Source organism: Sylvia atricapilla, chromosome 23, assembly GCF_009819655.1.
Source record: "Sylvia atricapilla isolate bSylAtr1 chromosome 23, bSylAtr1.pri, whole genome shotgun sequence".
NCBI classification, from domain to species: Eukaryota; Metazoa; Chordata; class Aves; order Passeriformes; family Sylviidae; genus Sylvia; species Sylvia atricapilla.
Window position 1 is genome coordinate 5,422,472 of NC_089162.1, and position 121,896 is coordinate 5,544,367.

Genomic DNA, 121,896 nt, shown 5'->3' on the forward strand with positions numbered 1-121,896 from the left:
TAAACCCAAATATTATCATTATTAAAACATTATTATTTGTAGTTGTTTTATGAAACCTTTTCCTTTTCCGATTAGACAAGGTCAGGTGACTTTAAAAAAAAGGATTTTAAGTTGTTTTTCTCTTTACAGAAGGGCAGAATTTTCCTGTGGGGTCAGAATTAAAACAGCATTAAAATAATTTTTTTCTCTCCCAATTGCAGGCACCGAGTTCAAGTGCATCACAAGTGGAGCCAGGCTGTGGGCAGGTGAATAAATTCAGGAAGAAATCAGGGGTTTCTTGGGGAGGGAAGAACTTGCCAAGTATGGGAAACACTTGGCTGTAGAACCCAAATTTTCCATGCTCTGGGATAAAACAGCACCTCGTGCTCACCTGCAGAGAGGAGGGAGCAGGAAAAAAACCAGAACAGAGCAGCTTTTCCTCACATCCAGCCATGGAAAAAAGGGGGAAAAAAATCCCTAAATCCCAACAGGCAGCAAAAGAAACTGTTTTCAGCAAGAATTAATTTATCTACAACCATCAGAAGGCACGAGAGGTCGGGGCACGGATATATCTGCCTTCTGCCCAGGGCTCTCCAAAATTTGCATGGAGTTTTCTGCGCTGATAACATCAGAGGAAATAAAAAAAAAAACCAACGAAAACAAAAAGCCAACCCCAAACCAAACCAAATCAGGGCGTGCTGTTTGTGCCAGCGAGGTGAAGGTGGATTTTCCCAGCTGAACCTCTCGATATTGTCACAAAATATCGTGACTCATTTATTCTGCCCTTTCCTTTGGCTTTGCAACTCATAAATGAAACGTCACCAGTGAAAGCACGAATGAGCTGAGGTGATGAATGTTTTCATTCAAGGGAAAAAAATGTTGTTTTTTGGTTTCCCTTCCAATCTTTGTCAACACTCTGATGGATTTTTTTCTCGGCGGCCGCGGCGAACGGAACATTTTCAGCCTTTTTTGGCTGAGGAAGGAAAGAGCCAAAAGCACAGTAAGAAATCTCATCCTGCCATTCGTTAAACCACTGAACACTCAGAAAATGAATGAGCTTCTTAACTTTTATTTCTTTTTCTGTATGGAAAAATATAATAATAATAATAATAATAATAATAATAATAATCCCAGCTGGAATAAACGGAATAAAAGCCAATCAAACCCAAATTCACAGAGCATCATCCAGGTCAGGGTTCAGGGGTGAAAGGTCCCGGCTGTTCCCAGTGGGTTTTGTAATATTTTTAATATTTTTTTAATATAAAATAGTTTGTAATATTTTCAAAATTCTGCCATAGGTTTTAACACCTCTCTGAAAATCTCAGGGCTTCTGAAGCAAAAAATCTGCTTTTTTTGGGAAAAATCAGTCCCTTAGGAGAAATCAGAAAACGGTACCACTGAAATTATTTATTTACTCATGTGACAACAACATCCAATAAAACACCTGAAGTTTAAAAACCAGTTTGCTCCCATGACAGAGATGATTCCTTTCCACAGAGATTTCAATCAGAGGTATTTGGTTTTGTGCATTTTAACCCAACAAATTCCATTTTGAAGCCTGAAGAGCCAGTGCTGCTGCTTTCCCCTGTGTGTGGTTATAGGAACTGAGGGGCTGAAGGCACCAAATCTTATTTTGCATTTCCGTGAAGCATCCTTAAACGTGGGATGGGATGAAAACCTGCCCTAAATCAGACCTCAACCAGAGATATTTTTATTTTATTGCTGCCTGAACCAGGGCAGGTTTTCAGTTCCTATCAGCACACACAGGGGGGAGTTTTTTTTTAGAAAAAACTAAATATCTTTGATTGAAATCTCTGTGGAAAGGAATCATCTCTGTCAGGGGAGCAAACTGATTTTAAAACTTCAAGTGTTTTATTGGGAGTTGTTTTTATGTGAGTAAATAATTTCAGTGGCACTGTTTTCGGATATCTTCTAAAGGGATGATCTTCCCAAAAAGCAGATTTTTTGCTTCACAAGCCCTGAAGTTTCGGTGTGAGCTGAGCCCTCCAGAGATGCCTGGCTGTGGTTTGAGCCCTTTGGCTGCAGCCACACAAGGATTTGAGGCAGATGCCACCTCTCCACCCGTAGCACAAAGCTCCTCCTTGGTGGGCAACCAGCTCATTAAAATTAACTCCAAACCCTTCCTGGTTCAAATTAACTCCAAAACCTTCCTCATTAAAATCAGCTCCTCCCTGGTCCCCACCCTCTGTACCCAGAAAAGATTTCTGGTCGATGTCCAGCCTTTGCTGCTTTCGGAGAAAACCTCCAAGAATTCTCTAAGATTTTGGAAAAGACAGAGCCAAGCATGGCTGGACCCTGGAATCCGTTCAGGAAGAAGTTAATTTATTAATTAAACTTCATTTCAAAGCTTTACCATCCTCCTACCTGGAGGAGCATCAGCTGGAGGAGACTTTGGCTCTTCCCTGTATTTTCTGAAATAGAACAGCGAATTAAACCTCCAACAATGTTAACACAGCTCCCAGGAGCACAGGAAATAATCCAATTTTAGAGCTTTTGCACAAGGATTTCCCTTGTCCCCAGAAGAGAAGCCTGCAGGTGATTAACTCAGCCTAACGAGGCTCAGCCAGGCAGGGCACAACGTGGTTTATGGGGATTTTTTTTTTTTCTGCCTGGGCCCTGTTTTATGGGGACCATTCCTTTTTTTCTGACCCTTTGGATGTGGCTCCAGGCAGGAGCAGCTCCTGGCTCACCCTAAAACCCAGCAGGAAAAGTGGGATTTGTCCTGCAGGAAAAGTGGGATTTGCTCAATCCCTCCAGAGCAAATTAACAACTCACTGAGAGAAGCGGGGGAAAAACTGAAATATCTCTGTGCTGCTTCATTGCCAGGTCTGAGGTGCCAACATTTTTCTTTTTATTTATTTTTTTTTCTCTCTCTCCCTTTCCAACTGTTCTGGTTTATTTTCAAATTTTTGACATTTAGCGTTTATCTTCAAGAAGCGGCACCTGCAATTGAGTGGGTGAGAGTATTTCTGTAATTAATAAAAAAAATAATAATAATAAAAAAAAGAGGCAAATCCAGGGACTTCAGCTGCAGGGAAGGACTTGCAAACACGAGCTCGAGAGTGTTTGAGATTTAAGAACAGACTGGAAATATGAAATGCACTGAGGTTTATTTAATCCTGCTAATCTCAAAGGCTGTCAGGGGATGGGGTTTGATGCCACAGGAGCAGCAGCCACCAAATAAAACACAAAAAGTCCCACTCCAATAAGAGGAAGAATTTCTTCCCATGGGAGGTGGCAGAGCTCTGAAGAGTTGTATCCTTTGAAGGGCGTTTAATAAATCCCCATTTTAGTCCTTTAACTGTGCCCAGCCTCTGCTCTAGGGAGCCCCTCAAAGCATCCCCAGGAACGCAAAAACTCCCCAAACTCTGCCCCGTGGCTGCAGGTGAGGGGTCAGGGCTGGAACGGAGCACTTTGATGCTATCAGGGACGTTTTTTTGGCATTTTTGTTGTTGAGCAACACTCCAGCAGCATCCCCAGCTCTGGCCAAGCCCTGGGGAAAGCAAAGGCAGCTCCCAGCCCTGCAGCACCCCGGGGTGAGGATTCCTGCCTGTCCCAAACCCAGGAGCACAGGGAGCTGGGGATGGAGCTCACTGTCACTGAGGGGTTACTGCAGTGCCTCAGTGTCGCTGTAGGGCACCAAAGAAAGACTCCAAATATTTCAGCAGGCAGAGAGCACAGAAAAAAGGCTTTTATTGTCTGATTTTACTGCCTTTTATAAGGTGTTCCCACAGACTGACCATGGTTGGGGTGAATAGGAACAACACATCTCTGATCCCTTTGGTTAAACCAGAGAAACAGCAAAACCCCACCTGGAGAAAGGCTGTTTGGAGAGAGGAGAGTTGTTGGCCAGGATTGTTTTGAGAAGGAATTTTCTTGAGAGATTTTTTCCTTGGGAAAAAGTCAGCAGCTGCCAGCAGGATCAAATCCCTCAGAGCCAGAAATATCAGGCCCAGATCTCTAAAACTCAAGTTTGAGCAGCACAACCTTGGCCTCCAGCTTTCCACACCAACCTCTGCTCAGATGCTGGACTGGATGATCTTGGGGGTCTTTCCCAGCCCTGATGGTGCTGATCCAACAGAGATCCACCAAATTCCTCTCTGCCCGCACTGGTTGCTCCCAGCTCACTGAGGACTCAGGTTGCTTTTTTTCTTTTCAAGGCAGAAAAGAAATTTTTCCACCCAGAAAAGGGAATAAACCTCGTTTTCCAATGTCACTCTTTAAAATTCAGTCCTGCAAGAAACGAGATGGTCAGAGCTGAGAATCCCTGAAAATGGAACTTCCCTGCACTGGGAAGCCACAGGGAAACTGCTCTGAAATCCTAAAATCGGGGCAGGTTTGGGTCATGACCGATGGAGCAGCTTCCTCAGTGAGTTCTGCTGACCCGAATCATTCCCTTCCTCTTCATGGAGAGGAAATGCCAATGAAAACGTGGTTCCATGTGGCAGCAGTTTCTCTCTACAGATGATTTACATGAATGCAGAGTCATGAGAAGCTGTCACCCCCTCAGGTGACATCTGCCAGCACCGGGACAGGGAGCAAAGGACACCAGGTGTAGGTTTTTAAAATTATTTCTACAGCAAAAGCAGGGGATTTAAGGGAAAACAAATTAAATAACCACCCAAAACCAAAATATTTGAGAGTTCTTCTCGCTTCTTCCCCTTCTCAGGGTTTGAGATCAGGGCTTGTGAATTACCCAGAGGTTGAAGAGCACCCACAGACCTGAAATTTTCCTCCAGAAAATCCCATTCAGCACAAAATTTAGAGCATCCAGCACTCGCTGGAGCTCATGTTGAATACTGAGAAAAAAACCCTTTAGGTTTTGGTGGTTCTTAGGCATAAATCCCACATAAAACTTGACCTGTAATTCCTGGACCAGGCCAAAATTAGGGTGGGAAAGGATGGGAAGGGACCCAATCCTGATATTCCCGGGGGTCAGTGCTCTCCAGCTGGGCAAGTCCCTTCTCCCTTTGCACAGGTGGGGAACTTGTCCCAGCTATTTGTTATTCCTGTGATTTTTATTTTTTTTTTGGGTCCTGGAATCATAGGAATGATAACAAAGAACCTGCATATTTAATCTGGCAATTGGCATTTCTCTCGCTGGGTAAATATTTAATTCTTTCCTTTTTTTTTTTTTTTTTTTAATCTTAGCCAAGATCCTCCTTGTGTGAGCCGTGTTTTCCATCAGCCTCTTAACCCTGGATAAAGAGGAGCAAATTCCAAGCAGCACCTGCATTTTTGCATTTTTCTCATTTCCCTACCCAAACTCACCCTTCAGCCAGTTGCACATCCCAGAGAATTGCATCACCAGCTAAATGATAAATGGCATTTTTTGGGGGGACAAGGTGCTGCTTCCTGCAGGAATTCAGCACTCCCTGTATTCCATTAGCAAAGCCCTGCTGGAATCAGTGATTCCTTAATTTTAACTGCTCAGCCTGTGGTTTGAAGTGAGAGTTATGAACCTTTTTTTTTATGAGAATTAAACTTGTTTCTGTATTTCCAGCATGGCCCTAAAAATCTCGTGTTTTGGAGGAGTGTGTTCCCATTTTTCTGTGCCTCAGGTCAAGGGATTTTGCCAAAAAAAAAAAAAAAAAAAAAAAAAAAAAAAAAAAGTAAAATCTCTGAAGTTAAAGATTTAAAATTTTTAGTGGCATTTAGGAATTTTAGGGACAGCAGCTCCAGGTGGAATGAATTTCTGCTTCAATCCAGAAGGAATTTCTTGCTGAATTTCCCCGATGAGGAAGGATGAGATGCAGCTTTGTAGCCATGGAGAAATTAGGTCAGACTCCAGGAGACACAAAGTGATTTATGCTAATGAAATATTAACTCCCAGCAAGGCGGGGGGATGATGGTGGTGCTTTCATGGGAACTGAGAGCTCGAGAAGAAGAATAAAAATTAACAAAAAAAATAAAATAAAATAAAAAAAAAAATAAAAAGGCAAACACGTGGCAAGAAACCAACCCAAACAATGCCCAGGTTGGACTGGTTTGAGCAGAGAGGTTTTGATCCTCAAAAGCTGCCAGAGCAATCGTTTATTTGTTCACGGTTCAAGCAAATGAAAACCAGAATAATCCCAAGGGAAAATCTCTCCTGCAGCAAACCAACACATTTCTGTAAAATGTATCTATTTAATGACACCCATCTGGCTTCGGTGAGACGTTTCTCCTCAAATTTTTTGTGCCTCAAGGAAACAGAGCTTTTAAAATTCTGTCAGCACCGAGGTGGGCACACACAGCCCTCGGGGATTCGCTGATGCCCCCACAGAGGAATTTAATGCCTCTGAACACAATTCTCAGCCTTGCAGATTAACAGGATGTACTTCCTTATTTTGAGGTAAATACCAGCTGTCACAATTACCAAAGGAAAGCAAAAAGGCAATAAAATACACACAACATTTAACAAAGAGAGCAGCTCAACGAGCTCAGGGGTTTTACAGGGTTGTTTTGCAGGGTTCTGCTCTGGTTCAGAGTTATGATGCAGAGGGCAGCAAAGATCAAATTTCAGAACTGAGAGTTAATTTGGGGTATCATTTATTTGAATATTGACCATAAGAGCAGGATTTTTTTTTTTTTTTTTTTTTTTTTTTTTTTTTTTTTTTTGCATCCTCTCAGACCAGCCAGAATCCCATTACATTCCGTGTCTCCAGAAAAAAAATTTTGGGGTTTTTTCTTGAAATCAAACTTATTTGCCCACTCCAAGCGACTGCTTGAGGTAGAGGATAAAGAATAACAATATTTTCACTCCTTTTTCAGGCAAAATGTGATAATTCTCCAAGGCATAACCTTTCCATCCCTGCAAGGAGCAGATTTGGGGAACCTTCCCTTCTTTTTCTCCACCTGCAGCACCAATCTACAAATCCTTTCTTCTCCGTGGCTTTTTTCTGTCCCCACGTCCGAGCACACAGGGAATAAACAGCATTTCTCTGCCTCACTAGAACAATTCCTCCCCGTTTCTCTGCAGCCCTGGCAGGGCTGAGCGAAGTGACCTCAGTGGGAGTCGTTTCCCTGATGCTGGAGGAATTTGGATGGAGGCCACTGGCGCTGAAATCCAATCCCGCTGTATGGGAAAAGGGCTGGGAAACCTGACCCCGGATTACACCCCATTGTTGTTTGCCACTTCCAGAGGACTCAAAAATGGATTTAGGGCTTTTATTTTCTTCTCCCCACTCGTGTACGGCTTTAATTATTAACCCCAAATAAGCAAATTTCCCCTCACTGCTCAGTGAGTGCAGGGCAGTTGCAGTTTGGCCCGTTTTAATTCTGGTTTTATTCAGCTGCCCTGGCTGGATAACAGGCTCCAGGTTCCCTGATTTAATTCCTGGGTTTAGGAACTCTCCTCACCTGGATTTTTACTTTGGGGTCGGAGGTTTGCTGAGGGTTTGGCCATAGAAAAATAAAGTTCCTGGCAAAGGCCATCAAGGATTGTTACAAGTGGCTCAAATCCCCTTCAAAAAGGAATTCAGCACCGAGGGACTGAATTGTATTTTAAAATATAAAATTGGAATGTAACTGGGAATAATAGAAATATTTCTATTTCTTCTATAGAATAAATGTGTTATGTTATATTATATATGTTATATATTATATATGTATGATACATAATACATAATATATAATATATAATATATGTTATATCATTCTATATAAAGGGAATAAAACTGTGAATAATAGAAATATTTCCATTTCTTCTATAGAATCAATATATTATATTATATATAATATATCTATATTATATTATATACCTGGGGTTTATATATATATATATACACAATATCATATAAATATGTTATATTATTCTATATTACAGGAATAAAACTGTGAATAATAGAAACATTTCCCCCACAACCCACTGTGGAAATCCTGCTTTAATCCAGGCGCCTTGGAGCTTCTATATAATATAAATAATTTGCATTTCTGTGTTTTCTCCCCTCTCTGGGCAGGGACAATTCAGTGGAATTATCCAGTGGAGAATCACCAAATTTTTGGCTCCTGCCAATCCTGGGTCCCTGGGTCAGGTGCTCAGATTTTTCTCACATCTCCCAAAGGTGCTGCACTGAGCAATTCCTGGGAATATTCCAGGAATAAAAAAGGTGCTGGGCCCCAGCTCAGACTGCACAAGCTCATGGTTAACGTCAGGCCAGCCTCAAAATTCCTGATTTAAGTGTTTCCCTGAATCCCTGCCAGAGATAAAACCCAGCAGGGAGGAACCTTCTGTCCTCCAGCCCTGAGGCTGGGCAGAAAATGAGAAAAAAATCAGATTAATGACCAGCATTCAACCACCTCAACCCAGGCAGGACACCAATGAAAGGAGAGAACTTGCAAAAAAAAAATTAAAAAAAAATTGAAATATCAGAGGTTTGGGGCCCAAATTCCCCATTTTATCCATTTTAAATCTCACTGGAGCAAGGAGAGCTCTTTGAGCTGCTGAAGAGAAGAGCAGACCCTGAGCTGGAGTCTGTCAGGGGCAGGAATTCGGAGGTGAGCGAGACATTTCTTGTGCAAGAGCTGGAGCAACTCCTGTTTGCCCTGGCCACCAGCCACCTCATTGTGCTCCAGTAACAAAGCAGAGAAATGATCCCTAAAAAACACCCAACTGTCAGCGCAGAAATTCAAGCAGCCACACTCCAAAAAAAAAAAAAAAAAAAAAAGGTGTTTTTGTGACTCTGGCTCCCAAAATATTAACCCTGAGCACCCTGAAGCTGAGTTTATCATCTGCTGAACCAGGAAGGGCTTGGCTGAGACCTGGTTCCAGTATGGAGAGATTGGAATTAAAGATTGGAATTAAAGATTGAAATTAAAGATTGAAATGAAATCCAGGGACACAAAAAGGGGACATTTCCTGTGCTCTGATGTGTTCCCAGCTCTCTCATTCAAATCCCACCTTCTGTGAGTGCTTTTTTAATTTTAGTTTTTTAAAATCTGTGAATGATTTTGTGAGATCACAAATCCCCTGAGAATCACCCGATTCTAAAACCAGCCCCATTTGCTGCACTGTCCTTTCCACCCTCTTTTTTTATTTTGCCCCAGCTCTTGGTGGAACTGTCAGAAACCAACACAAATGTGTGAGACATCCACCTTGAATTAAAAATTGTATTTCTGTCGTGTTCTGCACATTTTAGAGCTCAGGGAAGTCGTCACACATCAGATTTGTCTCAATATTAAATTTCCACGCCCTCTCCTCTATTTCCCTTTTTGCTGAGCTTGTTTGGAATTTAATGAGGGTTTTTTTGTGGGTTTTTTTTTTTTTTTCTGCTGCTGAGGGTTTCCTTTGGTCTGATTCCCAGCACCATCTAGTGACACAACCCGGAATATAAACCCAGTGTTTTATCTTCCGCCCTCTCAGGGAACAAAAAAAAAAAAAAAAAAAAAAAAAAAAAAAAACATGACCTCTGGTTGGTTTTGGTTTGGGGTTTTTTGGGGTTTTTTTTGTTTTGTTTTTTTTGGGGGGTTTTTTTGTTGTTGTTGTTTTTTTGGTTTTTTGTTGTTTTTTTTTCTTCTTTGTTGGAGTTTTTTGTTGTTGTTGTTTTTGGGTTTGTTGTTTTTTGGGGTTTTTTGTGGGTTTTTTTTTTTTTTTTTTTTTTTTTTTGCTTTTCACTCGCCACAAATTAAAATTTAACCTCGTTTTTTACAAGAAAAGAAAAAAGGGTTAAAGTGAGGAGCATCCATAGGAAAAGCCATCAAAATGCTATAATAATAATAATAATAATATTTATTCCTTTTGTCTTTCCATGCCTATTAGGCCTCTAAATTTAAACTTCTGTCTGGGTATTTGTGCAGTGTAGACTGGTGGAAAACTCTGCCAGAAAAGTCAGGAATAGAAAGGTTGATTCTGAGTTATTTGGAAACCTGGGAATTGCTGCATTTCCTTTGGGATTGGGTGATCAAATCCCTTTGGGATGAGGTGATAATTCCATTTGGGGTTGGGTGATCAATTCTATTTGGGATTGAGTGAGTAGTTCCCTTTTAGATTGGGTGATCAATTCCATTTGAATTGGGTGATCAGTTCCCTTTGGGACAAAGTGATAATTCCATTTGGGATTGGGTGATCAATTCCATTTGAATCGGATGATCAGTCCCATTTGTGATTGGATGATCAGTTCTCTTTGGGATTGGGTGATCAATTCCATTTGGGATTGGGTGATCAATTCCATTTGAATCGGGTGATCAGTTCCCTTTGGGATGAGGTGATAATTCCATTTGAATTGGGTGATCAATTCCATTTGAATCGGATGATCAGTCCCATTTGTGATTGGATGATCAGTTCTCTTCGGGATTGGGTGATCACTTCCATTTGAATCGGGTGATCAGTTCCCTTTGGGATGAGGTGATAATTCCAATTGAATTGGGTGATCAATCCCATTTGAATGGGGTGATCAGTCCCATTTGGGATTGGGTGATCAATTCCATTTGAATGGGGTGATCAGTCCCATTTGGGATTGGATGATCAGTTCCCTTTGGGGTGTGGTGATCGGTTCCCTTTGGGCCCAGGTGATAATTCCACCCTGGACCTGTGGGGTCCATGGATCAGGGCAGCCGGCGCTGCTCCTGCCCAGGGGAGGTCACTGTTGCTGCACAGAAAGACTCAGACGGGGCAGTTTTGGGTTGAACAACGCAGTTTCCATGTGGAACATCAGCAAACCCCTCCCACGGCAGCTCAGGGCTCCTTTCCTTCCTCATCTTCCCTGAAATCCAACCAAAAATCAAGCCCACAGCCGCATCATTCCCAGTGGGGACTGAGAATTCTCAGGGCTGCACCAAATCCCAATCCCTCGAGGCATCAAAGACGGGCAGATTAAAATAATTCCTTCACCTTTAATCACCCGCAATTCAAAACCACACAGCTGAGAAGCCATCAGCAATTAACTGCGTCGGATCACTGCATAAAAAATTAGGAAATGATTCTCCCAGGGGAGAGGAGCTTTGCTTGTCCTGCTCTGAAGAGGGGAAAACCCTGGAAAACGTTTGGATTTTCCTGTGACGGGGGTCAGGGCCAACCCAGGAGCCCCACACCAGAGGAATTTGCTCACGGTGGAACATTTCAGGGAAGTAAAAACAGTCTGAACACGCCGCCCCTGCCATGGCCAGGGCGCCCCGGATCCAAGGAAAACATTTGGAGGTAACCATGGAGCAGCAGCAGGGATGAGTCAGGGACAGGTAATTCTTGGAAAGGAAATCGTGGGGATCGTTCAGTGGGACAAAAGAGACAGTGACACTGTCACCTTTGGGCTGCGGGGGATGGAGAAGTCCTGAGGGAGCTGCGAAGGGGCTCAGCCTGGAGAAAAGGGGGATCAGGGGGGATCTTCGGCTCAGCAGACAGCAGGAGGGGATTTGGGATTTTATCCCCAGGAACAGGGACAGGGAGAGAGGGAACAGCCCCAGATTACACCAGGGGAGCTGCAGCCATGTTTTTGTGCCTGAGGTGTTTTGGTTTCCTGAAATCCTTTTCCCAGGGGATTTTCTGCAAACAGGAGAAATGTTTTTGTAGCTGTGACTTTGTTATTCATTCCTTTCCCCAGGAGGGACTTCTTGATGTCCCTCTGCTCTGACCAATGGCAGTGAAGAGGTTTGTCTCTGTGTCACCAATCAGATTGGGCTGTGTGAAATGGTGTAAAAGGGAGACGTATCCCAGAAAATAAAGGAGTCATTTTCAGCCTTCTGAAGTTGGTAGTTTGTGTCATTGTGGTGTAAAAACAGCATCAGGGAGGCTCAGTGTGGACACCAGCAGGAATTTCCCCATGGAAAGGGCGGCCAGGCACTGGCAGGAGCTGCCCAGGGAGGTTTGGATCCCCATCCCTGGAGATGTCCCAGGAATTCCTGGAGGTGGCACTCAGAGCTCTGGGCTGGGGACAAGGTGGGGATGGACTCGCTGACCTTGGAGGGATTTTCCAACCTCAGTGAAATCCTGGGATTCCTCCCAGCCATGCCCCGCTGTGCCCTCCTGCCTCCAGCAGGGATTTTCACCTCCCCAAACAAAGGTTTTGTCTCTTTGTGAAGCATCTCCCAGCACAGGACACTGTCCCCGGCCACCCCGGGTGACCCCATGCCAGTCCTGGCGTAGGTGATGAATGAATTAATTAAGCAGGTGGATGTTTACTCCGAAAGTGAGTGACAAACCCAGCAGCGATGTCACAACCCGCCAGCTCTGGAATTGTCACATCTCAATTGCAGCGCTGCCCATGCAAATGGAGCCTCCACAGCCCTGCTCTGCTTCCCAGGGGAGAGGCTCCGAGGAGAAAATCCACCCAGATCCCTCTCTAACTCTTAATTTTAAAAATCTTCATCATTCAGCCTTTTAAATACTCCCCATCCATTTAGCTCGGGATGTGTTTACACAGGATCACGTTCACTTTTAGATACGCACAATTCTCTTTACAAATGAGCTTTAAAAATCCCTCCTGATATTTTGTTTGTCACCTCCTCGGCCGCTGGAAATCCTCCTCCTGCCTTTCTCCATCGGCGCAAACCAAATCCGCTCCCTCCCAATATGCAAAAGAGGATTTTAAGGAAGGAAACCTTTTGCAACAAAGGGTTTTCGGTGGGGTGGGTTCAGAGCTGGCATCCGAAGGGAGAGACAGACAAACACCTACCCCAGCACTGCTGTTAAAGTGGGTGTGGGCACGGGAACATGTAGGAACGAGGGAGGAGGGAAGAGAGAGAGGATTCACCCTCCCTCCAGAGATGGAAAAGCAGCTCAACTCATGGGCAGCACAGCCTGAGTGTTCACACGGAGAGAGGTTTTGCAGAGCTGCCCATCACTAATCAGTTCATTACAGGGTTTTGTGTTCACTAAGAGCTTCAGAGGGAGAAAATGTTACAGCAGGAATCAGAATTCCTATGTCAGTGTATCGGGAATTAATCAGGACATCAGGGATTAATCAGGATGGCAGGAGTGTGCGAAGGAGAATAAAAGAAATCCCCCCAGCACAAAAATCTGGATTTCTCCTATAGTGCAAACCTGCCTTTCCTCAAAGCTCAGCTCTGTTTATGCCCAAAGCTGTCTTCACCCTCACCCCCTGCCCCAGATTACTGCTGAAGACCCTCACCCAATCACGTCCTCTTCTCTTACACCTTCAACCCTTGAAATTTTCTCCCTTTCTAAGAACAGAAGCACAGAGTGTGTTAAAAAAACCCCACAGAAATCACTAAAACCGTGGCAGATAATGAAAATATTCCACACTCTTGGGTAAAAAAAAACCACTTTCCCCAGCTCAGGTTTCGCTAGGTAATAAATTAAATAGTTCTGTGCACAGTGAAACTTCCTGTGGGAATCAGGAGGCACCGACTGAAGCAGCAGCTGCGAATCCTAGAAAGTAATTTTTGGGATCTCCCTCTGCTTGCTGTGCAGGCTGGGACCTGCCCTGCCCCTGTGGATAAAAGAGGACTGGGTGTAGCATTATTAGAGGGTCCAAACTGAGAATTGCTCTTGTCCAGGGAAGGGCTGGAGCTGGAGGTGGACAGCTCAGAGCCAGCAGTGCCTGTTTCCAGAACAGGACTCACGGGAGCTGCTTGAAATTACAGCAACAAAGGATTCTTTGGAAACGTCAGGTACCCGCTGGGGTTGGAAGCAGAACCACAAAATTCCCAGTGAAGCAAACACAAAGCCTCGGAGACCTTGTCGTGTCCACATTCCAAGGGACACATCTGTGTCCACGCTTGCTGCTGGATTTGAAAATCCCCTTCTCCTGGCTGAAGATTGGATTTTGGTGCTTTCTGTTCCCTAGAAAGGTCAGTTCCTTATCAATATGGGTCAATTCCTGTACTCAGACCAGGCCGGTTCCTGCTGTACTCTGAATGTGATCAGGAGTTATAAACAAGAAGATAAAAACCACCCAACGCAGGGGCTGGAGTATGGAGGGGAACAGAAAGAGGAGGAATTTCTGATGTGATTTACTGCCCAATAAAGGCAGTGAGTCACTGCAGTAATTTCCTGTTCGCAGGAGGCCAAATTCTCCCACCTCTGCCAGCGTGGAGGAGTTCCCGAGCTGCTGCTGCCTCATCCCGGAGATTTGCACGGGATATTTACAGGGAAAGCACGAGGTTTCATGGCACTGAGGAGCTGGATCCTGGCTCCAGCTCGTCCTGGACTCGTGCACCATAAATCAATAAGGAAAAGCAGGTGGAATGGAAGGAAAATATTCACCCAAGAGAGCAAAAGGCGTCCTTAGAGGAAGCAGACAGGCAAAGCACAGTTCAAAAGTGAAAAGGTTATCCAGCAAATCCCTTCGCCTGGAACACGCAGAGGGATCAGCTGGGATGTTGGGATTCCACAGGGATAAGGTGAGCCCTGGCTCCAGCCGTGCCTCTCCCTGATCCATTCGTGTTCCCACCTCCATTAATTGGCAGCAATAATCTGCGGGGCGAGGAGCCAGGGAAGAGCCACTGCCATGCAGATCAGCTCCTGATCTGGTTTTGGTCTTGTTCTACAAGCATCAAATCTCCTTTGATCAATACCTGAATAATCCTTTCAACATCCCTGAGCCCGGAGTTGTTCCTTCCAGAGAAAGCAGGAGATGGGATTGTTCTGGGCAGGGAGAGGATTCTCTGCCCAGGTTTAATCCCAACACAAAGGTGATGGTGGTCTTTTAAATCTGCCCCAAAAAGTCTGGATCTCAAAGGTGATATGGCCTGGGATTAAATCTGGAACTCTTTCCAGGACACAGCCAGGGAAGAAGATGCAGCTGATAACATCGTAATCCTTTCCTTCAATCTAGGTACTTAAGAGAAATATCTCCTTGTTCAGTGGAAATGGCACAGCCCACAGGGTGAAATACATTTCCCAGGGACATGGGAATGGAGTTCAGATCTGAGACTGAGATCTGGTGACAAGGAAATAGATTTCCCGTAAGAAGTGTCCCCATTTGTCACGGTTTAACCCCTGTGGCACCCCACAGTCACCAGCTCACCTCCTCTCCCTGGTAGGACGGGGAGAGAGCTGTGAGAAGGTAAAAAATAAAATCCTGATTGAGATAAGAACAGTTTAATAAAGGAAATAATTAACTGAAATGAGAGAGGAGGGAGATAAATAAACCCCAATTAAAACCTAAACACGAGGTGGTCTCCCACCAGCTGCTGCTCTGAAATCGCTGCCTCAATCCCCCAATTTAAATATTGGGCAGGACTTTTGACAGTGTGGGAGGTCCCTTTGGCCAGGGGCAGCTGTCCAGCAAAGCTGCTCCCTCACGGCTTCTCCTGCCTGGGAAAACTCCTGGATTTGGGGGAAGAACAACAGAGCAAGCACTGCAGCATCAGTTTGGTATCAAAAGTATCCTCCTGAATTTAAAACACAGCACTGAGAGCAAAACTCACCCTATCCCAGCTGAAAACCAGTCTGGAGAATTCCCAAAACATTTAATTAAGGCTCTCCTACTACTTTACTCACTTGCACAACCCTAAGTCAGAGGTTGCTTTTCCCTTTCCAGTAAATCAAAATTTAAATTTTTCCTGTTGCGCACAGCAGGAGAAAAAAAAAAAATTCGATTTGCAGTTAAGCTTTTTCTTGGGAAAACTCATTTCATCAGCTGCTCAGGATTGTCAGGAAAGAGGGTGGAGCCTTCCCAGGCTGCCGTCCTCCAAACCATACCTGAGTATAAAGAGCAAAGCAGAACTGCGGCCAAGAAACTCTTAAAAGCTGCTTCCAGTGCCTGCTGGGATTCCAGGGCTGGTTTCATTCCTCCCCTGCTGGAACTTGCTGCTCCAAAGACGAGAGGGAAGCTGGACTCAGCTAATTACATCGGAGGATTAATTACATCGCCATGGTCTTTATGTGATACTGGATCGATTTTTTTTTTTTAATTTTTTTTTTAAACACAACCAAACAGGGTTGTTGTTTTATTTTGTTTTCTTCCTCCCCTCTTCTCTTTCATCTTTTCCTGCACGCACACACTCGGAGTGGAGATGTTGCAAACAATCTGCATGAGCCCTGAGCTCCTTGTCAACCCAAACATGAGTGAAAGTGAGGTGTGTGGCTACAGCCCAGGCCAGGGATCTCCCCTGCCTGGAGAAACTGCCAGTCCCAAGAGCTGCTTCCAGCAGAGCCCATCTCTGCCAGATTCGGGATTAACCGAGCTGAACGTGGCGAGCCCCAAGATCCACCACCCTCCTCCTCCTTCCTGCAAACCTCCAGGGATGCCTGCTCCTGCTGGTAAGAGAAAAATCATCTTTATTTCCCGTTTTCCCTTCGGTGGTTCTGGCAGCAGCTGGTGGAGCTCAGTGACCTGGGGCTGCAGCAGCACAAACCCAGCTCAGACACTGCAGAGATGTTCTGGCCTGGGTTTTGTTGCTGCTGAGGTCAGAAATTGGCTCTGGTTCCCAAAGGGATGCCCGAAATTCCGGCGTTTCTGTCCATCTCCATGCAGCCTTTTGCTGCCCATTTGCATTCTGAGCTGTAGTTTGGTTCTGAGCTAACACAAGATGTGACCTCCTGGGTTATTAACATTTCAAAGTCACAGGGAAGTGTGTTTGGTGAATCGGTGCCTTTGCAGAACCCTTCAGTTTCTAGGATGTAACTGATCCATCACTGGAAACTCTGCCCAGATAACAACAAATTCCTAACCTTACTGGCTTCTTGTAAAGCTTTTTACAGAAACCTTACAAATATTCTGCAAACAGTAAATAATTCACTGTCAAAACACCAATCTATGAAAAAAAAATAAAATTAAAATGAATCATTCCTAGAACAGCCTGAGAAACAAACTCTGCTTTTCGAGGTGTTTTGATTATTCAGCGATAGGTTAAACACTGAGAAGTTCCAGAAATCTCAGCACAAAACAACAAGCCCATCTCCATTCCAAAGGCACCATTTGCTGCCCGGGATTTCGCCTCCCTCCCGCTGGAGGGATGTCAGCTCTCGTTGCCTGGAGCGGGGAAGGGAAACAAAAAAAAAAAAAATAAAAAAATAAAAAAATCACGCAACAAGAAACCACATCTTGTGGGGCTGGTTCCCCTGCCAGGATCGCCTCCTCTCAGCCATCCCAGGAGCTGCACCTTTCCCATCTGCTGAGCTCCCCTGGGTGCTCTCCACGGGGCTCAGCCACATTCCAGCGCAGATTTGGGTCAGGAATATCGGTCCAGGCACCTCGGGGTTTATTCACCAGCACCAGGAGCACCCGACTCACCTTTTCCATTTGTGCTGAGTTGTTTAACCCTGGATTGTGTTTGATCACGCGAGCTGCTTTTGTTCCTCTCACCGCGAGCTGCAGTGGGAAGAGAAAGCTGCTCCCAGCTCCAGCATTGCTGCTGGATGACTCCTGCTCTCAGGATCCCACGCTCTGCTTCCCAAAGCTCAGGCTTTCCTTGGAGCTGATCCTTTCTCCAAGGTGTATTTTTTATTGAGTTCCCCAATCTCAGGCTTTCCTTGGAGCTGGTCCTTTCTCCAAGGTGTATTTTTATTGAGTTCCCCAATCTCAGGCTTTCCTCGGAGCTGATCCTTTCTCCAAGGTGTATTTTTATGGAGTTCCCCAAGCTCAGGCTTTCCTCGGAGCTGATCCTTTCTCCAAGGTGTATTTTTATTGGGTTCCCCAATCTCAGGTTTTCCCTGGAGCTGGTCCTTTCTCCAAGGTGTATTTTTATTGAGTTCCCAAAGCTCAAGCTTTCCTCGGAGCTTTTTTTCCTTTTTCTGTGGTGTACTTTTATCAGGAAAATCCTGATCTAATGCATTAAATCCATAATTTTTTAAATGCATAAAATCCATATTTTTTTTAATGCTAATATCTGTCACTGACTGCATTTTATATAAAGGTTTTTCCAAGCAGGGGGACACACAAGGCACGGAGGTGAATGCCAGGGTTACATAAAAGGTATTTCAAAAGCCAATGGATTTAAGCTCCTAATCTGGGCAAGTCTTTCAAGTTTGGGGATGCAGGCCCCAGATGCAAGGAAACCTAACACAAACAACCCCAGAGCAGCTTGTTTTGACAAAGAGAGAGCCTGTTTGGACAGCGAGGTGTATTCTCAAATAACTGTTTCATTTCGGTGCAGAAAATCAGTTTCCCTTTGAATCAGAGCACACTGTGAAGAATGGGGGAAAGCCACTGCAGAGGGCATCCCTGTCTTAATTCTGACCAAATCCTGCTCCTGATAACAATTTAACCACCCACAGGACAGGAAACTGCCAAGGCACATTTACCACACAACAGGAAAATCAGAATGTAAAGAGGGGCAGGGACTGAAGCCCTGCTGACACATTCCCCAAAAGCAAATCCAGCATCTGTGGCAGGCAGGAAAACTCGGGAGGAATTCATGAAAGGAAAATTATCGAGCAGAGCCAAGGAACACGCAGGGAGACGTGGAAATTTCCCAAAATTAATGAGGAACGTGATGAGGAATCACGGTGGATTGATGGGAATCAGAGCCCGTCCCCCAGGCTGACCTCAACCAAACCCTCCTCCAAGAGCTCAGAACAATTGTGTCACTTCCAGCATCGTGTTGTGACTTTTCCAGACTCTGAACTTAGCTCTGATCCCCCTCAGAAGCGTTACATGGGTGTGAGAGTGAAGATGCCCGTGCGGGAATTGCTGAGGAAAATCCGACTTTCCAAAGGCTTGGAGCCACCTCCCAGCAAGGTGAGAAAGGCCCGGGGTTGGGGAGGTTCCTCCTGGGGCTGCAGCATCCACGTTCACACCCACCGAGGGCTCTGCAGGGCTCACACCTGCAGCTGCTGCCTCTTCCAGCCACCGAATCAATGCTTTTTTGGGGGGTCCAAGTGGAGAATAAAGCAAATTTCAAACAGAGTGAGGGTTGGGCTAGGAGCAGGCAGTGACAGCAGGAGCTCATCTATGTCATGAATGCTGTACATCATTCAATCGAGGTGAAGATGCCCCAAATAAACAGTAAAAATATTGCTCCAAAACCTGAAAAAAAACCAAACCAAAACAAAAAAAACAAACAAAAAAAAAAACAAAAAAACAAAACACCAAAAAAAAAAAAAAAAAACATAAAACCAAAACACAAAACACACAAAAAAAAAAAAACCATAAAACCAAAAAACAAAACACACACACACACAAAAAAAAAAAAAAAAAAAAAAAAAAAACCACACACACACAAAATAAAACCACCAAAAAACCCCCCAAAAAAACAACAGCAACCATAAAAAAATACCAAAAAACCCCCCAAAAAAACAGCCCAAGGAGCTGAAAACCTCCCTGAGGATGCTGTAAAGACCTTTATAAAGCTGCTATGAATTCCCCACCTGCAGCCAAAGCCGTAGCACAGGAGGCAGTTTCACCCCGTTCATGTTTTTGATATTTTGCACCGCGCGTTGAAGCCGGGTGGTTTTGTCTCCTCAGGAAGCCTCGGCAGTGAGGATGGTAACCAAAGGATCCTCAGGAAAAACAGGTTTGGAAAAGCCTCCCTTTGGTAACCAGAGAGGCTCCTTTTGCCAGTAAGGTCCTCACTGTGGGGCACCCAGAGCATCCTGCCCCAGGGTCAGTGATGCTGCCGTGTGCCCCCGCCTCATCTGGCTCTTATTGGGATGGGAATCTGCTCTGGGGGTGCCTCTCCTCAGCCCTGAGCCTTTTCTTCCCCCTGTTTTGGGGTTTTGGTTTGGTGGTTTGGTTGTTTTTTGGTGTTTTTTTTTTGATTTTTTGTTTTTTTTTGTTTTTTTGGGGGGGTGGTGTTTTGGTTTTTTGTGTTTGTTTGGAGTTTTGGGTGGGGTTTTTTGGTTTTTTTGGTGTTTGGGGTTTTTTTGTATTTTGTTTTTTTGGTTTTTTTTGGTTTTTTGAGGTTTATTTTTTGTTTTTTTTCGTGGGGTTTTTTTGTTGTTTTTTTGTTGTTGTTGTTTTTGTTGTTGTTGTTGTTGTTGTTTGTTGGTTTTTTTTTTTTTTTTTGGTGGGTTTTGTTTGTTTGTTTCTTTGTTTTTGTTCTTTAGGTTTTTGATTTTTGTTATTTTTTGTTGTTGTTTTTTTTTCCCTCCTCCAGCAGAGAAGAGGCGAGCTCACCCTTATACAGAGAAACAGCTCCGACAGGTATGCAGAACAAACCCCGCCGTGCCAGGCTCCCGGGGCAGAATTCCTGTTCTAGCACCCAGGGGAGAGAACAGGACACTTCATGTCTGCTTCCCTCCCCCTTCCCCTTCCTCCTCCTCCTCCTCCTCCTCCCTGCCCGCCTTTCTCTGGCTCTTTCAGATCAAGCAGAGCGCCGGACAAACCCCCAAAGGCTTGGAGGACCTCGACATCCTGGTGGAGGTGCTGCAGGAGGATCTGAACTCCAGCCAGCTCCGGGAGGAGCCCCAACATCCCGCCTGGTTGGGATCCCCCGAGGGATGGGAAGGAGCGGGGAGAGCCCAGGGTGACCCGGCACTGCTCCACCAGGAGCCCTCCTGGAAAGATTTCCACCCCATCCCACCGGCACAGGCCGAGCTTTGCCTCCATGGGGAGCAGGGAAGAGCCCCAAGGTTCTCCAGGACGGCAGAGAAAAGGAGCAGCTGCTGGATGCAGGATGTTCTCCCCAGCTCCCAGGATGGTTTCCCCAGGAATTCTTCATCCCAGGACGGTTTCTCAAGGAATTCTCCATCCCAAGATGGTTTCCCCAGGAATTCTCCATCCCAAGATGGTTTCCCCAGGAATTCTCCATCCCAGGACAGTTTCTCAAGGAATTCTCGATCTCAGGATGATTTCCCCAGGAATTCTTCATACCAGGAATGTTTCTCAAGGAATTCTCCATCCCAGGAATGTTTCCTGAAGAATTCTCAATCCCAGGAATTTTTCTTGAGGAGTTCTCCATCCCAAGAAAGTTTCTCCAGGAATTCTCCACCCCAGGAATATTTCTCCAGGAATTCTCCATCCCAGGGAGGTTTCTCCACAAATTCTCAATCCCAGGAATGTTTCCTGAGGAATTCTCCATCCCTGAATAGTTTCTCCAGGAATTCCCCACCCCAGGAACGTTTCCTGCGGAATTCTTCATCCCAGGATGTTTTCCCGAGGAATTCCCCATCCCAAGAACCTTTCTTAAGAAATTCTCCATCCCAGGACGGTTCCTCCAGGAATTCTCCATCCCAGGAAAATTTCCTGAGGAATTCTCCTCCCCAGGATGTGCCTGCCCTCCCTGGCCCGGCCCAGATGTTGCTGGAAGCTCCCAGGGGCTCTCCAGATGTGGGGGGACATTTGGGACCCACCCCAATGTCCTTCCCTCGCCAGGACCTCTCCGCCCTCTCCTTCTTCCAGTTCCAGCTGCACAGGGAGGAAAATTGGCTGAGGAACATCCCAGAGGAAAAGCTGATGGCTCCAGATGAAAATGGCGACAGGTCCTCAATTTTTTCTGTCCAAAAACGTGGATTTCTGTCCCCTGGGGACGTCACTTTGCTCTGACCTCTGACCAGAAGCTGCTCTGCTCAAGGGGGGGCTCAAACTTGAGCCAATACACAGAATTTTGGGGTGGATATTAGAAATATAAATCCTCCCCATTTGCAGTAATGTTCCCGAGCTGATATCAGGATAAATTGGATATGGCTGATATCAGGATAAATTCAGGGTGTTAAAATATTTAAGGGTGTGTGTAGGGATTGACCAGAAAGTTAAAATCAAGCAGAATAAGTATTGAGAGAAAAAAAATACACAAAAAAAGATCTTTTCCATGCTGCAGACACTCTCAGGGTAATTATTTGTATTATTACCTGCTAATAAAAACGGATGGGAGGATTACCCAAAATGAGAGACTCCCAAAGAACTGGGAGTGGCTGTTCTGCTGGAAATGAAAACAAAGCTTTTCCTGATCCCAGTAAAACCCGGCATTGCCCTGGAATGGGGTGCATGTGGAGAAAAGAACTATTTATAAGAAATATATATATATATATCTAATTAGGCTCCACACAGTTTAGATTGGGATAGCTGGGATCAAACCAGATTGACAGGAAGCATGGCATAAATTACGAATTATTTGAGTCTTGGGGAGAAAGAGAGAAATTCCTGGCCCAAATTTAAAATATTGATAAGCCCACACGGGGAAAACAGAGCACAGCACTGGCCTCTTCCCTAAAGTCCCACGTTCCAGTCACAATTACCATTTCCAGTGCAATAATCAAACCAAACTTCACTTCTCAGGAATGATGATACTCAGTAAACAGCAAATGAGCCACCTATTTATGTATTTTCTGCAAATTTTTTAAGGGATGCACAGAAATTGCTCATGCACGAATGAGATTGATCACAATTAAGAGATTTCTACTCAGGTATTAATGTGTAACTCACGAGCAAAAAATTTCCTCACTCCTCAACTCACTTTTATAAAGGTTCTACACTCCAAGGTAGGAGTAGAAATTAATAAAGATCATTCTGGGTTCTACTGAATGGTGAAAAAGAGGGTCAAAAATCCATTAAAAAAAACAAACAAACAAAAAAAAAACACACCAAACCAGACCAAACCAACCCAACAAAAAGAAAACCCAAATGCAGCGAGAAGTGTCAGAGTTGTTCAGCCATAATTAAGGATATTTCGCTACAAGATGAGGGAAGAACAAATAAATAAGTACAACCAATGCCTGCATTAACTTTTCCTCCCTGAGGAAAATTTACAAGAAAATTTATGCTGAAAAAAACCCAGAAGGATCTTTTTAGGATGAAATCCAGTAGAAACTGAATTTTGCAAGTGCTACTCCATTTTTGAAAATTGCATTATTTTCAGTATTTGAGACTTGACACGCAGAGGGAATTGAGCTCTCCTCCTCCACAGGACTCAATCCCAGTCTGAAAATTTTGGGATTTTTTTTCTTTTAAGAGGGAACGTTCCCCCTCTCTCAGTTTTTAGGGATCTTTGCACCCTTTTCCCTGCCCAAACAGGGATTGTGGGCAGAGGGGAATCCTGGATTAGCTCCTGGATAGGAATGGGATGAGAGCACGAAATGCTGGCAGACAAAACCAGCGGCTGCACTGGTGCTACAGGGAGTGACAAACCCCTGGACAGCCCAAGATTTCAGAATTTTCCAGCATAAATGTTTTAGGCTCTAAAATTCACTCTCCCTGTTACTTTGGGGTGTTTTAAGCACTGTTTTGGGGTATTTTAACCACTCTTTTGGGGTGTTTTAGCCAGTTTTTTGGGGGTGTTTTAGCCACGCTTTTGGGGTATTTTAACCACTCCTTTGGGGTGTTTTGAGCACTCCTTTGTTTTCAATATCGCATTTATATTGTATTCAATTTTATATTTGTTTTGAATATTATATTTAGCCAGACTTTTGGGGTATTTCAACTTCCCTTTTGGGGTGCTTTAGCCACTCCTTTGGGGTGGTTTTAACCACCCTTTCGAGCTATTTTAAGCACTCTTTTGGGGTATTTTAAGCACATTTTTGAGGTGTTTTAACCACCCTTTTGGGGTGTTTTAGCCAGTTTTTTTGGGGGTGTTTTAACCACTCTTTTGGGGTATTTTAACTACTCTTTTAGGGTGCTTTAGCCACTCATTTGGAGTGTTTTAACCACCCTTTCGAGCTATTTTAAGCACTCCTTTGGGGTATTTCAACCACTCTTTTGAGGTGTTTTAATCACCCTTTTGGGGTGCTTTAGCCACTCTTTTGGGGTATTTTAAACACTCCTTTGGGGTGTTTTAGACACTCCTTTGGGGTGTTTTAATCACCCTTTCGGGGTGTTTCCAGCACTCCTTTCTCTTGTGATGGTTCCCAACTGGGTTCCCTTTGCAGGCTGCTGCACAAGGCTGTTGCCCAGGGGAGGAGGGCTCTGACTTTTGCCCTGGCCCAGAGATTTGCCTCCCTCAACAAGATCGACGAGAAAGACGCAGAGAAAAGGGTAGGAGGCTGATTTGACAAGGGAAAAAAAAAAAAAAAAAAAAAAAAGTTCTTTTTTTTTGTCCCGTGAAACCCTCTTTTCAAACCCCAGCCAAGCACCAAACATCCTCCTGCTGTCCTGGAAAAGAAGGGAAATTGGGAATGGGGAGGGAACCATGGAGCATGTGGGAACAGAGCCCCAAAATCCCAACTCCCTTCTTTATTATCTATTAAATGTTGGTGGTTTTGAATTTCTTTTTGCCTTTCACCGCAACTTTCTGCCCTTTTTCCCTTCTCAGACTGCTTTACATCTTGCTGCAGAAAAGAACCAGCACCTGATGGTGAGTGACCTGATCTCCCTGGGGGCCAATGTCAACGAGCAGGACAGCTCTGGGAAAACTCCCCTGCACCTGTGTGCACAGAACGGCTACCTGAGAGTCCTGGAGGTAAACTGGGGCGTTGATGTTGGGCTAAAACGGAGTGAAAAAAACACTATTGCGCATTCTGGTGGTCAAAAAAGTGGAGTTAAAGCAGCTAATGCAGGTTCTGGTGATTAAAAAGTGGAGTTAAAACAACTAATGCAGGTTCTGGTGGTTTAAAAGTGGAGTTAAAGCAGCTAATGCAGGTTCTGGTGATTAAAAAGTGGAGTTAAAACAACTAATGCAGGTTCTGGTGGTTAAAATAACCCGGGGTTTTCCACGTGGCTCTGCTCTGATGGGGTTTGCGGCACGAAAGGATGTTTTTGGCACTGCCAAAGGTCAGGGGTCACCTGGATATTCTTCATTTCAGGTCCTGAAAAACTGCAAGAGCAATGGGGTGTGCGTGGAAGTGGATCTGCCTGACCACCACGGTAAAGAGGGAAAGCTGAACTGCTCAGGGCTTAGATCCCAGATTTATAGATACAGATTGGCTCCAGGCAGGGGTCAGCCACTGGATTTGACTTTTCTATGGGTCTTCCTGCAGGTTTAACCCCCCTGCTCTGTGCTACTCTTTAAAAAATCCCTGTAAATACAGATTTACTCCAGATCCAGGGGGTCAGCCACTGGATTTGACTTTTCCCTGGGTGTGCCCCACTGGTCTGCACTGTGCTGCTGTTAATAAATCTATAAATACAGGTTTACTCCAGGCACTGGATTTGACTTTTCCCTGCGTGTTTCCTGCAGGTTTAACTGCCCTGCACTGTGCTGCTGTTAATAAAATCTACAAATACAGATTTACTCGGGGCAGGGGCACTGTATTTGACTTTTCCATGGGTGTTTCCTGCAGGTTTAACTTCCCTGCTCTGTGCTACTCTTAAAAAAAACCCTGTAAATACAGATTTACTCCAGATCCAGGGGGTCAGGCACTGGATTTGGCTTTTCCCCGGGTGTGCCCCACAGGTCTGCACTGTGCTGCTCTAAATAAAATCTACAAATAAAAATTTACTCCAGACCCTGAATTTGACTTTCGCCACAGGTTTAACCCCCCTGCACTGCGCTGCTCTTAAAAAATACCTGTAAATACAGATTTACTCCAGATCCAGGGGGTCAGGCACTGGATTTGAATTTCCCTGGGTGTGCCCCACAGGTCTGCACTGTGCTGCTCTAAATAAAATCTACAAATATAAATTTACTCCAGACCCTGAATTTGAGTTTCCCCACAGGTTTAACCCCCCTGCACTGCGCTGCTCTTGCCCACACCGTGCTGGTGACACAGTCCCAGGGCTCTGCCAGGGACACCAGCACCGGGAGGTTCCTCAAACTGCGGAAAGACCAAATCCTGGAGGGAATTCTCTGCCTGCTCCAGATGGGAGCAAAGCCCCAGCTGCAGGTGAGGATCACAGCAGGAATCTCTGCCCTGGCTTAAGTGTTCCCATCCTTGTGCAACCACAGGATTTGCTGTCACCTGCAGGTGCTGGATTCGTGTCCAAGCTCCAGCTCCTGCCCAAAACTCCAGGAGAACACGGAGCTCATGTGGTTGCTTCAGACTCATAAACCCCAGGCACGGGATGTTCTTCAAGAGGTAACTGTGGGTGCTTTACATTTAACCTTTCAGGATTATTTTGAACAGGATTAAGCAAATGTTCGGTGCATATCAAAAAAAAAAAAAAAAAAAAAAAAAAAAAAAAAAAAGAAAGAAAAGAAAAAGGAAAAAAATGATACAGTTCTTTTATCTTTTCCAAGCTCATTTTGGACTCTGCTAGGTAAGAGTTCCCACCAGAATAAATGGAATAAATGTAACAATATAACAAGATTTCAATTAGAAATACAGACTTAAAGCCCCATTTCAAGCCATTGAGGTTCCCCAACAGGAGAGAAAACACAGCAGAGAAAAAAAAACCCCTCATTTCAGTCCAGTTCAATTGGAAATTGACTGCTCTGGTCTCTCCACCTGCACAGAGCTGCGGCCTGCTGGGTGCTCCCCGAGGAATCTCCGCTCCCCCAGAGGCAGACAACTCACCTGAGCTCTGCTCCTTGCCATCCTCAGACCTCCTTGATGTCCTTCTCAAAGGTATTTCGTGGTAGGAAGTTGAGTCCGGGGGGTTTTGGGGTTTTTGTGACTCAGCAGCTGGGATGGAGAGGCTCAGTCCAGCCCCTTCCCTGCTCTGCCAACCCACAGAACCATTTGGGGTGGAATAAAAAGAACCCCAAAATCATTGAGGTCAAACCTCCAGAGCATGGAGCTGATGGAGAAGATGCTCAGCACCTCATCCCAACCTTTGGATTTATTTAGCACTGCCCAGAAATCATTTTTCCTTGCCAACCTCCATCCTCACCCAAAACCAGGCAGAAAAGGGGAGAATAAATCCGTGGCTTTAGCAGGAACACCTCGGCTGGGGCTTGAGCTGAGATTTGCTGCTTTGTTCCTTCCAGGGAAATGCTGAGAACTCTCCTCACCTGCATCTGCTGGGCCTGACACCTGCCAGAGGACAGAGAGTGAAACACAGAATATATTCTATTCCATCTCCAAGTGACTGCTGGAAAGATCTCACCCGGAGCCAGAACTGAAGAGCAAACTGAGAAATGAGGGAAATCCTCAGCGCAGGTTTCTCCAGGAATTCAGTGTGAGGTGCTCCAGGGAGAATTTGATTCTTCATTTTCTCACTGATTTGTGCTTCTCTGTTCAGGTCTGAGGTGTAGGTGCTCTGCAGCCTGAAGCTCTGAGGATTTTTCTTGCAGGTGTTTAACCTAAGAAAAAAAGATTTGAGCCATCCAGGGCCTCGTCTTGAGGGTTTCAGGCTTAGTCTTGAGTCTAAACTCAGTCTAAACTCAGTCTCTGCTCTCCAAATTCAACATTCAGACTGACTGAAAACCTCAGTCATTTTAAGCATGAGCTCTGGGAATTCAGAGCCTGAGGGGTTATATTTAATATTTTCTTCAGTCTGGCTCTGAATTTGGCCAAGGCTTGGAGGGGTCACACTTTAGGGCAGCCTCATGGTGAAATCCTTCCAAAATAAAACATCGTGCTGAGCATGTTTTTTCCTTTTTGAACAAAAATCAAGCTTTGTATTAATGCAATCAGAATTTTACACCAGTAATGGACTGTAGGTGAAGTCTGGGACAAAGTGTTTTGAATCAGCTCCTTCCCAACAGATCTAACAGAGGATTTTACCTTCATAAGATTTAAATATATAACAAAGGCTTTTGAAGGATAATTTTTTTTTACACAATGAGGAGCTGAAATGATCCTGCACTGCCAGAAAAACCGAATTATTCAGCAGAATTACTACCAGCTAGCTGATTTTTTTTTTATTTCTAATTCCTTCCTCCCAGGCTTACCTTCATTTGAGTTTAACTTCTGGTTGCGAGTTCGCTGGTTTCTATGAAACTTCCCTGTTTGCTACATAGGGAGCAATTCTACTTTAACAGAACCTAAACACAAAAAGTTCCACTGATCCAGCAACGCCTCACGTGTCTCCTGTTGGGGAAAAGGGGAGAATTCCCCACGTGAAACCACTGCAGGGTCCAGTGTTTAGTACTCAGCATCTTGGGGGAACATTTTTAACGAATGAACCCTTTGCATTTGCTTCTCTGTAAAAAAAAATGAAAAACAAAACAAAAAAAGGGTTTTTTTTTCGTGTTATGGGGTTTCTTTAAGTGTTAAGCTCCAAGAGCTACATTGCACAAGGTGAATGGACTTTGAGGAGTGTTGAAGGGAATTCCAATGGGATTTGGGTCGTGTCCTTTGATTGTTCTGACAGCCCTGAACAGGTTAAGAGATCTCTGTTGTATTTTCTCTAGTCTGAGACATAATAATTCATAATCTTTCAGTATTTCATTAAAAAACAGCTCTGTAATATGTTATTCTCACGATGAGCTGCACGACTCATCCACCTCCTTCCAAAGCTTTCCCTCATGTTTTAAAAATCTTCTCTTTTTCCCTTTTTGTCCCAGGTTTTGCAGATATTTTTCCTCTCTGGTTATTTCTCTCTGTCCCCCCCCATCACTCCTCATCCTTTTTTTTTAACTTTTAACATTTTAACTCACATCTGTTCTCCCTGAACTTTGTTGTTCATTTGGAGACAATTTAGGAGGAGCTCCTGGGTTAGCTCAGCTCCCAGTTGTGGGATTGAAGGGTCACATCCAGCTCCTTGTTTTCATTATTAACTGAAGAAATCCCACATCACGAGGATGGAGCAGAGAGAAGAAGAGAATAGCATCTATAAGCAGCCGCAGGGAAAAAAAACCCTGATTTTTCTCACAGAATTTCTTTTAAAAAAGCATAGAAAACTCTCATTTAATAATCCAGCATTAATCTTTTAGCCGTGGGAACCATTCAGGTGAAAGGACAGGAGTATTAAATATCCATACAAATATCATTTATTCAATATACTCAGAGATAAACTTGCTTCTACATCATATGTTACCACAGTTATCCATTAATTACATTGTTAGTAGGTGGCTTTACATTGTTCCACTGCTCCTTCCTGTCAATAAATACATTTATTTCATGCAGTAACTTGGGTTTTCCTGTGCTTTTCTGTTCGTGCTGAGCTCACAGCAGAAGGGACATCATGGAGAAAGGAAATTAGGCAGAGTTTAGAAGCTGAGAAGTGCGTGGAGATATTATTGTTTTGGTTTTTAGGATGGCAGAAATGCTCCACAGTTCCCCTTTTCCCACCGCTAATTCCAAAGGGAAATTAGAGAAAAACCCAAATTCCTGGCAGAAGAGGCTGAGTCCTTCTTTTTCACCTTCTTCATGGGTCTGAGTGATGTTTTGTAATTGGATAAAAAAAATCCACATTGTGGGCCACGGGTGGTTGGTTATTGGGTTAAAAGTAAAAAATCATTTAGGTGTCATTTGTTAATTACACCATTTATCCTTGAAAGGCCTTGTAGAGAGAGAGAAATAGGGGCCATTTTTGACTTTGTTGGCTTGAAGAGCTGCAGAACTCACAGTCTGTGAGACTCTAACACAGATAAGAATTAATAAACATCCGAGTCTGAACATGAAAGGAGTCGAGCATTTAATCCCCACTCTGGCAGGGAAGAAGATAAAAAGCAGCAGGAGCACAGTGGGGAGAGGCAGGGAAAGGGAAAGGAGCAGGGCTGGGTCTCACTGAGCTCTCAGCTCACCGTGGAGCCTCATCCTGCTCACTTCATCCACGTTGACGCCAAAATTTTTGCCTGTCCTGAGGACAAACGTCCATTTTACCACCTGGGAGCTGCAAGGATGAGCCACAAAAAGTTCCTTCTGTGTCCACAACCAGCTTTGGGGCACCCTGGACATCCCTACAGGTTTATCCCCCAGCTTTGGGGCTCCCTTGGCTCAGCAGCAAGGTTTGAGTGGATAAAACAAAAGAAAATCCCAATAAAATGTTCCCCAGTTGGCATCAGGAGGCCCCAGGCACTGCTCTGCTCCTTGCTGGGTCCAAAAGCTGCTACACCCATGAGAATCCTGCCTGGGGAGGTCCCAGCTCTTCGTTATCTCTGTCTGTTATCTCTGTCCATCAGCAGCAGCCCCAGAAGTTTACAGAAGTTTTGGGTTTTTTCCCCAGCACAACAAGATCTGCCAGCACAGGCGCTGAGAGCTGTGTGGGGTGAGGAGCACGGGCAGAAATCATCACACCACAGCCTCAGAACCCAGAAAAATCCTTGTCCTGGGCTGACTTTCTGATTTTCTACCCCCAATCCAATCCCCAATCCAATCCTATCTCACAGCAGGAAAAAGAGTAAGGAATTCCAGGAGACCCTCAGACCACTCCACTGCTTTTGAGAAACAAAAATTAGCCAGCACCAGTTCCTGCTTCTCAGATTCTACAATCATCCACAGCAGGAACTCACAACAAAAAAAAAAAAAAACAAAAAAAAAAAAAAAAAAAAAAAACACTTGGTAGAGATTTGAAATTCTTCATTTGGCTCGCGTTTGCTTTGTTTTAAATGAAAGCCCCTGGGTCCCTTTGCTGCTGGTGAGTAACCAGATTTTGAATCCTCCACAATTATTTCTAGGAAGGCAATTGCAGCTAATTGGGCGCTAGAGGCAGAGGAACACACACCGACCTGCCTTCAAAGCTCCACACCGAGGCCAAAAATGTTTTCACCCTCCCAAAGCCCTGAGACTTGAAGCATTTTAGGAGCCCGTGAAGCACAGCCCGCTCAAAATATCATTTTAACTTCCTCCAGCAGCTCTTCACCCGGAGGTTCTGTGGGGCTGAAAGTTGTTTTTATTGCAGCTCTGCTGAGGTGGTGATGAAACAATTAAAATTATGAATTTTAATTAAGAAAAAGCCAGAGAGGCTCTAGTGTAGCTCTGGTTCTGTGCCTGAGGTGTTTTGGTTTTCTGAAATCCTTTTCCCAGAGGATTTTCTGTGAACAGGAGAAATGTTTTTGTAGCTGTAACTTTGTTATTCATTCCTTTCCCCAGGAGGGACTTCTTGCTGTCCCTCTGCTCTGACCAATGGCAGTGAAGAGGTTTGTCTCTGTGTCACCAATCACATTGGGCTGTGTGAAATGGTATAAAAGGGAGACACATCCCGAAAATCAAGAGCCATTTTCAGCCTTCCTGAAAGTCTGAAAGGCTGACTGTCTGAAAGTCTGTGTCGTTGTGGTGTAAAAACGGCGTCACTCCAGGAAACAGCAGCCAGCAGAAAGGAACCTGCCGGGGTTTGGGGTTTGTGATTCCATTCCCAGCCGAGCCTGACCTTTGTGTTTCTCTGGAATCATTACTCACTCCGGCGGCTCTGATCCCGGGGCTGATAAACTTCTGCAGAACCCGCCGAGTTCGGGGCTGCTGTTTGCTGAGGTGAATCCTGTGAAAGTCCACCCCGCTGATATTTGTGTTGTGATAAGAGCAGTTTTCTTTCCTTTCCTCCTGGAACATTATTTATTTCCCCTTCTCGGTTACAACCCAAGAAACCTCAGCTGCCTTCCCTCGCTGATTAAATAAACTTTGGGGTTGACCCTTCCACGTCACCTCCACCATTCCCCTGGAATCAGAGCTGCATTTAAATATTACATTTATATTTTAATCCATCCATTCCTGTTGCAAAAATACGGCGAAATACAAAACACAAAGTGCTGAATGCAAAATATAAAATACTAAATACAAAGCTGAAGTGAAAACAAACCACTTCCAGCGTTGTCCACGGGATTTGAATAAATTCTGGGCTCTCTCCATCCTCATTTGTTTAAATTTAAATTGTGATTCAGCTGGCTTTTCAGGATTATCTCAGAATAACCACTCTTCAGGGTTGGTGTTTTGTTTGGTTTTTAACACAGAAATCCAGCTCCTAGAGCCAGAAGTCCTGTGCCTATTTCATCTCCCCCAAAAAAACAACATTATGGTCATGATTCCCCAAAAAGGATAAAGAAGAAGAGCAATAAATAGTAGGAAATATAGAAATAAATAGAAAAAAGAAATAGATAGAAAAAAAAAACTGGAAATAAATAGAAAAAATTAGAACTAAATAGAAATAAACAGGAAAAAAAATGAAATAAACCATAGAAAGAAGGAAGGAAAATAAAAAGGGAATCTGCCACTTTCACAGCCTCAGTTCGTGGGTGGTTGTTGCTCTGGAGGTGACCCCACAAAGCCACATGACTGACCCACATTTGGGGTTTATTTCCACTTTTTAGGGCCCTGAGTGCCCTGAGAGTTCATTGAGGGCAATTCCTACCAAAGCCATCCCAAAAGTCCCTTTGGCTTCATCCCAAAAGTCCCTTTGACTTTGTCCCAAAAGTCCCTTTGGCTTCATCCCAAAAATCTCTTTGGCTTCGTCCCCAAAATCCCTGCCCAGCCTTTCCCCAGAAGCCTTCAAAGATCATTTCAGCATTTCTACAACTCCTCTCCAGGTGATTTTAAGCCAAGGCTTATCTAAACACAAATCTCCTTCAGCAGAGCCAAAACCTGCTGGAAATAATATCTAGAGAGTAAAGTTGATGTAGGGAAAGAAAAAAATAAAAAATAGAATAGCTTGATACCAGCAGACTCATCAAATATTTGTACATCTACTTATTCCATTTGTGGCTCCTTTGACTGAGAAACTTCGATGAAATTTTATTTTTTAAGAGAAATAAGAGTGAAAATTTGGATTTTCTGACTCGTTAACCACAGGTCTCATTGACAAATCAGTTTCCTGCTCGTTCAGATGCCTTGGGATTAAAATGGATCGTTTCAAAGGCTGATGGCCAGGAAGAGAAAGAGTGAAAATTTGCTAAAATTGGCTAAAAATAGCTTTGAAACAGCTAAACATAGCTTAAAATATTTTTAAAAATTTAAAATCTTTAGCTAAATTTAATTATAAATCTTTAGCTAAATTAAAATATTTAGCTTAGAATTGCTAAAAGTTGCTAAAAATCACTAAAATTTGCTAAAAAATCACTAAAAATAACATGAATCTTGTGTAATAGAGGCTGAAAACACGAGTGATGGATTCCCCAAGGGGAAAACCAACAGAATTCCAACCCAAAATAATGTCATGAGTTTAAAAACTCCGTGTGTGTGTATCAGGGATGATTTCACCAATTCCAGAGCTGGTTTTGCTTTTCTCTTTTCAGGAGCTGCTTGAGCAGGTGTGAAATTTCTGTGCCCAATAATAGGGTGGGTTTAGATGCTGTTTAACCAACAGCTGCTCATCTCCCCATTTCCTTCGAAAACTGAACAAAAAAATCTGAATTTTTAGGTTTTCCCTCTTTTTTCCTACCCCTTTTACCAGACTGAAAAGAAAATCTGATATTTTTTCCTGCCCCTTTTGCCAGCCTGAAAAGAAAATCTGATTTTTAAATTTTTCAGCCTTTCTCTCTTTTTTCCTGCCCCTTTTAACAGACTGAAAAGAAAATCTGATATTTTTTTCTTACCCCTTTTGCCAGACTGAAAAAGAAAATCTCTTTTTTTTTAGCCTTCCCTTCCTTTTTTCTGCCCTTTTGCCAGCCTGAAAAGTGAAGGCAGGTGATGATTAAAATCGGCCGAGCTTGGCAGAGTGACTCAGGCATTAATTCTTGATTAATCACCGAAGGTTTTATGAGGTTGTTAAATTCCTGTCCCTGCCAGGAAAACGCAGGGATCGTTTCTGTGGAAAAGGGAAATGCTGCACGTGCTTATCACAACCAGAAATCAGGATTTACTTCTTTATTTATTTATTCTGGCCCCATCCAGCAGATAAAGGGTTCAAAAATGGTTCCCAGGGGAAGGAGAGGTAATTAATTGGTTTTGGTGATTGGTTTTGGTGTTTCTCTGCCTGTGGAAGTCTGTCCCCGCAGGGGATCTCTGGGGTCATTTCCATTTTTGGGTTCCCTGAAGGTGAATTCTGTCAGAGCTGGAGATGGAAGGTTTGGCCAAGTCCTTCTGCACTGGGTAAAAATAAAACACCAGAGCAACAAAAAAGCAACAAAAAAAACCCAACAAAAAAAGTCCAAAAAACCCAAAAACAACAACAACAAAACCCAAAAAAACCCACCAAACCCCCCCCCACCCAACAAAAATCCAAATAAAACCCCCTCCAAAACCCCCAAATACTAAAAAATAATCCAAACCCCCAAACCCAAACCAAGTAAAACCCTACAAAAAACCACCACTAACAAAAAACAACCCACCAAAAAACCCCTCAACCACTAATAATAATAGTAATAATAATAATAATAATAATAATAATAATAATAATAATGATGATAACAAATGTTTTCAATAAAATAAAATAAAAATAGTAATGGTAATGGTAATAGTAATAATAATAATAACAATAATAATAAAATAAAAATAGTAAAAATAAAATAAAAATTAAAAAAATCAGAAATTTCAGCACCAGCACCACGGGACTCTCTGTGCAATCCTTCCCAGCAGTTGGGTGAAATCCAAATTTCCAGACTTTCCCCTGGGGCAAAGCTGAGCCCTGCAGGGCCCGGGGTTATGGGGTGGCAGCAGCAGCTCCTGAATTCCTCCTGCTCCGAGCCCTGCCCAGGATTCCTCCCAACGGGGCGATTCCAGACACGCTCCAACAACTCAAAAACTCAACCCAGGAGCGAAGTTCCCCACTGGGAACTGAAATCCGCAGCGCAGGAAATGGGGATGGAAGCAAATCTTCCTCTAAAATCCCAGATATTAATGGATATTCTGCTTTGGCCTGGGGAATCCGGGTTTTTCTGGGTGTAAAAACCAACAGATCCTTCACTGCAACATCAGAGATTTGTCCTAGGAGCAGCAGCTTTTGACATTTCCTGCACATTCCCAGTTAAATCACATTGGCAAACACACAAATATTTCATCTCTCTGAAAAACCCTCTCTTCTTTTTTTTCAAGTTTTTTTCTGTTGTTGTTTTTTGTTTGTTTTTTTGGGGTTTTTTTTCTGGTTTTTCTCCTAGACCGCCACTCAAAATAAATCTGAATTATGCAAACTCCTGATTTATTGTGTCCCTAGAAAGTCCACCCAACTGCAGGTCCTTGAACGAGCAGTTTTGTGAAGGACTTTTAAGGAAAAATGCACATTTATTATGAGCAGATGGAGAAAAACCACCCAGAAATGCTGTGGAATATTTGATTATGAATTTCTCCAGGAGAAAACAGAAAACTCTGCTGGATGTGGAAGATCTCCAGCGTGGCACAGACAGGCAGGGGTTGGGATTTCTGCTCTGGGTGACGAGGGGGAGGTCTCAGAAATACAGAATGTGGTGTCAAATTCCTCTTCCTCATCCTGCAGGGAGCCAGGCTGCCCTCTGCTGTGGGAATAACTGGAAACAAAATCTGATTTTTTTTTTTTTTTTTTTTTTTTTTTGCCTTCTCCTCTTTTTTTCTGCCCCTTTTGCCAGATTGAAAGGAAAATCTGATTTTTTTTTTTTGCCCCGGCTGGCTTTGTCACCTCCAAAACCCCCAGAAAACCAGGTCCTCAGATTGCACTGAAGGTATTGATAACCAGAGGGGGCAATCCAGCTGTGGGTAATTAATTTTTCAGAGCAAATTCCAAAAATACAGTGATTTCTTCAGGGTTTTTTTTGCTTCAGGCTGTGCAGCTTATTGTAGCCCTGGTTCTGTGCCTGAGGTGTTTTGGTTTTCTGAAATTCTTTTCCCAGGGAATTTTCTGTAAAAAAGAGAATGTTTTTGTAGCTGTAACTTTGTTTTTCATTCCTTTCCCCAGGAGGGACTTCTCGATGTCCCTCTGCTCTGACCAATGGCAGTGAAGAGGTTTGTCTCTGTGTCACCAATCACATTGGGCTGTGTGAAATGGTATAAAAGGGAGACACAGCCCGAAAATCAAGGAGTCATTTTCAGCCTTCTGAATTTCACAGTTTGTGTCGTTGTGGTGTAAAATGGGGTCAGTTTATGACAAGCACACCCCAAACCCAACAGCTGATCCCACAGTAACTGATGATCCCTTTGGGGTAAAAAACAAGGATTTGTGGATTTCCCAAAGCAAGGGTTGGTGTGCAGGAGCAAACTCCAGAATCCCAAATCTGCATTTCCCCGGCTTTATTCCCTGTGAACATTCCCTGGGTCGGGCAGAGAGCAGCTCTGCCCTGCCACCTCTGGGGCTCAAATAACTCCCATCAATATTTCACACCAATCCTTTGACTCTCCCTGCCCATGAAATATTCAGCAGCAGAGGAAAGTTCTCCTCAAGCCTCTGTTGCTTTTGGCTGTTCCAGCTGCTCAGGACAATAAATCCATGGCCCTTTTCCTCTTCTTTTTCTCTCTTTTTCCAGCCTTACCCTGCATCAACACGGGGGAAACAAAGCTCCAAAATGATGAGGAATGCCCGAGTGGGATTCACTGCAAAGGAAGGGAACAGAACCTGCCAGTCTGCCCAGCAGGTAATTTGTGAAAAATTTATCAGAGATTATTTGTTCCTCAGTCACAAATTCCTCAATAAAAATGGAGCCAGGCTTGAATTTTGCTACAATAATTCTCAGGTAATCGATAGGGCCTGCTGAAACTCATGATGTAACATGTAAAAGAAAAAAGTTTGGAGAAAAAATGCAGGACTCTGGGTTCTATTGTCATAATATCCACATCTCAGAAGAGCTTCTTTCTTGCATCTTGTGATTAAACAATATTGAAATGGGGGAATTGAATTGAGGGAATTTAAATGGAGGAACTGAAATGGGGGAATCGAAATGGAGGGAATTGGAATGGAGGGAATTAAATTTAGGAAATGGAAATTTAGGAAATATTTTAGTTTTAATTGGATGCATTGAACCGATTCCTGACATAAACACACAGCAATATTTAAACTGCAAACGCAGCCATTCACCTGCACAACGAGCTACATTGCAGGGGAAAAAAAAAAAAAAAAAAAAAAAAAAAAAAAAAAAAAAAAAAAAAAAAAAAAAAAAAAAAACACCCGACAGGGATTTAATATTATATTTTTTTTACTGTTGCCAGGTTTTTTCTGCCCTGGAGGGAACAGCAGCGGGGTGCCAGTGCCGTGCCCACCGGGGACATTCCGCCCCGATGGGGCAGCTCTGCCCTCCCACCAGTGCCTGCCCTGCCCCGTGGACTTCTTCAACCCCAGACCTGCCCAAAAATCCTGTTTTCCCTGCGGCTCCCAGGCGGTGCAGCCTGCAGAGGGGCAGCAGAGCTGCGTGTGCCTGGGGAAAGGGCAGGTGTTCCAGGTACGGGAGAAATTCACCTTGATCCACCAGTGTTAAATTCACTTTTTTTGGCCCATTTTTGCCTTTATGTTCTGTCTTGGTCTCGCTTCCAACCACAGGGGAAAGGGTGGGCACAGCAGGTTTACAAATGTTCTGAATTTCTCAGGGTTATGTTGGTGCCTTAGAAAGGTTGACCTGAAAGAGAGACTGGACAGAGCTGGAGAATAAAGCAGAGATTTATTGAAAGGCCTTTAGGGTACACCTTGGGCAGGACAAGAGCCTGGCCAGGGCTGCACCCAAGGTGGACCCAAAATGGTCACAAAATGGACCACAGGTCATGAGGTCTCACACTTTTATAAGTTTTGGTCCATTTGCACCTTGGGGTTGAATTGTCCCATTCCAGCTCCAGGCTGTGAGGTCCCATCCTTCTTGTCCCTCCCTCCAGCCCACCCTTGGTTGTGCTTTGGGGCTGAAAGTTGTCCTTGGTGTGCAGCAGGAGAAGGATTTGTTTTGTGTCCCTGCTGTGTGCAGAGCTGAGTGACACTGACTGTGAGCTCAGAGCTCACCCCACAGAACATGAAATACAGCAAAGAAAAAACTGAAGGCATCAACATCGATCCTCCCTCTTCACTGAGACGTTTTGGGTGGTGTTTGGATACCAAACTGCAGGTTCCTAAATCCCTTTGTTTGGATTTCCAGCCTGGTGACGCCGTCTGCACCTGCCCCCCGGGGTTCAGGAGGTCTGGGAGGGATGGAAACCTCTGTGCCAGACAAACCTTCCCCGTGTGCCGGGATTCAGCCTCCCGGAACCAGGACGGGCAGTGCCTGAGCAAGAGAGGATGGGCTCGGTACTGCTCCCAGAAGGTGCAGTTTCTGTCTTTGTTAAATCCCAGAAACAGGCAGAAAATACCCCCAAAAAAAGCAGAATTCCAACACTTCCTTCAAAGGATGCACCCAGCATGGTGCTTGAGGGTTATTTGTGTTTCCACTGGAGGTTTTGCCTCTTTTTTCAGCTTTAGAAACCCCTGGACATTCCATTCCATTTCTATTCCATTTCATTCCATTTCTATTCCATTTCATTCCATTTCTATTCCATTTCATTCCATTTCTATTCCATTTCATTCCATTTCTATTCCATTTCATTCCATTTCTATTCCATTTCATTCCATTTCATTCCATTTCTATTCCATTTCTATTCCATTTCATTCCATTTCTATTCCATTTCATTCCATTCCTTATACATAGATACATTATATATATATATTTATATTTACAACTTACATATGTAGATATAGAATATGTATACACATTTATATTCTCTCTATATATTTATATTTAATATATATCCATATATGTATATATGAAATATATATACATATATATTCTATATTGTTATTTATATTTCATTTTTAATTATTAATTTTATATATTTTTCACATGTTTATGAATATATCTATAAAACTAAAAATTAAATTCCTGTCTCCTGAGGCTGCTGTCTGCCCTCACAGACCACCCTGACCCCGAGGAGTGCAGGAACAAAGCCTGAAACCCCCAAATCCTGCAGTTTTTTCCTTCCTCTCCTCCTGCAGGTGTGTGCTGAGCCCGGGGATTTCCAAGGCTACGACAAATTCCTGGGGCTCTGCATTTGTCACTCCGGGAGCCTGGAGGGGATTTGTAACTCCCAGTGCAGAAGGGAACAGAAACTCACCCTGCAGCTCTCCTGTGCAGAGAGAAAAGCTCAGCTCCTCATCACCCACAGCAACGGCAGCAAGGTGGAAAAAATAAAATAAATTAAAATGTGATTTCTGCCATCTCCTTACTCCTGTCAGGCTCAGCCCCTCTTTCCTATTCTCAGAAAATTCTAGAATGGAACAACAAGAAAAAAAAAAATCCCCACAAACGTTATTCTATTAGCTACATAAAGTGCTTTTTAATTCTATTTTAACCATGAGAAAAAAATAATCAATGTTAAAAAAAAAAATAATCTGAATTATTTTTCTCGTAGACCGCTGTGTTCTTAGAAGGCTTAAGGAAAGTGCTGCCGAGACCAAATTTCTCTTTGGAGGATGTTTGTGCCGCAGGAGAGCAAACCCAGGCAGCACACGTGGTGGAGATGAGCGGTGAGGGAAAGGAATTATCGGGGTATCAAATGGGGTTTGCACACAAAAAGCTTTTCCGTGGTGATTAAAACACAAATCATGAGAGATCTCCATGTTTATATCCTGAGAATGGAATTTTAGCGCTCCACTCAGAATTTATCCTGCCCGGGCCCAGAAGGTTCATTTGGAATTTGTGAATTTGTAAAGGAAATTTGTGCGTTTCCAAAGGAAATATTTCCAAATATTTCTGTATTCCCAAGGGAAATTTGTGTATTTCCAAAGGAAAATTTTCCAAATATTTCCGTATTTCCAAAGGAGACATTTCCAAATATTTCTGCATTTCCAAGGGAAATTTCTGTGTTTCCAAAGGAGATGTTTCCAAATATTTGTGTGCTCCCAAGGGAAATCTGTGTATTCCCAGTACAGCAAAGGGCAGATATTCAGGGGTTTCCTTCCCAAATTCCAATGAACACAGCTGGAATCTCTCCTCTGCTCCTTCACCTGCACAGATTTTTTTATTTTTTTCCTTTGGGATTGAGATTTTAATGTGCTTTTACCGAGTAAAATTCAAAGGAGTTCAAGAATTTCTCCAGATCCAGGCCAAAAAACCGCAATATGCAGAGCCAGAAAATTCAGTACCTACATCAGGAAAGATTCATTTGCCCCCGTGCAGGTTCATTTTTAATTTGATTCCAACCAAATTAATTTGTTATCGGATCAAAAAGACCCTCAAGGCTTTGAGCAAGGCCCAAACATTTTAAAAACTGCCCTAAAATGAGAAAAAAGGGATAAAAAATTGATCCCATTTGGGTTTAGAGCTTGCAACTCACACTTGGGGGGCTCTGCTGAGCAGATATTCCAGAAGGAAAATGTGTGTGTATTCAAGTAATAATGATAATTCAAAATTCAGAGCAAAATTCACACTGAAAACCAGAAATGGCCAATTTTATTTTATCTTTTTTTTTTGACCAGGGAAAGGATTTTTAGGGGTTTATAATCCTGACCCTCAACGAATTCACGACCTCCTCATGCTGGATGAGGATTCATCGCTCCATGAAATGAGTCCTCCCCCAGCAGCAGCTCCAGGTGAGTTCTGGAAAGCTCCTGAATTCCTATTTAAAGGGAATATTTTAAAATTTAATTGTGCTTTTTCACGTGCACACAGCCCCTAGAGGCGCTGGAGGGAAAACCAGGTAATTCCCTCAGAAAATACAAAAATAATCAGAATTCAGTGTATCCATCCTCCTCCTGGCTGGGGCTTCTTACTGTCCTCACTTTGGGCAGAGCTGGGATTATTCTGGAATTTTCTGCTCCTGTATTTTCACACTGCCTTGACAGCAAACGTAATTCTGGAAATTAAATTTGCATATATATACATTCTATATATACATATATTCATGTCTATATAGTCTATATATTCATATATGCATGTGTGTATATTCTATATACTCATATATACATGTATATATATTCTATATATACATATATACATGTATACATTTACAGTTTTCATATGTTCTATTAGGCAGTTTTATATTTTTATAAGTACAAGTTTCATATGTTCCATTTAGGCAGTTTTTATGTTTTTTTATATTTATACTTACAGTTTTCATATGTTCTCTTTAGGCATTTTTATATTTACAGTTTTCATATGTTCTATTTATCTATTTATAGATGCATTTCAATATTCATCTATTTATAGATGCATTTCAATATTCATCTATTTATAGATGCATTTCAATATTCATCTATTTATAGATGCATTTCAATATTCATCTATTTATAGATGCATTTCAATATTCATCTATTTATAGATGCATTTCAATATTCATCTATTTATAGATGCATTTCAATATTCATCTATTTATAGATGCATTTCAATATTCATCTATTTATAGATGCATTTCAATATTCATCTATTTATAGATGCATTTCAATATTCATCTATTATAGATGCATTTCAATATTCATCTATTTATAGATGCATTTCAATATTCCTCTATTTATAGATGCATTTCAATATTCCTCTATTTATAGATGCATTTCAATATTCATCTATTTATAGATGCATTTCAATATTCATCTATTTATAGATGCATTTCAATATTCATCTATTTATAGATGCATTTCAATATTCATCTATTTATAGATGCATTTCAATATTCCTCTATTTATAGATGCATTTTAACATTTATACTTACCTTTTTCTTCGTTGCTTTCGTAATTTCTAAATCCATTTCGATCTATTCATGCACCTCATTTATGACTCTAAAAATGAAATCTCCGTCTCCTGTTTATGACTCTAAAAATGAAATCTCCGTCTCCTGTTTATGACTCTAAAAATGAAATCTCCGTCTCCTGAGGTGGTTTTTTGCTCTCACAGGTCGCCCAGACCCTGAGGAGTGCAGGAATCCCCGGGAACAAAACCTGAGCCCCCCAAATTCCACATCCCAACCCCAATTTTTGGGCATCCTCAACCCCACCACCTGCATCAGCGGCAACGTGACCTTGGTGTTCATCGTCTCCCGGGAGCATTTCCCAGTTTATGATGTGTGGGTACAACCCAGAAAGAGAAAATAATTCACCTAAATCCGATTTCAGTTCGGCAAAGAGAAATTCTTCACCTTTTCCCAACGTGGAACTGAAAGGGAATGTGACTGGGAACAGTAAAATTCTCATTATTGAACATAATTCAGTGGGTTTTTCACAGAGAGGGGCCTTGCACTGTAGGGAAAATGCCTAAAAGCATTTTAGGCAGTGAGAAATTCATTTGATTTAATTATTAAACATTTAATTATTAAAACTGGCAAAATTAAATCTGTACTAACTGCTCCTGCTGTCTTGGCCGTGTTATTTCTGACCTAGAAGGGCTCCCAGGGATAATTTTTCCTCAGGAAAATAAAAATTTCTGCCTCTTTGGGGTAAATTGTTGTGGTTTTGGGGAGGAAGAGGTGGTTGGATCATCCTAAAACAAAATCCTGGAGCTGTGGGGACATTTCAGTGCTGATGCTCCTTAATTTACTGCTGTGAATTTATCAGAATTTATCAATCTCCACCATGTTTATCAGTTTAGAAAGAAAAATAATCAAAATTATTTAAAAAAAGGAAGCAACAAGAATTTTTTAATAATTAAAATTTAAAAAAAAAGAAAAAACAATATTTTTTTTAATCTTTTCCCTCCTAGAAACAACCTGTACAACACAAACGCCGAATTTGACTGGGGAGATTTCCGGAGCCTCAGGGAGGAAATCAGGGAAAATTCCAGAAATTCCCAGAAATCCCTCCTGTTCCTTTTCCACTTCCAGGCCCCCGGCACTTACGTGCTCAGCCTGAGCAGCAACAGGCACAAGAGAATGGTTTGTACCCAGAAAATCCTTCTTTTTCAATTTATACTCATTAAAATGTATATATTTTTTAAAAGACATAAAATTAGATTTTTTATATATTCGTATTATACATATAAAATTACATTTTTAATTTTTGTGCAGTACCTGAGGGTGATGCCAGCAGGAGGACAGTGCTGTGAAAACAGGAAAATTCCTTCTAAATTTGAGTGTGCGAATGCAAAATAATGAATTTAAATAATTCTAAACATAAAATTGTTTTGTCATGCAGTACATCAGGGCGATGCCAGCAGGGAGATGGTGCTGTGTATGAAAACAGGGAAATTCCTGTTAAAACTGAGTGTGTAAATGCCAAAAAAGTGAATTTAAATAATTCCAACAATGGAATTATGTCGAGCAGTACCTGAGGGTGATGCCAGCAGGAGGACAGTGCTGTGAAAATGGGGAAATCCTTGCTAAATTTGAGTGTGTGAGTGCAAAATAATGAATTTAAATAATTCTAAACATAAAATTGTTTTGCCCTGCAGTACATCAGGGCGATGCCAGCAGGGAGATGGTGCTGTGTATGAAAACAGGGAAATTCCTGTTAAAACTGAGTGTGTAAATGCCAAAAAAGTGAATTTAAATAATTCTAACCATGGAATTATGTCGAGCAGTACCTGAGGGTGATGCCAGCAGGAGAACAGTGCTGTGAAAATGGGGAAATTCTTGTTAAAATTGAGTGTGTAAATGCCAAAAAAATGAATTTAAATCACTCTAACCATAAACTTGTTTTGCCCTGCAGTACCTGAGGGTGATGCCAGCGGGGGGACAGTGTTACCAGGACGGTCCCTTCTTCCCCAGCAGCCCCAGGTTCGCTGTCCAGGTGGGAATTGGCAGGAGAAAGGAGCTGCTGCTCAGCCCCGACTGGGCAGCAATAGCTGGGCTCATCTCGGGGCTGCTGCTGCTGCTGGCTGCATCCCTGGCTTTGGCAGTAAGTCAAATTAATCTGAGTTTTTTAAAGAATATTGTAAGATTTTACACAATGAACCCTAAATTTCTGCATTCATAATTTTTTAGATTGTTATAATGAGATTTTCTGCAATAAACTCATAATTTGTCTGTTCACTTCGGGACCACCGTGAGGCTGAAAATCAGAATAAATTGTAACCCAGCCCTGTTTTTTGTTTTGTATGTGGGGTAAAAATTCACCCCTGTGAACTGATCCCATCAAAACCCCAAAATATTCATATATAACCCCAAAATAGCCCATCAACACCTGGGTCATAAACACCTGGAAAACATTTTATACATTTATATAATACCCAAAAAAATGCCCCATCAAAATCTCATTCATAAACCTCTCAAAGACATTCAATATATTTATATATAACCCAATAAATATCACAAAAAAACCCCATCAAAACCTGGTTCATAAACCTCTCAAAGACACTCAAGGCACAGATAAGAATTTCATTCTAATTTTCTGATTCATCAATGAGACAACATTATATTTTTTTTAATGCCTGACCAAAATTACCTCCAAATAAACCAATTAATATTAATTTTTACCAAAAAATTCCCCCACTGTGAGTCATAAATGAATTTCTTCTGTTTTTATTCATGTGATATTCAGATTTGCTTCCGTAAGTCAGGCAAAAGTGACCACAACAGACCTGAGATCAGCTTCAAGCCCAAGCTGGTCCCTCAAACTGTAAAAATAATTCATTAATTTTTAATTTAAAAATTAATTAATTTTTAAATTAATTTTTCCCTATCGCTTCTTTTATAGACCACAAAACAATTTTTTTTCCATAAACGAGAAGTGACACAACAAAACTACAAAGGATCAGAGCAAAACAATAAACAAAACTTAAACGAAAAAAACATTAAATACAAGCAAAAGTTCAGTTCAGCAGGATTTGGGGTTTTTATTCCTGCAGCCAGAGTCCCGAGGTAATGACAGAAAATGTGATTTATTCACCCAGCAGATCATTTCCCTTCCTTCCCCTCGCTGGGATCACTAATTCTGCTGGTCCAGACCCAAATTAATGATTATTAATAACCATGTTATGATTATTAAGAATCTCAGGGTGATGATGGATGGAAGTCTGTGAGCGAATCACGTGAATTGGAGACGTAAATTTAAAAAAAAAAATTGAATTATTTGATTTCTTTTTATTTTCTTTTGCAGCTCCTGTGCCAGGGCCTGGGCTGGGCTCCGAGGGGCAGCTCCAGCCCCACGTTCCGCAGGCAGCAGCTCCAGTACAGCCTGGACACATTTTCCTCCAAAATTCCAGAGGTTTTTGCCATGAAAAAAACTCACCCCTCACTGCAGCACGGGGCTGGGAATTCCTGCAGCGCTGCTGGGGCAGGTCAGGCAACAAAACCCCAAAAAGTGCCCAAAAAGCGCCCCAAAAATCCCTTAAAAAGCCCTTTAAAAACCCTAAAAATACTCCTTAAACCCCTAAAATACCCCTCAAAAAACCCTAAAACACCAAGGGGGTTCTGCACAGAATGGAACCCAAATTCTGTGTTCAGGCTGCTGAATTCAGGGAGCTGACTAAAATCTAACTAAAAATAATTAAAAGTACCCCCTCCTATTGTAACTGGCCCAAAAAGCCCCATACATTTTAAACATAAAATTCCTCCAAAATAATATTTAAAAAACCCCCCTCAAATCAACATTTAAAAGGGCAGCTGTAAAACCAAAAACTATAAAACAATATCAAAATGTTAAATTTGTATATATTACCATATTAATATTATATATTAATATTAAAAACATTCAACAATTAAACACCTTGCCCAAAAACTCATCCACTGTAAAACTTCAAAAAACAAAAGTCCCAGTTGCCACTTTGACCATGCATCACCAACGACACAAAACAACCCAAAACACTAATTCCCACCCACAAAATAATAACCTATAAACTAAAAAAAAAATAAATAGTCAGCAAAACTCACTCCCCCTTCAACAGCCCCATTTAACCTGTGCACAAGCCTAAAAAATAATAAAATTAACTGGAAATGAATAGTACTTTAAATAAAATAATTTAAATCTTGCTGTACCTAATTAAAACTCCAGTACGAGCAGCTGCAGGCAAAACCAACCCTAAAAATCATAAAATAGAATCAAAACCCTAAAATTATTAAATAAAAAATCCTTTTGTTTATTAATAAATAAAATTATTTAAATAAATGAATTTAGGATTTGATAAACCCTAATTTCCAGGCTGTTTCCCGAGGAGAGGGGATGATGTCTGGGAGGCTGAAGGACAAATCGACCTCGAATCTTTTGACACCAAAGTTTTCTTTGAGCTGCTGCTGAGGCAATCCCAGTCTGTCACCTCCACCCTGGGGCACTTCAAAGAGGAGGTAAAAATCTCTTTTTTTTCTTGTAGAAAAGGCTAAAATTGAGTAATTTTGCCTGTTCTCATTGGTTCATCAACCCCTGGGCAAGGAGGGAGATGTTTCGTTTCAACTTCCATCTGTTTAGGACGTGATAAATTAATTAAATATTTTATTGACCTTTTTGGTTTTATTTTTGTTATTAAATTTTATTAATTATTTTATTACAATTTTATAAATTACTTCCCAAAAGTGAGAAATGGCCTTAAGGCAAAACATTTTGGCTTTCTCAGAATATTTTTTTTCCTCTTGGTACCCAACTGACAATTTTTTGGGAAGTGACTTCAGCTTCTACTTCTCACCTGTAAAATGGAAAGAAAAAAAATTAAAAAAGTGGATTTTTTACACTGGAGAGCCGCAGGTTAAACAGAGGAGAGACGAATAAATGCCTAGGTGAGGACAGGATCTGAATTTTAGGGTGAATATATAAATTTTGACACCGAAATCAGCAGGGAAACATTTCACAGCCTGAATCTGAACCCACCTGTGGCTCCAGGTAGCTCCAGGTGAGGTTTTAAAGACAGCAGAGGGAGCTGGAGCACAGCAAGGATTAAACAGATAAATAATGGGGGGAAAACATCATTTTTTGCCAAGCTGGCTTCATGGTTTTGCCCCAAAAATCAACCCCAAATTTGGGATTTAATTTAATTTAATTACATAAAGGGAAATTTCACCAGCTCCAAATTATCCCTTCACTCCTACTGTCAGCTTTTGATATTATTTATTTATTCTTTTTTATTTCTTTACTTTCTTGCTTTTATATTTTATTTTTTTTTGTGCCTCAGGTAAAAGCCCTGTATCACAGGGTAATGAATGAAATATCCTCGCTGAAAAACCTTTGGATAAAGGCCCTGAGCATCCCAGGAAAAGGGGAGGAGGATGAGAAAACAGGGGCAAAACAGCAGGTAGAGCTCAGTGATTAATGGAATAAATTAAATTCGTACATGGAATAACAAATTGAGTTTGTACATGCAAAAATACATCTATTTTATGCATGGAATAATGGAATTTATAAAAGGAACAGTGAATTAAATTGATACACGGAATAATAAATTGAATTCTCATCCAGACACTTTAGGCACAGCCACATAAAATGTCACTTTTAGTATGTTTTAATATTTTATAGGCTGCAAAACAATTAATTTGTGCATAAAGGAGAGGTGACACCCAAAACCTGCCAGGGATAAGAGCAAAATAATAAAAAATAAAAACAACTTACAGGAGGAAAACATTAAATTAACTCAAAGTTCAAATCACATTTGCAACATTCCCATCAACTTGGAGGATGTGAAAAATCAGTTTGGGACAATAACAACTGGAAAAGTGGGGTTAAATTGCTGTAGCATTTATTGAGTCATTGACAATCTGTTTTTAATCTATAATTTAAGTTTTTCAAGAAAAGGCAGTGAATGCCAAGATGTTTGGGTTTATAAAATTCCATTTTTGACAGCAGCCTCTGTCTGCTCTGTGCTGTTCCAGGTGCCTTTCCCGGGGTCCCCACTGGAAAACCCTCAGGCCACCGGATTTTATGGCCTCAGCAAAATCCCAAATAATCCCTGGGAGCTCATCCCCCAAAAACTCATCCCACTGCTCCACTCTGTGCTCCAGGTGCTGCAGGAAAACAGAAAAAACAGTTTATCACCTGTGAACCCAGGTAAGAGAGAAAACAAAGGCACTGCCACTTGCCTTGGTTTATCTTTAAATTATTTCAACTTTAAATCCAGAAGATTCTCCATCTGACAGCTGGAAATGGGATTTTGGTCCCACTTAGTTGAAGAATTCCTTGGGTTTAATGAGAAAATTAAATTGGTGGAAATTTGCCCCAGGCTGGGATGAGCCCTGAAATCACCTGTAAGACTCAGTTTTCCCTCCCAGCCCTCACAAAAGTTAACGTAAAGTTTTAAAAAATACTTAATTTCTTGCAGAAAACAGATTTCCCTCCTGTTTCTCATCCAGGCTACTCTTCAAGGTGCACTTTAAAAGCCTCTGGTGCTCACACAGAGGCCTTAAAAAGTGAAGAAAATCAGGGAATCACTCCAACTTCCACAACATCCCTGGCCCTGCTCCCCTCACCGGCACAAAGGATCACCCACGTGCAGCAAGAAATGCAGAAAAGGTGAGAAATCCTCGTTATTCCCTCATTTCTGGCCATGAAAATACATTATTCGTAAGGTTTTTCTCCCCTCAGGGGGTTTATCTTTGGGGGTTGTGGCTCAGAAGTTACAGGGTCTGGGGAGCGCTCAAAAAGATTAAAAAGATTTTTAAAAGTGGGATTTTCTACACCTGCACAAAGAGCTCCGTGGTCAGAAGGAGCAGAGAAATCCAGTTCCCAAGGGAGATCAGGAAAATTTGAATTTCTGGTCGTGTTTGAGGTGCTCTGATAACCATGGAATGGCCAAAGCCACCCACGGGGGGTGACATCCCTTCCTGCACAGCAGAGAAGTGACCAAAATCACCCAAAAACCGCCTCAGACTCACCTGCTGCTGGCTGAGGTCACAGGATCCCTGACCTGCAGGTGCCGGTGTGATGCTGTTTTACACCACAACGACACAAACTGTGAACTTCAGAAGGCTGAAAATGACGCCTTTATTTTCGAGCTGTGTCTCCCTTTTATACCATTTCACACAGCCCAATGTGATTGGTGACACAGAGACAAACCTCTTCACTGCCATTGGTCAGAGCAGAGGGACATCAAGAAGTCCCTCCTGGGGAAAGGAATGGATAACAAAGTCACAGCTACAAAAACATTTCTCCTGTTCACAGAAAATCCCCTGGGGAAAGGATTTCAGAAAACCAAAACACCTCAGGCACAAAACAAGGCTATACACGGGATGAGGGAAGAGCTGATGGTGATGGGTTTGGGGAAGCAGAGATGTTTTCAGGCTGTTTGTGCACATCTGGCTGCAGGTTCCTGTGGGAGAAGCACAGCTGGGAGTGGGCACATCTGGAATTGGCGCTGCTGGCACAGGAGATGGGCTCTGTCTGCTCCTTCTATGAATCATCCAGGGAGTGCCAGGGAGGACACGGGGTAAGATGGAATCCCACATCTCCCACACAGGAGAAGAAAAGTTCTCCCTTTCCTATCACATTTCCGCTCAGATTTCCCACACTGCTTCAAAAAATTCACGCAAAAAGTCTTTAATAAAAGAAGAAAAAAATAAAACCCAACCCAATCGATCATGGTAAAGCAAAGAAAGAAAACTCAGTTTTCCTCTCTCAGTGCTAAGGCACAAAGAGCAGTGGCCTCATTTTCAGTAACTCTTGGGTGTTTAAGCCCATTGATGGCACTTAAATAAACAAGGATGTTTTATAATTCCTACTGGGGGCACTGAAATGAGCAATGATTTTTTTAAAATATCCCACTTAAACAAACAAGAAATTTTTAACTTCTGGCCGAGTATTTCACACCTCAGCTCTGTTCTCCTCCCCCTGGCACTGCTGACCGCTCAGATGGGATGATGTCCATGATTTCAGGGGCTGGAGAGCAGAGCTGGCAGCCTGGATTCCCTCCTGGAAGAGCTCTCAGAAGGCCACAGGCAGGCTGGAGGAGCCCTGCTCCAGAGACACCGGGATGAAATCAAATATTCCAACCTCAGCCCGGAGCTGGCAGTGCCCAAACAGCCCCAACATTTCCTGGATGAGCTTCCCCACCAGTTGTCCTTTTGTCTGCTCAGTCTGCAAAGCTCAAATTGTGACCTCAGCCGGCAGCAGGTGAGTCTGAGGCTGTTTTTGGGGTGGTTTTGGTCACCTCTCTGCTGTGCAGGAAGAGATGTCACCCCCCATGGGTGGCTTTGGCCATTCCATGGTTATCAGAGCACCTTAAACATGACCAGAAATTCAAATTTTCCAGATCTCCCTTGGGAATTGGACTTCTCTGCTCCTGCTCACCACAGAGCTCTTTGCAGGTGGAGAAAATCCCACTTTTAAAAATCTTTTTTAGCAGAAACATCCCTGGGAAGCTGAGCACTGCCCAGACTCCGTCACTCGGCTGCTCTGGGTCTCGGGGATGAAGATTGTCAAGCTGGAAGCTCTGAGCCAGAGGTGTCTGTACAGAGTCCTGGATCTCTACAGCCGCCTCCAGGTAGGGACATTTTGTGATTTTTGTGATTCCCCCTCTCCCTGTGTGACCCTCAGGGCATCTCACAAAACCCTGAGTGGAAAAGTGCCCAAAAATCCACCTAAAATTCCTGTGCAGAACCCAGCTCTTCAAATCCTTGTGATTATGCCCAGTGCTAGAAAAGCCAGGTTGTTTCTATTAAAAAAAGCAAAAAACAAACCCCAAAAACCAAACTAAAACAAGCCCCAAAAAGCCAATAAAAAACAAAACAAAAAAAAAAAAAAAAACTCCAAAAACCAGTAACCCCTAAAATAATAATTTTCTCACTCTGCTTACCTGTCCCAGGCTGAGGCTTGCCCAGAAGCTGTGAGCACGATCCTGAGCAGGTTCAGCTGCCAAAACCCAGGTGAAGAAGTGGCTGTAGAGGTGGCAGAGCGCAGCGAGCAGCAGCAGGCAGCCAGAGCAGTGCAATTCCTGCAGGAGCACCATCGGGAGGGGGACTTGCTGCAGGGGTTAAATGCAGAGGCAGAGGCTGAGCTGAGGAAAATGCAGGCGCGGTTCAGGAGGGAGCTCCAAATCCAGACAGAGGAAAAGGTACTGGAGTGGTTTGAAAGGAAAACCAGGGAGAGACTTCAAGTCAGAAATACAATTTAATGGGAGAAAAAAAAAAAAAAACAAACCACACACACACACAAAAAAAGCAATAACAGAAAAGACCACTGACAGAGTCAGAAATACAACCTGACACCCCGTTGGTCAGGGTGTTGGGAGCAGTCCAAAGTCAGCCCTCCTGGAGTGGCAGATGTGGTCCTCTTGGAGTAGAGATGGGTCAGGTCTTCTTTTGGGAGTCCCGTGAGGACACTGGATGTCTGGTGACACTTTTCACTCCTTTTTATCTGGGTGGAAATGATTTGGCTCCTCCTCCCTGGGTGGAGCATCTCACAATGGGATGATGTAATGTGCCGTGTGATTGGTGCGTTTTAATGGCCCATTAACAGGAGATATCACCATGGAGATAATGAACACTGGAATGATGAAATGTGTCATGTGATATCCCCTCCCTCCTGGAGTTGCAACAGATAAGGAAAAAACACCTCCCCAACGCAGTTTAACAGATGGAATAGAATAAACATTTTTTTGGTGACATAACGCAACACAGGTACCCGGGCTAAAACTGAGCAGCCACACGGAGCTGGGGGAGCTCAGTAAAAACTTTGTTATTCCAGGGATGTTTTGTGGCATTCCCAGTTCTTTAACTTGTGCTGTCAGGAGAAAAAAGATTAAAAAGTATTTTTTGGGAGTGGATGGATTCTATTATTTTAGAGTGGTTTGTTTTCACCCCCCCGGTTTAGAATTACAATTCTAATTTCAGAATTGTAACATTTCCACACGTCCCCCAAGCCTGTAAATCCTTGTTTCCTCCCCAGCTGAAAGCCAAAGAAACCGAAGTGATGCAGGAGGCGGAAGGACAGAAATTTGGGAATTTTGTGGCCTATTCCCTCCTCTCCCAGAGACACCTGAGGGAAAGGGTGACTTTGCTCCAGGATTGCCACAGGCTCAGGAACGCCGCCCTGAAATCCCAAAAGGAGGGCACAGGCCTGGAGCACCTCGGGCTGGAAGTAAAATTCTCTTTTCTCTTTCTTTTACTTGGTTTAAAACCCTCCAACTTTGGTTTAGAACCTCGAGTGTGTTGCTGCAGAACTCTAGAAACTGTCTGTTTAGAGCAATGTTTCTAGAAATGAAGCTAGCTCCAGAATAAAATAAATTATACTGGTTTTTAATGCCAAAAACGACTGAAATCGTCCTGGGATTTTTAAAAATCAGACACTTCACATCCACTTTTAACATCAATTTATGTAAGGCTCCTTTGAGAATCCTAAATTTCTTTTTAGCAGCTGTGGGTTTGTTATTTGAGTATTTATAAACAACAAAAATTAAGAATTGCAAGATTTTTTTTACCATATTTCCACTGTGGTGGGGCTTTTTTGTTTGGTTTTTTTTGTTGTTGTTTGTTTTTAGGGTTTTTTGGGGGTTTTTTAACTCTCTATTTTTGAAACTCTGGCTCTTACACCTGTCCTCACCCCATTGTGTAGAAATTGAATTAACCAGAGGAGATTTAGATATTCCAGGTGACATTTCACATGACCAATGTCACGTTTCAATTTGGACATTTGACATGACCAATTTACCTTCCAGGATTTATCAATGGATGATGACAGCAGGGACATTCTGCAGCTCCTGAAGGACAACACAGAATATTTATTTTTAGTGCTGGAATTTATACAAGCTGTGAGATTGTTACAGCTGAGAGAAACCCACTTTAGGGAAATAATCAGAAGCTTAAAAGGCTGCAGCCAAGAGAAGGTAAAAAATTCCAAATCTATTATTTTGCACTCTTATTCAGAAAAGAATAAATCCTGTTTATAATTTATAAAGAATAAAAATAATACTGAAAAGAATAAATACTGTTTATAATTCATAAATAATAAAAACAGTACTGAAAATAATAAATGCTGTTCTTACTGTGCAGAGGAATTTGTTCTCCAAGTATCAAAATCCTCAAAGCAAGATCAGGATCTTTGGGTTTGGAAATATTTTTAAATTTATTCATTTGCAGTTTGTGGATGATGCGAACGTCACAAGTAACGAAATGAAAAAATTCAGAGAGCAGAAAATGAGCGAGCTGAAGCACTTCCTGGAAAAGAAAAAAACTGAGAACCTTTCAAGGAGTTTCAATCCATTACAGGTTAGAAAAGAGCAAATCCCAAATGTTTTTTTAATTGAATATGCAGAGGACATAAAATTAATGGTATAATGTTAATAAGATCATGAATGCAGCTGTCCTGAATTAGGAAATTGGCATTTCAAATGTGAATATATTAAAAAAATATATAAAATATATAAAAATATAAGTATAAAAATATAATATATGTGCTATATATATAAAAATAAATAATACATAAAATATATACGTTATAAATAGAAAAATATGTAAAATTAAAATATTATATAAATGTATAGAATATAAATATAAATGCCTGAAAGTAGAAAAATATGTAAAATTAAAATATTATATAAATGTATAGAATATAAATATAAATGCCTGAAAGTAGAGACCAGGAATGTCATACTCGAAGCAATTGGAAAGGGATAGGAGAAGAAGAGCTTTCAAAAGGAAATTATGCCCCAAATGATGAGTTTAGGGGTTTTTGAGGATTTTTTTTTACTGATTTTGAGGTTTAGTGCCCTGGACCTGCCTCATCCACCACAGAGAACTCATCCTTAGAGAGGCTGAGAAATTCCTCAGCTTTTTCCAGGCACTTTTTCATCCTTTTCCTTTCCTTGCAGAGTCTGATGGAGGATTGCACTGAGAGAAAATCTTCCTGGGGGAAGGATTTCCAGCTGGATCCGCAGAAATCGAGACTGAAATTAGGAGGAGATAAAAAAAGGGAAATGCAGCAGGACAACCACAGCCAGAATTCCCAAATTCCAGAGGCAGAGGATCAACTCCCCCTGTTCCTGACTAAGAGTAAGTCAAGGAATTTCACTGAGCTGGGATTAATTATTGATATTAATTTTCGGTATTAATTTTGATGCATTCATTAACTGGGGGTCCCTGATGGAAACGGACAGGGGAGAGATTCCAGCACGTTTCTAACACGGTTAAACCTCTTCCAAAAATTAGATATTCAGTAAAAAAAATTACAGCTTTTAATCCTAACAGCTCGTTTTTAAACAGAGGGTTTAAAACTGAGGGAACTCTCTGTAGGAGAGTCAAAATCAGCTCATGGAGAAAGGGATGGGCACAAATCTCTCTAAAATGATGCCAGAATAACACCTGGAATTTCCTTTTTCTCGCAGGTATCAAGGTGCTGAAGCAGGCAGAGCACCTGATGGCCTCCAGGATCATCCTGCTGAGCCCTCAGCTCTCAGCACCTCCTCTGCACGGTAAAAAAAAAAAAAAAAAAAAAAAAAAAAAAAAAAAAAAAAAAAATTGAATTTTGACTTTTCTTTCTTTTCCTGCCGGTGTTTCACCTCGCCTACAAAACGTGAGAAACCTTTGCTCAGAAAACACGGTGAGGGGTGGATTCTTTGAGAAAACAACAATTTCTGTGTTTCTTTTCACAGGGGACCAAAGGAAATGTAAAAATTCCTCTTTTCTCCTCGGCCTCCTGAGAGAGGTGAACGATGAGCTCCGAAGTCACGCCGTGGCAGCTGGGCTGGGACTGAGCCCAAAGCTGGAAAAAAGTAAAGTTCAACCCTTTTCCTCCTCCCAGAACAGCCAGAATTGGGGGGAGTTGGAAGATTTTGGCTCCATCCTTGAGGGAACTGCTGATTATTATTAAATTTTGCTAAATTTTGTTGCACAAACACCTCATTTATTCTTGCAGTGAAGAAGAAAGGCTCAGCACCTAAAAAATCTGAATTTGCTGCTCAGCTCTAATGCCACTTTTCCAGACCTTGATGATGAGAAATTTCTCTAGGAAAAAGTAAAATTTTGGACTTTTCCTTCATTATCCTCATGATCATTCCCAATCCATCAACAGGGATCCATTTCGCTTTGAAAAACATTAAAATAAAGATGAGAAACGCAGCGTTTTATCCACTTGTGTTGCAGTGTCACCTCTCAGACAGAAAAAAATGCAAATGAGATTAATGAATCCAGTTAAATTCTGCCGTTCTTGCAGCAGGGATGGCTGCTCAGGAAGGAGAGCTGAGGGAAGTGGATCCTGCAGCTCTTTCTCCCAGGGAGTTTGTGGTGTTCCAGTATGGCCTCTCCATCCTAAAATTCCTCACTTTTCACATTAAAGTAAGTCTAAAATACCGGGGGGAAAAAAAAAAAATCAAGAAAATTTACCCCAAAATACTTCTTGGCAAACAGGCTGCAAAATTGAAACCAGTTAGAATTGAAATCAAAATGGAAACCGATTAGAATTGAAATCAAAATGGAAACCGATTAGAATTGAAATCAAAATGGAAACCGATTAGAATTGAAATCAAAATGGAAACCGATTAGAGAATGACCAGTGTGCAAATGGCAGGAATTAAATTCCACTCCTGTTTTCTCCACAGCAGCACTGAGTCGTTTTCAACTCCACAAGATTCACATTTGTCGATTCTCGACCACGCCAGTCAGGAAAAGAGGAATTAATCCCTGCCTGCTGCATCATTTTGTGATAATCCAAATAATAAAAGGAATAAATTTTAAGAATTCTGTCATTCCCTCTGCACAGTTCTTAGCACACCTCTGGGTAAACTCTCCAGGCTGTTTTGCACAGTATTTAAAAAATAGATTTAAATTTATACATAATAAAATATTTTAAAATAATTTTAATTCTTAAATATTTAATTAATATTGTAATAGTTCAATTAGCAGCATAATCATTTCAATCTTTTAAATTAATGATTTAAAATATTTATTAAAATACATTGTAGTGACTCCACCCAGAGCTCCAGGCCTGGACAACAATTTCATTTATTTAATGAAAGGACTGGCAAGAAGAACTCTTAAAGTTTTTCAAACCATCTCCATTCCCATTTGGATTTTTTTTTTTTTTTGGCTCTGTGCACTCAGAGCAAATCAGAGCTGGCTTTTAAATTAATTTACATCCCATTAATCCCTGACGAGCTCCAAGTTCTTACAGAGCATTTTCCCTCCTTTTGCAGGCTCCAGAGCTGGTCCTGGGTGTTGCCTCCAGCCTCCCCCTGAGCCCTGCCCAGGGCTGCACCTTCAGGAATTCTTTCTTTTATCAGGTTTGCCCACCCCACAGCCACAAAATATTGTTATTTGCCATCAAGCAAAATGAAAAGCGTTAATTAATTACTGCAAGTCGTAAGGTGATCGAAATTTCCTAAGGGAAAAGGAAAATTATGTAAGAGATCATCAAGTGTTAATAAACTCGAGATAAATCTGTGCACAAACCTTCCACAGGAAGGTTTAAATCCATTTAAGGGGAGGGTCACACCCAAAGCACATTCCATAAATAAACTCTGATTTTCTCACGTCCAAGTTTTGCCACTTCTCATTTTTACCCAATTCTCTCCAGGTCAGCTTTACAGGAGTCAGTGCATCAGCATTTTACTTCCCCTATCGAAATTACAAATTGCTGTAATTGAATTATAAAATCTGGCTACTCAGGCATATTTTTTTTAAAAAGTTTTCCAAGGTTCAGAAAATATATATATAGAAACTTGTCTAGGTTTATATTTATATAAATAGCTTATTTATACAAAAATATATATAAATTTATAAAAATACATAATATGTATTTATTATATAGGATGTATAATTTCCTTAAAATATATTTGTATAAATAAGGTTTAGGTTTATATTCATATAGAACTATATCCATATATAAATATATATAATATGTATTTATTATAAAATATATACAATATAACCTTTAAAAACTTCTACAAGCAAGGCCTAGGCTTATATTTATATAAATTTATATCCATATATAGTTATATATACTATGTATTTATTGTATAATATATAACATATAAATTTTTAAAAAATAAATTTATATAAATATAAACCTAGACCTTATTTATATCTACCTAGAGCAGAGAGTGCAGTTTTAATTCCCATCACAGATTATTCAGTGAATTCCTGTGCACTGATTTGAATCCTTGCACTCACCCAAAACTGAGACAAACTGCAAGAATTCCATCAGCTGAACTAATTCCTGCCCTTGGCCCAGTTCAGAATATTCCATTTTTTTTTCTTTTTCCTCAGAATTCCAAAAAGAAACTTTTCATCCTGAGGGATTGCCTGGGCTCTGCGGGAGGTTTCCTGCTGCTCCTGGTGCACTGCTGGGCTCACGTCACTGCTGGGGACATCAGCCACGACTCCAACCCTCTTTTCCTGTGCCTTTTCCACCAGGTACACCAGCATCTCCCAAAAAATACCTCAGAATTGTATTTCCCCAAAAAAATACCCCAGTACTGTATTTCCCCCCCCAAAAATGCCCCAGTATTGTCTCAATGTAATCACAATAAACTCATTTCTGTTCCAAAAATTTTTAAAAAATCCTTACTTTAAAAGTGAAGGGTTAATGCTGCCAGAGTTAAGAAAATAAAACCAAGTCAGCTCCATCTGACCCCTCACCTGGGCAGTAAATGGGAAAACCCAACAGAAAAACCACTTCCACCATCACAGCTCCGGCTCAGAGCACAAACTCATCGGATAAATCAGACAGGAATTGGAATTTTCCTCCCTGGTTCTCAAAACCTTTGATGAATTTGGGGTTTTTATTGTCATTTCTCTAGGCTCTAAAGGCCTGTCTCAGTGAGATGTTCTCCCTCAGGCTGCAGCTGCCAGCAGCTGCCCGGGGGCACAAATCCCAGGGGATAAATCAGATGCTGCTCAAGGAGGAGCCGATTTCCACAGAGAAAATCGACCTCATCTCCCAACTCTTTGAAGTGAGAGTGAAAAGCCTCGAAGACATGGAAGCCCTTGAGAAGGTAACAAAAAACCCCACAAAAATCACCAGACCTGGCTTAAAATGTTCACAATCCCTAATTCTTAAAATATTTTTAGAGTGGCAATTAAATGATTCATAAAACCCAGTTGGTTCCAGATTACTCTGTTTAAGGAGGAAGGCTTAAATAAATTAAATTATTGAAATATTAAAATTATTTAACTTCATGTAAACCATTAGGTCAGCATAAGCAGCAGTATCATGAAAACATGTTTTAAAATAGTACAGAAAGGCTTTTAAAATTAATATTTATCTGCTCTCTCCGCTTCTGTCTGCACAAAGGACCTCTTGCTCCGTGTGAAATCTGAAGGATCACTCCACACCAAGCGGCTGGTGAAGAAAAAAGAGAATTTCCTTCAGCCCCTGAGCAGCAGTGGAAGGGACAGCCTTGGACAGAGGCCACAGTGAGCAGAATTTCCTATTATTCCCTACTCCAATTTATTATTCCACTCCCTTAGACAGTGAAAATCATCTCTCTGGTTTGCTCCTGTGAAGACAAAGTTTCAATCCTGGCATTTCTTCTCTCTCAATTTAACCCTTTTCCTGGTTTTTTTTTTAGCCTCAAAGAGGAAACTGCCAATCCCTCTTCCCTTTCAGAACTGGAGGACAAAGTGGACGCATTAACTGAGGAGCTGGTGCAGATTTTGGAGGATGAGCAGCAGTTTTTAAGCAGTGAAGGCAATGAAGAGCTGCTCTCTTATTACCTTGAGATAACCACTTTGGAGAAGGAGAGTTTGGTCAAACAAATAAATGAATTAGAGGAGGAAATAGCCCAGGGCAGGGAGTTGTGATACTCCAAACTCTGGTTTGGTTCCTGCTCCTCTGCGTTGGGCTTCAATCCAAAGTAAATTCTCTTTTTTTCCTTTCATTCCAATGGATTTTTCCCTCTCCATCCCAAAGGCTCGTTAAATCAGGAGGAAAAGCAGTGCAGCAATTTAAGTGACAAGGCTTTGGCCGCAGGAATGGATATTTCTGGCCACATCCAAGTGCTGAGAAGAAATATTGCTGCAAAGAGTTTCCAGGAACAGGAGCAGAATATAGAACCACTCAATTCCTCGTGTTAAATAAATTATTCTTTAAACTAATGCATCGCTCCGCGAGGTGTCCTGAGGCCTCTGCAGCTGAGAGTTGCAGTTTTCCGATTTTATGACACAGCAAAAAACTGCAGATCGAGTTACTTGGCTTAATTATGTCCGTGCAATTACACTGAAAGTGCAAGAAATATTATTTTCCACCACTGAAGCAACTTCTGAAGTCACTTTATTTCAGCTCTGTGCTACCACCCATCCAGGAAAGCTCTTAAACCTGGGGAATCAATCTCTTCTCCTCCCAAATTCCAGAGCCAACCCCCAAAACATGAAATATTCAATATTTCCCAAGCAGTGAAACATCAGCCCAGTGTAGATAAAAATCTCCAGTGTAGATAAAAATCAAGTGAGGGAAGAGCAAAGTCACTCAAAATTCTTTTTTTGTTACCCCCTCTATCAATAGAGAGCACAAATTAAATATTTTTGTGAGTCACTAAACACCCCGGACATTTCTGCTGGTGATTTTTAGGTCTTGGCTGCTCACACCTTTGCCAGAAGGAAGGAAAGTGTCTTTCAAAGCAGCTTTGGGGGTGTTTTTCTCTTCCTTCACATTTGCTGCTGTTTGCACCCAAAAAAAAAGCTCCTGAACACCTTTGAAGGCACCACCAGCAGCTGGCTTCGATAAAAAAACGTCAGCAGATTTATTGATTTATGCATTTCCTTTTTAACTCACAAGGAGAGTCTCACATTCCATCTTCAGTCTTATGTTAACATCAGTTAAAAACACTTTAAAAATCTCGGATAAACACCCCCCCCCACACACAAAAATCCCCATAAATACAGAGTCAGAGATGATGAGACAGGAAGTGCTGAAGTTTTTATGTGGGTTTGTAGTGCCAGCCTTCACCCCACCACGAAATCAGGGCTCCAAAATCCCACGGGGAGCCCCGGTTCTACCTCTTGGTGTTGATCCAGTGGTACCTGTCCACCCGTGGGCCAGTGAAAGCCACCGTGGGCTTGTAGGTCCTGTAGCCCCTGTGCTGGCCAAAGTGGGGGCCCTCGGCCAGGTGGGGCTTCCTGTGCAGGTACTGCCACCAGGTCTGGGGGGGAACCTTGCAGAAGTCACCAAACTGGGCAGCAAAAAGGGAAAATTATCTTTAAACGTGCTGGGCAGCAGCCAGGACACCCCAGTTCCATCACACGCCCTCCTGCCAAAGCTCCATCCCGCCCACAGCAGTGCTGAATTTGGGGAAAAGGTCTTTGAGAACCAGCCCAGGTGTGTCCCTGAGCTGTGTCCCCAAGTGTCACATCCCTCAAACCCCTCCAGGGATGGTGACTCCACCAGGGGTGGTCACCATCCTGCAGAAACAACTGTTGAGGTCTTCAAATAATTCATACGCCGGTGTTAAAACAAGTATAACGGGTGGTGCCATGAGAATTAGTTTGTAAGAAACAGGCCCACAGTTTTTTAGCTTTGTTTTGTAAAACAGGGATTTAAAAAAGACTTTACACAGTCGCAGGGCAGGAAAAATTGGACATTTAAAATCAGACTGTATGTCACTCTCATGGGGCAGGAAAAATTGGACATTTAAAATCAGACTGTACACAGTCATGGGGCAGTAAAAATAAGCTGGACATTTGTAATCAGACTGTACATCCCTCTCATGGGGCAGGAAAAATAAGCTGGGCATTTAAAAATCAGATTGTGCATCCCTCTCATGGGGCAGCGATGCCATGTGCCAGGGCTGGAAAACCCTTCCAGGGAAGAAATCAAACCTGAACCTCCCCTGGAGCAGCTCGAGGCTGTTCCCTCTCACCCTGCCCCTAGCAGAAGAGCCAGAGTCTCACTTCCCACCTGCCAGAAGCTTTGTCTGAGGGATTTCAGAGGGAGGTTTTGGGGTTTGCCCCGGCTCACCTGGTAGACGCTGTTGGGGTTGCTGACGGTGGGGATGGCTCTGGGCTCCCTGCTGAAGCTCTCCTCATCTGAGGAGGTCCCAGAGTGATAATCCAGGGCCGCCCTGCCCACGGCCAGGCTGATCTGCTGGGGCAGCTCGGGGTTCTCCAGCCCACCAAAGCGCGCCACGGTGAAGGGCCGGCTCCTCTCGCCGTACCTGCAACACCTGCCGTGGGTGTGCTGCCCTGCCAGGACCCACCTCACACCAAAAACCACCCAACCCCTGGGTGCTGAGGCTCAGGGTGATGAACCCCCAGCCCTGAGGGGCTCACCTGCAGCACACCTCGAAGGGATCCACCCACAGCGTCATCTCCTTGGGCAAGCCCAGCGTGGCGAAGTCCACGTCGCTCTCGGCGCACGCCTGCTCCAGCAGAGGATCCCGAGCCTGGTGCTGGTTGATCCTGATGCACCTGGGGAGCAGCAGAGAGCGGCTGGAGCTGGGTTTTCGCTGCAGGTTTGCAGGTTCTGGTCATGCAGAGCACACCCAGAATCTCTGTTTATTGCCTCAGCGCTCGTAACCTGTAGGTGCAGGTTGTTGCTGCAACCTGGTGCATCAGGGGATGATGTTGAACTCTAAAGTTCTCCTTAGAGCCCTGAGCAGCAATTCAGCCTCACCAGCTGATTTAGCAGCTCCAACAGGCCTTGGCTTCTCATTTTTTTTCATTTTTTGCTGCTTTAAGTGTTTCTGACGAGCCAAGTTGCTGCTTTAAGTGTTTAAAGCAGAACCATCCCCCAAAAAAATCACTTTAAGACCACTTGAGTTCTGCATCCCGACAGTCAGAGGCTGCCTGAGACACTGGTCTTGAAATTCCTACCTCAGGTCTCTAATCACACATTTACAGGTTAAAAATTCAGAATTTTCACCAATTAATAATACAATTAATAACTTCCACCAATTAATAAGCTTCCTTCAAGCTTAAGGGATGTCCTGATGGTTCCTTTTACATTATTTATTTCACTTCAAGGCCCCCAGGAACATCAGCCCAAGGCTCCCTGGCCCTCTCACCTGAAGGCTTGGCCTCGGGATGGATTGTCCAGGTACCAGTGACTTTTGTACTTTTCAAACAGGATCGTGGTCAGCCTGGCTGCAAACTTCTCCAGCTCGTGCTTGCTCAGCTTGTCCTCCCTCCTCACCAGCTTGGTGATGAAGAAAACCGTGGCAGCAATTTCATCTTTCATCTTCAATCCCAGCACAGGAGCTGCTGGAGCAGAGAGGGAACACCACAGCACAGGGGTTTAATAACATTAAAGCACCGTCAGCTTCCAAGAATTGATGCTGCAAAACCTGCACGAGCCAGAGCCTGGAGCAGCCCGAGTGCCAAAGAGCAGATTAAATTTAGTTTGGGGTATTAAAACCAGTTTAATGCATTACTAGAAGGCACCAGCACTAAGCAAGTTAAGGGAGAAGATTTAAAAAGAGCTTTAAGTATAATAGTCCTTATTTGTCACATATATTACAAGTGGCAGGCCTGACAAATATATAGATTTTTATGAAAAAAAAAAAATCCAAAAATATCACCTTTTCACAGCAGAGACGGTAAAAACTTGAGATAAACCCCACAAACAGCTTAAAGAGGCACCAAAAAAGAGATAAAACACCACAGGACTCGGGATCATTGACACAGGGAGAACCCCCCACAGCCAAAGGCTGCCTCCCTCTTTCCCTGGCTGGGATTAGTCAGGCTTTTTATGGGGCAGGACCCACGTGGAGAGGAGGGATGTAAGAATATTCAGGTGTGCAGCAGCTGCAGGTGTGTGATAAATTAATTAACAACCTGTCCCAAAGATATTCCCATTCTCCTTGGATTTATCCCAACAGCAGCTCCTCCTTTTAGGGTGATTTAAATGATTCCATCCTGAATTCTGTAGTGTCCATGAATCCATAAATCCCCGGGGGATATTTAATATTCACCACCAGGAAAACAGCATCAGGCTTATTAATTAATGATTAGGGTTGTGCTGGTTTGCTTCTTTCCACCTGAAGCCTTCACATTCGGGGTTCCTTTTTTAGAAAACTTCTTGATTCTGATTTTTTCCCTCTGGCATAGAAACCCCCAGCGTTGTCACCACAAGGGTGACACCAACCCTGTGCTCCTGGGGTGACACACGAGGATTTTGTTCCCTGCAAACCCCTGAGGAATTCCTTCTTTTTTCATGGAGCAAAGAGGGCAGGGCCAGCTGCTCTGGGGTTTTTGGGGAATGCTGCAAAGACAGGAAATCACTGCTGGGAAGAATTTCCTGCCAGCCTTTTCTGGCCTCTGTCTGTGCAGTCTGGGAAGGTTCTGGCTCTGTCTGCATCCAGAATTAGCTCTGGAGCATTCTTGGACAGCCAAGCTGGCTCCTCACGCCTGAGGGCTGAGCTTTATTCTGGAGATTCAACTTCCTTGAAAAATGTCATTCTCTGAGCTGGGTGGATTCCCTGGCAAACCCTGCAGCCGCAGCAGTTTTTCTGTGATTTAAAAAATTTGTTCCATGGTCAAAAAAAAAAAAAATAAAAACACGAAAAAACCAGTCTTCGAGGGACTTTAAAGTTTTTGATCACATTGATTTTGCTGCAGGGAGCAGGAGGGGAAGAAAAAAAAAAGAAAAAAAAGAAAAAAAAAAGCCAAACCACTAAAAATCAGTGCCTGGATATCCATGGGATGATCCAGAACTCCCTGAAAGCAGGGGAATTGTATCCAAAGCCTTCAGTGGGACTGGAATGAGGCCCTCAGCTCCAGCATTCTTGGGCAGATTAAATGAGGTGTCCCCTCGGTCAGCAGGCAAGCCTGGGCTTGAGCCACGGAGGGTTTCTGTAGTAACTGCAGCCCCAGGAGCAAACACAGCTCCCCAAACACAGCCCTCCGCCCCTGCAGCGCTTCTCCTCTGCCCACGCCCCTGCTTCAAAGGACGAGTGTGCTGAAATAAAGAAAACAAGTGCATGGAAATGGAAGAAAACGAGTGCAGCTTGGATTGTCAGTGGCAGTGTCCCCTCTGGAGCAGTTTTGTGGGGGATGGATGAAGGGAGGGATGGATGGACAGAGGGATGGATGGATGGATGGATGGATGGATGGATGGATGGATGGATGGATGGATGGATGGATGGAGGGATGGACGGAGAGAGGGATGGATGGATGGATGGATGGATGGATGGATGGATGGATGGATGGATGGATGGAGAGATGGATGGAGGGATGGAAGGATGGATGGATGGATGGAGGGATGGATGGATGGATGGATGGATGGAGGGATGGAGGGATGGATGGAGGGATGGATGGATGGATGGATGGATGGATGGATGGATGGATGGATGGATGGAGGGATAGAGGGATGGAGGGATGGATGGATGGATGGATGGATGGATGGATGGATGGATGGATGGAGGGATGGATGGATGGATGGATGGAGGGATGGATGGATGGAGGGATAGAGGGATGGAGGGATGGATGAATGGAGGGATGGAGGGAGGGATGGATGGAGGGATGGAGGGAGGGATGGATGGATGGATGGATGGATGGCAGGCAGCTCCTCCAGGTAAGCAGCTGCAATTTGTAGATATTGAGACAAAAATCAGAAAGTCTTGGTGATTTCCATACGGGTGACAATCTCCTGAGGGAAAAGCAGCTTGGGTTTGTTTGGTCACTTGCAGAAGCAGCAATTCCATGAGCCACTAAGTCACAGGGCAGGAAAAAACCTCATACCTGCAGGTTATAAAATTATACACCTGTAATTAAACCGTGCAGACTCTGTGAAATGAATTATTTTGGGCTAGAGCGAACCAGAAGCTGATTGTGATCAAAAATTTTAAGGGTTTGAGTACTCCATATTGCTAGAATTTAACTTAAGATTCCGTGATTTAAGTAATAAACCTACATAAACCTAAAAACCCTCCGTGGTGTTGATGCAGGACGTTCTAAAATGAAACCACAAAGACAACAAAGCCACCTTGAGTTTATTTTATGGAGCCTAAGAGCTGTTGCTCTTTAAATAATTCTGAATTTTCTGGGTTTTCTCGCTCTGAATTTTTCCCTTTCCTGAGCTGAAAATCAAGGACAAGCAGAGAGAAATTCCTGAGCAGACCCCCAAAAAACCGAGGTGCAGGAGGTGAGGATGAGGATGAGCTGGCACAGCACAGGACACTCATCTTCTCCCAACTGCTTCTCTGCCTTTTGGCCATTCCTGGTGGGAATTAAATCCCAGGACAAGCAGTGCCACCTCACCCTGCCCTGGAGCCGTTTGGGTGGAAATTCCAACCTCAGGGTGTGTTCCCCGTGTTGACTTTTTGCCCATGGAAACCTCTCCTTGGGACACAAAAGCTGCTGGGGCTGGGGCCACCTGAGCTGTGCCCAGGTCCCCCTGGCAGGGTGACCATGGTGACAGTGGGTACACAAAGCTCCAGCCATGGGCTGACCCACGGACACTCCGAGCCAGGAGCCCCAGGGGGAAAGATGGAAAAATGGGAAGAGGAATTCCGCCAGGGAAAAGCTCCACGGGAGAGGAAGAGGGGAAAATCCACCCATTTTTTCCCACGAAATCCTTTTTATCCAAACTCTGTCTTCATCGGGATTATTCCAAGGTAAGCTCCTTGAGGGTAAATCCTGACTCCTTTAAGGTGTTTGAATTAAATTCAATTATATTCTTTAAAATCGTTTCATTTGCAGAAAAAACTTCTCCTTGCACACTCACAGATTGTCTCTCATTCCTCCTTCAGCTTGATAATCCATATAAAACAGCTTTATCACGTTATTAATTGTGTGCACATCTCTCAGGCACGGGACATAATTGATGAGAACTCCTGCCACAGGCTCAGAGCAGATCTGTTCCTTTTTTTTTTAGCTTTTTTAGCTAATGATCTGTTAGTTTTTTTAGCTTTTTAGCTGCCTCAAATGAGTGTAAAAACCAGAGCATTCTGACACCTGACTGACAGCACGAGCTGTGCTCCTGGATTTTTTTTTTTTTTTTTTTTTTTTTTTTTTTTTTTTTTTTTTTAAGGGGAAGAAAAAAAAAAAAAGGAATAAAAAGCTTTCTGAAATTCAGGGAAATGCTGAAATTCCCCCATCCCTGCCGTGCTTCATCGTGGAAAACTCCCCATGGGAATGGCACAAAGCCAGGCAGGGCACAGGGGGGATGAGCAGGAACACGAGCTGCTGCAAACAAGGCACTGATCCAGGGGATGATATTCCCCTGGAATGTTTTGTCCTGGCCCAAATTTGCAGGTGGATTTGCACTCCCACCTCTGGATACAGCAAGGACTCCAAAGTTTTTCCTTCTGTCCCCTTCCCTTTGTGTGCTGCTGAATAATAATTGCTAATTTAGTGTTTAATTGCTTCTCCTTTACCCTCTTGAAATGATCTTTGTGCTGGGTTCACTTGGGTTTGTATTAGTAAGAACTCCTAAAATGTGGTGTAAATATTAAATATAGACAGAAATATTATATAGAAATATATTAAAACTACATGAACACGAATGTGAATATGAATAGAAATAAAATTGCAACTATACATCTAGGAATAGGAACAGGAATAGGAACAGGAATAAGAATAGGAATAGGAATAAGAGTAGAAATAGAAATAGAAATGGAAATAGAAATAGAAATAGAAATAGAAATAGAAATAGAAATAGAAATAGAAATAGAAATAGAAATAGAAATACAACTAGAAATACAACTAGAAATACAACTAGAAATACAAATTTAAATATTTGGAATTGAGCAGAATAAGGGTGATATGACCAATATTTTTCATTATTGCTTTATTTTACAAGCATTCCTTATTATTTTAAGGGCACTTGAGGAGATGGGGAATACAAATGTAATTAGGAGAATACAAATACAATTATTGCAAGTTCTTTCTTCCCTTCCAGGTTTGAGTTCCGTGACTCTGGGAGAAGTCCTTGGTTTGCAGGCAGTGTAGTTATCTGATTGTGTCCATAAATCCACAATCACTAACTCCTCTGCCACCAAAACGAGGCACAGAATTCCCTGCTCCAACCTCCTGGGAACCTCCTCATCCCTGCAGCAAAACCATCAATAATGGGATTTCTTTGCAGCCTCCTTTCCAGGATTTTACCTGCCCACAGCAGCGTGTGAGACCTGTTGGTAACCTGGAGAAATCTTGGATTTCTCCAAGTTGGTGCTGAAACCCTCAGGAATTTTCCTGGGCCAAGAATCCTCTCTGTTATTTAAATGATTAATTTACTGCACACTTAATTTTTTAATACACACAGACTGGACCATGAATTTTATTTTATTTAGGTTGATATCTGCCAGATATCAATAATTCTCATTTGTTTCTCATGTTTTATTAAGCAAGGTAAGTGAAGGGAGTTTTGAGCAATGATTAAACTCACTGGAGGTATAAATTGTTTTTTTGTTTTTTTGGGGTTTTTTTCTCTGATCATTTAGCCCCACTAAGGATTTGAATTGGAGAAAATAATGAATATTGCCAGAAATTCCTGCTTCTTGAAGGAAAAAAAGGTCGTGGTGAAAGGCTCTGCCATCAGCCTGGTTGCCAGGCAGTGTAGTTAGCTGATTGCCCAAAGCAACAATCACTAACCACACAGCCAGGTAAAAAGGTCTGGAATAACAGGAGCAGGAATTTGGGAGCAGGAATTAAACCCACAGGAGCTCTCAGGACACGAGACAGAAGCATCAATGGGCGGGACAGTAAAATAAAATAAGCGCTGGGTTTTTTCCATGCCAGTTTTCCAGCTGATCCATCTCATTTGCAGCTTGTTTCCACTAAAAAACGTGAGGATAAAAATGGATTTTGGAGGTTTTCCTTCTCCAGATTTGCAGGTTTTGGCTGGGCTCAGCTCAGCCTTGCCGAGGCCTCTGCTCTCACATTTCCCTCCATTTCTTCTTGTTGAATAAATGGAATTAAGGCCTGTGGTAGCAGCTCTTTCCCATCCTTGGAGAAGCTGGACTGGGATGAAAATAACCTAAAAGACGATGGAAACTTCTGCTGGAGCCTCAATTACCAACCTAGTTAATTAGTGTGCTCCACCACAAGAGACACAGCAATCCCAGGCAAACCACCTGACACAGAAATTGCATTTCTGCCTGACTCTGCAATTATTTTTTTTTTTTTTTTAATTTTATTTTTCTAACTTGCCAGACCTGGCAGGGAAATCTGCAGGAGGTGCTGAGCTCTGCAAACCTTTCCTGCAAGTCAGCAATGCCCCTCTGCCCATCAATAATCCCCAAAGGGATCAATAATCCCCAATGGAACTCATCCATCGCCGTCCATTAGCCTGCTCTGAATTCTGGCTGCAGCCAGCAGAGCTTCACCGAGCCTCCCGTTCTATTTTTTAAAATTATTTTTATTTTAATTCAGTGGGAGGTCGGGTTTGATGGGTTTGGAAAGGTTTTCCAAGCAGAGCTGAAAGCCAGGATTTGCAGCTTCGGGCAGCAGGCAGCCACCAAGATTCATTTCGAGGAGTAAATGGCTTTACACAAAATAGGATCTCCTAAAAGCATCCCAGTAAGTGTAAAAAAAAATCTAATTAATGTGATGGACAAAATAAGAATAATGTTCAGGTTATTGTCAGCTTAGTGTTCAAATCCAGATTTCAGATTTGATTCGGACATGATCAAATCCAAAGGAGAAAACCCTGGAAATTGTTTAAATCTGGGAAGAAAAAGAGGGTGTACCCAAAAAATTCCTTAAACAGAGAGGATCCTGCAGGCTGGGGAACTCTGAAACTCCAGGCCAGGCACAGGACGTAAATGAAGTTTAATTGAGCTAAAAAACATTATTGAGGACAATTTTCTATCTCAAAACCACAAGAAACGAGTCAGTGAGTCTAAATTTCTCACTTTAATATGAAAGACCATTGTTCTTTTTCTTTTTCTTTTTTTCCATTGCTGTCTCCAAGTTTTTAAAACTCAGCTCATAACCAAGTTATCAAACCGACCTCTCAGCTCCCTAAAAAGCTCTCAGAAACTGGATTTCAGGCAATAAAAGAAGATCTCCATTTGGGGATTTTGATTATCATCAGCAGCGAACTGGAGATTTACTGATTTATAAAGGTTTGGCCTGGCCTGGCCGGATGTTTGTCAGGAGAATAAAATCCAGGAGTAAGAGGTCTGGATTCTATTAAGGCTTTTCTTTCCCTCTGCTGTAATTCCCAGGACACAGAGCAGAGATAAATGAGTGGAAGTTTAAGAACTACATGTCTGAATTAATACAATTGAATTCCCCAATTGCAGGGAGTAGCACTGAAATATTAAGAGCTGATAAGGGCAGTGATTGGAGAAATAACCTGGAAAACAAGATTTTAAAAGGTCTTTTCAGGAATGACGTCTTCATTTTGGACCTAAAAGCCTCTTTTTTTTTTTTTCCTTCCTCCTTATTTAAGGTTTTAAGTTGGTTCCTATTAAGCACTTCCTCTCCTCAAAGGTTATTAAAGTGCTGAACCAAGTCTGTCTGCTTGGGCCAAATTCTGGGTTTTATTTCCCTTGGTCTAAAGAATCAGATTCTATTTAGGGGAAAAAAAGCTGTCCTGGACACTATTATTATTTTTTTTATTATTTTATTGTTTTTATTGTTGTTGTTGCTGCTACTGATATTATTATTATTATTATTATTATTATTATTATTATTATTATCATTTGTACTGCTACTGCTAAAAAAAACTACTCAGTTTTGTCCTGTACTAATATATTATTACAGGATTAAGAAATTAAAAGGCTGCTGCTATTTTTCTATACTTTTCTCCTTTATTTCCTGTGTGTTTCTCATTTATTTCTCAATCACAGGGAAGAGAAGGAAATGGAAGCCTCCTCATTTTTCAGACGTTTTTAATTCTGGCCAGGGTTCAGGAAGCCAGGGAACACAGCGTGGTTGTAGAAGTATTTTTATTTTTCTGAAAAAAAAAAAAAAAAAAAAAAAAAAAAAAAAAAAAAAAAAAAAAGCCAGGAAACATCGGAGCCTGTTCCTGTTTGACAGCCGTGACCCACGCTCAGAGCCAGCAGCTTTCCAACTCTCCCCTCTGCAATCCCTGACTTCTGTTCCCATGTTTCCATGGATTTATACATGACATTTCCAAGGATTTCCCTCCCTTGAAAATATCAATTTCTCAAACAGCTTCTCCACTCTCCCTCCCAAGAGCAGCTGAAGGTTTTAAATCTGTATAAACCCATCGATGTCCTGTTTTAAAGCATCGATGATGGTTATTTTGTGCCCGGGCGGATTCACTTTGGTCCTGGGAGAATCTCCCGGGGCTGATGGAGAGCCCGAGCTCAGGAAGCAGGTGCGAGGCTCCAGGAAAGGGCTCGGCTTTAACCCTGCGCCAAACACAATTCCCGGCCTCTCTTTCCCTCCCCAGGCTCTTCCCGCACGGGGCTGAGCATCGTCAGCTAAAAACGCTGATATTTTAGTGTCAATCCCGGCTTTTTTACCCCTTAAAGTCGGATTTGGTGATGCTCCAGGGGATGCCTTCAAATAGGAATGTTTCGATTTAGAAAACTGGCGTTGGGATGGATAAAATAAATCCGTGTTTGGGTTGACAGGCAGGAAACAATAAAATTATTCCCGCTTCTTCTTCACGGGCAAATCCAGATGTGGGAAAGGGAAGGAAAAACCTTTCCAAAAAAAAAAAAAAAAATTTAAAAAAGGGAAAAAAAAAAAATCAATCATAAGCGAGGGTGGATCCGCCCGTGGGTGGCTCCTGGTGGGCGGGGATGGGATGAGGATATAAAGGATATAAAAAGGGGATGGGAGTGAGGACACGGGCAGAGGGATGAAGGATTTGGGGCGCGCCCCGGGGACCAGAGCGCTCAGCCCGCAGCGCCTCCGCCGGGCCGGGAGCGAGCAGGAGCAGGAGGAGGAGAAAGAGGAGTGACCGAGGCAGGGAAGGGAAGGGAAGGGAAGGGAGAAGGAGAGGAGGAGGAGGAGGAGGAGCTGTCCCGGGGCCCGGCGGAGCGATGCTGGCGGCAGCGGCGCTGTGCGCGGCCGCTCTGGGCTGCGCTGCGGGAGCGCGGCTGCTCAGCGGTAAGAGCGGCTCGGGATGGATCGGGATCGCTGCGACATCGTTTGGGGATCCTCCTTATCCCGGAGACATCCCTCCGGCCCCGCCAGGCTCCCCTCTGCCGCTGGCAGGGTCGGGATGTCGCTGGCTGTCGCGACATGGGCAGGGATGCTCAGCGGTGGGAAGGTTGGGGTTAATGCTTCTGGAGATCTTCGCCGAGGTTTGGGGTTGATGTTTCTGGAGCTCTTCGCTGAGGTTTTGGGTTGATGTTCGGTTCTGGAGGGAAGGTTGGGGTTGATGTTTCTGGAGGTCTTTGCCCGGGTTTGGGGTTGGTGTTTCTGGAGGTCTTTGCCCAGGTTTGGGGTTGGTGTTCGATTTGGGTTGGTGTTTTTGGAGCTCTTTGCCCAGGTTTGGGGTTGATGCTCGGTTCTGGAAGTCTCTGCCGAGTTTTCCAGCCGGTTTTCCCCGCCGCCCTGCCCTGGGGAGCTGGCTGGAGTCAGCGGCAGATCCCGAGGGAGGAGATAAGGGGAAACACGGGAATATGGGATGAGGAAGACAAGGAATCCTTTCAGCCTTGCTCAGAGCTGCACAGTCAGTGTCCTGAACTAAGCTCGGGAAGTCCAGCCAGGAATCAGCTCCAATCAGTTCCTCCTTAGCTGAAAGTCATGGCAAGTCTGGCTGAGAAGGCAGACACTTTCTTTCATTTCTTCTTTTTTTTTCTTTTTTATTGTTGAGGAAAAAATGTGTTTGTGTCTCAGCAAAGAGCCTGGGTGCAGTTTTGGTGACTGTTTTCTAGAGAGTTGCAGATTTTTTTAATGAAACTCTGCTGTCTGTGTTTTCCTTTTGCCTCTCCCATCAGCAGTGGACATTTCCCTCAGAAGAGGTAAGGGGGCTTTGCCTTTTCTCTGAGTGTCAAATTCCCAAGGCAAACACAGGCTGTGCTAGAAATGTATTTTTTAATAGTGCTGTCATGGTAAAAACCCTCTTCTTGTTGTAATCCCTGTGTAAAATATTAGCAAACTCCATTTCTGGCTGTTTAACTGCTGAAAAATTCCAGTGTGAAGGTGTTGAAAACTCCCACTCCTACAGTGGAGTGGAATAGGATAAACCAAAGCCAGCAAATATCCCATGGCAGGGTTTATAATGACCCGTCCTTGCAGTATCCCATTTGTTCCGAGCACACCACCAGTGTTGCTGAATATTTTCCTGCTGTAGAAAACATTCTGTAGGTTAGCAGATTGTGCCTGAGAAAGAAATATTTACTGAGCAAAACAAAACTGTTTGTTTGCACAGTCTAAATATTGGGACTGCTCTGCTGAAAAAAAAAAGAAAAATAAAAGAAACCACACACACACACACACACACACGAGTGCATGGTTTGGGATGATGTGTCTTTTCACTTTGATCTTCCCTCGGAACTAAAATAAGCTCTGCTGCTTGTGAGAGCCCAAAAGAGGCGTTGTTTATTCCCTGGGCAGGCAGAGAGAGGGCAGAGCACAGAGCTGGGGATGGGGCTGGGGAACTCACCTCGGGATCCTCGGCACTGGGAAAGGAAGGAGCCTGAGGCTGTAACGTGGAATTCAGTTTGGTTGTGAAGATGGATTATGATTGGGATGTAAAGGAGGAATTCTTCCCTGTGTGTCCCATCCCTGGAATGTCCAAGGCCAGGCTGGAGCAGCCTGGGACAGCGGGAGGTGTCCCCATGGCAGGGGGTGGAATGAGGAGGACTGAAGGTCCTTTCCAACCCCAAAATTCTGGGATTCTGTGGCTCTGCATTGAACTGTATAAACATCCATTAAACCATTGCATGCACCCCAAAAGAGAAATCCTCGCTATTTCTGCTTGTGTAAGGAAATCCCTGATTTTGACCATTTAACTCTGTAAAAATAATCCTAATTAAAAAGCCTCTTGAACCCTTGCAAGGGAAGTTTGATTTTTAAAAGGTTGTGTGTATCAGCTTGCTCTGGCAGAGGGTTTCTTTGGGAGGAACTCCCAGCATCTGCAAATCCCAGAAAAACCCAGATAGAGATGAAAAGAGCAGGACACCAAAAGCCCAACCTAAACTGTGAGATGCAGCGAGAAAAATGTGGAGATCCCATTTGCCACCTCAGTGAGACAAGAGGCTTTTACCCACATTGTGTTTCCCACATGAAGAAAACTCACCCAATTTGCCATTTTAACCTTAATTTTAACCTTAATTTTAACCTTAATTTTAACCTTTATTTTGGTGGTGTTGGCACCATTCCTGGGAGTTTCCTCTCCCTCCCTGCAGGGGGAAAATGGGCTACCGAAAATAAACGAATCAATATAATTATACCAGAACTACTTTCCTGTTCACATCAAGCCACAGTTACAATTCCTAGTTCTCTTGTTCACACCTACAGGAGTCTTTTATTGTCTCAGTCATTTGTTCATTAGACAGGCACACATTTTTCAGGGCTCTTAATTGGTCGAGCGTGTCTTCTCTCCGAGTTTTACATTTCTTGTGGACGCTTTCCCAGCCTCTTGCTCATTATTTTTTAGACTTGCTGTTGTCCTTGCAACCTTGACAACTGTAAAAAACGAGGCTGCGGGTTGCCTTCTTATCTACCAACCCTTCAGCCGGTCCAAAGGACGAATGAAATTATTCAAACGCGCATTGCTGCACCTCCTCTGCAGGGCAGACGGTTTGCAGGCGTGGGACGCAGAAACCCTGCTACAAAATCGTTTATTTCCACGACGCCTCCCGCAGGAGCAGCTTTGAGGAGGCTCACCTGGCCTGCAGGGCTGATGGGGGACACTTGGTGAGCATCGAGAGCCCGGCAGAGCAGAGGCTGATCGAATCCTTCATCAGGAGCCTCCTGCCCTCCGATGGGGACTTCTGGATCGGGCTCAGGAGGAGGAAGGAGAAGGAGGATGACAACAGCACCGAGTGTCACGGATTTTACTCCTGGTCAGACGGCAGCTCGGCCAAATTTCGGTGGGTGTGTGGTGCTGTGGGGCTGGCAGTGCCCTTAGGAATGAAGGATTTGGGCCAAAGAGTCCGAGCAGTGATGTCCCGGCGTTTGTGTTCATTCCCCACTCATCCCATCCCTGTGCACAAACCACCCTCCTGCTGCTGCTCCACGTCAGTGTCTGCTTTAGGCCAAATCCATTTCCTTCTCCTCACCACTGCTGAGACATAAATGGGAAATACACAGAAAATAAAGCAGAAAAACTTAGGAAAATAGCAGCAGCCCGGTAATTTCTAAATCTTGTGATGGTATGTATTAATACAGGGTAACACTGTGTAGTTATTTCAGTAGTAATAGTAGTAGCAGTAATAATAGTAGTAGTAATAATAATAATAGTACTATCCAGGACATCTTTTTCCCCTAAATAGAATGAGGCTTTAGACCAAAGGGAAATAAACCCCAGAATCTGGCCCAAGCAGGCAGACTTGGTTCAGCACTTTAATAACCTTTGAGGAGAGGAAGTGATTAACAGGAACTGTGTTCATTCCCCACTCATCCCATCCCTGTGCACAAACCACCCTCCTGCTGCTGCCCCACGTCAGTGTCTGCTTTAGGCCAGATCCATTTCCTTCTCCTCACCACTGCTGAGACATAAATGGGAAATACACAGAAAATAAAGCAGAAAAACTTAGGAAAATAGCAGCAGCCTGGTAATTTCTAAATCTTGTAATAATATGTATTTATACAGGGTAACACTGTGTAGTGTTTTAGTAGTAATAGTAATAGTAATATGAGTAATAATAATAATAATAATAATAATAATATCCATGATGTCTTTTTTCCCCTAAATAGAATCTGATTCCTTAGACTAGAGGAAATAAACCCCAGAATTTAGACAGACAGACTTGGTTCAGCACTTTGATAACCTTTGAGGAGAGAAGTGATTAATAGGAACTGTGTTCATTCTGTGCTCGTCCCATCCCTGAGCACAAACCACCCTCCTGCTGCTGCTCCACATCAGAGTCTGCTTAGGATAAATTGGACATTTTTGGGGGTAAACGGAGGGGAAAGAACAAGTGGTGTGGCCTTAAAATCTCTGATTAATGACCTGCAAATGAGATTCCTGCGCCGCAGATCCCCTAATTTTATACCTGATGTCCCAAAATATGAAAAATGCTATTTCCTTACTGAGAAATAACCTTTTTTTTATTTTTATTTCCTGTGAGACAGCAGAATATCCTTTGCTCGTGACATTTGTTGAACACCTTGCTCGCAAAGCCCAAAAATCTAAATTTAAAAAACAATAAATGCATTATCACTCCCATTTTCCGCAGTGGAAGTGCAGGGTGGTGCCATAACCCCTTTCACTCTGCCTTTTCCCCATCCAAGCTGCTGGCAGTGCCCTGAGCTGTATTTTTTTGGTGTTTTCCCAGGAATTGGTACGTGGACGAACCATCCTGTGGAGGTGAGGTGTGTGTGGTGCTGTACCACCAACCCTCTGCTCCCCCGGGGGTGGGAGGCCCCTACATGTTCCAGTGGAACGACGACAGATGCAACATGAAGAACAACTTCATCTGCAAATATTCCCTGGGTAATACGACTCTCTGCGGGATTTCAAGCTCATCCCCCAGGAGGAGGAAGGAGGAGAGAAGTGGCTGCTGCAAAAACTCTTCCTGGTGGCACAGGGAGACGTGGGGCTGAGAGGTTTTTAACCTGCTCAGCAGCTGCCGGCACTTTCCCCAAGGAAAAGTTTTCTCAGGAAGGTCTTTCCTCACAATAATCTTGGCAAACGACTCTCCTTTCTCAAAATAATCCGGCAATCTGTGGCTGGATGGACACGAAGGAGCCACGCTCACACCATCAGAGCAGAGAGTTTGTTTTGATCTCGATTTAGATATAAATTCCAGAGTTTGCCCAGAGATTGGACAAATGAGGTTGGCACCTCTTCGACCTCACTGGTCAAACTCAAAGTCCATCAAATGTCCCTCCTCCAAAGAGAACGCAAAAAAACGTCGCTTTGGTCGTGTCACAGGGTGTGGAAAACTCCAGTATAAAAATCTAAACATCAGAAAGCTAAAAAAAAAAAAAATCAGATTGACAGCAACCAACTCTCCTTTTTTCCAAACAATCCTGGCCAACAACTCTCCTCTCCCAAAATAACCTTTCTCCAGGTGGGGTTTTGCTGTTTCTCTGTTTAACCCATGGCATTAGAGAGGTGTCGTTCCTATTCACCAACCATGTTAAACCTGTATGGGAACACCTTATAAAAGGTAGTAAAATCAGAAAATAAAACCTTTTTTTCTGTGCTCTTGCCTGCTGAAATATTTGGAGTCCTTCACGTCCGACAGCAAGAGAGAAAACTTTAAGTTTATGCAACAAATGTGGGGAAAAAAATATCCCAGGGTGTCCTGTCTGTATGTGTTTGAGGTTTATATAAATTCCACATTTTATAAATTTGTGAAGGGGTTTGGGGTCTCACACTGGGGAGAACTGGAGGACAGGGCCCAGGCTGGAAATTGTGTGTCTCACTCATGAGGAAATTCTGCATTTCTCTTTCCTTTCAGAGAAGCCAACAAAAGCTCCAAGAGACAATTCCCGAAGAGGTGAGTCGGACACATTAGTTTGGAATTTTTTTTTTCTTTTACTAACAATTTAAACTTTTTTAAAAACAATTTTTAACAATTTTTAAACTAATTTTAACATTTTAAACCATTTTTAAACAATTAAATTAACATTTTTTTTTTTTTTAAATCAAACACTTCCAGTGGAAATACTCTGACATTCATTGTCAAGGAATACTACTGCAGGGATTGAAGTGCAATAGTCCCAGTGCACCTCACACCTCCTTTGGAGCTCTCAGCCCCTCAATCTCCCCTCAGCCTTGCTTATTGTTTTTAAAATTTATAAGTTTTTAATTTATTATTTACAATTTATTTATCTTTCTATTTATATTTGTATTTATATTTGCATTGTACTGTATTTGTATTTGTGTGTGTATTGTATTAGTACTTGTATTTGTATTTATTTCAATCATTATAAAGAAATACATTCTTTCTTTTCTAGATAAAAAGAATAACGATGTTAACAAAAATTAGAATTTTTTTATCATTTTGTATAATTACAAAAAAAATACAACAAAACATCTGCAGTATTAATGAAGCTGCTTCTTTCCAGCTGTGCCAACAGAGGCCTGGAAGCCAGAATTCCCCGAGGATCGGCGCAGGAAGGCGCCAATGGAACAGCTGTGGGAGCCCAAGGTGATCTGTTGCTCTCCAAAACTCATTTCAACTGTTTGACTCAAAATGTGGAAGACAAACCAGAAAAAAACATCCCTCAATTATTTCCCAGGACGAAACAATGAGGTTGTTCTGGTGGTAAAAATGTTCAAAATCCAGCATATTTTGGGTGTGAAAAAGCCACTTTTATTGAATAATTTCAGAGCGGCTGAGCTGTGAATGTTTAATTTGTACATTTGTGATAACAGTGAAAAACTGGCCATTTCTTCTCGTGATCCTGATTTATTTTCACCCCAGTGCCTGCTCAGAGCCTTGCCTACATCCTCATTTCCTACATCCTTATTATATCCTTCATCCTTATAACCTATGCTCTCAAAACTCATTTCAACTGTTTGACTCAAAATGTGGAAGACTGAATACAGAAAATAAGAAAAATCCCTCAATTATTCTCAGGACAAAAGGAGGAGGTTGCCCTGGTGGTAAAAATGTCCAAAATCCAAAGTATTTGGGTGTGTGAAAAAACCCACTTTTATTGAATAATTTCAGAGCGGCTGAGCTGTGAATGTTTAATTTGTACATTTGTGATTAACAGTGAAAAACTCACCATTTCTTCTCGTTACCCTGATTTATTTTCACCCCAGTGCCTGCTCAGAGCCTTGCCTACATCCTCATCTCCAGCATTCCCGTGCTGCTGCTCCTCGTGGCCGTCACAGGCATCTCCTGCCTTTGCCTGTTTGTCAAGAGGTGAGTGACATTTCTGTGCCCTAAACCGGCGGTGACACTTTCTCCTGTTCACAGCTCATTTCACCACCCCAAAAAAAGCTCTGGGCAGGAGCGTTGGCAGCCAGAGGAAGGCTGAAAAGGGATGTCGCTGCTCCAGGCTGGGTTAATTGGAAGATAAAATTCTAAGTAAATCACATTATATCCCTTCCTTGCATTCACGTGGCAGGCAGGAAATATTGTCTCCAATATTATGATTTTGATGCGGTGAGCCTTGTACTTTTCTTATCAAAGCTTTGAATTATCATAAATTCCCCTTCAAAAACAAAAAACAAAAAACCGAACAAAACAAAACAAAGCAGCAATGAGAATAATGGGAATAAAGGAACACAATTTGGAGATTTGGAGCAAATAATGGTCACCAATGTTTTCTCCTCACTTTCCCTGAGAGCACAGCAGCTCTGGCGGGAATTTGGGAGTGTCAGGAGGAGTTTTCTGGTTGGGATTTCAGAAGGGTCAGGAGGGGTTTTGCTGCCCCAGCCCCTGAGCTGGCAGAGTTTCTGTGACCCTGATATTTCTGGCTCTGAGGGATTTTATCCTGCTGGCACCTGTGAGTTTTTCCCAAGGAAACAATTCCTCAAGGAAGCTCCTTCTCAAAACAATCCTGTCCAACAACTCTCCTCTCTCCAAACAGCCTTTCTCCAGGTGGGGTTTTGCTGTTTCCCTGGTTTAACCAGAGGGATCAGAGAGGTGTCATTCCTATTCCCCTGTTCCTATGTGTCGCCCTGATTTTCAGCCTTCTGATCTTGTCTACAGAATTCTAGTTTCTCACACATTAACATAAAGAAAAGTCGATTGTTTTTGCGTTCCTCCCTGTGATGGACTGCTGGTTTGACCACTGGGGTCAGAGGGGTGTTCTTCTCGTCCCCAATCCTTGATCAAATTCCAAATCCTATTTAAACCCCACAGATCGTGATAAACTCCCTCTTTCTCTGCTCACTTCACAACCTGACTGGTGAGTGTCGTTCCTTTGTGTCGTGCTTGTGACACCTATTCACTCATGTCAGTCGTACCAGAACACCTCATAAAGATACTAAGAATTAGACAATAAACCTTTTTTTTTCTCTGCTCTTTGCCTTTAAAATATTTAGAGCCTCTCATCTTTTTTTTTTTTTTTTTTTTTTTTTTTTTTTTTGTGTGTGTGTGTGTGTGGTGTCTTACAATGACAGAGTTCTGCTGTTGGTTTGTGTTTTCCTCTGTGCATTTTTATGACTTTTCCTTCTTTTTTTTTCCTCTCTGCCCTCCTCAGGAGAAGGGAGCTGGTGGATGTGACCCCTGAAGGTGACAGTGCCTGGCTGCCCCAGCCCAGGAGGGACAGCCCCAGGCTGGACTTTACAGAGTGATCCACAAACAGTCTGAAGCTGACCTGGCAGGAGCCAGACCTGGCACAAAGAATTCCTCCTTCCGTGCCCGGGAGGGGCTGGAGAGCCCCAGGGACACCTCCAGCAGTGGCCTGGGGACACTGGCCAGCACAGAGAGTGGCTTGTCACCAACGACATCTACGAGCTCTGCGGGGACCGTGTGGGCAGGAGCAAAGAGTCCACCTGGGTGGACAATGAGATTTATGGATATTGAGGAAATGGACCCTAAAAAAAACCAAACCTACGGAATTTGGATTTTTGAATATCAACATGAGTTTACTTGCACTTGTTTCACGTGTGGTGTTTGTCCTGGTTGTGCATTTTCCCCTTATCCTTCTCTTTTCTGGAAGGATGAGGGGTTTTAACAAACCCAGCCTGAAAAGAATGTTCAGATTTGGCCCCTTTGCCCCAGGAATGGCTCGTTGATACCCCGGATTCCTTTTTGTACCAAAGATACACCTTGAGACCGAGGAACAATCCCAAACCTTATTTATTTATAGCCTCCCTCTCCTCCAAGGTGCTGAAATCTCCCTGTGCTGTGTGATGGAGCGCTGCTTCCCCGGACACTCCGAGCAGTGGGAAGTTGGGCAATGAATCCCTCGGCTGGCTTTGCTGCTCTGTGCAACTTTCACTGTGCCTATTAAACTTCTTTATCTCAACCTGTGAATTTTCTCTGGTTTTTTTTACACTTCCAATTCTCCCCCTCGTTCTGCTGGAAGGGACAGAACCCAAGAAATGGAGAGGGAAATGACCAAACAACCAAAGAGTGCCAGGCAAGGACACAAATATTCCACACCTTGTGTCCTGCAGGTGATTTTCTGGCTCCAGGGGAGCAGCAGAACAAGACTCTGAAGCACCTAAAACTTGTTTTAGTTGACTAAAAGTTTGCAATTTTCTGTTGCATGTAAATAAGTAAATAGGAAAATGAAAAAAAAAATAAAAAGGAAAAATTGATTCATAAGCTGGGAGGAAACAAAGGATTTGGCAAAAAGGTGTTTTAAATGTGGCTGAAACAACAGAACTGAGTGCAGGCATTGCCATGAATTTGTTCTGCCAAACAGCAGGGAGAAGTTTTAGATCTCTGAGCTGTTGCTGGCTGCTGCAAACACTGAAATATTGCAGTTGACACAACAACTTCTCACTTCCTAAAGTCCCAGGTGCCCCAGTGGCTGTTCCTCCACCAGGATGGGCTGCAAATAAAGTAAAAAAAAAAAGGGAAATCCCAATTAAAAATTAAACAATCTTCCAATCCTTTTGAAAACAGCACGGAGTGGGCAACAATTCCTCCTGAAAAGCAAATTCCTGATAAGGACAGTGCTCAGGTCACACTACCTGGAGTTTCCAATGCGGGTAATTAACGCAAATCAAGCAAAAATCTGTCCACTTTTAATCTCCTATTCTCGGTCTCATTTATTTCCCCTTTTTGGCAGTTATTCAGCATCTTTTAGGAGCTGTTAAAACAGGAGAAGGAGAGGGGGATATTTGTCAGATGCTGGAGTTTGGGTGTTTAAAGCCATAATTTGGCAGCCAAGCGTTTGCTCCGACCCCTTGAGCCGCCCGCAGGACTGGGCTTAATTATTAATTAAGAGTTATTAAGGCGAGGGGTTTATAAATCAGCCTCGTTTGGGGTTGGCCAACATTTGGAGGATGTGCGGGAGCAGCCACCACACGAGGGCATGTGAGCTCCACGTCCTGCCGAAAAACCTGCTCAGCCCCGGCTTTTGGGAAGGGTTTAAAATAAATCCCTTTCTGGAGAGGAGCAAAACCCATCAGAGGCCGCCGAAAGGATGGGGTTTTGTGGGTGCGGTTCCTCGCGGGGTGTTTTTAAGATGTGGTGTTTTTAAGCCGTGTAGGGGTTTTGGGGTGGTTGGGTTTTTGGGAGGGTGTTTTTTTTGGGTTTGTTTGTGTTTTTTGGGTTTTTGTTTTTGTGGGGTTTTCTGGTTTTGTTTTTTTTTTTTTTGTTTTTTTGTTGTTTTTTTTTTTTTTTTTTTTAATTTGGTTTGGTTTTGGTTTGGTTTTTGGTTTTTTTTTTTTTTTTGGGGGGGGTTTTTTTTTTTTTTGAGTTGGTTTTTTTTTTGTTTTTTTTTTTGAGTTTTTTTTGGTTTTTTTGTTTTGTTTCGTTTTGTTTTTGTGTGGTTTTGGGGTTTTTTTTGGTTGTTCGTTTTTTGCCACCTGAACTTTCCGCCTTGTGGTGGGTCTTTTTTTTTGCAAGCCCGCAGCTTTTCTCTCCCCAGCAGCGAAATCTGAATTCAACAATTCACTTTTACACCGGGCTGAGGCTTGAAAGTCTCACATGAAGCAAAATCTTTAAGCTAAAAACTTGCTTTAGAATGACACGCCTGATAAGGAATATTAGATAACATTCTGTAGAGGAAAAAAAAAAAAATAAATTCACTCTTCCACACGCCGAGTTTGGATGCGAAAGAAAAGGTGAAAGAGGAGTGAAATTTGGCAAGTGGCAGCTCGGGATGACACCACTTGCTATTCCAAGAGGATTCTGGAAGGTTCCCTCACGTACCCATCAATCACCGAAAGGGTGGGATGGCTGACTAACCCGAGCCATCACTTACTCACCGCCAGAACTTCTGCAGGGGATAAATCGAGCGGCACAGCTCCCCTTCTTCTTCTCCATGGCAGCCCGAGGCAGCGGCCGTCATCCCAAAATGTCACTCCTCGGAGGGATCTCGTCAGCGGGGAAGGACAAGCATTCATCCCTGCACACACATCCTCAGTTCCCGCGGCAGAACAGTCATCGCTGCCTGACACGGAACAAAAGTCACTTTTCACCAGGATGAGGCAGCTTGAGACGTGTAAAACCTGCCTAAAAAGGCAAAGAACGACACAACTTTTTTTTTTTTTTTTTTTTTTTTTTTTTTTTTTTTTCTTTGCATCCTTCCACTCTTTTTTTTATTATTATTATTATTTTTGGGGTCCAGGCTCGTTTTGAGCTGCCTGTGCCCATTCTGTGTTCACAAAGCTCTGTGGCTGCTGCTGATTTCACAGCTTTGGTAACCAGGGAACTCAGCAGAGATCCCAGGGGTGATCCCTGGTCCCCAAATGTCAGACAGGGACCAACCCTCCAGCCCCAGATGGAGCAGGGCAGAGGAAGGGACAGGCATGGACTGGGAGAGCAAAGATTGCTGGAACAATGGAATTTTAAAATGTAAAAGCACACCTAAAGCAGAATCAGTGGGGAGAAAAAAAAAAAAATCAGCCTAAAGGGCTTTAAATTTTTTTCACACGTTCTCAGCTCTGATGGTCCTCAGGTCATTTCAAGGTCAAAGGGCCCAAGAGAGTTTCCAAACCTGCCTTTCCCAAATGTGCAGGAAATACAACAGAAGAATAATTCACTGAGAAAAGACCTGCAAAAATCTGCCTGGCCACTTCAGGACATCACAGAAATTATTGAAGGGCATTATTCACACAGTGCCAGGCTCGGGGCACTGGGAAGCTCTGACCACCCTGTTGGTACAGAAATGTTTGTGATGTCCAGTCTGGACCAGTCCTGACACGGCTTGGAGCTGTCCCATGTGTCCAGGAGCAGCTCAGCACCTCCCTGTCCACATCCCCTCCTCGGGAAGCTGCAGAGAGCCTGAGGTTGTTCCTCGGCCTCCTTTTCTCCGGGCTGGATGGATCCAGCCCCTCCCAGGGCAGCTCTGCTCCCTGTCACCTGCTGTCACCCTCTCTGGAGGCATCCTACAACATTCACGTCCTCCTGAAAGGCGCAGAGCTGCCCAGGACTGTGTGATGCTGAGCAGGATTTTGGGGAGGCTGACAGACACACCTGGGGTGGGACAAAAACTGATGGCACTGTCCCAGCGCGGGTACCGTGGTGTCCCCCCGGGCTGGTGGCAGTGTTCCCCGGGCTGGTGACAGTGGCAGTGTCCCAGCGCGGGTGCCACTGTCTCCCCCGGCGCTGCTGGCACTGTGCCCCGGGACTGATGACGGGTCCCCCGGGGCTGCTGGCACTGTCCCTTGGGGCTGCTGGCACTGTCCCTGGGGATGCTGGCACTGTCCCCCGGCTGTTGGCACTGTCCCCGGGTTGGTGCGGGCGTGTCCCGCTCGGTGCCGCGCTGTCCCCGCACTGTCCCCGGTGTTGCAGGCCATGTTCCCCGCACTGTCCCCGCACCGTCCCCTCGCTGTCCCCGCTGTCGCGGCCCGTGTCCCCTCGCTGTCACCTCCCTATCCCCGCTGTGGCGGGCCGTGTCCCCTCGCTGTCCCCTCCCTGTCCCCGGTGTCCCGGCCGTGTCCCCTCCCCTGTCCCCTCGCTGTCCCCGCTGTCGCGGGCAGTGTCCCCGCACCGTCCCCTCCCTGTCCCCGCTGTCGCGGCCCGTGTGCCCTCGCTGTCCCCGCACTGTCCCCTCCTATCCCCGCTGTCGCGCGCAGTGGTCCCCTCGCTGTCCCCTCCCTATCCCCGCTGTCGCGGGCAGTGTCCCCGCACCGTCCCCTCCCTGTCCCCGGTGTCGCCGGCCGTGTCCCCCGCACCGTCCCCTCCCTGTCCCCGGTGGTCGCCGGCCGTGTCCCCGCGCCGTCCCCTCCCTGTCCCCGCTGTCGCGGGCCGTGTCCCCGCACCGTCCCCTCCCTGTCCCCGGTGTCGCGGGCAGTGTCCCCGCACCGTCCCCTCCCTATCCCGGTGTCGAGGGCCGTGTCCCCTCGCTGTCCCCTCCCTATCCCCGCTGTCGCGGGCAGTGTCCCCACGCTGTCCCCTCCCTATCCCGGTGTCCCGGGCCGTGTCCCCTCGCTGTCCCCTCCCTATCCCCGGTGTCGCCGGCCGTCTCCCCTCGCTGTCCCCTCCCTGTCCCCGGTGTCGCCGGCCGTCTCCCCTCGCTGTCCCCTCCCTATCCCCGGTGTCGCCGGCCGTGTCCCCGCGCTGTCCCCTCCCGCGGGCCGTTGCCATGCGATGCCCCGCCCGCGGTGACGCGCGCGGTGACGCGGGCGGTGGCGGTGGGGGCAGCGCAGGGAGCCGGAGCCGCCGCCGCCCCCCGAGCGCAGCATGGTGATGGCCGAGCCCGGCGGCCCCCGGCGCTGCTGCCCCGCGGCCTCGGGCCCGTCCGCGTCGGCTTCTACGACATCGAGGGCACGCTGGGCAAGGGCAACTTCGCCGTGGTGAAGCTGGCGCGGCACCGCATCACCCGCAGCGAGGTGGGCACGGCTCGGGGGCTCCGCGGGGATGCCGCTGGGGGGGTTATTTTTTTATATGTATATATATTTTTTGTCCTTTCCGGCGCATCCCGAGGGCACCGGAGCTGCGGCTGCGGTGGGAAGGGCAGAGAGGGGGGGGTTGGTGGTTGTCCTGCTCGCATCCTTCCCAGGAACGCCTGGCAGGCCTCCCCAGGGTGGCAGCAGCTGGATGGCACCCCGAGGGTGGCACCCCGAAGATGTCACCCCATAGTGGTACCCTCGGGGTGGTGGCATCGCTGCCAGGGTGGCACCGCGAGGATGCTCCGGTGTTCCTCCGGCGGCACTTTCTGCGCCCAGCCAAGGGTCGGACCTGCTGTGCGTGCCGTGCCCTGGGTATTTGAGGGTTATTTGAGGGTTATTTTAGGGTTATTTGAGGGTTTCCTGACCTGGGTAATCACTGCCGGGTGATGTCTTCCAGCAGGAGAACTTGTGTATGTGTGTGTGTGTGTGTGTGTGTGCCGAATCCTTCAGCACAGCATCCCGCAAGTTCACCAAATCCGACCATTTTTCGCCCCTTTGTTTCGCCGCCCCCGGGAATTACCCGGGGATTGTTGTTCCTACCTGGTGCTGTACCTACAACCCGAATGAACGTCGGTCTCCTTGGGTTAAAAAATAAAAAAAAAATTAATGTAGTCGTGATCACTTTAAAAAAAAAAAAAAAGGAAAAGAACGAAAGGAGGTCTGTGATGAGAGCAATGGCTCTGGAGGATCAGCTTCCTCTTCTGTGTTGTTTTAGGGAGTTTTAGTTGCTACACCTAGAGGTGAGCTTTTGGTACGCCTCTCTCCGCTGGTCCTGGGCAGTGTTGGTGGAGAAAAGGTTCCTGCGCTGCTCTGAACCTGACAAAAGTCACGAAAATCGCTGTGCCGAGAGCAGCCTGGGAAGGGTGGGCTGCTCTGGGGGATAATTCCTGACAGGATGGGCAAAATTCCCTACAACCTGGAGCTCAGAGCAGAGCAAACCCCGGTGCCACCAGGGCCACGCTGCGATGGACGAGCTCTGCATCCCAGAGACTGCAAAAAACTTCTCCTCTTGCCTCCTTCCTCAAGTTCATAATAAACTCGAGGCTTTTTATTTTATTTTTGAGCCATTCCCCGGGCTCCAAAGTGCCAGCGGTCCCTTTCCCGAGTTTGGTGCCATGTGCCACAACTGCAGATGCTCCCCTGGAAGATGCTCAGGTGTCATTCAGCCCCTCGGTTTCTTTTTGGCAGGCTGAAAACTTTAATCTTCAGGGGTTTATTGTCGTTTTTAGAGGGCTGTGTGTTTGTTTGGCAGTGTTTGAGATGACAAAGGTTACAGAAAACACGGAGCTTAAAAAGCTCCCTAAATCCTGGATGATTCTTTCATCCGTGTCCTAAGGAATGAATTGCTGAATTCTCTTAGTCTCGAATTTTTATTTATTTTTAAACCAGCTTTTCTGTCCAGCCTGTAGCTTTTTTTTTTTTTTCCTTTTCTTTTCTTTTTTTCTCTTCTGTGGTATTTTTATAGTAAATTTGCCTGTGCTGGAGGGGTTTTTTTTTTGGTTTTTTTTTGTCAAAGTCTTTGATTTTTTGTGTCAGCTCTGACCTCTGCAGTGAGGGATGCCCGAGTGTTTTTCTGGAGCTGAATTGCTGAGTTGGTTGCTGCAAGTATTTACACAATCTTTGAGGAAGGGGAACCCTGTTAAGATCACTTCTGGTGATGTCAGAGGAAATTAATTCCAGCCAAATACTCTTTGGAATGAGCACTTCCAGTTTGGAGCAGCTCACCTGATTGTTGGCTCCCTGAGCACACAGAGTGGAAATCCTGCTCATTAATGACTCCACACTGAAGGGTTTTTCATATTTCAGCTTGTTCTGAACTGTTCCTTAAGTTGCAGTGGAAGAATATTCAGTTTTAGGGGCTGGAAGGGCCGTGCTGGTGCACCCTCAGGTCTGTGCTGCAGGAGGATGCTGGGATGCTGCTGAGACTTGCTAAAAAAATTATTTTAAAGGAGCTCCTTGACAAAGTTTCTCCTGATTTGAGCTTTTTACATCCAGAACCTCTCTGTTGTTGGGCTTTTCTAGCAGCGGCGTTTTGAAATTGTGTTTTGTGTGATTTTGACCTGTAAAATATTGGCTTTTTTTTTTTTTTTTTTTTTTTTTTTATAACACAACTCTGCCCAGCCAAATTAAAAAGATGGACTCTTATTACCTTGAATGCTGCACTTCTGGGTTGTGCACAATCCGTGTTTTTTTATGGAAAGGCTACAGATGAGAAGATAAAACTGTTGCCATAAATTGCTGGCGATTCAGAAACGAAAACAAACGTGAAGAAAAATCAGAAACCGTCGCTTGAATTAACGCAGCCCTAAAATTCCCAACGCCCAAAGGGCAGCGTGAAAGTTGGGAAAAAATGAGGGGATTAATAAAGATTTGACCCTTTTTACTGCCAGTCCACCCAGCAGGGGCTGAACCCGACCTTTGCTTGGCTTGTTTGGGATTTTTTTGGTGCCATTTGAGCGGAGGCCACGTGGCTTTTTCCTGCCACGCTCCCTTTTCTTTATCCTGCTGCCCAGAAATCCTGTGATCCCAGGGCAGCTCCTGCTAATGAGGCGTGGAAATGAGCAGAGATTTTTATTTTATTTTTTTTTTTCCTGGGGAGGAGAGGAGGAGGAGGAGGGAACAGAAATAATTGGAAGAGTAAAAGTTGGAGAAGGTGAGGGAGATTTGCTTCCAGTGAAATGGGGTGAGGATGGAATGAGGGAAAAGGTTTGGGATAGGTGTGAAATAAGGAAAAGTTTGGGATAAGGTGTGAAATAAGGGAAAAGTTTGGGATAGGTGTGAAATAAGAAAAAGTTTGGGATTGGTGAGAATAAGGAGAAGTTTGGGATTGGTGATGAAATAAGGAGAAGTTTGGGATTGGTGAGAAATAAGGAAAAAGTTTGGGATAAGTGTGAAATAAGAAGAAGGTCTGGGATAGGTGTGAAATAAGAAAAGGGTTTGGGATAGGTGTGAAATAAGGAGAAGTTTGGGATAGGTGAAGGTGCTGCTTGGAAAAATTGGGGAATTTGGGAGCCCACCCCTAAACCCCTAAATGAACCTCCCCCCTAAGGATTAATGCCCTGCAGAGGAGCTCTGCTCGCTGCTCCAGGTGAAAATAAACCTGGATTTCCCTGTGGAGCCCAGATGTGCTCTCACCTGGCTGCTGTTACCGGGAATTTGTATTTCTCCCTGGGGAAAAAAGGATGGGGAATCACCCTCCAGCCCCTGATCTGATCCGTGGCACCAGTTCAGGTGAGCTCAGGTATTGCAAAGTGAATAAATCCAGCAGCTCCCAACAAAATATGGACTTTTTCCCAGGCTGCAGGAAGTGGTGTTTGTTCATTTGAATGCATTTTATCTATTTTATCTGGGTTTAAAAACCCTGAATTTCTGTAACCTGCAGGGACAAAGCTCTGTTGGAATGTGAAACTTGTAGCTGGAGGTTCTGTTGTGGTTTTGGTGTTTGGGGTGGTTTTTTTTTTTTTTTTTCTGTTTGTTTGTGTGTTTGCTTTTTGCCTTTGTTTTTTCCTTTCAAGCACTAAATGAATAAAACAGAAACAATGCAAACTGACACTTGGAGTAGCTGAAGGAGCAGAAGAACTTTCATCTTTCCTTGACAGGCGTTTTCATCCTCACTCTTGGCAGCTGCAATTCCCAGATGTCAGGGGAGGGTTGAGCAAACTCCACTTCCCTGGGCCTCCAGTGAAAGAGGGAAGGAAATAAAGGCAGTTCCTTGGTTTTTTTTAATCGAGAAGAACCCATAAAAGCTGCAAAAACATCTTGGAATTCCTTAAAAAAACCCTGGTGATGGAGATCAGGGAAGGCAGAGGACTCCCTTTTGGTTTTCCCTGTCAGATGAAGGATGCGCTGACTTCACCTATTAAAATTTGGGATTTTTTTTTATTTTTATTTTTAATTTTTTGCTGTTTGTCTCAGAGCTGTTGGCAGTAGCTGTTGGCAAGCTGCATGTTTAGGAACAAAACAGACTTTGGAGATAGGAAACTGCTCCGTGGCTTGAAGGAGCTTCTCCACCTCTAAGAATTCCATCCCTTTTCCTGTCGCCAAGGCGCAGCTGAGCTCCTGGACAAAAAGGAGCTGCTGAGTTCCCTGTTCCTCCTCACATCCTTGGCAAGGCTTCTGCTGGGTTTGAAGTAGTTTTCTCAAGTGGTTCTGTGAAATCTTGCCTGGTCCTGGCAGGATGAAGATGCAGAATGAGCTGAGGTATTTCATTTCATCTGCATTTTCGAGTGGAGGAGCAGAGGTGGCAGCTGCTGCTCTGCTGCCTCTCCTCTGATATTTCCATTTTATGGACATGCTGAATGCACACTCGAGGTTGTGCAAGGCTTGCAAAGAGTTTTTCCTTCCGGTAGGTTTTTATTTTCTGTGCTCAACAGCGACTTTTTAACCAAAAGCTTCACGGTCATCAGGCGAAACCTGGTTTGATGTCACGCTGGGAGGTTTGTAAGCTAAAAAATCTATTGAAATATATTTAAAAATCTATTTCAACTGGAAATGCCACTCGTTCTTCACGAGTTTGTGGCTCAGGATATCTTTGATCAGTGGCAGAGCTGTGCTCAGGATTGTTTCAGGTCCCTGTGGTTGCACAGTGATGCTCACCGTGGAATGCTGCAGCTCATCAATGATTATTTCCTTTATTGCCAAGGATTTTTTTTTGAGATAAAGCATAAGTTTGATAGAAATCGAGGAGGTGACAAACAGGAGAAGCAGCAGATGGATTTTCATTGGTCAGAGCAGCATCTTCACCATTTAAACCACAAAAACTTTCCAAGAATGAGCTGGAATTTTTCAGGTTTTGCCTGCCTTGAGCATCACAGTTCCCTTCTGGTTCTCAGCTTCGTGTTGTGGAGGAATAATTCAGGGTTAATGCTGGAAATTTCTGTGTTTGCAGGTTGAGTTCTGTGGGATGTGAACCCCTTTTGATTGTTTTGAATGGCTGTGTGTGTCAGGATGACCAGAAATTCGGGTTAGGTTTTGATAAAGCTGTTTTGCTCAAAAATTTTGGACGTTAAAAAAAAAAAAAAAATCCCACACCTCTCTTTTGAACAAAAAAAAAAAAAAAACACCACAACAAAACACTCAAAACCAACTTTTTTTGTTTGTTTTGGCTAACTCAGCTCTGGAAAAAGCACCTTCAAAACAACCCCCAAATTTGCACGAATTTTACAGTTTATTGGCTCACAAGAGAATTTCATTTTCCTGGGGCCTGGGGGAAAAATCAGGGGCTTCTGAAGAGAAAAAAAATGAGAGCAAACTGAAAGCAACAAACAGTTAATTGTGAATTCAGGTGGGCCCATAACCATCAGTGCTGGAGCAGATAATGAGCTCACCTCCCGCGGATTTCTGCTCTCCCATGTTCAATAGTTTGTGAAATTCTGTTGTAATTAGAAGCATTTGTGGGACTCACGATGTTTGCTCCTGCTTCAGCATGAATAAAGTGACATTCAGGGTGAATAAACACCATTTCTAGATTCAGCATTTTGTGCAGGGGCCGTGTTTTCACTTTCTTCCCCGTTTCAATTTTAAAATTGGTTTTCTGGTGGAGCTTTTTTCAATGCCCTCAGCATCTACAGTTATCTTCCCTTTGCATTTATTGGCTAAAAACAAGGTCAGCAGGGCCAGGATGTGTTTTGTGAACTAATTGAGATGTGTTTCCAAGGTTTGACTGATAAATTTATCTGCAGAGTTGGTTTTTTTTTTCCCTCTGAAAGGATGAACTGCAGATCCAGTTTTTAATAACAGCGCTGGAATTAATTAAACATGTCACAGCTGCAACTGCACAGATCCCCTGTGCTTGGATTATTCGTGTGGAGCCAGGAGTTCTTCTCCTAAAACATCATTTTGTGGGACTCAGATTTTGTCACCTTGACTCCAGAAAGGAGCTTTTTTTTAAGAAGATTTTGGTCACTGCAAATTGCTGATTTAAGAGGAGCTGGAGCACTGGCCTCCCTCACCTGTTCTGCACCGTCCATTCCATGGACAAATCTGCTTTTTCTCACTGAAAACCTTCATTTTCTCATTAAAAACCTGCTTTTTCTCATTAAAAACCTGCTTTTTCTCACTGAAAACCTTCATTTTCTCATTATAAACCTGCTTTTTCTCATTAAAAATCTGCTTTTTCTCACTGAAAACTTTCATTTTCTCATTAAAACCCTGTTTTTTCTCACTGAAAACCTGTTTTTCCTCCCCTGCTGATATGGCTGAGAGCCCTGCAGCCCCTTAGAGGGACCCCTGACACTTTTCAGTGCTGCCCCTGGTGTATTTTTCAGTCTGGGATTTATATCTCAGAACTCCCCAGAAAGCCTCCAGGTACCTGGGGCTGCATAATTCCCTTTCTAATGAGGGTAAACTCGTCAGGAGCACGTCAAGGGGTGTTTTTAAACCAATTTTTTTTTTGCTGTTTTTCTGCAGGTGGCAATAAAAATCATTGACAAATCCCAGCTGGATGCTGTGAATCTGGAGAAGATCTACAGGGAGGTGCAGATAATGAAGATGCTCGACCACCCCCACATCATAAAACTTTACCAGGTAGGCTTAAAGGGGCTTTTCCCCCACTTTTTTTTTCCATTTTCCCCACTTTTTTCCGCTTTTTTCCCTCCTCTCTCTTAGTTGTGTTAAATACAGATGAAGATCCCAGTTAAAATTAATTTCTCACAAAAGAAACTGGGCACTTGGTTCTTTAAAATATCCATGCTCCAGGTAGAGATGAGGCTTGAGGAGTTAAATTTGCCTCGATAATATCATCCCTCAGCTCCTTTCTGAGTGCAGGACACTGCCCAAAAGTGCCAGAGGAGAGGCTGAGAATATTTAAATGAAATCTGAAAATCAGCAGGGTCACTCGAAGGGATGGTTACGTCCTGCTCACTCCTTCAGTCACTGGGTAAAAAAATAAAAAAAATGCATCTGATAAATGGGTTTATTTTTAAAATAAAGTCATTCAAATTATCTCCCTGTTTAGCTTTGATTTGTGAGCAGTCTCTTGGGACTTTCAGGGCTGTTAATAAATAAAATGCAAAATGAAATTCAGTGTGGGTCTTGCCCAAGTTCAAGTTCAGCTCACTGAGGTTATTGAAATAAACCCCAAAACGTGTTGGAATTGTTGAAATCCTGAAGTCTTGACAGGACTTTTTTGGAATGGAGGATTTTTCACTCTCAGTGAAGCTCTGGATTATTTTGTTTGCACACTTTGGGGGGACTGTGACAGCTCCGTGTGCGAGGCAGAACTTTCACACCTTTAGGAGAGAACCATGAAAATAAAAATCCTTTGGGGTGTTTGTTGGCTTTTATTTTTTAATTTTTTTTTGCTCTTCTCACCAGCAAATAAATCACAGCGTGTGATTTCTGCATCCACAGGTGATGGAGACCAAAAGCATGCTGTACCTCGTGACAGAGTTTGCCAAAAATGGGGAGATTTTTGGTAAGCAGAAGAAATATTTCCGTGTCCAGCTTTTTAATGCGCTCCTGTGTAAATAAGGATTTTTTTTTTTTGGGTCTGTTATCAGAGGTATAATATTTCTGTGCACCTGCAGAGTTAAAAAACTTTTAGTTTTAAATCCCATTTCTTCTGTTTCGGTTGGTTTCCAGTGCCCCTTGTCCTTTTGCTTTGGCTTTGTGTCAGGACAAAAATCCTGCTCCTTTGGCTGTGAATCTCAAATCACTTCTGGTTTCTGTTCTATTACAATAAAATGGAAAAAAAAAACCCCAAAACCAACCAAACCAACCCCAAACCCTGCTTATTTCCTTTATTGCCAAGGGGTTTGTTTTTTTTTTTTTTTTGTTTTTTTTTTGAGATAAAGCATAAGTTCAATAGAAAACGAGGAGGTGACAAACAGGAGAAGCAGCAGATGCTCCACGTTGGATTTTCATTGGTCAGAGCAGTCTCTTCACCATTTAAACCACAAAAACTTTCCAAGAACGAGCTGGAATGGTGTATGGTGTAGCCAGAGAGCGATAAGAGGTTGAAATAAACTGATCAAACTCGGAGTTTTTCTGGCAGAATTGGCTTTTGCAGGATGCTCGGGGCTGTGCGGCTCTTCGCTGCGGGAGTTCTGGGGAGATATTCCAGCAGCTCCTGGATATCCTCAGCAAATTCCAGCTGCTTTGGAGAGTGGCTGCTGTGCCCAGGGGCTGGCCCCGTGCCCTGTTTGCACTCTGGTTAATGCACAACCCCCGGTGCTGCAGGATCCCACAATAAATGACCTTTTCTGGGCAGGCTGAAACCTTCAGAACCTTTAAATACAAACCCCTGACAGGCCAGAGCCATAAAAGCAAAGGACAGCTCGGCTTCATTAACTTGTTTGCCTCATTGCTACCCTCTGATGGATTAGGAGCTCGGGGAGGTGCCTGGTGCTCGGGGCTAATTGAGTTTGTGCCTTTGATTAGCTGACTTCACCTTGATATCATATGATTTGTCACTCACCCCGGGCCCGGATGATATTTAGCTTGCAAATATTATGATCTTCCCCTCGCTGCCAGGCTTTTGTTTGTTCTTGGGCTTTGCCAAGTGAAAGCCAAGCTGGGAGTGTGTGAGCTGGGGATGGAGCTGCAGCTCCCAGGGATCAGCCCTGGCCGTGGATCAAAGTTTAAATTAAATTATTGCCCGAGTTGCAAAGCCCCTGAATGATACCTGAATTCAGAATCTCCTAAAACGTAGGTTAACAAAGCCCCCTAAATGGTGTTTTAATTAAAAGTCCCATAAAACACAGGCTAACAAAGCCATCTAAATGAGAATTTAATCAAAAATCCCCTAAAACACAGGTTAACGTGATATTTGAATTCAAAATCTCCTAAAACACAGGCTAAAAAACACCCCTAAATGGAATTTTAATTAAAGGTCCCATAAAACACAGGCTAACAAAGCCATCTGAATGAGAATTTAATCAAAAATCCCCTAAAACACGGGTTAACATGATATTTGAATTCAAAATCTCCTAAAACACAGGTTAACAACACCCCTAAATGATATCTGAATTCAAAATCTCCTAAAACACAGGCTAAAAAAGCCCCCTAAATGGTATTTTAATTAAAAATCCCCTAAAACACAGGTTAACAAAGCCCTCTAAATGATATTTGAATTCAAAATCACCTAAAACACTGGCTAAAAAACACCCCTAAATGGTATTTTAATTAAAAGTCCCATAAAACATGGGCTAACTAAATGATACGTAATTAAAAGTCCCCTAAAACAGAGGTTAACAAAGCCCCTAAATGATCTTTGAATTAAAAATCCCCTAAAACACAGGCTGCCAAAGCCCCTAAATGATAATTTAATCAAAAATATCATAAATAATTATCATAAATAATCAAAAACCCCCCAAAACCCAGGCCACCCAAGCCAGGTTTGGAGCTGTGTTGGGCAGGATGCTGCTGCTGGGATCTCTGATGTTACTTCTTTTAGAAGATCACATTAATATAAAACACATAAATTGTGTGTATTAAAATCAATCAGATCTCTGTGCGTTTGATTTCATTCTTTGGGGGCTGTTTGGGGACAGTTCTGAGCCCACCCCAGCAGCTGATTCTCTGATTTTTTTTTTTTTGTGCCCCTTACACCAGGATTTGGCCGTGGGACTTGTTCCTGTCACTGAGCTGCTGCTGCTCCCTTTGTTTTTTATTCCTGAGGATAAATGAAGCCTTTGGTTTCAGGGCTGACATGGGTTCTTTACAAACGTAATCAAATATGAAAAAAACAAAATGTTCTCTCGTGGTGAAGACCAGAGAGAGGTCAGGATGGGGCACCTTTTGGGGTTACTTGTTTTATTTCCAGAAATTTAAAAACTAAAAAATAAAATAAAATTATTTTTTATCCACCACACGGCCGCTGCTGAGGCTTCAGAGGGAGAAGGGTGATGTGAAACTTTGAGGAATTAAAGTATCCAGGGTGGTGAAGGAAATTATTCCAAGCATTCCCCATGAGTTGTGTAATGAAAATATTGGGAAAATATTGACCAGGTGGCTGTAGGAGAAGGAGCAGAGAAGAGTTTCCTCTTTTCTTTCCAGTTTTTTTTGGTGGGTTGAGTGGTGGAACGACAAGTTGGACGCTGGTTTGAGTTCCCTTGTGCTGATTACTGGGGAGAAATTAAATTTCACTGTTGTTGCTTGTTGCCCAGTCCATTTAAACCTGAATTCCTTGATTTATGAGGATTTGAGCTCCCAGGTTGTGAAGGTGTTGGTCAGGTGACCATAAAAGGAGGAGCAGAGGAAAATTCCCTTATTTTTCCCATTTTTTTCGAAGGGTTGAGTGGGAGAACAACAAGCTGAAAACTGGTTTGAGTTCCTTTGTGCTGATCATTGGGAAGAAATCACTGAGTTTTAGTGTTGTCTGAGTCCATTTAAACCTGATTTCCTTGATTTCTGCTGCTTTTATTTCCAGATTACCATGAGTAAAATATTGTGCAAATACTGCCCAGGTGGCCATAAAAGAAGGAGCAGAGAAAAATTCCCTTATTTTTTCTGTTTTTTTGGAGAGTTGACTGGGAGAACATCAAGCTGAAAACTGATTTGAGTTCCTGTGTGCTGATTATTAGGAAGAAATTATTAAGTTCCATGATTGTCACCTGAGTCCATTTAAACCTGATTTGTTGGAGTTCTGCTGTTTTTAATTCTCATGATTTCTGTCATGAAAACACGTGAGAAATACCGACCAGGTGGCCATAAAAGAAGGACCAGAGAAAAAATTCCTTACTTTTTCCATTTTTTCAGAGGGTTAAGAGGCTGCAAACCGGTTCAGTTCTCCTTTTGGGGAAAACCATTAAATGTCAATGTTTTTACTTGCTGTCCAACCTGCTTTATACCAAATTTGTTGGAGTTCTGCTGCTTTTTATTCTCATGACTTCTGTCATGAAAACACGTGAGAAATACCGACCAGGTGGCCATAAAAGAAGGACTTTTATGAAGAAAAGAAGAAAAAAAAAAAAAAAATCTCTTTTACTTTTCCAGAATATCGACTAGGACATTCCGAACCTGCTCACCAATTCGCTTCTCCTCGTGCTAATTTTTTTTTTTTTGCTGGGGGGAGAAACCCAAAGAAATGCCAATGTTTTTTGCCTGGTTGAAAGCAGAGGGATGCTGAATGATTGCTTTCCCTTGCCCAGATTACCTGGCCAGCCACGGGCGCCTGAGCGAGGCCGAGGCGCGGCGCAAGTTCTGGCAGATCCTGTCGGCTGTGGAGTATTGCCACGGCAGGAAAATCGTGCACAGGGACCTCAAGGCTGAGAACCTGCTGCTGGATAACAACATGAACATCAAAATTGCAGGTAAGCCAGGGCAGCAGCGCCTTGGGTGTGATGTGGGTTTTTTTTTTTAATTTATTTTATATGGTTTTTTTTAATTTTATTTTAAATTTATTTTTATTTTATTTTATTTATTTTATATGGTTTTTTTTTAATTTTATTTTTTATGTGTTTTTAGTTGTTTCTTGAGATGTATTTTTATTTCTTTATTGAGATGTAGTTTTTATTTCTTTATTTCGGTTTTTATTTATATGCAAATTCGTTTCGTTGTATTTTTTTATTGATTTACGCGTGGTTTTTATTTATTTTAAAGGTAGTGTTTATTTAGATGGCTTTATTTATTTATACGTATTTTTATTTATTTAGATGTACTTTTAGTTTATTTATTTAGTTTATATATTTAGTTTATGTATTTTTATTTATTTATTTATTATATGTAATTTTATTTATTTTATATGCATTTTAATTATATGTGATTATATTGATTTTGATTTTTAATTTATTTATATGTAGTTTTATTTATTTTATCTGTATTTTATTTATTTTTATATGTATTTTTATTTATTTTTATATGTGTTTTTATTTATTTTTATATGTATTTTTATTTATTTCAAAATATACTTTTTATTTATTTATATGTATTTTTATTTATTTTTGTGTATTTTTATTTATATGTATTTTATTTGGTTTTAATGTATTTTTATTTATTTTTATATATATTTTTTAAGTTTATATGTACTATTTATTTATTCATTTATATGTATTTTTTAAAATTTATTTATTTACATGGTTTAAATCCCCCCCCTCCACTGATTGGTTCATTCCTTTGTGGTTTTCCCACTTGAATATTTTTCTCACTTGAATATTTTCCCTTAGTTAGGTGTCAAAGTCCATCCAAATTTCCAATATTAACTTCCAGAAAGGAAAAAAAAAATTAAAAAAATAAAACCCTAGACATTTTTTTTGTGTCTTTAAAGCTGCCAGATGTTCAGGTTAAAACAGAGTTAATCAAATAACTTCTTTCAACATTAAAAAAAACAAGACTCAAAATGGAAGCTTATTGATTTTTTTCCCCCCTTTTTGCATGCATGATTTCACTTTAATTATAAATTTAGACACAGCAGATGTTGCTAGCAATAGAAAGTATTTTCATCACAATTCCATGCTGACTTTAGCCCAGAGAGGCTGGAAATGGGTAAAATAAAGAATATTGGGGTTTGGGGAATATTTGTTGAACCTCAGTTTTCAATAAGAGGGGAGCAGCAGGAGAAGGGCAGGGAAGGAGGAGTGAAGGGAAGAGAAGGAATTTCCCTTTCTCAGCCTGACAAAGGTGAAATGATAAAACATTCCTGATCATCCCTGGCTTAATTTTCTTTTTTTAATTTCCCTCTTGGTGTTTTTGGCGTGGTGAAAGGGGCCTTTGGAGCCTTCCCCTGGTGGGGAAATGGGAAATCTGCCATTTGTGGGGTGGTTTTTATTTTCCTTTTCCCATTTCTGATTCCATCTTTGAATTCCCCCCCAGCACTTGAATTCTCTGATTTCACCCTTGAATTCCCCCCCAGCACTTGAATTCTCTGATTCCATCTTTGAATTCACCCCCAGCACCTGAATTCTCTGATTTCATCCTTGAATTCACCCCCAGCACTCTGCCATTTGTGAGGTTGGGTTTTTTTTTTCCTTTTCCCATCTCTGATTCCATCCTTGAATTCACCTGGCGAACGATGGCCGAGAGAGAATTCCTTCACCGGGGCAGGTTATAGGGAGTCAATCCTAAATTTCCTCACTAATTACAGTCTGAGGGCTGCCACTCCCCCCCTGGCCCCGAGGAGCTGAGCTGAAAAAAGGGAATTTTTGTGCTCTTCTTCATCTGGGCTTTATCTCACCTTTCTGCCCTCTGCTCCCTCTGCACATCCCTGTGCAGCTCGTGACGTTCCGCTGGAGTTTTCCAGAGCTCCTCAGGGCTCTCAGCTCCTGCACCCAAAACTTTTCCTGCCCTGCACATCCTGAACCTTCCAGGGATGAAAAATCCCCTGGGAGAAACCGACTTCTCCCTCCAAAGCACCTCAGAGGAGCCACGAGCTGCTGTGTCCTGGGGGATTTCAGTGCTGGAGCTCTGCAGCTCTCCATAAAACCACCGAAATGTCAGTGAGGAGATTCCATCAGCCCTGCCCTGCCTCTGCTGCTCCACTTCTCCAGGGCAGAAAGTTAATTACAGCTGGGCTGGATGCAAATGAACCCATTAAATGGTGGGTTTTTTCCGTGGAATTTGGGGTTGTGTCAGTTTGATAGGAGCTGGAGGGAAGTTCAGGCTGCTGGAAAGTTTTTGGTAGTGCTTCGTGCCCAGCCAGCGGTTGGATTTTTCACTCTAAAGGAGATGGATGATGAACTCCACGGTGTTTATCTGGGATTTTTGGAGTTATCTGGTGCTGTGCAGATCCTTGGGAACAGCCTCTTCCAGTTGTGCATCTTGTTTGTGGCTTTTTTATCAGGCTGGGGAAGGGCAGAGGGCAGCCAGGGTCCCAGCTCTGATATAGCTGGCCTTTTCCTCTGGCTCCAGTTAATGTAGGAAATGAAAAAATCCAGCACAAGAATTGATGAATTATTTTGATAAAGGTCCTTGGTTCATTCTGCTGCTTCCAGGACTTTGGTTGAAGCTTTTTGCTCTTCAAGGCTACAACAGTTTTTAGTCAAATGCTGAAAAAATGCACGGAGTTACCTCTGTATTTCAGCCAAAAGGAGAAGTAACTTCAAAAATGTTCTAAAACCTGTGGGTTCATGAGGTTGCCACCTTTGATGCCTGAGGCTGGTCTGAATTCTGATATTTTTGTGTTAATATTGCTCTGGAAGGACGGGGCCAGGCAGAATTCAAAGGGTCTTTTCTCTCCCACTGACTGGACAACAAACAGGATGAGTCAAGAACCTGAGGTGGGAGCTTTGATAGGTTGGTTCTCTAGAAGACAACGAGATGGTTGGGAGCAAAACCCTCAAATTTTAGCCTAAGTAGCAAAACTGAGGATGTTAGTGGGATAAAAAGTCCACTGAGGAGGGGGAAGATGAGGGATTGAGGTAGGATTTGTGCCCAGCACATCCCTGCCTGCCTCTCCCCAAAGCTGCCTTGGTGTGGGATCCCGTCTCCCGGGGGGTTTGCTGCTTTTTGAGGGCATCACTTGGGGCCATTTGAGCTCCTCCTGGTTCTCACCGAGTGAGAAATCCCCAATCCAGCTGGGAGCAGCTCCTCCTCCTCCTGCACATCCCCCTGATGCCTGCAGCAGCCCAGGTAAGCAGAGACTGGTGTTTTGAAGAAGGTTGAAGCTGCTGCTGGCCAAAAATGCGCACTGACGTCAGGAGAGGCTGCCCAGCACTCAGCCCCTGAAGTGGGTCAGCTTTTTGTTGCTGCCACAGCTCTCCTACCTTGCCTTTATCAGCACCTCGCAGGCTCACATTTCTGCTGCCCACAAAAGCTCCCCGTGGCTCTCTGCAGATTGAGTTCTGCCGGGAATTGGAGGGGGGATGGATTAATTATAGCTCTGGAGCTGCTTCTCGGAGGGTTCTGGAGGTACAAAACCAGAGCTCTGGATGCTCTCAGCAGAAGTTGCAGCAGCTCTGGCAAAAGGAGCTCCCGTTTCTCAGATTTGCAAATGGGGCTGAAATCTCAGTCTGTTTCCATTTTTAACGGGAAAACAGATTCCTCTGCCGTGATGTGCGCTAGAGAAAAAAAAATTAAAAAAAAAATAAAAATGATACCTTCGAAATTTCAGGATTGTTCTAAAGGGGGTGATGAGATTGAGAAACCAAATTCCACCAGTGTGCAGAGCCAATATTTGCAGATTGCACAAACACGGAGTTTATTCAGCTGAACACAATGCTGCAAGTGATGGCCTTTATTTTTTGGGTTTTTTTTTTTGTAATTTGGGTTGGTTTTTTTTTTTTAACGTGCAGATTCAGGGAAATGTTAAGGAGATCATTCCATTATATAATCTCAGTCCTCTGGTAATGAGCCCAATTTCAGGCCTTTTGGCATTCTGTGGCTGGCATATATTTGTTTGGTTTTTTAGAGGGCTGCCTTCCCTCGAACATCAGGAGTGTTTCCTCTGAAACCCATTTTTTAACCCATTTTTTTGGGGTTTAAAACGACCCCTTTGCATCCAGAATGGCTGTGGCACATCAGCAATGGCAAAGGAGGAACAAGGTGGAAAGATGAGGGACTCATGATTATTTTGTGCTTAACTGAATCCTGGCCACTCCAAAAAGTGGGACAACTCAACTGACAGTGCAGTAATTAAAAATTGAGGAAGCCCCATGGACCAAGCATCCAGGAGCCTGCCTAAATCCTGATTTTATTTTTTTTCTTTAAACGGGTTTTCGTGGATGCTGTCCATACTGGAGTGCTTACAAATTGTTTCCCAGCAATTTGTGAGGGAAGAATAATGGAAACAAAAAAGGGGTGAGCACAGGAACTTGTGCACCCTGACAAATATCTGATCTCCCCCACCCAGGGAATTATTTTGTCCAACAACAGAGCAAGAATTGGATGATTTTTTTTTTTAAAGCAGAGAGCCAGTTGCTGACACGCTGGTTTTAATTCCTGCATGACATGAAAGAGCCCAGTGCCAGTCAGGAGGTGTCTGGCAGCGCTTTGTGCTGAAATTCAGGATTTTGCTCTTTCATTGGCCATGAAAAGGAGGGAAAATCGAAGATTTAGGAGTTCAGGGCTGAGGCAGAGGGGGAAATCGTTATCCAGGTGGATCAGGCAGCACTCCCAGGCACTGGGGAGGAATTCCCACCGCTGTGCCTTGGCTGCTCCTTCTGGTGGCAATTCACAGCCCTCTCATTCATGGATTTGCCTGATCAGGCTCAATGGTCTGTGCTGTCACCAGACCATGGGAGCCAGCCAAAAGCTGCTCTTCCACCCCGTTAAACTCTGCCAGTTCTGCACTTCTCCTGCCTGCAGCAGCTCTGGGTGTCCTTGCTCCCTGAGCCCCTTTGGGTGACCAGAAATAAAACCAGGGTGGGTGATGAAATGAATCACCTCGGGATAATAATGACATAAAAACCATCAGGCTGCTCTGATATCGGCTCAGATGTCTTCTCTTTTTTTTTGGTGATTTCTTCAAAGAGGTGATTTTAAACCCCAGCTTGGACAGGCAAAGAATTCCACTTTTTTTGTTGGGTTTTTTTCTGAGGTTTGAAATCCCTGTGCTCCCAAGCAGGTCACGCTCACAAATAAATGTTCTTGTACTTGTGAATCTGATAGGAAGATTTATGAGGGTGGCACCCGAGTGAGAGCTGCAATTCAGAGATAAAAAAACCCTGATGTTTGTCTGCAGCTCTACGAGGATGTTAAAAACCTGACAAAATCCGAGATAAGTGAGGGGAGAAATCAGATTTTGAGGACACCTACACGGAGTGGCAGAAGGCTTGTGTGGAGAGGAGGAAAGGCTCCGTGTCTCCCAAAGCATTGTCACGGTTGCCAAGCCAGTTCTGGGTGGGGAAAAGTCTTCTCAAAAGGGAATAATGATTGAAAAAAAAAGAATATATCAATGACTGTAACAGCAGTCTGGCTGTGATGGGGAAAAAGGGGGAAAGGGGGGGAAAAGGGGAAAATAGGAAAAGGGGGGAAATGGAAAAGGGGAAAATGGGAAAAGGGGAGAAATGAAAAAGGGGGAAATGGGAAAAGGGGAGAAATGGAAAAGGGGAAAATGGGAAAAGGGGGCAAAAGGGGGAAATGGGAAAAGGGGGCAAAAGGGGGAAATGGGAAAAGGAGAGAAACGGAAAAAGGGGAAAATGGGAGAAATGGAAAAGGGGAAAATAGGAAAAGGGGAGAAATGGAAAAAGGGGAAAAAGAGGAAAATGGGAAAAGGGAAGAAATGGAAAAAGGGAAAATGGGAGAAATGAGAAAAGGGGAGAAATGGGAAAAGGGGAGAAAAGGGAAAAGAGGGGAAAGAGGAAAAAAAGGGGAGAAAAGGGGGAAAGGTGACACAGTGAGGGGGGTTTCGCAGAGGGATGTGGGGATTTGGGGTCAATCCTGTTGTCCCCCCCTGTGTAACTCCAGCTGAAGGTGCTGCAGAGCTGCAGGAGGATGAGGGAGGAAGGGCAGCAGGGATGTCCCATCCTGTCCCACGCCGTGGTTCCTGGAGAAGTTTGGGATCTGAGCTGGCCTTGGCCGCCCCGGGCTGGGTGACGTCCCCTGCCCTGGTGGCGTCACTGTCCCTGCTCTGCAGGGCTCTGCTGGCCTTCAGAGCAGCCCTGGCAGCCAGCCTGGCTGGCAGCACCCAGCTCAGCTCCCTTGGATGGTGCCCAGGTCCCTAAAGTTCAGGCTGTGGGGTGTTTTGGGGTGTGCTGACCCCAAACCCGCGCAGGGTTCGGGGCTCTGCACATCCCAGGGGGTTTAGGGGAGTGTAAAAGGTTCATTCTGGGCTCCAAAGTCCTCTGCACTCCTGGTGTTCCCAAAAGTGCTTCGTTTTTGAGTGATCTTGGAGGGAAAATTCCATTGGAGGGCTGCTGGAGCTCCTGCCAGGAAAGCAGCCCCTGTTCCTTCCCCCAGAGCTCAGTGTCAGCTCCTCTGCTGCCCCAAACCAGCTCCAGGGGGACTTTTCCTGAGCCTCTGTTCAATTTCTCTCTGTGTCTCTCATTCTGAGGGTTCTCTCCTGGTTTTCTGCCTCCTCTGAGCAGCACAGGCAGCAGGAATGGGGCGGTTCAGCAGAGCCTCTGAAAACCACGGGGAGTTTATCAGCTCTACTGTCTGCTGGGCAGCACTGCCAGCGTCCCTGGGACAGTGCAGGGCTGTCTGTCACCTCACAGCATCCCTGAGTCCACAGCCTGAGCCCTGGTTGTCACCTCACAGCATCCCTGGGTCTGTTTGTCACCACTGTCACAGCATCCCTGGGACAGTTCAGGGCTGGATCCACAGCCTGAGCCCTTTTTGTCACCTCTGTCACAGCACCTCTGGGGCAATTCAGAGCTCAACCAACAACCTGAGCCCTGTTTGTCACCTCACATCATCCCTGGGTCCATTTGTCACCACTGTCACAGCACTTCTGGGACAATTCAGAGCTCAACCAACAGCATGAGCCCTCACATCATCCCTGGAGCCCTGTTTGTCACCTCAGAGCATCCCTGGGACAATTCAGAGCTGGATCCACAGCCTGAGCCCTGTTTGTCACCATTGTCACAGCATCCCTGGGAGCATTCAGGGCTGGATCTACAACCTGAGCCCTTTTTGTCACCTCTGTCACAGCACCTCTGGGGCAGTTCAGAGCTCAACCAACAACCTGAGCCTTTTTTGTCACCTCACATCATCCCTGCATCCCTGTTTGTCACCAGTGTCACAGCATCCCTGGATCCCTGTTTGTCACCTCACAGCATCCCTGGGTCCCTGTTTGTCACCTCACATCATCCCTGGATCCCTGTTTGTCACCAGTGTCACAGCATCCCTGGATCTCTGTTTGTCACCTCACAGCATCCCTGGGTCCCTGTTTGTCACCTCACAGCATCCCTGGGTCCCTGTTTGTCACCACTGTCACCAGGGAGCTCGAGGGGAGAAGCACCAACCTCTCTGTCTCTGAGTCGCTTTTGCTTCTCAGCCCTGAATTATAAAAATTCTGGTTGATGCCACGGCTGGTGCTGCAGGAAGCCGTCAGAAGGAACATTTGACAGAATTGTTCTGGTTTTGGGGCTGGTGGCTCCAGGGGCAGCAGACTGTCCCAGCAGCAGTGTCCCTCCCAGCAGAAGTCCCCGTGGGTTCCCTGCCTGTTGCTCTTGGCACAGCTCCTCAGGATTTGTTGTGTGTTCAAGGATAGAAAGCACCTAAGGAAAACGCAGGAAATCTCAGATTGTCTCTTGGCAAGTCAATAATCTCATTTCTCTGCCCTGGCTGTCGGTCTGTTGAATTTTAATGATGGCTCTTGGCGAGTTTACTCAGAACTCCTCCAGGTTGTGAAGCTTTTGCAGAGTTTTGATAATCCCACGGGATGAAAACAGCCACAGAAAACATCCAGCACCTGATGCTGTTTTACACCACAGTGACACAGACTCTGAGATTCACAAGGCTGAAAATGGCTCCTTGATTTTCGGGATGTGTCTCCCTTTTATACCATTGCACACAGCCCAATGTGATTGGTGACACAGAGACAAACCTCTTCACTGCCATTGGTCAGAGCAGAGGGACATCAAGGAGAAATCTCTCCTGGGGAAAAGAAATGAAAATATAGGCACAGTTCACAAAAATCACTCTACTGTTTACAGAGAATTCCCTAAAAAAATTTCAGAAAACCAAAACCCCTCAGGCACGGAACCAGGGCTCCACTGGTTTATACTTTTATTTATTTTATACTATTATATCCCTTTTATACCATTTCACACAGCCCAATGTGATTGGTGACACAGAGACAAACCTCTTCACTGCCATCGTCAGACATCAAAAAATCCATCCTAGAAAAAAAAAATAACATAAATACAGTTCCAAACCCATTTCTCCTGTTTACAGAAAATCCCCTGGGAAAAGGATTTCAGAAAACCAAACAGCCCCAAGGTCACACAACACCCCCAGCATCTCCAGTGGGAGTCCCCACAGAGGGATTTGGGATGGGATCACACGTGGAATAATTCATCCTTGTGGCGCAGCCGAGGCTTGGAGTGACTTTTCCCTGAATTTATTTATTTTTTTTTTCCCCACAGATTTTGGCTTTGGGAATTTCTACAAGAGCGGGGAGCCTCTGACAACGTGGTGTGGGAGCCCCCCCTACGCAGCCCCAGAGGTGTTTGAGGGGCAGCAGTACGAGGGACCCCAGCTGGACATCTGGGTACCAGTCACCTTGAGTTTACCTTTTGGGAGGCTGGGACCAATATTTGATTGTTCTTTACGTGCAGATATGAAATACTTGATTGTTCTGAAGCTGCAGGTTTGGAATATTTGATTTTTCTGAAGGTTCAGATATGGAATATTGGATTTTTCTGAAGGTTCAGATCTGGAATATTGGATTTTTCTTAAGCGGCAGATTTGGAATATTTGATTTTTCTTAAGCTGAAGATCTGGAATATTTGATTTTTCTGAAGGTTCAGATCTGGAATATTTGATTTTTCTGAAGCTGCAGATCTGGAATATTTGATTTTTCTGAAGGTTCAGATCTGGAATATTTGATTTTTTTGAAGGTTCAGATCTGGAATGTTTTATTTTGTTTTTTTAAGCTGCAGATTTGGAATCTTTGATTGTTCTTAAGCTGCAGATTCGGAATATTTGAATTTTTTAAAGATTTTTTTAAGATTTGAATTTTTTGCAGGTCTGGAATATTTGATTTTTCTTAACCTGCAGATCTGAAGGTTTGTTTTTTGTTTTTTTTTTTAAGCTGAAGATTTGGAATATTTGATTTTCTTTTAAGCTGCAGACAAGTTGTTCCAATTCAGATTTATCCCTTGAGTGCCCTAAAACCCTTGAGCACCGCCTGGAATTGGGGAATTACCTGGATTCATGGAATTACTAAAAAGGCACAGGAGGTGGATCTTAGAGGGGAACAAACCCCTCCAAAAGCTGCCTGGCTGGATGAGTGAAATTTGCTTTTTTTGGTGCCTTTTTAGTGTTTTCTGGGCTCAGTGGGAGCGGAACCTTGGTGAGGTTAAAGGGGTTCTGGGGCAGAGAAACTCAGGAGACAGGGAACTGCTCTGCTTTGAGCTCAGGGCTGGAAATGAGTTTGTTTGTGCCCCCCAAAAACTCCTCCAGGAGCTTCTACCTGCCTTGGAGTTGGTGTTTCCATGTGGATTATTCCAGTTGGGATAATTGGGATATAGAGCACAATCCCTGCTCTGATTCCTGCCGTGGGAAAGGGATTAAAAAGAGCTGCAGAAATTCCAGAGCCTGATTTTCTCCTCTTGATTTGAAGGGTTTTTGGAGGGTTTGTTTTAATTTTCTGATTTAATTTTAATTTTTTTTTAATTGACAGTCTCAGGTTTGCAGGGAGAACACTGCACACACAACATCACCCTGGCCTTGACTTTTTTTTGGGCCAGGGCAGCTGGTGAAAAAGCCACCTTTGGGCTGCTCAGTTAATTCCAATTAATCCAAATCGCCCTCACCAATAAAACCTTGGCCAATTTTTTTTTTTTCTCCGTGAAAATCGATAAAAAATGTGCTTTTACCTACATTTATCTAGCCCTGGGCTGGTTCTCTGTGTACATAAGCACCTGATAAATGCTGGTTTTAAAAAAGGCTCCAGCCTTCCTGGCCCTTTGGGAGCTGGTAAACACAGAGCAGACGTCAGCCAGAGACACTCCGGACGTCAGAAGGGAATCCCTGAACTTTCCCAGTCCTTAAATATAAAAAAAAAGTTTATGTATTAAAAAAAAAATCATATAGAAATCATTAACAGGATCTGCTTGCCTCCTCAGAGGAGGTGTTGGTATTTCAAATAAAACCATCTTCACTTCTGAGTTAAGGATTCTGTGAAGGGGCTCAGAGTTGCCCAGTTCAGTTTTTTGGCAGAGTTTTCTTTTTAAATTAATTTTTTTTAAAAAAAAATCTGTATTTAATTGTAAAATCTCTGTGTTTTTTTGAGGTCAACACCTGCTTTTTCTCCCTGGAGGGCCCCAGGGCTGTGCCAGGCTGCTGTGGTTCTCCCATGGAGCTTTTTTGGGCAAGAACATTCCCCCTGGCACTGCCAAAAATTCACTGCATCCCTCCAGGAATAAGCACCTGGAGCAGACTCTTGCCCATAATTTCTCCTTTTGCTCACATTAATTAATCCACTGGACTGATTATTCGTGGAAACTCCTCCCCACAAGGCTTCTGCATCTTTAAATGTGAAATATTACAAATTTTCATTTGGGAGTGGCTGCTGTTTGAAGGTTGTTTTTGTTTGGGCAAGGCTGAGATGAATAAAAATATCCTGAATTTTCAGCTGAAGTTTGGGTTCACAGGTACCCCTCAGTGTGCAGCTCCTTCCTTTTCATCTAAATTCCCTTTTTTTTCCTGCAGAAATGAATTCTTTCTGTGGCAGGGTTTGGTTTGCCCCTCTCAGAGACCTTACTGAGCTGAAAATTCCCTTTATTTTTTTATCCCCAGAGCATGGGGGTGGTGCTCTATGTGCTGGTGTGTGGAGCTCTGCCCTTTGATGGACCCACCCTGCCCATCCTGAGGCAGAGAGTGCTGGAGGGAAGGTTCAGGATCCCTTATTTCATGTCAGAAGGTAAAACTGGCCTGGCTTCACTCACTTGGCGTGGTTTGAATAAATCCTGGGAGGATAAAGAGGTGGGCAGGGGGAGTGGCAGTATTACCTATGGAAAAAAAAATCGGGGCTTTTCTCTGCTTTAATGCCAATTTTTCAGTCTTGTTTTGAGGGGATTTTCAGCAGCTCTGAGCTGGCAGATGGCTGAGAAATTTATAATTCTTATTTTTTAAATTTTTTTTTTCCCCTCCTCCTTGATAGAGTGTGAGCACCTGATCAGGAGGATGTTGGTGCTGGACCCCTCCAAACGTTTGAGCATTGCTCAGATCAAGGAGCACAAGTGGATGCTGGTGGAGGTTCCTGCCCAGAGGCCAGTCCTTTACCCTCCAGGGGAGGAGAATGAGCCCTCCCTGGGCGAGTACAACGAGCAGGTGCTGAGGCTGATGCACAGCCTGGGCATAGACCAGCAGAAAACTGTGGAGGTAAAGGTCTGATGGGGGTGAAACGCACTGAAATTGGGATAAAACGCACTGAAATTGGGATAAAACACACTGAAATTGGGATAAAACACACTGATGGGGGTTAAATACACTGAAATGGGGGTGAAACACACTGAAATTGGAATAAAATACACTGAAATTGGAATAAAATACACTGAAATTGGGATAAAACACAATGATATGGGAGTGAAACTCACTGAAATGGGGGTGAAACTCACTGAAATGGGGATGAAATGCAATGAAATTTGGGTAAAACACACTGAAATTGGTGTGAAGTACACTGAAATTGGGATAAAATACACTGAAATGGGGGTGGAACACAGAAATAGGGGTGGAACACAAATGAGGGTGAAATACACTGAAATTGGAATAAAATACACTGAAATGGGGGTGAAACTCACTGAAATGGGGGTGAAATGAACTGAAATTGGAATAAAATACACTGAAATTGGGATAAAACACACTGAAATGGGGGTTAAATACACTGAAATGGGGGTGGAACACAGAAATGGGGGTGAAATACACTGAAATGGGAGTAAAACTCACTGAAATGGGGGTGAAACTGATATGGGAGTAAAACACACTCAAATTGGAATAAAATACATTGAAATGGGGGAAAAATACACTGAAATGGGGGTGAAATACCCTGAAACATGGGCAAAACTTACTGAAATGAAGGTAAAAGACAAATTGAGGTAAAAAACACTGAAATGTGGGAAAAACACTCAGATGGAGGTAAAACACCTCAAATAGGGGAAAAACGCTGAAATGGGGGTAAAATACACTGAGATGGGATAAAACACTGAAATGGGGGTAAAACAGCTTAAATGGGGCTCAAAGTCACTGAAATGTGGGTCAAACTCTCTGAAATGGGGGTAAAGCACTGAAATTGAGGTGACACACACTGGAATGGGGTCAAGCACACTCCAGAGTGGGGCTGGATAAATCATTAACTTGGCGGCTGGAGAGAGACCAGGGGGAATTTAGAAAGTAAATTCGTTTTGAGGCTTTAAGAGGGTGGCAAATGAGAATCAAAGTCAAGTTTTTGAGCTTTTAAGAGGGTGGTAAAAGGGAAAGGGGAAGGAGCAGAGAGCAGCTGGTGTGTGTCTGCCCCATCCTGGACCACAAATGGCAGGATTCCCTGTGGAGTTACCAATAATTCCCTCTAGGATTGGGGCTCAGAATGGAGTCTCTGAGTGCCCCATCTCTCTGGGAGCTCACCACGAAGAGGATTGATGTTTTTTCTGTCTCTGCCACTCTCCTTTGAGCCCTTCCCAAACCCCCAGGGTGGCATTTACCTCCCGAACCCTCCCCAAATCCCCTTTTTTTCCCTGACAGAACACCAAAAAAACCCAAAAAAAACCCCACCACTCACGCTGCTGCCGCCACTCTCTTTTCAGTCCCTGCAGAACAAGAGCTACAACCACTTTGCTGCCATCTATTACCTGCTGGTGGAGAGGCTCAAGTCCCACCGGAGCAGTTTCCCCGTGGAGCAGCGCGTGGACGCGCGGCAGCGCCGGCCCAGCACCATCGCCGAGCAGACCATGGCCAAGGTCAGCCCCTTCGGCCTCAGCCCCTTCCAAAATCCTCCCTGGGCTCCCTGGGCTTCCCTGCTGCAGCCTGAAACGCAGGGCAGTGGGTTTGGGGTGGCACTGGGCTGAATACTGTTCGGTTTGTGACTTTGGATGTTGCCTCGCTACATAAAAATGTTCCGGTTTTGAGTTCCCTGCCTAAAACTGTTCAGGTTTTTGAGTTCCCTACCCAAAATTCTTCTGGTTTTTGAGTTCCCTGCCTAAAACTGTTCAAGCTTTGAGTTCTCTACCTAAAACTCTTCCAGTTTTGAACTCCCTGCCTAAAGCTGTTCAAGTTTTCAGTTCCCTATCTAAAACTCTTCCATTTTTGAGCTCCCTGCCTAAAACTCTTCCAGTTTTTGAGTTCCCTACCCAAAATTCTTCCAGTTTTTGAGTTCCCTACCTAAAACTCTTCCAGTTTTGGGTTCCCTACCTAAAACTGCTCAAGCTTTGAGTTCCCTGCCTAAAACTGTTCAAATTTTGAGTTCCCTACCCAAAATTCTTCCAGTTTTTGAGTTCCCAACCTAAAACTGCTCAAGTTTTGAGTTCCCTACCTAAAACTCATCCAGTTTTGAGCTGTTACGTTCTGTTTTTTCAGGCACAGGCTGTGGTCCCCTCGGTGAACCTGCACTCCCCAAATCCACGGCTGCTGCAGTCTCCAGGGCTCCCCTCAACCTCAGGAGCAGAAACTTTCTCCTTCCCTCCTTCCAGCTGCCAGGGAGAGGCGGCTTTTATGGAGGAGGAGAGGGTCGAGACACCAAAGGTACAGCTTCAAATCACCCCCTTATTTATTTCCTTTTTTTTTTCCAGCTGAAAGGTATCATTGTCTTTTGAAAAGGCAGCAGTGCTTCCTGAAATTTGAGGTTTTTAGGCAAAAAGTTCCTGAAATTTGAGGTTTTAAGCAAAAAGTTCCTGAAATTTGAGTGTTTAGGCAAAAAGTTGCTGAGATTGAGTTTTTAAGTGAAAAGTTCCTGGAATTTGAGTTTTTAAGCGAAAAGTTCCTGAAATTTGAGTTTTTAGGTGAAAAGCTCCTGAAATTTGAGTGTTTAAGTGAAAAGTTCTTGAAATTTGAGTGTTTAGACAAAAAGTTCCTGAAATTGAGTTTTTAAGTGAAAAGTTCCTGGAATTTGAGTGTTTAGGCAAAAAGTTCCTGAAATCTGAGTGTTTAAGAATGCTTTTAAGTTTCTGAAGACTGCAAAAAAGTCCCTCAGATTTAAGTGTTTAAGAATGCTTCCTGAAATTTGAGTGTTTAGGCAAAAAGTTCCTGAAATTTGACTTTTTAGGCAAAAAATTCCGGAAATTTGAGGTTTTAAGCGAAAAGTTCCTGAAATTTGAGTATTTAAGCAAAAAGTTCCTGAAATTGGAGTGTTTGGGCAAAAGGCAGAAGTTGTAGGTGTTCCACGTTCTCCCTCCCTGTGCCTCTCCACAGCTCTGCCTCTTTTCATCACTCTTGGTTTATGTTCCATTCTCACCACATTGCTGTTGGAAAAAAGGGAAAAAAACCCCAAAAAAAGTTAATTTCTTCCCCTTATTCTTCTAAAACACATTTTTAAGATCTCTGAAGACTCTTTCCTCCTCACAAAAAGGAGTTGTGGATGCTGCTGAAGTATCCAAAAAGGAGCTCCAGCCTGATCTGGAGGCAGCAAATAGAAAAAAAAAAACTTAAAATAATTACATTTATGAAATACGCGACTCCCATAAAACTTCTGTTGTTTCCTCTCGTTGTAACTTGAATTTCAGCAGCTTTCTCCTGCCCTGGTGGTTTGATTTTCCTGGCTGCCAGTTTGAAGAGTTTATTTCTCCCACACCAAGAGTTTGACTCCTTGTGTGGTCTCTTGGCAGCTGGGAAGCACAAATTTGGAAGTTCAAAGAGTTTTTTCTAAATTTTAACATTTCCAGTTTTATTTTGCTTTCTTTGGCCAAGGGGAGGTCAAGAGCTGGTGACAGCAGGGAGGTGTCAGGGCTGGGAATATTCAGAATTTTGGGAGGAGAACTCAAGGCTCTGATCCTTGGAAAAACTGCAGGGAAATAATTGGGATTATCAGTGCCAGGCTTTGGAGTGGAAAAGCCCCAAATGGGGAGGGAATTTGTGCAAGAAATTACATTTAGAGGTAAAATCCCCACAAATCAAAGCAGAGGCGGGGTTTTTCTCGTGCAGGAATCATCATTTTGCTGCTGTTTAAACCATTTTTAGCTGTTCTTGGAGATTTTCTTACCGTTTGTTAAGAGTTGCAGTTTGTGAAACCTCTTTCCCAAAGCCTTTTCCTTTTGGAAATACCAAAGAATTTGGAGGAAAATTCAGGAATGGCTGATATAAAATGGTTTTACATAAACCCAGCTGCAGCAGAGGCAGGGTTTGTGGTCAAGGATTGTGTTTTTTCCATCTGGGTTTTACCCAGGGTTTGTGCAGCAGGACAGATTATTACAGGAAATACGGATAATTACAAATAATTACAGGACAGAGCCTCCAAAAGCTGCAGGAGATGGAAATATTTATAAATTTAAAATGTATCGATAATAGAAATAGAGATAGAGATAGAAATAGATATAGAAATAGAAATAGAAATAGAAATAGAAATAGAAATAGAAATAGAAATAGAAATAGATAGAAATGTAAATATAAATATAAATATAAACCTAAGTATAAATGTAAGGATAAATATAAACATAAATGCAATAATAAATAAAAATAAAATGCTTCTATATATATGAAATATTTATATAGGTAAAAAATGACTTATTTATATACATATAAAGGAAATAGTCATATAATTATAAATAAAAATTTCTAAATATTTTTTGCCTAAAACTCCAACAATTTCACATGGCAAAGAACCAGTTAAGGCACAGAAGGATCCGTGGCAAACTGTGGATTAATCAAGTGAACTTTTGCTGGAGAAAAAGGTGCATTTCTGGAGTTATTCCTGAGCCCAGCCCTGTGAGGATGAAACACAAGGAGGGGTTTTAAGGGGTTTTTTTTTTCTTCCTGGTGTTTATCTGAGTGTGATAAATGAGCACAGTAGGTGTAGGAAGGGGGGAACAGCAGCAGTGCACATGCCATAAATGTTTTAGGGTTGTGATTTTGTGGCAAAGTTTTTATTAACTCAGGAAAAAAAAAAAAAAAAAAAAAAAAAAAAAAAAAAAAAAAAAAAAAAAAAGCCAACCAACCAACCAAAAAACCCAAAAAAACCAAGCAAAAAACTCCAAAACACTCAACAGCAAAAAAGCCCCCAAAAAACAAAAACTAAGAAAAAAAACCAAACCAAAACAACCCCCCCACACACACACCAAAAAAAAAACCCCAAAAAACCACAAAAATTTAAAAAAATTTAAAAAATTTAAAAAAATAAAATAAAATAAAATAAAACCCTCAGCTCTGCAGAGGTTAAGAATTTTACATGATGAGTCTTAATTAACTGAGAATTAAAGATCCCAACTGCCTTCAGGCCAGGGATTTCTTGCCTTTGGGGGTGGTTCTTTGGGCACGGCAAAGCTGGGCACAGAGCTGGGCACAGAGCTGGGTACAAAGCTGGGCACAGAGCAAAGCTGGGCACAAATATAGATTTATATTTACAAAGCTGGGCACAAAGCTGAGCACAGAGCTGAGCACAAAGCAAAGCTGGGCACAGCAAAGCTGGGCACAAAGTTGGGTACAAAGCTGGGCATAGAGCAAAGCTGGGCACAAAGCTGGGTACAGAGCTAAACTGGGTACAAAGCTGGGCACAAAGCTGGGCACAAAGTTGGGTACAGAGCTAAACTGGGTACAAAGCTGGACACAAAGGTGGGCACAAAGCAAAGCTGGGCACAGCAAAGCTGGGCACAAAGCTGGGCACAAAGCTGGGCACAGAGCAAAGCTGGACACAAAGCAAAGCTGGGCACAGAGCTGGGTACAAAGCTGGGCACAGAGCAAAGCTGGGCACAAATATTGATTTATATTTACAAAGCTGGGCACAAAGCTGAGCACAGAGCTGAGCACAAAGCAAAGCTGGGCACAGCAAAGCTGGGCACAAAGTTGGGTACAAAGCTGGGCACAGAGCAAAGCTGGACACAAAGCAAAGCTGGGCACAGAGCTGGGTACAAAGCTGGGCACAGAGCTGGACACAAAGCTGGGTACAAAGCTGGGCACAAAGTTGGGTACAAAGCTGGGCATAGAGCAAAGCTGGGCACAGAGCTGGGTACAGAGCTAAACTGGGTACAAAGCTGGGCACAAAGGTAGGCACAAAGCAAAGCTGGGCACAAAGCTGGGTACAAAGTTGGGTACAAAGCTGGGCACAGAGCAAAGCTGGGCACAAAGGTGGGCACAAAGTTGGGCACAGAGCTGGACACAAAGCTGGGCACAAAGCTGGGCACAGAGCAAAGCTGGGCACCCATGTGGGCACCAAGCCAACGCGTCCCTGTGCTGTGCCAGGTGAACGGCTGCCTGCTGGAGCCCGTGCCCCCCGTGGCCGGGAGGAAGGGCTGCCAGTCGCTGCCCTCCAGCGTGATGGAGACCTCCATTGACGAGGGCATCGAGGCTGAAGGGGAGGCAGAGGAGGACCCAGCGCAGGCCTTCGCTGCCCTGCAGGCGGCACGAGGAGGGAAGAGGCGTCACACCCTGGCCGAGGTCACCAACCAGCTGGTGATGGTGCCAGGCACAGGTACAGAGCTCACTGCGGGCTCCTTCGCTCCCCCAGAGCTCAGCCTGGTCAGCTGGGGATGGGAAACGCTGGGGTTTATGAGTACAGGACAGTTTGTGTTTGCTAGAAACGACAGAGAGGAAAAATAAATCACAAAACGCCCCAAATTCTGCTGTTGAGATGGGAGAAAATCAGAGCAGCAAATTTAACTCATGTACGCCCCCAAATCAGGCAAAATTTTTCACCTGAATGTCCCCAAATCATTGATCCCCTAAAGATGAGCTGGCAGAGAGCAGTGGGGAAATAAAACCCTCTGCACTCAGTGGGGTGACCAAGGCTTTCAGCCCACAGTTCTGTCAGGATTATCTGTGGGCAAAAAAACCCCCAAAATAAATCCCTAAACACTTTCCAGACAATCCAGTGAACATCTGCGGAGTGTCTGACTGCTGCAAGATAACTGCAGAAACCAGCAGCAAATCCCCATGATTGTGCTGCCAGTTTTACTTGACAATTCCATTGTCCAAACTGATTTTTTTGGGGCTGCTCACTCCAAGAGTTGGCAGACAGCAGCAGTTTGTCCCTTGATGATCCAGAAACCCTTTGTGATCCAGAAACCCATCACAATTTGGGGAAGAGATCTGCCCCAGTGGGGAGCAAAGCTCCCCATCAGAGTCAGTGGCCCTGATTCCCACTTTTCCTTTTTAGTTTTGGGGTTTTTTTAGTTTTGGGGGTTTTATTTTTTTATCCCAGGGAAAGTCTATTCCTTGGACGAGAACTCCTCTCTGGGCAGCCTGGACTGCGAGTACGACGTGGGCTCCGTGCAGAGGGAGCTGAAATTCCTGGGAGAGGCTCCTTCCCTGAAGGAGATGGTGCTGAGCAGCCAGCAGGGCCCACGGGTGGCCTCGCCGTTCCTGGGGCTGCGCCCCGCCAACCCGACCATGCAGGCGCTGAGCTCCCAGAAACGGGAGGCTCACAACCGCTCCCCGGTCAGCTTCCGCGAGGGCCGCAGGGCCTCCGACACCTCCCTCACACAAGGTACCGGCTGCTGGGGCTCCTGGGGACGGGGGGTCAGCCCTCTGGTCTTGGGGTCATGGGGACGGGGGGTCAGCCCTCTGATCTTGGGGTACTGGGGACGGGGGGTCAGCCCTCTGGTCTTGGGGTCATGGGGATAATGGGTGGTAACTTCTCTGTTCTTGGGGTACTGGGGTTATGGGGTGGTCACCCCTCTGTTTTTGGGGTCATGGGGTTATGGGGTGGTCACTCCTCTGTTCTTGGGGTTCTGCAGATAATGAGTGGTAACTCCTCTGTTCTTGGGGTCATGGGGAGGTGGGGGGTCACCCCTCTGATCTTGGGGTCATGGGGACGGGGGGTAACCCCTCTGTTCTTGGGGTTCTGTAGATAATGGGTGGTAACTCCTCTGGTCTTGGGGTCATGGGGATAATGGGTGGTAACTTCTCTATTCTTGGGGTTCTGGAGATATGGGATGGTAACTCCTCCATTCTCGGCCTCCTGGAGAGGTGGGGGGTCACCCCTCTGATCTTGGGGTCATGGGGATAATGGGTGGTAACTCCTCTGTTCTTGGGGTACTGGGGATAATGGGTGGTCACCCCTCTGTTTTTGGGGTTCTGCAGATAATGAGTGGTAACTCCTCTGTTCTTGGGGTCATGGGGAGGGGGGGTCACCCCTCTGTTCTTGGGGTACTGGGGTTATGGGGTGGTAACTCCTCCATTCTCGGGCTCCTGGAGAGGTGGGAGGTCACCCTTCTGTTCTTGGGGTCATGGGGATAATGGGTGGTAACTCCTCTGTTCTTGGGATTCTGGGCACATGGGGTGGTCACCCCTCTGTTCTTGGGGTCATGGGGTTATGGGATGGTCACTCCTCTTTCCTCAGGGTCCTGGGGAGGTGGGGTGGTCACTTTGCTTTCTTTGGGGTGCTGGGGATGTGGGGTGGTCACCCCTCTGTTCTTGGGATTCTGCAGATAATGGGTGGTAACTTCTCTATTCTTGGGATTCTGGGCACATGGGATAGTCACTCCTCTTTCATCGGGGTTCTGGGGATGGGGGGTGGTCACCCCTCTGTTCTTGGGGTACTGGGAATATGGGGTGGTCACTCCTGCTCTTGGGATTCTGGGGATATGGACTTCTGGCTTATTCAGTGAGGATGTTCTCACCCTTGCCATAAATAATGCTTTGAAACATCCTGAAGTGCTCCCATCTCATAAAATCCCAACACTCCTCTGCAGCCAGAATTGTTCTATTCAGTAGCAACAATCTGTTTGAATAATCTGGTTTAATATAATAATAATAATAATAATGGCACCAGAGCCAGCAGGAAATGCCCTCTGTGCTCAGCATGGCTCAGTTGTCACCCAGCTTATCTCCTGTGCTAAGCAGAAAATCAAATTATTCTGACCAGGGTTTTTTTTTTTTTTTTTGCTCATCTCCTCTCCAGGAATTGTAGCATTTAGACAGCACCTCCAGAACCTGGCACGAACCAAAGGAATCCTGGAGCTGAACAAAGTGCAGCTGCTGTATGAACAGATGGGGTCAGAGGAGGAACCTTCCCTGACTTCAGCTGCCACCCAGCTGCAGGACCTCATCACCAGCCCTGCTCAGGTGCTTAAAGCAGGAATCGAGCTCCTTAATGCTCTGGGGCAGATCAGGAGAGGATGGAGTGGTGTGGAGACCTGGGAAGAGCTGATTTATAGACACACTCCCTATTCCCCTTTCTGCCTTAGACTGGAGGACTTTGTCTGACCCATGGTCAGTGAGTGGCTCTGGCAGCTTTCACCTTCTTTTTCACCTTCTATCCCCCAAAAAAGCCATTGCTCCCAGTCTGAGGGATGGTTTGGGTTTGGCAAAGGCCAGTCACCCCTTTTCTTGGTGGAGCTGAGATTGCCAGAGTGTTCACAGCCTGATCTGCACAGCAAAACCTTAAACAGTTCCCAGTGGAACCTCTGGCAGGGAGAATCCTTAAAGGAAGGGTTGGGAGAGCCTTTTGTGAACCTGCAGCTTGTCCCTATTCCCTCTGCAGGAGGAAGGCTCTCAGCAGCAGCAGCAGCAGCAGGAGCCTCCAGCTGCTTTCCCCAGTGGAGCACAGCCCCCACTGCTGTCCCCAAGGCAGAGCCTGGAGACTCAGTACCTGAAACACCGGCTGCAGGTACCCCTGTGCTTCCTTTCCTTTCCTTTCCTTTCCTTTCCTTTCCTTTCCTTTCCTTTCCTTTCCTTTCCTTTCCTTTCCTTTCCTTTCCTTTCCTTTCCTTTCCTTTCCTTTCCTTTCCTTTCCTTTCCTTTCCTTTCCTTTCCTTTCCTTTCCTTTCCTTTCCTTTCCTTTCCAAACCTTCCCTTTTCTCTTCTCCCTTTTCCCCTGGGCCCCAGGAGAAGCTCTCAGAGGGGCAGTGAGCAGAGAACAGCTGAACTGGGAATTGCACCGTGGGGTTTTTTCTGGTGTCAGGCTCATGCAAAAAGTGCATTTTGCGCTGTTTTTCTCCTGGCAGTGTTCAGGAGCTGCTGCTGAGTACGGATTATTGCTGGAACATCCCATCAAAGGTCTGCATCAGCACCTGAGGAGCCACTTCTTAACCCCTGGGCCTTCCTCTCCCACACCCCTTTATTTCAGACCCATTCTAGTTTATAAAAACCTGGGTTTTTCCCAGTTTTTCAGCTTCTTCCACTTGGGAAGAAAACTTTCCCTGGATTTTTATGGTACAATCTCTCCTGCAAAAGTATTGTCCAAGGGTTAGAAGCCAGTGGGCAGCAGTGTGGGTTCAGAGGGTGGCTCTGTGGACAGCTGGGCAGTTACAGGGGTAGAAAATCTTGCTCTTGCTTCCTGGACTCATTCATTAAGTCAAAACCCATTTAAAGCAGCTCTGCTTTCCCTGCAGAAGCCCACTCTGCTCTCCAAAGCTCAGAACACTTGCCAGCTCTACTGCAAAGAGCTGCCCCGGAGTCTGGAACAGCAGCTGCAGGAGCACAGGTGAGAACCCCCCAGATGATGCAGAAAAATCACTCTCCAGAGTCATAAAAGAACTGGAACTCTCTTTGTTCATTTAGAAATTATCTGAGAAAGGAAAGCTTCACTTCAAAACTTCTTTCGAGAGCAAGAACAAGTCCTGCCATGTGTTTACAGATTTCTCTGCCTCATCTTCAGCTCCCAAATGCCCCAGAGCAGTGAACAACAGGCTTTAAAATACAAACACATCTCATTCTTAACCAACTGAATTAAACAATGCACGGGGCTAGCTTAAAAAAATAAAATGGATAAAGCTCTCGAAGGAGATCTGTGATAAGATTGAAAGGTGATTGACTTTGATGGGCTGCCAAAATTGATGAGCAGGATTGCCTGAGAGTCCTCGGAGCTGCGAGGACAGTGAGCAGAAATGACTGTTTTTCTGTCCTGGCTGCAGGCTGCACCAGAAGAGGCTGTTCCTGCAGAAGCAATCCCAGCTGCAGGCCTACTTTAACCAGATGCAGATAGCTGAGAGCTCCTACCCTCGAGCCCTGCCTTGTCCTGAGGAGCTGCAACCCCAACAGCAGCAACAACAACAACAGCAGCAACAACAACAACCCCAGCAGCAACAGCAGCAGCAGCAGGCAGCTCAGTTCAACCTGCAGCAGCCCCTGAGCCCTGTGCTGGAGCCTTCCTCGGGCCAGCTGCACTTTGAGCCTTTCCTCAGGCACTTCCCCAAGGTGCCACTGCCACCCAGCCCATCCCGGTTGTCCCCTCCAGGGCAGGGCCAGCCCCTGCAGTTCCCTTTCCAGACTTGTGAGCTGCCCTCTGCCCAGAGCACAGGGCCACTGCCCCAGAGCCAGGGCAGCCCTGCAGAGCCCCAGCCCAGCTACGACTCCCTGGCCCTGGCAGAACTGCCTGCACTCTTGGATTGTGAGATGATGGAGGCTGTGGATCCCCAGCACGGAGGTTATGTCCTGGTTAATTAACACCCAGGGCGCAGTGGAAGGACAAATGGATGAGCATGTGAATTTTTGAGTTGGTTTGGTTTTTTGTTTTTTTTTTTTTTTTCCCCTTGGTTTTTTACCCACTCTTTGGAAAATTCGTGGTGGTTTTTTCGAGCCTTGGATTGACAGGGGGACTGAAAAAAAGAAAAAAAAAAATCCACCTGGCTGGAAGACAAAACAAATAAAAAAGCAGGAGGTGTTTGGCCCCCAGTGGCTGGAGAAAAGGGAGTGCAGCTTCATCCCACAAAGTCTGCGTAGAAGGAGGCCAAAAAAAAGGTGAATTTCAGAGGAAAGAAACAGCCCCTTCTTAAAAAAAAAAAAAAAAAAAAAAAAATTGGGGGAGTTTGTCAGCGTTCATCCAAGGTGCACTTGGAGAGAGGAGAGCAGTGCACACTCACCACCCTTCTTGGCAATAAAAGCAATAGTTCTCCTTGAGATTCAGGGTAGGTTTGGCTCTGCACTGACGGCAGCTGAAATCCTCTGGAGACGTGGAATTGAAGGGAAGTTGCACTTGGGTTGAGCTCCTGGTTTGGGACTGCTCCTGAGTGTCTCAGGCAGCCTCCTCTTCCTCCTGCTGGCCCCAGCCAGGGCTCCCCGAGCCTGCCAAGGAGCTCTTCACTGCCTCTTTAAAGGGAATCTGCAGCAAGAGACGCCGTGACTTGGGTCAGAAAGAACCCTGGGACTGGTGTGGAGAGAGCTCTGGGTGGGGCAGGAATTCTGGAGGATCAAGGATGAGCCAACAGAGAGACAAGAAGGTAAGAAAGCCATGAGAGAGAGAGCAAGAGCTGCAGGAAATGGCATTAAAAAAAAAAAAAAAGTCCACCTGGGTGGTTTTTAAAATCACCCCCTTTAACAGGAGAGTTTTGTCCTGGAGAAGTTCTGCTCGCTGGAAAAGGATCCACCTGCCCCTGGGGTGCATTTAAAACAAAAACAAAAAGCAAACAAAACTGTGTTTTGAATTTGCAGTATGTGTCGCTGGTGGTTTCTTGAGCTTTGTATATTTGGACAATTATTTAGGGTTTTAGAACTTTTAAGGATTAAAAAAAAAACAACAACAACGAGCTTATAAAAAGTTTTAAAAACAAAATCCACAACACCCCCGTGAAGTGATAGTGCTGTGCCTTTTTCAGTTCTTGATCAGCCTATATGCTTTTTTTTTTTTTTTTTTTGGTTTTTGGGGGTTTTTTTTCTGAAGAAAGTAGATAAATACCCCATTTATATCCCTGCTGTGGCCAAAGTCCCTTCAGAGCACACGTCCCACCGTGTGGGGCATGTTTAACTTTGAGTGTTCCAATGGCTCCTGTGTATATAGGACACTGAAAGAAGTATCACAGCAATATTTCAGCATCAAACTCTTGATGTGTCTCGTTTCTAGGGATGCTCCAGCAGGAGCTGTGTCTCCAGAACTCACCAGCCATGAATTCCAAGTTATGGGAAAGGGGGGGAATGGCTCAGGGAGAGCTGCAGGAAGCTGAGATCTCCAGTTTGGGGTTGTCTCTGGCCTGAAGTGGCCAGTGGCCAGACCAGCCCTTTCCTGAGCAAACATTTAAGCACAATTGCAGCTTCATCAAAGCACAAAAGAGCCAGAGGAACTGTGCTGATCACGCCAGAGTTCGCTGGAAGGTTTTTTGGTCTTTGGTACTGCAAATCCCCCGGGTGGAGGGAGGTGGAGAATCAGAGTTTACAGCAATAAGACCACGTTAAACATGGCAAAGGAGGAGTTCAGCCACTGTGTGGGAAGGGTTTGACAGGTCCCTGTGTGCTCAGGTGGAGACAGCTCCTGTTCCCTGGAGTCCAAAAGTGCTCAGCTTCTGCCTCTGCTCTCCCAGGGATTCTCAAAGCAGAGTTTAAGGAGCAGGGATCACGAGATAAAACTGGCCAGAAAGCTCTGCTTGAAACAGCTGAGAGAGAGAAAAGGGGTTTTTTTGTTGGGTGGTTTCCCTTGGGAAGGGAATCTGCCTGACTCAGCACAAACCCAGAGACCAGAACTGAGAGAAAGTGCAGAACAGAGGGGGAACAGTCCTGTCCTTGCACTGCTCCCTGCCTGCCCCACAGCATCACCCACACCTCCTGGGATCCAGGCACAGGACTGGGCACTGCAGGCTGCTTCAGGACACCCAGGGCTCTGAGACTGCTCCAGGAGCTGGGACAGTGCCAGAACAAAACCCACTTCCTTCCCCATCCAGCTCCAGGATCCTGCACGTTTCAGGACTCAAGAAGATAAATAATAATTCCGTTCTGGAGTTCTGCAATTCGTTTTTCAGGATGTGCCAACCAGGCTGAGCTCCTCTGGGCTCTGCAGTGCTGGCCAGGGGGGAGCTGCAGTATTTTTTAATGTACTTTAGACTGACTCTTTCCCCTCAGCCAAAAGCATATTTAACTTTTCATGTAATTTCCTTTAAGCCAATTAGGACTAAAAGGCTTCTGAAGCCTTCTCATACAGAGAGGATCCATTGGGCACCACTTCCCACTCCTTTGAAGTGGCTTTTTTTTTTTGGGTTTTTTTGTTCCAATCGGTTCTGTTCTAAACCTTAGAGAACTGTGTACACTACTGTTAGAGTAATTATTAGCTTTATTCTCTTGTACTACAGCCTCCTTTGAAGAGACTTTGGTGTGATGTATATGGGGTACAAATTTCATACGGAGAAAAGTGCAATATGTGTGTGTGTGGTATGTTCTTTAATGTATTTTTTTAAGGATTTAGAGGGTTTAGTCTCTGCTTTTTGGGATAAATGCACTAGTTTTGTGAGCTCCAGTTTGGCAAGTTCATCTGTAGTATTTCCATGCAACTGATCTGCTGGACTCTGTAAAGCAGTTACAGTGTATTAATACAAAAACAACAACAAAAAAAATAAAGAATACGTGCATTTCATTTTTTAAATTTCTAGTGAGCTAAAGCAGCGCCTGCCACTCTTGTCTTCATTAGGGTCAGGTTATTTTCTCTCTGGGGCACCAAAACAATCCGTGTGGATTTTCCAGCCTGAGGTTTGCTTCCCGTGCTTCTGACACACTTGGGGCTGTTGGTGCCAAACAGGAATTTGGCAAAAATGGAAAACGTGGTGCCACAGGATTGCCACTGCGCTTTGCTCTTTCATTAATAGGAGGCTCATTCAAAATTAATTAAAATGAGATCAAAACCCCTCAGCAGCTCTCGTTTTACCATCACTTGTGACATTCCTGGGACCCTCGTGCCTCCTGCTGACCCCAGAGCGTGATGCTGGGAGACAAACCCCAAAAGTCAGTGGAGAACCAGTGGATTCGCCTGTTCCCCCACCCCAAAACTGCTTTTAGGGGGTCACTCAGCCCCAAAGAGCCCCGACCAAAGCCTTTAACCAGGAGACCTCCGGAGCTGTGTGCAGGACTCTCCCTGAGCCTGGCAATCCTTCCCTTCCCAGCAGTTCCCTGGGCGTGGGCACTGTGCCCTGGCTGCCAGCAGTGCCCTGGTCACACCGGGGTGACAGCGCAGGGGACACTGCAGGGGCCAACGGGAGCTGTAACACTGGCACTGGGCTCTGTGCACAGAGCTCTGGGGCTGAGCTGGGCTGGGAAAAACAGTGAGCCTTAAAATTGTGCTGAATTTAGTGCACAAAGCCCTGGGGCTGAGCTGGGCTGGGAAAATCCAGAATGAGCCTTAAAATTGTGCCTGGATTCAGTGTACAGAGCCCTGGAGCTGGGCTGGGCTGGGAAAAACAGAATGAGCCTTAAAATTGTGCCTGGATTCAGTGCACAGAGCTCTGGAGCTGAGCTGGTTTAGAAAATCCAGAATGAGCCTTAAAATTGTGCCTGGATTCAGTGCACAAAGCCCTGGAGCTGAGCTGGGCTGGGAAAATCCAAGGAGAGACTTAAAACCATGTCTGAATTTAGTGTACAGAACTCTGCTGCTGAGCTGGGCTGGGAAAAGCAGAATGAGCCTTAAAATTGTGCCTGGATTCAGTGCACAGAGCTCTGGAGCTGAGCTGGTTTAGAAAATCCAGAATGAGCCTTAAAATTGTGCCTGAATTCAGTGTACAGAGCCCCGGAGCTGAGCTGGGCTGGGAAAATCCAGAATGAGCCTTAAAATTGTACCTGGATTCAGTGCACAGAACTCTGGAGCTGAGCTGGTTTGGGAAAAGCAGAATGAGCCTTAAAATTGGGCCTTGATTCAGTGCACAAAGCCCTGGAGCTGAGCTGGGCTGGGAAAAGCAGAATTTAAATTTAAAACTGGGACTGGACTCCGTGCACAAAGCCCTGGAGCTGAGCCGGGATCAGCAGGCACAGTCCTTCACTCAGGACAATTCCCGAGGCTGGAAAATGAGAGTTCAGCATCCCCCATCAAACTGGGTGCTGAATCCAGCTCAGGAATTCCCTT

The 121,896-nt window shown here is 43.9% G+C and overlaps 3 protein-coding genes across 4 annotated transcripts; 2 read left to right on the top strand and 1 right to left on the bottom strand.

The window, feature by feature from the left end:
* Window positions 1–58,988: 58,988 nt before the first annotated feature.
* BTG4 (BTG anti-proliferation factor 4) lies at window positions 58,989–61,260 on the bottom strand. 2 transcript variants are annotated; one of them, XM_066334780.1, is made up of 4 exons: window positions 61,069–61,260; window positions 60,335–60,472; window positions 60,024–60,219; window positions 58,989–59,238 (listed from the first exon to the last, which is right to left on the bottom strand). In XM_066334780.1, the coding sequence occupies exons 1-4, from the start codon at window positions 61,239–61,241 to the stop codon at window positions 59,062–59,064; spliced, it is 684 nt and encodes a 227-aa protein (XP_066190877.1). In that variant the 5' UTR covers window positions 61,242–61,260; the 3' UTR covers window positions 58,989–59,061. The 2 variants fall into 2 exon arrangements, with proteins under 2 accessions (XP_066190877.1, XP_066190876.1); XM_066334779.1 differs by having other exon boundaries at window positions 60,024–60,228.
* An 8,653-nt stretch (window positions 61,261–69,913) lies between these two features.
* Window positions 69,914–78,554, top strand: LAYN (layilin). The gene is given in 10 exon segments (XM_066334772.1): window positions 69,914–70,033; window positions 72,669–72,969; window positions 74,377–74,534; window positions 75,508–75,546; window positions 76,118–76,168; window positions 76,171–76,200; window positions 76,821–76,923; window positions 78,209–78,288; window positions 78,291–78,440; window positions 78,443–78,554. Coding segments are annotated over 10 exon segments (1,071 nt in total). The 5' UTR covers window positions 69,914–69,966; the 3' UTR covers window positions 78,535–78,554.
* Window positions 78,555–83,294: 4,740 nt separating this feature from the next.
* SIK2 (salt inducible kinase 2) lies at window positions 83,295–118,495 on the top strand. Its single transcript, XM_066334759.1, has 15 exons — window positions 83,295–83,462; window positions 89,931–90,047; window positions 90,873–90,936; window positions 94,613–94,774; window positions 103,427–103,551; window positions 105,804–105,927; window positions 106,168–106,388; window positions 107,807–107,959; window positions 108,576–108,740; window positions 112,386–112,614; window positions 113,344–113,628; window positions 115,045–115,208; window positions 115,627–115,752; window positions 116,477–116,568; window positions 116,999–118,495. Exons 2-15 carry the CDS (start codon window positions 90,006–90,008, stop codon window positions 117,528–117,530), a joined length of 2,484 nt encoding a protein of 827 aa, XP_066190856.1. The 5' UTR covers window positions 83,295–83,462; window positions 89,931–90,005; the 3' UTR covers window positions 117,531–118,495.
* The last annotated feature ends 3,401 nt before the right edge of the window (window positions 118,496–121,896 follow it).

What these genes read in the sequence shown, in the direction of transcription:
- BTG4 (XM_066334779.1), bottom strand. Translation starts at nt 61,241, where the DNA reads ATGAAAGATGAAATTGCTGCCACGGTTTTCTTCATCACCAAGCTGGTG. An exon ending in TCCCGAGGCCAAGCCTTCAG is followed by an intron (nt 60,473 to 61,068) that starts GTGAGAGGGCCA and finishes GCTGCTCCCCAG; the next exon opens with GTGCATCAGGATCAACCAGC. An exon ending in CCCTTCGAGGTGTGCTGCAG is followed by an intron (nt 60,229 to 60,334) that starts GTGAGCCCCTCA and finishes CACCCACGGCAG; the next exon opens with GTGTTGCAGGTACGGCGAGA.
- SIK2 (XM_066334759.1), top strand. Translation starts at nt 90,006, where the DNA reads ATGAAGATGCTCGACCACCCCCACATCATAAAACTTTACCAG. An exon ending in CAAAAATGGGGAGATTTTTG is followed by an intron (nt 90,937 to 94,612) that starts GTAAGCAGAAGA and finishes TCCCTTGCCCAG; the next exon opens with ATTACCTGGCCAGCCACGGG. An exon ending in CCGAGCAGACCATGGCCAAG is followed by an intron (nt 107,960 to 108,575) that starts GTCAGCCCCTTC and finishes CTGTTTTTTCAG; the next exon opens with GCACAGGCTGTGGTCCCCTC.